The sequence below is a fragment of the Scophthalmus maximus genome, chromosome 9, assembly GCF_022379125.1.
Source record: "Scophthalmus maximus strain ysfricsl-2021 chromosome 9, ASM2237912v1, whole genome shotgun sequence".
NCBI lineage: Eukaryota > Metazoa > Chordata > Actinopteri > Pleuronectiformes > Scophthalmidae > Scophthalmus > Scophthalmus maximus.
The window spans coordinates 22,398,667-22,542,845 of record NC_061523.1 but is presented as its reverse complement, the minus strand read 5'-3'; the positions used below and the strand labels follow the sequence as shown (position 1 = coordinate 22,542,845).

The following is a 144,179-nucleotide window of genomic DNA, read 5'->3' as shown; positions in this document are numbered from 1 at the left end:
TCAGAAACACTTCGGAGAATCTAAGTCCATCTTTTTTTTTCCCTTCTTCAGGAAAGGCTTAAAAAGAAGAAGAAGAAGAAAAAAAAAAGGTGCATCTCATGAATGCAAACTCAACGGGGCGGCTTAGGTTTCACTCCCTCTGCCCACAGCGTCTTTCCACAGGGTCTTAAGAGGTCACCCCAATTTTAATGGTCACTTATTGCCTGTGGAGCAGTTCCTGGTGGTATGACGGAGGCACCCCGAGACCACCCTCGTGCCAAAACAGCCCCCAGGCTCAGGGGCTCAAAGTAATAACGGCAGCGACGGCGCATGGCTGCACTGGAAGACCATATGAATTACTCTCTTTCTTACTCGAGCCACTGAGGAGGCCGTCGCGAGGCTTTGAACCTGAAACGGCAGCCTGTGAATGATTCATGTCTACAGTGGGGAAATTAAAACGTGGTCTTTTTTGGGGGGGGGGGGGGAAACGTGTGCGGTTCATATGCGCCGATAAGAACATTTCTGCAGGACGAGCTCGCCGCCGAAGACACGCAAAGCTCATTCAGCCCCCCCCCTCACTTTCCCCGGGCCGCTCCGATATTAAGAGGAGGCACAGTCTCAAGATGGATTGCTACGGCCTCGCATGTCTCCGGACACGGGAACAATAAAGCTATCGTGCCAGAGAACAAGGCCTTCTAACTGGCGTCCAAGAAAAATGACGATTTAAAATAATGCAGAGCTGCGCGTAAAAAGAGAAGGAAGGAATTTAATTAATGAGCAGACGAATGCAATAGGTGGCTTTGTTTTTCTGTCTAACTTGGGACCCCCCCCCCCCCCCCCCCCCCCCCCCCCCCCCCCCCCCCCCCCCCCCCCCCACAGTTCAGACCTTGATCTCATTACACTTATTCTATCCAAATGTCTCCTGCAAAAAATGCCAGTGGGTGAGTTCATGCCCCCGCCCTTTGCCAAACAGATGAAACACACCAGCAGAGCATAACGCGAGGTCGGCCCTCCGCCAGGACCTGTGGAGAAGGAACGAAACAGTCAGCAGCGGGCGGACTCACCTCGGCACGCTGTGTTCTGGGCTGGCTGGCGTCCGTCTCGATGGCGTACACATCCACCAGGTAGAGGTCGGAGCCTTTCTCCCGGTCCAGCTCCGCGGCCGTCTGTATCACTCCAGTGTTGCGGCCGATGGTGAAAAGGCGCCCCACGGCTTTCCCGCCGCTGCGCACCGCCACGATGAAATACTCCACTTTGGTCGCAGAGCCCCGCGGGCTGGAGGCGTCGAGCGAGATGACGTTGGTGCCCGGCGGCTGGCCCTCTTTGAGGATGGTGATGTATTTGGGCTGCGAGAAGACGGGCCCATCCATCCCTTGCAGGATGATGGCCATCTCAGTTCTGGAGGTCTTGCGGTCCGTGCCGTGGTCAGTGGCCGACACCGTGAGGGTGTACACGAGGCGGGACGGCACCAGCTGGGAGGCCAGGCGAATATCCCCGCTGTACCTGTCCATGATGAACGTGTCCGAGTCCCCTTCCACGAGCTCGTACTCCACTTCCCCGTTCGCCCCCTCGTCGGGGTCAAAGGCCACCACTGTTGTCAGGATGGAGCCGATGACTATGTTGGGCTCAGCCACGAGGGCGTTCTGCGACACAAACGAGGGGACGTTGTCGTTCAGATCCGTGACCCATATGGTGACATTTTTCAGGGCGTAGCGGCGGAATTCAGCCGGAACCGCCTGGTCCGTGGCTTTGACCGTCAGCTCGAACAGGTTGGAGAATTCCCTGTCGATTTCCTTGTTGGTATATATGAGCCCGGTGCCGGGGTCGATGTTGAAGAAGCTTCCCCGGGGAATCTGCTGAATGATGGAGTACTCCAGCAGCCCGTTGATGTCCGCGTCCGTGTCGTGTGCCGTAATCGTCATGACCGAGGCCGAGATGGGCAGATTCTCCGGGATGGATTTGAAAATGTCACCCGGGGTGAATATGGGGGGGTTGTCGTTAAAGTCCCTGACGTGAATCACCACAGGGATGGACGAAGAGCGCGGCGGTCTGCCATTGTCCTTCGCGGTGATGTTGAGCTTGTAAAATGACTGCGTTTCATAGTCCAGCCTTTTCACCAGAAAGATGCTGCCGGTGTTGGGGCTGATGCTGAACGTGCCGTGGTTGTTTGTGGCCGTGATGGTGTACGTTATATCGGCGTTTTGACCCGAATCTGCATCGGTGGCGGTCACAGACGCCACCAGCTCTCCTATCCTCATGTTCTCCAAGACGTCCACAGACAGAGAGGACTTGGGGAAGGAGGGGGAGTTGTCGTTCTCGTCCAGGATGCTGATGCTCAGCATGCAGGAGGAGGAGAGGGGCACGGCTCCGGCATCAACAGCTAGGATTTTCAAAGAATAGGAAAATGTAGATTCATAGTCCAGCTTTCCGACCAACGTAACCTGTCCAGAGCTGCTGTCGATAGAGAACTGTCCCTCCTCGTTGCCCTCGGTGACCTGATAGCGCACCAGCCCGTTTCTGTTCTCATCCACATCGGAGGCGGAGACTCGGAGCAACTGTGTCATGTTCTGAGCCGACTCGGAGACGGAGGCCTGGTAAATGTCTTTGGTGAACTTGGGCGGGTTGTCGTTGATGTCTTGGACGTAAACCTGCACTTTGGCCTGGTCTCTGAGGGGCTTGGGGAGACCCTGGTCAGACGAGACGACCACGAAGCTGAACACGGCGGCGCCTCTTTGTCTCATGAGCGACTCGCGGTCCAACTGCAGCGTGCTGGTCAACTCCCCCGTGATGGCGTTCAGCTCAAAGTTGGGCTGCGCAGTCTCAAACGTGTATCTGACCTCGCTGTTGGGGCCAAAGTCCTTATCCTCAGCGAACACCCGCCCCACCAGCGACCCCCTCTCCTGCTCTTCCTCAAAGTGAAACACATAATTGGTGCTGTTGAAAAGCGGCCGGTTGTCGTTCACGTCGTCTAGAATCACACTGACGTTGACGCTGGCGCTCAGCGGTTCCACGGCTCTGTCTTTGGCCACGACCACCAAGTTGTATCTGTCCTGTAGCTCCCTGTCCAGCTCTGCCTTGATGTACAACTGTCCGTCGGGAAAAATGCCAAAAACGTCGCCCGTGTTGCCGCCGGTGATGTCGTACATGATCTCCCCGTTGAGGCCGGAGTCTTTGTCGGTGGCCTCCACTTTGAAGAAGCGGCTGTTGACGGGCTCCGCCTCCAGGATGATGACCTCGTACGAGAGCTGGTCGAACACCGGCGAGTTGTCGTTCACGTCGTAGACGCTGACGATGAGGACGAGGCCCGAGGTGTGCTGCGGCACCCCCGTGTCCGACGCAGTGACCTCCACCTCGTAGGAGCTGGTGGTGACCTCCAGGGGCCCCGTCAGTGTGATGAGGCCGCGCTTCTCATGAATATGAAACAGGCTCTTGGGGTTTTGTCTGAGGCTGTAGACCACCATGCCATTCATGCCCTCGTCGGGGTCTTCAGCTCTGGCCTGGAATATGACGTGACCCGTGCCCCAGTTCTCCACCGCGCTCACGTGCTCCACGGCGTGAATGAAACGAGGAGCATTGTCATTTAAATCCTTCACGGTGATGTTCACAAACGCCTCGCCTGTGATCTCCCCGGCTCTGGCCACAACCTTCAGCTGATAGAACCCCTGCTCCTCTCTGTCTATCTGGCTCGACGCTGTGATCTGGCCCGCGCCGTTCACAGAGAACAGCCCCCTCTGGTCCCCCGACGTGATCAGATAGGAGATATTTGTGTTCAGATCCACAGTGGTGGCCGACACTGTCCCTATAACCGTCCCGATGGCCACATTCTCAAACATGACAAAGCTGTAGACCGTCTGGCTGAAGACTGGCGGGTTGTCCTGCGTGTCTATGACGGTCACGGTCACGATGGCCTGCGTGTGCGAGCGCAGGCCGCTGCCATCCGCTGCCGTCACCTGCAGCTGGTAGGCGGTTTTCTCCTCTCTATCCAGGGGCACTAGAGTGGTGATTTTCCCCGTGTTGCTATTAATGCGGAATTTGGAAGCGTCCCCGGCCGTAATTATATACTTGACTGTGCCATTTCGACCCAAATCGGGATCTGTGGCCGAAACGGTGGTTACATAAGAGCCCGAGGGCTCGTTCTCTTTCACATTGGCAAAGTACTGCACCGGGTAGAAGACTGGCCTATTGTCATTGATATCCCTCAGGGTGATGTTGACTTTTCCGACAGAGTGCAAAGGGGGGCTGCCTGCGTCTGCTGCCCGGACGTGGAGCAAGTAGGAGGCCTGATCCTCCCTGTCCAGCTCGGCGGCTGTGCTTAATCGCCCCGACGCGGCGTCCAGGCGAAACAGCTCCTGGACGCCGGCCGCGGTCTCCGCGTCGAACGAGAACCGGACGGTGCCGTTGGCCCCCAGGTCGTCATCGGAGGCGGACAGCAGCGCCAGCTCCGTGCCGGCGGGAGCGTGCTCCACCAGGGAAACGTGATACGTGCCCTGCGCGAACGTGGGCACTTGGTCGTTCACGTCCGTGACGTTGATGATCAGTCTCGTGTAGGAGATCTTGGGCTGCAGCCCCTGGTCTTTGGCACTAATGTTGAGCACAATTTCAGATGCTATTTCCCGATCCAGCAGAGCTGCGCTGGTAACCAGACCGCTGTTCTCACTGATGGAGAACCAGCCCAAAGCGTTTCCAGACACCAGGGAGTAGCGCAGGTTGGCGTTCTGCCCGGAGTCGCCATCTGTTGCCGAGACCCCTCTGATGTAGCTGCCTTTCGGTACGTCCTCGCTGATATCCACTCTGTACAGCGTTTCCTGGAATATGGGTGGGTGATCATTGATGTCGTTCACAAAGATCACCAGGCTGGCGAAGGAGGAGCGGGCCACGGGCCGGCCATTGTCCGACACCGACACGGTCAGGTTGTACGAGGAAATCCTCTCCCTGTCCAGGACGCTGGCCACTTTGATCAGACTCAAGTTGGGCACCGAGGACGTGTGCACCTCAAAGTGCCTCTGCTCGTTGCCTCCCAGGATCGACACGGATATGTTGCCATTAGCTGTGGGCGAGTCGGCGTCGGACACGGTGAGCAAGGCCACGACGGTGCCGATCTGTGCATTTTCATCCACTGAGGCGAACTTAGAAGTGGTTGGGAAGTACCTGAACTTCACCACCGGGTCATTGTCATTCACATCTATGAGTTTTATTGTGGCTTCTGTTCTGCCGGACAGGGAGGGCACCCCATTGTCTACGGCGTGTATGGTCAGAGAATACTCCCTCTTGCTCTCATAATCCAGCACATCTTTTATGGTGATAGTACCAACTTTGGGGTCAATCTGGAAAGGCGTCCCCTCATCTAAAAAGTACCTGACCTCAGCGTTGGCTCCCTCATCCTGGTCGGATGCCGTGATCTGGAGGACACTGGACCCGACCGCCGCGTCCTCGAACACACTGGCCTGGTACTGATCCTGCTCGAACGCAGGCGGGTTGTCGTTGATGTCCTGGATGGTGACGTTCACCTGCAGGTAGCCGAACTTCTTGGGGTCCCCTTTGTCCTCCACTTCCACCAGGAGCTGGTAGGAGGGCGTCACCTCCCTGTCCAGGCCCCCGGTGGAGACGAGGTGCAGGAACGCGCCCTCCCCGCTGGGGTTGACTGTGATATCCAGGCGGAACTTCCTCTGCTCGTTGCCCCCCACGATCCTGTACGTGGTGTGGTCGACGCCGTTGCTGCCGATGTCCGAATCCGTGGCGGTGTCCAGGATCACCTGCCTGCCGCTGCTCGCGTCCTCCTTGAAGGACACCACGATGGACGCGTCGGGGAACACCGGCGAGTTGTCGTTGATGTCCAGCACCACGATGCGCACCTCGGTGGGGTAGGTGGGCTGGCTGGACAGCACCACCACGTTGACCACGTCGCTCTGCAGCAGCTCCCTGTCGATCACCGCCGAGGTGCAGATGACCCCCGTGGTGCCGTTGATGGCGAAAAGTTTGTGGCCCTCGCTGAAGCGGTACGCGAAGCTGGGCCTGGTCTCTATCGTGCCCACGTAGGTGCCGACGGGCTGCTCCTCCGGCACCTGGAACTCCTGGCGCACTTGGCTGGAGGTGGCGCGCCGCGCCAGGCTCCACAGCAGCAGCAGCAGCAGCAGCAGAACCAAGTGGAACCGGCCCGTGGAACCCCTAGTGCCCGCGAGCGCCATGGTCAGCGAGCGCGTCGTGCACCGTTCTCAGACAGAGTCCATGCCGATGGTGCATGCAACGTCAGCGAGGTCGTGCGAGTCACTAAAGCATTGTGCAAAAAAAAACAAACAGAAAAGTGCAGAGAAAGAGTCAACCCAGTGGGGAACGCAGCAGCAGCAGCAGCTCTTTCTCTTTCTCCTCTCCACACTTCTCGTGTGCCAAAGAGTCTCCAGGAGCGTTATTCTCTCCTCCTGCGCGGCGCAGCGCAGCGCCCCGGTTCAATCCAACAATATCCTCTGGACGGAGAGAGAATGATTCCTGCAGCCCAGGAGAAGTTTTTTACCTCCAACTCCTCAAAAGAGCATTTCCAGGACGGAATCTGACAAAAAAAATCCCTTGAAAGGCAAAAAAAAGAAGTCGTCCCTCGCTCCCGGGAGATGCGTAAAACACCAAGAAAAAAAAAGTTTATCCAAAGTTAGAGCGCGCGCGGTCCGCGGTGTCCAAGCGTGTATTGCGGCGCGGCTGAGCCTTTACGCACCGTCCCGTGGAATAACGGTGCAGGCGCTCCAGTCATATTGTGCACAGGAGTCCCATGTAAGTTTAGGACAAAGCTGGAGTGCACAACTCCCTCCCATCGCCGATCCCATTGGATAGCGGCGCGCCTGCCCGCCCTTCCTCCCTCCCTCCCTCCCACAGCCTGCACCTCTCCCCTCCGTGGTGCAGCGCAGCCCGGTGCCGCCGCTTGCGGGAGAGGAGGTCAATCTGACGGGACAGGTAACGGACAAAGAGAGTTAAAAGAGTCTGCGGCAGCTCATGAGAGGAAAACAACTCCAACAGAGTTCACACAGGTAAAGGAAAAGAACCATGAGATACAAAAACCCGAAGTGAATACCAAACCAAACTCAAGTATGGTCACAATAAAGTATTATTACATAGATACTGATGGTACTAGGTGAAAAAACTCATGACGCATGAAATGGGATATAGGTTTGTTTATAATCATACTTCTAATACCATAATACCTCATACCAAAAACTCCTATTTGAAAAATATATATATACAAATTTCATATAATAATACCACAAAAGAATTACAATATCATAATGGTATGTCATAATGAATATGATCAAGTCTAGACACATGTATTATATATATTAGTGCCACAAGTTGCAGAATAAAAGTAAGACTGAATTTAACATCATGGTAAACTTTGTTGGATGATATTCAAATAAAAATATATATATATGCTACAGATTATTGTACAAAAAAGAAACTTAAATTGAAAATATGAAAAATTCACATCAATACTTCCCAAAGCAGACGAGGGCAACAACTGTTGTTTGCATTTCTTTCAAAAATATTTCATTTATTTTACTGTAATTTTAACATGTTATTTATCTATTTTATTTCGTTATAGGTCACTCTACCGTTTTGTGTCAGTTGTGTTGTTAAAATATGTATTTATCAGTGATAATTAGGTGTCTAATGAAGCCATATGTTGAATTCCTCCCCACAGGTCGTCCTATGAAGTTCACAAACGTGGGCACGTATCGCCATCTAGTGGCCAAATCATGGCAGTGCCACATTTCACCGGAGAACAAGAGAGAGGACATGCAGGACAACTTGGGGGCTGTGTGACAAAAACTAAAATCAATAAAGTATCAGACTTGAAGTTTTATGCATGGGAGGGTTTTTAATAACCTGCACACATGTAACATGCTGACACATCTATGACTACAACTCGACCTGGTATCCACGACATATGTTATCCCATTTGAAACTTTACTTTACGTTAACGGCAGCTTTTTTTATGTCTTTGGAAGCAGAGGCCTCGAGTGTCCTCACCGGCATCTCTCAGATGTTCCTCGTGTGAAAACAGAGAAAATAGAAATACATAATGCAGAAAAGACATTGAGAGCCGGGACACTATAGATACAAAATTATATGTTGGTCCAAAAAGTTTTTTTTTTTTCTTCATATCAATAGAATACAATAACAGTATATTACATATTTTGGAATTTGTGTCATTCAGAAACCAAAACTGTTGCCATTCCAAGATTAACGTAGTATTTTCTTCCTAACACTCTTCTTATTCCTATTCATGCTGATCTAAATTTTGCTTTACAAAGATTTATAATATAATCACGTATTGACCAAGTTTCTCCAACTTCTTTTCAATTTGATTTAGTTCCACGAGTGTAACTACTCTAGAGCTGCAACAGGTAATCGAGTAGTCGATTACTAATCGACTACTCGATTACCTGTTGCAGCTCTAGAGTCAATAAAAATCACTAAATCAATCGTCAACTAGTAGTTTAAGTTCAAGCAGTTTTTATGAAAAAAGAGTCAAAATTCTCTGATTTCAGCTTCTTAAATGTGAATTTTTTCTGGTTTGTTTGCTCTTCTATGACATTGAACTGAATATCTTTGGTGTGTGGACGAAATTAAAGATCATCTTGGAGTTTTGGGAAACACGATCTGCCTTTTTTCACCATTTTATAGACCAAACAACCAATCGACTAATCAGGAAATTAATCAACAGATTAATCGATTATGAAAATAATCGTTAAAATTAAGTCGAAATAAAAACATTTAGCTACTTAGCTAATTTGTGCCTGTCTGCTCTTTTCTTCTTCTTTTTTTTTTTTACGCATGAACAGTATTGTCATCCAATCAAAATCGTTTGGTTTCACAGTCCGTCTTCAGATACAATAAAGTATAGAAAGCAACACTCGGGTAGGAAAACGTCCGACTCAGGAAAAAAAAAATCCGGCACGTTACGTCTCCGGTTTCGAAGAAAGTGCTGGAGTCGACAGAATTACCGTGACAAATGCAACAAACAACTTAAGTGCTCGCATGTGAACATTAATTACCCTCCGCTCGCTGCACAGTGGGGGGAAAAGTACATGCTCACGCAGAACGGAGCGGAGGAGATTGATCATTCCCAGAAACACACACGTAATACAATGCCCGTAGGCATCTGGGAAGAGGTTGAGCATCGGGCCAAACGAGTTCATAGAGAAGTCGAGCATTGCACAGCAAAGGGAGGAGCTGTTGGAATTTCTGCGTCTGCGATGACCTGGGAGGTGAACTCCCGCGCTGCGCTCCGTCCGTCCGTGCCGCGGCACAACGTCGCGGGGGATAATTGCAGCCCTCCGAGAGACGTAAAATGTTTATTCAGGCTTTGGTATTTGACAATTTGTGGCTTCCGTAATCAAGGCCGCCCTGGATGTTGAGTAGGACGTGAGTCAACTAATGCGATTGAATTACAGACCGGGGGCCGGACCGGGGGCCGGACTGGGGGCCGGACTGGGGGCCGGACTGGGCCCCCCCGCGGACGCAGCCCGACACAGATTTCAGCGGCAGACGGGAGCATCAGAGTGGATTTCCCTCCTCCTCAGTTCCTCGCTCAGCGAACCCGACTACCTGGGGGCTGAGCCGGCAGCTGGCAGGATGCAAAATGGAAGTCTACTACCAGCAGGGGTGTAGCACCAAATTCTGGGGCCCTATACATAAGCAGCCTCTGTGGGGCCACCGCAGCTACGATGCTTATTCATTTACGATACTGTGTGTGTGTGTGTGTGTGTGTGTGTGTGTGTGTGTGTGTGTGTGTGTGTGTTCTAATAGTAACTAGCTAACTCCTACTGTATTCAGGTGGTAAAAGTTACAGTTAGCTAGCTGGGTAGCTAGCTAGCAATAGCACCTGTGTCGATCTCAGCTAGGTGGCTGCTAGCTAGCTGTCGTAGTAGGAGTTTGCTAACAGCTAGCCACCTTTGTTTATTTTTTAAAGAAATGAATTAACAGCTGTTTGGACCTTAGTTTGTTTTTAATCTCCTTTTCTCTCTTTTACTTCACTAGACTTTACTTTCTTGAGGGAACACAAAGTCAGACGAAGTGACAGATTCTCTTGCTGGGTCGCGATGGGCGGACTAAACCATTTTGCGAGATGTGAGGACCCTCAGACAACCGCCACTATTTTTTGAAATACATAGTTCAGTCTGTCAACCAATGTATTCCGCCATTTTTTAATTTATGTTATGACACTAATTATTTACAAAAAAAACACGTTGCATTCAAGGCCACCCTTTGACCCCCCCCCCCCCCCCCCTCAGTGCTACACCCGTGTGTCTACCTACTGTATAAGTTGGCGTTGAACTTTGCCTCGGTACGCATCAAATGCACGTCCAAGAACCACAGACTGTACGTAAAGATGGACGACATGACGGCTCCCGCAAGTGAAGCCGAATCACCTCGATCGCCCCCTGGTGGCTGGCTGCAGTACAGGTCATAACCCCCCCACACACACACATACATACACACACATACACACACACACACACACACACACACAGACCAAACTGAAAGAGTCAAAGAACACATCGAATTTCATTTGTCATTTTTAGGTACTTCTCATCACACTGATGTCCGTTCAAGTCATAGTGTTTCTTGTAATTTAGTTTTGTAATTAGTTATTTGATGATCACCGGCACAAGATGGCAGCACCCGTACCGGATGCAGGAGGGGAAGCGGAGACGAGTCGTCCATCTGTACTTACAGTCAAGGGTCACGACAGATTCATATTTGAGTTATCTTGTTTCGTTTACTCTTTGATTCTAAAATTCCCTGAGGGCCATGAAGAAATTCCAACGCAAAAAGGACGATGTAATGAAAATGAAATGAGGGTATCATACGTTAACATACGGCGCAGCATGCAGACCCGTATGCCGGATAGAAACAGTGAAAATCCCCCTCAATAGGATTACTTCAGGCCCATCAAAGGAACGCTTCCTCCACTTAAAAAAAAAAAAAAAAAAACTCTCATAAAATCTATCAACATGTTGTAAAGTCAAAGCTCGGCCATAAAGATCAAATGCAGGAGTCAACGAGGAGATGAACGGGGCGGCGGTAATCCAAAGCAGCCGATTCATGCTGCAGAGAAATCGGATCTGACCAGATGGAACTGACCCCCCCCCCCCCCAAAAAAAAAGCAACGCTGCCCCTCTCTTCTAACGGCCGAGGATTAATGCTGACACACACACACACACACACACACACACACACACACACACACACACACACACACACACACACACACACACACACACACACACACACACACACACACACACACACGCACACACACACACACGCACACACGCACACACACCTATTGCTGTGTCAGTATTTGTTCAACGCGCTTCTCGGGTTGGAAGTCGTCGTCCTGGTTTTTCTGTCGACGACCCCTTGCAGGAAAAGGGCGGGAGGGACGAGGCTGCGTGACGGAGCGGCTCATCCACGTCCCTGCGGTTGATAACCGCCGGTCTAATAACGTCCGGTCTCACAAATAACTTTACGCTCGCTGACAGTTGAGGCGGATGAAAGTGCGAACGCGGCCAAAAGGTGTGTGGACGTCACACGGCTGCATCCAACCCCTTCGTGATGAACTGGACTGCCGACAGAGAGAGTCAGACATTAACTTTAGCATTTTTTTTTTTAGCTTTACTGTTTTTTTTGTTCACTCTCGCCACGCAGAGACTGGTTGAAGTGAAGACTGCACGATGTGTAGCTGCTAAAGACGAAGATGTTTCCCCACGGATGTCGGTCCCGTGGCCAGAAAAGTGAGTGTTTCTATGCAAACCGCTCGATATCTGCCCGAAACAGTGATTCCTCCACGTTCAACCTGAGCAGCAACATCACCGAATATTGTTTTTCTTTTTTTTATCAGTCATAAACAAGAAATAAACGTCCAGCCCCTCATCCTGACATTGACTCTAGTGGGGGCTAGAGTCCCTTTGTTTCGTGGATGAAGCTTTTGGCATGCCGCTGTGGCATCTGTGATAACCAATCAGCTCCACCTTGATAAATCCGTCGTCATCAGAAAGGGACTTTTTATCAATATCTTCGAAATGATCAAAAATTGCAAAAATATGTCAATAATAATACCAAAAAAAATAAATGCTAGATGGCCAGTTATCTTTTTGTCAATAATGCCTAATAATTGACAGTTCACAAGGCAGGGGGCATGAAATCTCTGACCTTACAAGATCAAGTACAACTTATTTCGTTCTTTTACAGGTTTTTGTTTTATCATGATTAAAAGCTGAATGAATTCATGACTGGGAGGAGTTTGAGAGAACAGAGGGGAAACTAACAGATGCGAGCGGCTGTGAGGAACACTGAACCTCTGCGTGCAATACCGTCGCTCACCGACAGGCGTCGCTGTGGTATCATTAAAGTAAAACACCCCACAGTAACCGTGAAGCCATTGCAGAGCATTAATATTATTATTATTACTATTTCTTGTTTTAAAGGCACTTTTCCCCTCAGGACACTTTCGTCCTCAGGACACGGGTCTGTTTGCATAGTGACATCTGGAAAAAATCAAAAATATTTTACTTTGGTTACGTCTGGCTTCCCATCTCACATCTCACAACCAACGTTCCACCACAGACGGCGAGGACGTAACTCTCAATCAATCAACTGTAACGAGTGAATCAACAATGAAAAGACATCTGCCGTACAGTACAATTAGCCAGACTAATAAGCAAGTTATGTGTTTGGTGTATTTCATTAACATGTTGATGACGCAGAGAGAAGAATTCGACCACATACACACATGAAATGAAAATGTTTTTGTGACATTTTCCCGATAAAGCCACTGTTCAATTAAAATGTATCAAAAACATCGTTGTGGCGTCGGTCGGGAACAGTTACCTGAGCTGTTGTAATGTTCACATCCACTCTGCTATTCTCATGAAACGCTCGCCCGCATCTTTAGATGCAGGCTACACAAAGACAACAATCTAAATCACGCTCCCGTACATAAGGATTTTTTTGGGTCCCACTGTCCTGCAACAGATTGAAGATAAGTCAATCACGAAGACTGCGCTCTTTGATTCCTCTGAAACTAAAACAGACAAGTGAGGGAGGACAGTGAAAAATTGCAGCCGGGTGGACACTGTTGATTAAACTCCTTATCCCACGAACTGCATTCCTGCGGCGCGAGAGTTCCTTCTTCAAACACCACCAAGTGCAGAACGCAACATTTGTGCGTTGAAGGCGTTTGTGGAAACGTCCTTGTCTCGCAGCATTGGAGTTTGAGAGAACGTGTGCAGCAATCGTAGTGTTTTGACCGGAAGCAGTTTCTTGTCTCCTGCGTGCGTCTCGAGCAGCTGTTCAGCGTTTGTATTCCTTCTCTACGCTGTCGAGGGAGGAAACCTCGTGTCATAAACCAGCTCCCTCGTCACAAATGGAGGTAATGACTTGGCAAGAACTGAAATGAAGGCCTCACGTAGCCCATCATCAGGGGCACCGTTCTCTTAAAAAACGGTAAATTCAATTTTATTCAATTTGCAGGAATCTGTACTTATGAGGCTCAATGATGTTGGTTTAATGGCACGGGCTAACAGGGAGACCTAAACGCCGCACTGCAGTTTGTCGTCAGATCGGATGGCATCTTGGGTTAAGTACTAGTTTGAATCCCTTCAGATGCTCAGGTAATTCACTTGAGCCCCGGCGCGATTCGCCCTTCCAGACGACTTCACATTTGAATTATCCCCGGGACTACTCCACTGCTTTGTGTGGAGCGACGGATCAATACATGTCGCCCCTGACTTCGGATAATACAGTGTTTTCCTCTGGGCCTCGGCCTGCTTAAGAGTGTTTCACTTAAATGCACAAAAGCAATTTCTGCAGTCGACTTGAAGACAATAGCATCACTGTGGGAGCTTATGGGAGGATTATTGGTTATGGCTGCTCCTGCTGTTACATCAACAAAACCTGTCTAACTGTTTATACTGTACATGCTGTCTGTGACGGTATAAGTCTGAGGTATTTACTTACATTTTCCTCCAAACCCTAACCCCTCCATTACATTTTTAAATGAATTATTTTACTTTTTACTCACATTTTTTCATTATTAATATTGTAAAAACATCAATTATAATCAAATAAAAACATATCCCAACCAGAAACCCATTCTGCCTTCATGGTGGCCACTGTATGTGTTCTTTTAGAATTTGAAGCTGGAATCATAACATTGGCATATGTTAACATTATGAAGTTTTTTTGAAAACTGGAAACTGCTGCTCCGCTGTGGCTGGAAACAGTGTTGATGGTAGGGGAGTTATATATGTCCAGTCAAACCAAGACCATGAGTGAAGAGAGGCACAAAAAAACAAACCATAAACACGAGGGTGAGTCAGTTATGCAATTGTTAGTTACTAAATGATGATTGAAATGTCTGAATGCAGGGCGGCGTTTTTTTTTTTTGCACTATGGTATTATTTTTTGGAATATCTGTGTTTAGTAAGAACTGAAGAAGCCTCTTGGACGAGAAGTGAAACTACAACCAAGTCCTGTTGCTCTTGGATTTTACTTCTGGGATTACTTCAAGTAATTCTAACTGAATTTATGGAACACTGGGGGGCAGCCAAAACAAACTGAAAAGAATGCATGATTTTTAACCAAAATAGTTGCTACTTATTAATCCTATAGACGAGGAGCAACAGTACTATTCATTTGAAATATTTTTCCTTTTCAAAATTCACTTTTTCTTTTTTCTTTAGCTCTGTTTTGGTCTCCACCAACTCCAATGTGTTCACCATTTAGCTGCAAGGTTTGCACGCCTGCTTTCTAGGCCTGGAGAGTCAGTTTGCAGTGGGTTCATCAGAAGTATTTAGTTTTTACTGGAAACGGGGTCGATGAGAACGGTGAGAGTGGACCACACTAGTAGAAATCACGAGCTATAAAACAAAAAACTCTGCAGAGTTGGGTTGAAAACTCTCTGTGGGTTTTCACCTTACAACCCTTTCATATTTGATCCATTGTTAAGGCAGAGCTATTGATCGGCGCAGCTCTGAGTGAAGTATTTGAACCCGTCGCCACGGCTGCAAATGGTCGAATAGATGCATCGTGCAGCCAGGACTGCACGAGCGTGTCGGTTGGCTCAGATGTGAGGCATGCGGCTCTGTACAGTCGGGTATGTCGTCCTCTGCGGCCACGTGAGCGCCGTGTATCACACGAGGATAAAAGCCCCAAGCTGTCGAAGGAGAAGTGCGTAAATCTGTTTGCTGAACATTGAGCCACCTCTTTTAAAAACGATCCCCCCCGCCCCCCCGCCGCAGGTTCTATTATTACCAAGGGATAGATTTCGTGTTTGTCAAGGCGGAAAGTAATAGCCTTTGAAAGTGTTACGTTCGTCCATGAAAAAATGGGGGGAGAAAAAGAAAAGCGCCGGTAAAGAACGCTGACTGTTGGCGAGCCCTTATATTACTCTGCACCTCCCACAAGTGGAGAGTTGATCCCTTGATTTGTGTCCCTCGATTCAGTGATCACATGTCATAAATGGTGTTGCGGTGCGGGGGGGGGGGAATGGATCCTTGAGGCCAACCCATTAAGCAAAGTTTAACATCGTAAGCATTTCTTGAGTGACACCAGTATCAAACGCGCCGCCACCTTCAAAGTGCCCGGGGACACACTTCTTTTTTTGTGCGAATAAAAAGGGTACATTCGGTCTCGGGCCTTGAGCTCTTGCGAGAAAATATGTCGAATAAGGATAAAAAAAAAATATATATATATATATATATATAATAATCTATGAACAACATCACTTTAAAACTTTAAATCCCTTCAACATCCGTTGAAGAAGAAGCCAGGAATAACCTACGGACGGAGAGGTCGATTTAGCCGTCCCGACAAGGGGGAAATGGGGAGCTTCATTAGACTGCTCCTGGAAGTCGGCGAGCCCCTGCAGAAAACCGTTCCACTGAGGTCGGGAGATGTTCTGTAATTTCCGACCCCGAGCTAATCTGTACCGCATGCCGTGCGGTGAGAGTTGCGATTTCCACTCGGGGCGGGGGGGAGGCGGGATGACGGACTCGTTGCATCTGAACTCCCTCACGTCTTCCTCGTCACGTCTGTAATTAAAAAATGTGCTCCCTGGGAGTCAGTGGGGTTCTGGGTAATAAGTAGAAAAAAACCTCCAGCTCTCCCGTTCTCGTCTGCTTCTTCTTCTTCTTCTTCTGCCGTTTAAATTCGTGTCTGCCGGCGTGGTGACAAACCCCCAGACTCGCTTTACATGGAATTTGAATGCTTGCATAGTCAATCTCTAGATCTGCCAAGTGCTGTATCTGCCCCAACCGGGCCGCGCGAGCTTTTTGCACAGCTGAACAATCGCGTCTACTCTTAACTAAACGACTCTAACAGACGTCTCCTTTCATAGAACTCAGAGGGCACAAGAACATGTGGAAATATGAAAGCGGCGAGGGCTTTGCTATTTTTACAACATATTGGCTCGACCATTGTATGTCTTGATGACATTTTTTTCTCTTTCTCTCTTTCACCAAAGGTTGTTTGGTTTAGGGGGGAAAAAGTTTTGGTTTTAAACTCGGGACAACCTCGTTTGACACGAGTTCTTCTGGGATGGTTAACATAACAACGGCTCCTGTGACTGGCTCATTGTGCTGCAGACAACTCATTGATATGCCATATAGCTAAAATATTATAGTGCACCAAAGTAAGGGACTTAATGTGATTTTATTTAACAGTAACTGCTGTATTTGACATTTTGGCTTGGCTTACTCCATGATTCATTTATTCATATTTTTTTGATGTACAGTTTTGTTCTGAGATCTTAAACTGGATAAGTCTGTTAAGGAGATTCAAAAACTCTTGTCAATATTTCATTAGTAACACCAACACATTAGACATTTGTTGGGCCGCAACTAACGACTATTTTCATATTCATATTATTTTCAGCTTTAGACATTTGTATTTGGAATCAAATCAATTCTTCAAAAAGAGTCAAAATACCCATTGAACAAAGTTACGGATGAATTTAACTGATGGTATTAAGCTTTATAATCCTCATACAAAGTGAAAGGCTGAATGAAATTATGTTTTCAAGGAGTACAGTGCAAAAACTGTACGACAAATCCCGCAACACATGAACAAGATACGACATAAAAACAGAACAAGATTATGAGGGTGTTGCATATGACCACTGGTCATTGGCTGAATACTAAACAGATTAACAACAGTAAACAAGAAAAATTTGCAAGGTAGGTTTCTGTGACCAATTCATTACAAAGCATAAAGATTGAACAACTGGCAACTGTTCCAATCTCACCATCCCTTTGTTTTCTTCTTTAGTTTTCCAAACAGTTTAATTTCATTTGCAGTCAGTTAATAAACATTACTATTTATTCCTTTGCAATAGTTATTTGTCCTAGTCTGTGACATTAATCCTTTGTTTCTTTGTCTCTGAGTTACCGTGAGCATGGTGGCCGTCACTTCCTGGTTGTGGAAAACAAAAGAAGGCGTGGCCGAGGGCTGCGGACACTTAAATGCTGGAACCAGCTGATTGGGCCAAACCATGTGCTGCCATATGCATGGGGGGTATTCTGGATTCAGCTGGTTCAGCTTTTGTATTCGGTTGTAGTCGGCGTCCATCTTGTCTTCACCTTGGTTATTCTTGGGTTCGGCCGTACCAGTTTTTGGCGGGAAAATTTAAAAAACCCTGCTTTGTGCTTTGAGACCAAACACTCCTGCTCGGTCCCCGACCGGAAAAAAAAAAAAACGGATGTCGTGTCAACTGAATTCAGCCAAGGTAAGAAATCCAGAGGTCCAGATGTTGTCTTTGTCACGCTAGGAACTTGGCTAGCTTCATAGTTTCGTGAGTCACATGAGGAAACCCCTGCTTTGCCGTTTGCTAGGTCTACGGTTCTGTTTCATATCAAACTTTTCATTCATTAGAATATGGCGTGTTTTGAGTGGTGCAATATCACCGCATTAGGCTGATACCTTACCAGCACTGGAAATCATTTCAGGAATCAAAACAAGCAAACAATTTCACTTTCCACGATGCCCCCCTTTAAGTTGCTCGACATTATGTTTAAAAAAAAGAAAAGAAAAAAGTGGACCAATATGTGAAATACGTGTGCTCGAGTTACATGTTTTAACAATGGAGGTAAATTAAGTTGCAACAATATGTGCCTTTTAGTGCCCCCCAGCATAGCATGCGTAACGGGGGCCATAAATCCAGTTTTATCGCTCCTGCATTCCTGAGGATAAATGTCCTCTGTACAAAGCGGTATTGGGTATCGCTGCGCAAACACAAAACCGATGATATCTCCTCCATCACGTTGCTTTGCTCCGTACAGTATCTCTGTGATCAGGGTTGAGGGGGTCCGTTTTTTTTTCTTTTCTTCTTCTTTCCCTCCTCCCTCCGCCGAGCATTTATCTCATATTTCATCCGTCTTTTCTAACCCCGCACAAAAACGCAGCTGGTTTCTGATTTGTCCTCTCGCTTCGCTGAAGCGGGTTTATCGTTACCCCTTTTGTCAGCAGTTCCGTACAGTGGTACAGTAATAACCCCGTTTCAGCCATTGTACTCCCATGGCCTGACTCACCGACTCTAATGTGCATCTTCCGCGTTCCTTATGATGCTCGAACGTGGATAATTGTGTTGGTGATTTTTCATCCGAGTGGATGATGAACGCTGGCTCTGATATTTCCATTTTGACAGCCTTTCCAAGATCACGTACATTGCATATGCTCCCCTCTTCAGCAGAATTGACTATACAGTATGTGCAAGGAAGTAGAATGCATTCTCCCTGCACAAACTGCCCGCGCTCATTTGGTATCTCAACTTTCATCAGACTGGCTAATGCACTGTGGTTCCACTCTGATGCTGTCGAGACTGAGATTGCAGATTTGGGGGGGGGGGCAAAAAACCCCAAAAATGGCGTGAGGGAAACGCAGTGTTTATCGCATGCGATGCGTGCGGTGTCACAGCGCCGCCTCCTGTGTTTCCTATGTACACAAACTCAGGCGGCCGCTTATCGAAACTTGTTGTGATGAACTGGGCCTTTTGTGTTGTCAACCCAGCGAGTGATCTGTGACCGAGTCTGTCGCGGCGCAGCCGAACCAGCACGTACTGTACCGCAGCACGCGCATGAGGATTGCTTCCGTGATATGTTATGTTTTTATCCAAACGAAGGTTTATATAACATGTGTCTACCAGATCAGAAGCAGGGAGCAAAAGGATCAAAGCGTTCTATTTTCAATTTTGTGTTGCAATAACTGACGTGAAACATATCCTCAGGCCGATTGTTGGTCAAACAAAACAAGAAGTCCTTTCTTGGGGCATTCTATGGACTACATGACTGACCAAATATAATCGAGAGGACTATCGATGCCGAACATGATCGCCTGTGGCAGCCTCAGATGGATGTTCCACCGGGCAGGAAAACTAACTGTAGGTGTAATTTAAGAATAGCAAAACCAGATTCCTGAGCAAGAGCCAGAAAAAAAAAAATTGCTAGATCCATTACAAAAAAAAAAAGGATGGCTGCAAGAAATCAACACAGCTGTTTAGTTCATTGTAGGAGGTAACGCAACATGCAGAACCAATTTAGCAATAAAATAATCAATATGTATATATATATATTGATGTATGTGAGGCTGAGTAATGGAGTGCAACTAAACGGCGATCCAGCCAGATGTTCGCAATGAAGATTTGAGGATTACGAATCCCCATTTCTGTCCCTGGATTTATTATTATTATTTTTTTAATATTTTGAGGAAGCACGTGACTGACGATCTCCACTTCTTTCCCCGACAACTGCTGAACAAGGCAAAGCTCTGTAACGCCGTTTCCCAAAACTAAAACGTAGTCGTGGGGACGCGGCCCAGGTGCTTCATCCCGTGTGTCAACTCCACAGGGAACAGAGGATTGAGGCGCGGCGAATGACGTTGGAATTAATTGAAAATGAGTTCCCTCTATTACTTGACTTGACTTGACTTGGCTGTAATTAGGAGTTCTTATCCCCGGCCTGTACAGTAGCTCACGTCCACCAGGCCTTAAGGGCCCACTCACACAAACAATCTGCGTTTCATTGATGAGATAACGTCCCTGGTTGGTGTTTGTGTTTTATTAAGGTGGGTTTCTTTTTGCTTTTCATAATTAATAATTTGCTCATTGTTTGGCTCATTTAAAAAAAAAAGAAACCGCGCGTCGCCGCCAGGTCGCCGCTCTGTCTTCAATGGCCACGTTTTTGTTTTTGGGCCACGAGCGCAACACGCAGACCTTTTAATTTTTTTCCACGGTGCCGCTCTGTGAAATGACTCACGTTTGGCTCCGTGGAGGCGACTGTCAACGCGCCTGATCTCCGCCCGCTTTTCTTTTTCGCCTGATTAAAGGGGATCGAGGCTCTCAGGGTGTTTACACAAAAACATGATCAGATTCTGGGGAACAGTGGCCTCGCTGATGAGCCGGAGCTTTGTGCTTATGTCGTCCCCCCCCCCGAGGCGTCGCGGTGTGTCAGAGGCCGTGACGGCCTATGTGGGAAGACAGTTCACCTGCATCAACCAAACCAAACAAAAAACCACCACCGCCTCCTCCGCCTCCTCCGCCTCCTCCGCCTCCCCCCAGGATGAAGAGAGTGGTGGACAGATGAGTGTTGACTAAGTGGTGCTGACTCGCCGTCCCTCGCCTACCTCTGTTTGTGTGTGCGTGGCTAAAAATCCTGCTCATTTGTGCCGTTGCACACAACAACATTAAACTTATACCTCCGACACGGAAAACCAGAAATCTGTGGCTGATTTTTGTATATATATGTATGTATATGTGTATATGTATATATGTGTATGTATATGTATGTATATATGTGTATATATATATATATATGTGTGTATATATATGTGTTTATATGTGTGTATATGTGTGTATGAGAGGATGAAGAAGAGGTGAGGAAAGGAAAGGTGAGTCAGGGGGAGCATGAGGCCAAAAGTGCGATAGTCAGCTGTCGGATGAGCTTAGCACTAATCAGAGTCTGTCTTTGTGAGGCTGGTTGGGGGTCGAGACCGGGCCTGTACCCGTGACTCACTGACCACGGGTGTCAATCAAACCTGACCCGACTGCCAGAGGAATGTGGTAAAAAAAACAAAACAAGCCCGTGTGGTCTCGGAGACCCGGAGCAGGAGAGCGGCTGAATCGGCGGCGCAGTGCAGGTGACACCCGGAGGCGAGGAAGTGTGTGTGTGTGTGTGTGTGTGTGTGTGTGTGTGTGTGTGTGTGTGTGTGTGTGTGTGTGTGTGTGTGTGTGTGTGTGTGTGTGTGTGTGTGTGTGTGTGTGTGTGGTTAGGAGTTGTAATCCAACTGCCCGGAGGCCGCGTGCGCAATGGGTCATTGTTCAGTCATCTAACAGTGCACCTTTCTTTTTCCTCAGGTTCCACTCGGGCACTCTTTCATTCGTCATGTCCGAGAGCCTTTTTTCACATTTTCTACAGGACGTAAAAATAAAAAACCCCGGATCTGAGAATCACCTGCATCAAACACAGCCCTCAACATTCACCTCTCACCTGCTCTTTGTACGGGATCCGAAAAGTGTCCGTCTCACAGCAGGCTAAAGTATTTTATTCCAATTTGCACATATGTGAACATCAACAAAGGAAAAAGAAGAGATCGCTCAGATAAAGTCATGCCACGTCACTTGCTTGGTTGATCGCTGAGCCCCTGTCCTGTAAAATGTCCTGGAATGTGGTGGGTTCAATAAAAAGGAGTTCAGAATCTACACACACACACACACACACACACACACACACACACACACACACACACACACACACACACTGCACTTTATCATGTGTCACCGAACACTTGGTCAAATCAAACCGCCTCCGTTCTTCGCGTCATGAGACGTTGGCATCTTTCCTCTTCCCATTCTGCCCGACGATGTGACCGGGTCGATTGACATCGGTGGGATTTGTCGACGCATCACAACCGTGACGTCGGGTTTATAACCTCTAACTGGATGAAAGAACTTTTAGACATCAGACATCTCGGCCTTAAGTTATCGGAGAAACCAACTGAGCGAGACAGCGGGCTGCCCCCCCCCCCCCCCCCCCCCCACTGGGAGACGTAGACTTCTGTAAGGTCGAAGCTAATTCGTTCAGGGCTTTTTGCAGATAATTGATAACGAATGAATATTGAATGAATCCCGACCTTAAATAAAAGATGAGCATCGAGAAAGAAGCCGAGCCAACGTGAGCGGCCCCGCGTCCTTTTGCAAACACTTTTCCAGGGACGCAGGAAAAATCCTCCTGCACAATGACCAATGCAGAAATCCCCAAAACAGCGGTTGCATGAAATGTAAATAAGCGGTCGGAGCAGATGCAAATGTGACATGAAAAAAAACAACTTCCTGCAAACCGTTTTCCTCGTCGGAGCAGCTGCTGAAGACGTTTCCTCTTTCAGTGCGTCAGTGACCAGAACATTCCCACAGACACTCGGTGTATCTCGCGTGCACGTGTGCGTGTTTGTCTTTTCTTTTCATGATTTGCTCTCCAGATTCGTGCCCGGTCCACAAAGCTACTGCTCGTGTCTACGTGCGGGACGACGTCGCGGTGCCTTCGTGTTTGCTGTAAAAAAAAAAACCCCAAACCCCAACAACCTCCCGTTCCCCTTCAGCCCGCGTCTTAACGGCCGCATATGAAAAGATCCGGAGCATGATTTATTCCGTCTGCGCGCCGCCTTCCATCTCAAGTGAGCTTATATTCCGTTCACAGCCTGTTCAAATCTTTCACCTCCTACTGTGTGAGGCGTGATTATGAATTGTGATTCATTTCAAAGGCACATTCAATAAGGAGCAGTTTTGACTTTGCACTTTATAGATTTTTATTTTATGAGCTCTTCAGCACATGGTGGTGTTTTTATTTGTCTGCCACCTTTTATATTATACGCATCAGTGTCTCTGCTGTCGTGGCCAAAACTATAAAAAATTAAAAAAAGAGGTTTGAATAGTTATGTTAAAGAAAAAAAACAAAAAACGACTTAATTTGTTGATAACTTTTTCCTTCTTGCAACTGTAAGATGAGAGTTAACGTACAGTGCTCGCATGGGGGAGTGTGGTCTCAGACTTTAGGACCCCCCCTGTACAGGTGTAGAGATATTTGATTACCAGAGTTTGTGCAAGTTATTTAATAGGTGATGTCATCACTGGTTCCTACAGCGGAAAGTTAACAGACATTAGTCGACTGTAACCGACCACACGATCAGATGTCAGACTGATTCCATGAAGAGTTCCATTGTGTTTAAGAATATTACGCGGCCATCGCTCGAACACAGAGTGAAGTACTATTAGACGACACCAAGGACGCATTGATTTGCAATTAGATGCACTACTAACAAATAAACACAAAGTAGTTTGTGTTTTGAACACAGACGGTACATTGAGATGGAAGCGTCTCCACTTCATCCCACTGTACAAAAAGGAAGCCAAAATATTGCGGGTATGGGAAATCTTGGAATGTTGGAACTGCGGTATCAAGGTCCCGCCCGATACACACGCTCGACCAATCGCGAGTTAGTCTCGGCTGTCAATCGTGATGTTTCGCACGGATTTTATAGCATCAAATAACAAATAAAACACTTGAACATACCTCAGTCGGATAAGATCCGTCTAAAATGACAGAAAACAACTCTGGGAAAAACAGAATGGATGTGTTATTAGATCTTTGTTGTTGTTATGTTGTGTTCCATCTGCTAACATGGAGGCAGGACTTATCTATACTGCGGTCAGCCACCAGGGGGCGACGGAGATGTTATGGCCTCGCTTTTGGGGAGCTGTCGTTGCTGAGAAAATTAAGAAAATTAAGGAAGACGAGCGAATGATGAATGAAGGGCTGTTTTCATTGTCCCTCATCTGTACTAGTTAACGTGGCGTCGCTAGCTAGCTTCAACATGAAAGTGCTTTTTAGAGTAAGTTTCTACAGTTTCGCCTGTCGTCGCGTGGTACAAACATCTTTCCTCTTTATCTCGGCGACTCTTGTTAGGCCTCCGATTTACAACAAAACTCTGCGTTAATCTTCCCCGATAAGCCCTCGGATGCTTTCGCGGTTGCGCCGTTTGTAGTTACAGACCCGAGATCAAGCACGACGGAGCTTTGACTCAGCGCTCGCCGCTATCTGATCCCTGCGTGGCGATTGAAGACCGTTCAGTCTGCGATGAGACACTCGGCCCGCTCGGTGCTCCCTGCAACAGTTAGGAGACGGCGCTAAGTGCTCGGCGTGGAGGGAGGGAGGGATTAATAGTTGAGCGCAGCGCGGCAGCTGCCCTGACAGCCTGTCTTCTCCCCACAATGCAGCGGGGTAGGAAAAATCAAAACATCATCTGGTCGGAGGTCTGGCTCATGTCGACCTGACAACCGTTTCTGTCATTTTGGACATTTTTTACAAACGAGACATTTTTTTGCGGTCACGTGTTTCCTCTGCGCCGTTTCCCATCCTTGTTTTCTTTCTCTTTGCAGCCGCCGCCGAGGCTGAACATCCGTGCTGCAGCTGTGTTTGGACACAATCTTCACGCTGAGGGCGGCTGATAAGCTTTGTGAATGGCTTGTTTTTCACTCAAGCATTCAGAGTGTGCCCAGCATGTGTTGTGGCCAATTTGTTTTTGGAATGAATCAAAAGATTCATCCCCGTGGATGAATGCGGAGATGCCAAACATTTTTTTTTTTAATGATAATCTATCCATCAGAGTTTGAGATTTCTTCATCAGTAGTAACGTATTGTTCTGATTGTTCCATGAAGAAAAGTAAAAAAATAAATAAAAATGAAATGATGCAAAAATGTGAAATTAATCATTCTGTCGCGCCACCATTTTTTGGATGGATTGCCACTAAATTTGGCTTCGAGATTCATGTTCCCCTGAGGATGAATTAATCCACTTTTCATTTAGTTCAGTCAAACTTTTGGCCCGGTCCAATAGCTTCATTTACAATCTAATACAAACCATCGGCTTCAGCCATATTTTGTAACGTAGAGGATTTAATTGTGAAAATGACATAAATAAAATATCCATTTGCTCAATAAGGTCATAAGACATGAATGACCTGATTGGAAAATGTGGAGGTTGTCAATCCTGTGAACTTACTGGAAAAGCGTTTTTAAATTCTGCACTACAGTTTACCTTGTGACGCTGTTGTGTAATATCGTTAGTGCCATTTGACCTCAATGGGAAGTTAATCTGTGGGAAAAGGGAACAGAAGCCAGAGCAGATGACAATCGGGAGCTGGAGAAAAAGAAAGAGAAACTTTTCACTTCTCTTTGACAACTCAACTCCACCTAGTTTCCTTGAATCATTGTGACCGAATTTTACCTCAAATCTGACCTGAGATCGTGGAGACATGCTGCATCAGTGACGATTATTTTAGACCAATCGGAGCTGAGTGTAAGTCTGATGACACGGACAAAATGAGCATCCTGTTCCAGCACAATAAATGAGCATCAGCGTACAATCACTTTTTGCTCTGTTTGTAATGCAGTCGCACGGAGACTGATTTCTTTTTACCTCCTCAGAACCAAGGTAAGTGCATACTTACACTCATCTTGATTTAGATTATTGAATATTTTGATGTAAGTAAATGCTTCGCAAATTCAGTTGGATCTACTTATGGTTATCGTACATGTATGTTCATATTATTTGAGTATAATCACACGTAGATAAACTTAATTTGGTGGACGATCCAAAGGCAAACCACAAATGACATTATATAATCTGGTTCAATCCTTGCAAATGATCCAATGTCTCCTTTTACTTTATTGACATTGTTAGTATTAATTTATCTATTCAGTGCAAACTGAACTGGCAGCAAACTAACAACAAAAGAGTAACCAGATCATTAAGGGGGACTAAGATTTTAAATGTTTTAAATACTTACTTTCAATGTTTAAAACCAAATACCAATGGTTTTAAGAAACATTTCCTCTGCACAGGGAAAAAGTGACACCACTATTGGAATGGATCCATTTGAAATTGATGACGGCATTTATACAAAGAGCCTCACAAAGGACGGCCTTGTTACCCATGGTATAGTATCATCCCGCAAACACATGGACGGACAGGACACCAAGTATTTTATATTCTGCTGAACTATGTGGTTGCTTCTGTTTCAAGGAGAGAATCTGATGAAGAGGCAACACTGTCTCCAAGAAATTATATCGCTAAATTGGAGAGCTTGATGGACTTATTCAATTCAATTCAACTTTATTTCAGAATAACAGGGGGGTCCATAGCAATTATAAAACACAGTAAAGAAAGGGAGAAAAAGAACAAAATATATGAAGAAATAAACAACAAAATGTAATTAATATGTTGTGCGTGCGACTTTGATAGAATCCAGAGTTTGCAGTTTGCATCCAGGCTCTGGTCTTGTAGGTTATCAAAAGGATTATGTGTTGGACTTTATGTGGTGAATAACTATTAGTACAATACCATTTCACAGTATTGTAATAATTTCATAACAAAAATTACACAGCAAGAAGAGAAAAAAAAATGTTCTCGAGCCATATCCAAAATTATGACTAACTACTTTTGCAGAAAACAAGTAACTGATTTCTTATGTTTGGTTTAGTGGATTTCCAGAGAAGAAAACAGCCGTGCAGATGTGTGACTGTGTGTCTTGGGTTAATGTGTGCTCTCCTGTTGGCCGCCAATATAGGACAAATCATCTACTGTAAGTGATTTTATTTTCACTGTCAGAAAAAATTACGAATTATTATTAGAGCTTGACAAATAGAAACAACAAGAATGATAATATGTTTTAAATCAAATGATCTAATCGTATACCTCACAGATAAGATAATCCGCCGTTGCTCGTCGGCGGACCCCCTGCCGGCCAGTTCCGATGCTCTGACTCAGGAGACGGACCATCTCCAGAGAGAGAATGAAATCCTGACTATGGAAAGAGACCGACTGCAGAACAACCGCGATTCTTTAGCTGCAGAGAGAAAACAACTAGAGGCCAGACTGAGCAACCTGACGGAAGAAAATGACCAGCTGCAGCACCGTTACAATTCTCTGTCAACTGAAAGAGATGAGTTGAAGGCCGGTTTCGGCAATCTGAAAAACGTACAAGACCGGTTACAAGCGGCTCGCGACACCTTAAAACGAGAGCAACAAGACATGCAGAGGAACTTTGAGGTGTTACAGAGTGAACGCACTAACCTGATAACGGGTAAAGAGCAGCTACAGACCCAATATGGTAACCTGCAAACTCGTTTCAGTACACTGGAGGCAAACAGAGATCAGTTACAGAGCGATTACTCCTCACTGCAGAGGGACAAGGACCAGTTGCAAAGAAGCTTCAATAACCTTGGTACAAGTAAAGATCTCCTTCAGACCAACTACCATTCACTGCGGAAAGACCAAGACCAATTGCAAACTACATATGAAACTCTGCGGAGGGCAAAGGAGCAGCTGCAGACCCAATATGGTAACCTGCAAACTCGTTTCAGTACACTGGTGGCAAACAGAGATCAGTTACAGAGCGATTACTCCTCACTGCAGAGGGACAAGGACCAGTTGCAAAGAAGCTACAATAACCTCGGTACAGGTAAAGATCTCCTTCAGACCAGCTACAATTCACTGCGGAAAGACCAAGACCAATTGCAAACCCGATATGAAACCCTGCGGAGGGCAAAGGAGCAACTACAGACCAATTACAGCAGTTTAGCAACAGGCAGAGACCAGCTACAGGTGACGGTCGACAAGTTGACGGTTAAAGTGAGAGGTAAGATATTTTTCTGGATTTAGTTTAGATTTGTAATCTGTGTTTTGATATGTGGTTTGACATGATCCCTTTCTCTTTATTTTTTATTTTGCAGGCATGCTCTGTCAGAGTGGCTGGCAGAAGTTTGATATGAGCTGTTATTTTGTTTCGACCACGATGGCAAACTGGACGGAGAGCAGGCGAGCCTGCGTCGCCCAGGGAGCAGATCTGGTGGTCATGGGCAGCAGGGCTGAACAGGTAGGAAAGACAGAAAGAAAGAAAGTTGAGGAGATGAAAAGAAGATTAAGAGTCTGCAGCCATGCTAGCAGCTCGGTGAACTGGCCCAGTGCTGTGAGATAAATCTGTCCACAATGTCATAAGTGTGTGAAGCCTGTTTGCTCTTGAATCACCAGCAGGGGGCGACTCACTGGTTCCAAAAAGAAATCTGTTTCTATAGAAGTCTATGAAAAAAATTACTCACTTGATTTATAATGTCGGTAAACATTTTCCCGAGGAGTTTGTTTAAAGTTTTCTGCAATATGGCGTGATGATAATTCTGTAAATTGTGGTCTCACATTGTGGTCTGGAGTATGCATTGGATGATTGACAGCTGGTACCGTCGAATACGGCCATTGTTGCAGGTGTAGGTGGGCTCGTACTGGATGAACTCTTAGTTAGACCCAGGCCCCGCTCCTGCGTCTCAATGGTAAAAAAACAAAAACAAGATGGCGCCGGTCAAAACATTAAACTTGAGGCTTCAAAACGGCAGCTCACAAAACCAACAGGTGACGTCAAAGTAGGTTGGGAACAATCTCTGTATGTAGTAAAAACTTGTCCTGGTACATCCTGTAGATTTAGAAAATAATAATGTTTTTACTATGGATATCTGTCGCCACTCCCCATGATACCATGGACCTAGCATTGTTAAAAGTGTCTTTCCTTTGTGAAGTAAAAGTATAGGAAATAGAAAATATACAAATCCGTCAAACGGTGTGACAAGTACTTGTATCTTCTGTTTGTTCTACACTACCAGGTGTTTGTTAACGGGTTACTGAGCCATGGCCATAATGCCTGGATTGGTCTGACCGACAGTGTTCAAGAGGGGACTTGGATGTGGTTGGATGGGACCCCAGTTACCACGACGTAAGTTTGAATTGCCAGAGTGTACGGACGATTGGACAGGCTTCTTCACTAATCATCTTTTGACTCGCACAGTATCTGAAACTGAGCCACATGTCGTAATGTGGACTAACTACACCTACAGTTATTAAACAGCTAATGTCTTAAGTGATAAGTAGCAATGATTCAAATCTTATGTTCGGATGTTTCCTAAACAGCACTGCTTATTCTGCTCAAAGGTCTGTGCTGTCAACCTGAGAACGGCCTCCGCAGAGACGTTGGTTTCAGCAAAAATTCATTATCGCATGCGAATGTGTTTGAAAACATGCACCGGTGGTTCTGGGGGCACTTCAGAAATTACACGTTGGCTACACAGTGCTATTTCTATGCAAATGACACTGGGATACAATCCCTTCAGTCACAGTTTGAGTCAGAAGTGACGGGGAACAGCAGGTGATAGGCAAAAACTCAATGCTGTAAAATATTGTCTTTTCTTGTGAATTAGGTACTGGCAGCCTGGGCAGCCCAACAGCCATGAGGGGAACCAGGACTGTGGAGAACTTGTAAAGGTATCCCTCAAAGCAGAGGGAGAATGGAACGACGACGGCTGTTTTGGTAAACAGGTCTGGATCTGTGAGAAATGAGATCACAATGATTTAAACTGATACCTAGGTCTGTGGGCTAAAGCTCGTCTTTAAAGTTTAACTCTGCTGATATTCTGTTTTTGCTCAATCGTCAACAAGTCCCATGAAAGCTGAACCGATGATAGTCTGGTTTCCATCCAAATTGACTGTGGACTTTCCATCCACTGTTGCCGTTATGTATAATGTTATGTGAATATAAGTGGTTGTTTTATCGAGAGTGGCAGTAGATGGTGCTAATTTTCCAACTTGGGTACCATTAAAACACAGAAGAAGAGGGCACGATGCGATGACGTAAGTAGAAGAGCCCAAATCAAAGCTCAAACGAAGTGAAACCATGAGATGGAAAGCTTGGAGAACACTGTTGCTTTTGCTATCGAAACACCAGCTTTGCAACTTCTCCCCAGTGTGAAAATACACAATTTTTCTTGAGATAATTTCCACTCAGGACCTTTTAATGCACCGGTTTAAATTAACTTAAAAATACGGTTAGAATACATAGATAGATTAATGCAAACAAATATTTATTGTCATTGCCAGCTTTTTAATTCTAATCCTGTCAAAGTGTCAGTTCAACCAAACTAAAAGATTCTATTTCTCATATTTCTACAAGAATAGTAGCAGTTGCCCTGTGGAGAGAGCATACCTCGGTCAAAGCTAACGCCGTGTATCGCCATGTTAAAGGAAGTGAAACAAAAACTCCCGGATCCACTTCAAACATGAATGGGTTCTTCCTTGTGGTTATATGCCAACCCTCCACAAACTTTAAAGGAAATCAGTTTAGTCGTTTTTGCGTAATTCTGCTGATGAAAAACAAAAAAAATTTGTCACTTTTCATTGTAAAATGTCACAGAACTATTCCTTCAACCGAATGAAAAGCTCAAAATGCTTTTTACAAAAAAGCTTTTTGTAATTTGGGTGACGCAATATGTTGTGAGAATTGCTAATAAAACTGTACTGTTTGTCAGATGATTTGCATTATGTAATGGAATATAAATTTTTCGATTGTACAACTCAAATAATGAATAATGTATATTACAAAACGCATACACAACATTTGCATATGTTATCAATTATTTACTCATCTGCTCTATTCATCACATGACACTCGATGAAATTCGTTCTGCATTGCAAACCAATTTTCCTTTTTCATCAGACTTTTCATTTGAAATTTTGACTTTATTCTCCACATTTTGACTTTATTCTCGTCATTTCTACTTTATTGCCCAGATGTTAAATAAAACAAAAAAAAATCTTCCCCCTCATTTTTCTTCTTCTTTTGCCTGGCCCTAATACTTTTCCATACAAAACAGATCGTTCATTGATACACAAAGTAAGCTTGAGGTGAAACCGGGTTTGACACTTTGAAGATCGAACTTATGTTGCCAATATTTCATAGATATTCTAGACAGTTTGTTGCTCTGTGTTTTCTGTAAACTTAATGTCCCTGTGAGTCGAGAAAACGGCTCAAGCTCTTGTTACAGTCTGCAAATCATTTCAGTGTCAAGTTTGAAGTTGTTTCTCGGAGCGTTTTCTGAAGAAAGCCGCACCCGGCAATACCACAGGCCGAGCAACGCGCTGCACTAGTTTATACAAAATGTATGAAATAACTGCAAAGTTAAGGTTTGAACAACCTTACAATGACTGCAAATCTCATCCCGTCTTCTAAAATCATTGGAAAAAGTGTAACTTTAAGAATCAAATTGTTGCATTTCTGATACAGAGTAACAACAAAAAAAAATTGGTAGTGTTGCATTTACTGCGGAGCCGTCACTGCTCGTTGCTTTACGGCCTACAGGTGTCGCCTTGGTCCACCCCTGCATCTAACCCTGCTGCACACAGAGCTGACGGAGATGCGTCGGGACACAACGTTGACAAAGCTCTCCGCCGCCACACTACACGGGACTACGTGTTATGTAACACGGTGCCAGAAAAGGCACGGCACAACATTTTGGAATCACTCACGTTCTGGCCTGCGGCTTGAATTGGGCGTGGTGGCGGTCCCACAGAAAAGCAGAGTGCGCTCACTCCTGAAGAGGGCATCTCAACCATTAATTGGCTTCCCCCCCCCCCCCCCCCCCAAAAAAAGATGAGTCCAATCCAAACCGTATGTGGCCGGGTGGTGAGATGGGGCTCCCCCCCTCAGGATGTAGGCGGGTTGTGAGGTTATGCTTTGCGCAGCCCGGCTAAAAATAAAAGATCAAGGGGCCCTCCACCAGACATGTTGGTCTGGTTAGGCTCACAGAGCTGGAAAAAAAAGGGAGGTAGGGAGGGGGTGGGGGTTTCCAAAACAGTTGAAAGGTTGTTGCATGTGGATTAGCCGGCCGACTTGATGGGCCATGTACCCGAATGAATGAGGCTACAGCAAATTCGGTAGAAAGTTGCAATAATTTTAACAGTTGAACTAAACTCGATGACACCGCAGTTGTCGTGCACAGTTTTCAGCTTTTCAAGCCTTTGGGTTCAGGTGGATGGAAGCGGCTGACGGACGTCTGGGATCTGGCCTTACAAGGAGAGTCGCTGTCGACTTCTTGTGGTGTGATGCTAAAGGGAGAACATCATATTTTTACAGCCTGCGAGCATTAGAGTTTGCTTATTGTGGGAACTGTTGGGTTCCTCTCTGTCATATTGTGAGGTCTTGACCTTGCTGTTTTGATTTGACGCTACACAAATGGAATTTGTCCCACAATGCTGTGAAGTTTGCATTTCAGAAGTACAAGCTAAACAGACGACAACCTTCTGTCCGTTATAGAAGCTAATTCGCCACTTCCATGGTTTTTCAACACCTGCTGAGTCATCGGCAGCTCCAGTTCACTTGGCGTTACAAAATATGGAGGACCACAAGTGCCATAGAAACAGTAATACATTGTTTTCATTAATCAGTGATTAATTGTATATTCAAAATAAGCATTCATAAATCTGTTTGAAAATGTATTTGTAAATCTGGAACTGTGGACGGAATTATAGTTAGTGATACATGTTTGATATTGTAATGGGCAGTAATAAGAGACATCTTGAAAAGAATTTCCAAATCAACAATTAAATTGTTCATTGAAAAGAAGCGTTGACAAACGTTAGCTGTCTCTTGTGGGAACAAGTATATTGCTTTTGTAGCCTATGTCTTTCAATCTGTGATGGAATTTAGTATTAATAAGTATTTTTCTATATCTTTGAAGAAAAAAAAAAGATGATATAATGTTGGTGAGTGCAGCTTCTCTGCGCAAATATCTTCTTTTTTAGTTTTCTTAAAAGTGAAGCAAAATCGTCCTGATCGCCCCCTGGTGGCTGGCTGCAGTGTAGGTCATTAACCCTGCCTCCTCTATGGATGGAGTTTCTTTATTTACAGTCCATGGTGCAGGCAAACCAGGATTTCAGGAGAGCCCTCGCTCATTTACAGCCTCTCGCATAGTGAAGGAAACACTTTTCTGTTGCAGCCTCGATTATTTATTTAGGTTGTCATCTGTATGATTGGATTTTTTTTTTCTTTCTTTCAAGTTGTTCAAGTTTCCTCTTCTCCCTGAGGCTGGAGGAATCAATTTCATCAAAAATGTGAAAGTATGACATTTATAGCACACACAAAAAAAGCTGAGTGAAAATAACAGAGCAAAGAGGAAAAAAATGCAAATGGTATACCCAGACCACTTTGTCTCGAAACTGAAATTTCGATTAAAGAATCCTTCCCCTGATGGTGCAGAGATTAACTCACATTACCGAACAAAGGGTTTTGTTTGTAAAGAGCATTATCTGTTACCGACGCCATGTTTACATGCCCTGCAGCTGTCAAACGCTGTGAAATGGATCAGAGAGAAAGCAGCCTTGCAGACAAATGATAGTCCTGGCAGGGGGACGAGATTTAAAGCCCACGCCTGGTTGGAGGTGATGGGCACAGTCGTCTCTTCACTCGGGGTCAAGACGCAGGCTCGGGGTTGGTTGTTTTTATCCAACTTACATTTGGAATATTAAAATACGTACCATTTCAATAGAACAAAAAAATAATTGTCGATTTGAACACTTTATTTTAACGCCTTCAGTTTAACATGTATGACCATTATACAAATGTTTTCAAACATGACTACCGTTATTCCATGTTATCACGTGTTTATACACGGATTATGCTTCATAAGAAAAATCTCCAGTTCTTTACAGAAGCATTAATAAACACTCAAATATGTCCTCACTGTGTATCTGCTGACAGATGCATTAGTGTTATATGCCATGTACTATTATTGATATTAATTGATTTTTCTATTGTTTTTAAATTCAGATGAGGTGAAGTGTTTCCATACAGTAAGTAGATTTTTAAATTCTTTAATTCAATACTTGCATTGAAAGACCCTGTATGTGGAATTTGTATGTGATTACAACATATAAAATGTTTTCTGTCTCTTATCATGGCACCATCCTTACAATATAGAAATAGTTTTCTATGGTTTTATTAAATTTGTGCTACAAAACAAAATAAAAATGTAATAACACCTAAATGGAGATTTCTAAATTACTGTTTTCATTGTAGATTTATAACAAATATTTAATTCTGCGTGTCATAGACATCATTAATGCGTTGGGATGCATTCTAGTGCAGCAGCTCTAAAACACAACACGGCTCTTGGGATAGAAATGTTGGTTTTGTACTTTTGTCCAGGCAGAAATACTTCATCAGCGTGTGGAGGGAGGAACATGAATTATATTCTTGGTCCCCAGATGCTGAATCATTCTGTCTTCGGTGATTCTCCGACTTTCCTGTAGCAGCATTGGCAGGTTCTCATTTTTTGGCCGGAATGTATTGACAACTGTTGGATGGATTGCAGTTAAATTCCAGGCAGATGCCCACGGTGCCCAGATGATGAATTCTCATTCACTCATCCCGTGAAATATCACAAAATCTCCTTCAGGGACGGCATTTAAGCTCCGGCTAAAACTGTTGCTGAGCTCAACATCTCGGGGGGGGGGGGGGAAGCAGATGAGAATTCATGTGACAGAGATTCAAGCCAGAAATCATGAGTCTATTTTTAGTGTTTCCCCTAATCACCCGCTGGACTCCTGAATGAATAATGAATAGTCTCCTGTCAGTATGTATCACCAAAACCAAACCAGGCCGAGCATCCAAACATGTCCGTGGTCTGGGAAAAAGGCTCAGAATCCGCCGCTCACAATGGGAGCTAACTATGTTTTTGTTATCAGTTTTTTTTATTTGTCCTTTTAAATGCGGCCGTTCGTGACCCCGGTGACCGTTATCGCGCAGCCGAGAGCATCTCTCCCATCTGAGCCGAGGGGAGGCGGCGGATGAGGAGGGTGAAGTTGCTGAGTGGCTGATGGAGATAAGGGGGAAATGACTGTGGACGGGAGACGCCATCCTTCAGCCTGTCACACTCTGCACTGCCCATATTAATTAGCCTCCGTAACTCATGTCCTCGTCTGAAACGGGCCACTTCAGGGAAATATAAAAAAAGCGGGGGGGGGGAGAAGACTTGTCGTCGCTTATCTGCTCTGCACACAAAAACAAACACAGCGAGACTTTTTTTTTACCTCACTAGATGCAAGGATGTTGATATGGGCAACATTCAGATAATACTGTAATAATTACATAAATTATTTTTTATTACAATTCATTTTTAAACTTTTACTTAATGATTCCCAAGAATAGTCGATCTTTACTCTATTGTAAGAGTTAAAAAATAAATAAATAATATCCCAGATGTGGAATCCTGATATTCTCATTGGTATTCACGTTTTTTCCTTAATATTTTTAAGAAATTGCTTTTAAACAACAAATTTTATGTATCTCCAAATGTCATTATTGATATTTTATTATGTTTAAGTCCACCGCGGTCAATAATCAAACCCAATCTTAAGTTGGAAATGGGATAACACCCAATTAACAGTTATGTAATGTTCCATGTTTTCCTTAATTTTGTTGTAATAGAACCAAATAGGATCCACCCATTTCTGCCATGGAGTTCTTTAATAAGAAATTAATAACAATGTGGATGAGTTTGCATGAACTGCATAAATTCATTCATGAAAAACAAAACAATTCGTACATTGGTTACATATGAAAATCACAAGAACATTTTTTGGCATTGATGCAAAAACAAAAACTGAAGTCACTGCGGTTTCCAATTATCATGATTTGTCGGTAACCATATTCATGTCTTCGCTCCAGGGGTTTATTGTTTCTATTTAGTTGTTACCTTGGCAACCACTTCTCTCTCAGGTCCCTGGTGGTCGACAGTTTAACAAACAGAACAGAAAGTGGCTCCTCGGAGCTCAGACCACAAGCCCTCATGTGAAAGCTCTGTCCAAATCCAACAGGAGCCACTAATCAGAATCAGAATTCATTGGATCTATGTGTTTATTTGCTGACTGGGGTTTCTCACAAGAGGAATTTGCTTCATAGTTTTGCTGCACGAACACGAACAGAGTGATTACAAAAGTCAGGGGAAAAGATAAAGAAAATTAAAGTGCAAGTGCGGTTGGAATGAGGAGAACGACAAAAGACAAGTACAAGAGAACAATCATAAGTGAAACCTTTGCAATTAAAATGAAAGTTTGTGCAGTTGTTGGCGCTGTGGCCTCACAGCAAGAAGGTTCTGGGTTCGAATCCCGGTTGGGACCGACCAACCATGTTCTCTCTGGGGGATACTCTGGCTTCCTCCCATAGTCCAAAGACAGGACTGAATGCAGATTGGGGCTAGGTTAATTGTAAACTCTTAATGGTCCGTAAATGTGAATGGTTGTTTGTCTCTGTATGTTGGCCCTGTGATGGGCTTTTGACCTGTCCAGGATTTACTCTGCCTCCCAATGTCAGCTGGGGTTGGCTCCAGCTCCCCACCTCAACCCTTAAAGGGGCAGTAAGCGATTTTGGAGAAAGCTTGTCCCTATCTTTGTTTTTTGTTGTGATTGCATTGCTCTGACTGGGCTGCAAAACCCGCAACCTCGGGTATGGGAGGCCAACGCGCTTGCCACGAGGCCTAAAGCCCGGTCTAAGCGCTGTTCGCTAGCACGTCTCTTAAAGTGTCGACGAGTGATGTTTACAAACTGCGCTCGCAGTGTTGTGTGGTGCGGTCCGCGCCATTTTTTTTGGCGTTTGGATTCACGGAGCCAGGGCTGAGCCGAAAACCCGGAATTTTTTTTCCGGCTTACACACAGAACCGACAACTAGCAGATCGTGAGGGATATTTGCAGATTTTGTTTTGTTTTGTTTTAGAACCGCTTAAAGGATAAAGTGGTATATAGATAACGGATGGAATGCACAGAGGTGTACAAGAGTAAATGTGCAATGTATGCAAGTGATATACTGTAGAAATGTGCAAAGATGGTGTATGCGCTAATGTAATGGAAACTTTTTATAATATGAAATACTCACAACCTAATAATGTTATACGACAATAACCCAGACCCATTAAGTTTAGTTCTAATTAATTTTTTTGCAATAGTCTCCTTATTTTTACTCCAAAATATTAATATAACACAAGAAGTCTTACCCAAACATATTGGACACTTTTACCAACTCTCTGATATGATCCATATGAACGTACCAGCGGCAGGCGTACTGGACCTTCATCATCATGGACCTTCATCATTCCTTATGGTTACAGGAGCATTGGGATGATGGATCACCAAAAGGTCATGGATAAACATTGTGGCTGTGAACGTTACATGCATGACAGGTGAAATACTTTGTCTCATGCCAATTCGAGTCTCAACAGCATCATAAATTGACGTGCAGGTGATGTTGCACAGATCACATTTCAGAACCCAACCCGGGGCTTTCACACATCGCATTAGCTCACGGCTCGAGAGGCAGAGAGCTCCGGCGCCGCCCCCTCCCCCGCGTGGCGCCGCCTCTGTTTTAGTTCCAACCTTGACATGAGAGCCTGTACGGTTCCCCCGAGGAGGCGCCGGAGGGAGGGGTCGTTATCATTTTTGTCAGTCCTCCCGTGTCAACCCAAAGGCCCTCCTCCATATTCATCAGGGGTGATTATGTGCTGACCTCCGCCTGCCGTTAATCCTGATGTATGGCCGCCGGGCGGACACGGCGGAGGAGGGCGAAGCAAACCTGTCACCCGGCCCATGAGGGGTCTCCGAGGTGAGAGAGAAAATAACATGAAAGAACGAGTTTTAATAAGATCGCATTCATATCACCTGCCTCCTGTTTAATTTCTGATTATGGTGATGACATTTGGGTTTTTATTATGGTGTGATTAAAAGCAAATATGAGCTTAGTTGCAGATACAATGTTTTATTAAATCTAAATAAGATTCACAATCAAGTGCAAAGCAATTTAAACCTAATCTCATTTCGATCGAGCTTTCAAATAAAAAAAATTGAAAATGTTACTCCTTAGCCTCAGATTTTTTTTTTTGTTTCCAGGCAACATCTAGCTAAAGAAGATTATTCTCAAATTTTAAAACTGGCAAAGGGAAGTTTCACTATTTGCTCTCAAGAATGACCCCATGGTTTTCAATTGGGCTCATAACTTCCACTTTGAGAACTTTTTCTAACTTGCATACACAATACACAATAATCCCTCCATCATATCATATCCCTCAAACATTTTCAGTTATTTTGACTACGTCGGGGAGGCCTGAGAGGAGCCCAATGGCTTTAGGCGGCGTGTGACATACTTACAGGACGTTTAGATAGATGACTCTTTTATATTTCTCCATCATGCTTGCATTCTTAAAGCACATTTCCAGCTGCCCGCACTACATGGTGCTCACGAGGTTACAGTAAAAAGTGATGTGAAGAGAGAATTATTGCTCGACTGACAGCGCTGTTGCATCTGTCCTGTCACTTTCATTCAATATCCGTTCACACTTGGTTTGCTTCAACAAGCAAACGAAAGGAATACGAACAAATCGAAAAGACATGTGTACGTGTTTATGGGAAATCTCTTGGTTTCACCGGAACTGGACTCTGGAAGTCAGTCAGGGTTGGTGGAGCTGAGGAGAAAAGTCTATGTGATGACGTCATATTAAATGCAGTGCAGCAGCCTGAATGTTTTACAGCAGACAAACGTCAAACAGAAGTCGAGCCTCACGTTTTCTACGTCATGTTCAACATTTGTGCATCAGATACACATCAGAAAATTAAATACATATTATTAAGAAGATAATAATGGGTGGATGTTATGCCTACGACTACGCTACCCTCAAAGTGTTATTCTAGAAAATTATATGAAATGTAAGTGAGGTTGTGTATGTTTTTTGCTTTTTTGTCTTGCAGTTACAGCCTCTTACCAGCAGGACTGATGCAGCCCCCTCGGCCCCCCTACCTTCAGTGTCCTTTCCACAGACTATGTAAAAATGGAAGTACTCATCGGGTCCAGAAAATGAAGCTGATACGTAGGTGCCTGGAACCTGTGTTCTCAGGAATCACCAGCAGGGGGCGACTCCACTGGTTGTTTCTATAGAAGTCTATGAGAAAATGACTCTACATGTACTTCTCACTTGATTTATAACGTCAGTTAACATTTGGTTCAATCTCTAGTTTCAAGTCTTATTCAGTACAGCATGATGTTCATTCGTAAATTGTTGTCTCATTTAATGTAAAATAGACGATAAAGCACCGTATACATTGGAGCGTGGAAACATTGTGATTGACAGCTGGTACCGTCCAATCGGTGCATGGTTGCAGGTGTAGGTGGACTGCTGTGGACGAGCTCTCAGTCGGACCCACCACCGGCTCCCACCTCTGGTTCCAAGATGACGCTGGTCAATGAATGCGAAAACTCGAGGATTCAAAATGGCCGCTCACAAGCCACCTGGTCCTTTCCAGTAAGCGCCACCTCTGCTTCGGTTTCAACTTGAAGGGCTTGGAGTGAAATTGATTATTTTTCACCGTGATATTTTATTTTCAGTTTGTCTTTTTCACGTAAAAAAATTGTGGCGTTAAATCTAAAATTCACCTGCCTTCGAACGACAGGTCCAATAACCCCCGACCCTCCAGGGATTCACCAGCCCATGAATGATAATCACACGTATTTAACACTCGGCTGAATTTCTCCAAAAGGTGCGTGTTGAAATCGGCACACACACACACACACACGCACTCACACCTCGTCCCTCCCCAGCCTTTGACACCAACAGCAGGATAAAATTGCCAGATTGAGAGACACCGATAACTCAATTAAAAACCAATCGGCAAAGCGGAATTCAGCCCGCCGACGTGCGTGGATGTGTTTTCTCCGCTTCACGTCTGATGCTCGAGTATCTGTCCAGGTCAGTCGGTGCGTGAGGAGTCAATTATCACCGGAGCGGCCCACGCCTGTCCTCCGGAGCACCAGAGCTTTTTTAGCTTGCTCAGAGTAAAACCCCAGTGTGTCCTGCATATGACATTAATACATATCAGTTACTAATTGACTGGTAATGTATTTTTAGTTTTATTAACGGGGGAAGAACCAGCCATACTGTCCTTGTTTTCTTCGACATTTCGACAGTCACTTATGTCCAGAACACTCGGTCCCGCACTCGCTCTCTTTGGCCTAAGAAGTGACCCTCCTCGTCAGCATCGACACTTAGCTACCCGTTCTCTGTTTTCTCGGCGAGTCGCCATTTTGGGTCGTCGCTGGGCTCACAGTTTCACCGCTGGGAATATGCTTAACAGTTGATTTGAATTAGCTTATGGTTACATTTTTGATCTGGGAGAACTCCTTGACCAAATGTAGCTAAAAAAGTTAACTCCCGCGAAAGGGGTTTGCTGCAAAACTTAGCTAAAGACGCACTTAAAGGAGCAGTTCAACGTTTTCAGAAATGAGTTTGTTTGCTATTGTTATTTTGCTGCTGCGTTTTTTTGTGTAAGGCTAGCTGTCAATTTCCCTCTTATTCTAAGTGTTAACTGTAACCACACTGTTGTCCTTCGTTGTTTCCGACGTGGCTCCAGACTTTCTCCTGAGGTTAGCAGATGTGCAGCGAGCTGCGTCTCCCCCACAGATAACATCTGATCCGCTGCAGTCAAAACAAGCACACGACGAAGGGGGAAAACATACAACCTACGGTTGAACAGCAGAGGGAAGAGATGTTTATCGCCACAACTTCGCCACGTGTGGCGGACGCGTCATGTCAGCGCCTCGGTCTGGTGCCGCACTGGTGGCGTCAGGTTACAGCAGGTCCCCCGGTATCTTTTGATCGTGCGGTTTCTAAATTAATGTTACGGTTCTTGCCTTTGCGGCATGCGACATTCTGTCTTCGTACATTTCCCTTGTATGAACCACAGCAGCTGTGAGTTCAGTCGAATGAAGGTCGCGGAAACAATTACAGTTGACTGTCAGAGTTTGTCTCAAAGAAATATTACTATGAGCGCCACTGTGGATTGTACAGTTTCATTTTGACACAGATTTTCCACCAGAGCTGCATTTAATAAGAAGGAAGAGCTTTGTTCCCACTGTGTGGGAGTCTGTTTCCACCACATGTGCTCACATTTCACATAAAGCTGCAGAAAAGTCTTACTGGTAAATCCAGAAATCTCTCTGCTTCTCGTCTTTCTCTCCGTCTTGTTTTTCCATTTTCCTCGACGAGCGCTCGCTCGATCAATTTCAAACTTGGCAGACGTATTTTCAACAGCAGTGGGAAGTACGGTGAAAAATATGAAGTATTTTGCTTGAGTGGTGGTTGAGACCCCAACCCTAACCCAAAACTCCTCATTTATTTTAAACTGCACTTTCTAAGAAAAACCCATGCACTCACAAGTTCTGTCCCAACTTTTGAAGGGCCCTTCAAACGTGGCCGCCAAATGCGTCCTATCGTTTCATGAGCAACAAAGGATCCGACGGTTGGATCCTTCCAAGTCCTACGTAGCCCAGGATTTATTCCGGGCCGGTGACAAACTTTCTTCTACAAGTGGGCAACTCCGTTGCTCGGCGAAAGCCGTAACGGCGGAACGCGCTTGTGACTTGGGAATGGAAAATTGGAAAGCCGCCGTAAAACGAGATCGTCCAATTTTGGCTCGGCCTTTCGTGGCCCGACAAAGACGCGTGAGCGGCATAGACCACGTAGGACGCGGCCCCTGAGTTTTGGACACAGATATAGTTATGACGCCATCAGTGACGTCCACCTTTGATGATGATGATGATGATGATGATGACGATGGGGGGACATCACAGTGACATCAGTGAGTGTTTCTAGATTTTAAACCCCAATTTGTCAAAAGACAAATTTTTACAACTATGTTTTACAAATTTTCTAATAACAGCAACACTATAAATTGTAGGTTTTAAATTTTGGTTTAAAATATTTACTTTCTGGTTTAAAATATAAGGCTTTGAAACATGGAAGATGATGCAATCTGCATCAACAGCCATGAAAGAGTAATGACTCACATGCACCGTACGCTCATTTGCCTTGCTAAGGTTTAGTGTTTTTTTTATGTAAACTGGATTTCACTTCTGAGTATCACTGAGCCTTGGCAGAAGCAACTTGGTGATTTAGCTTGGGATGCCGGCGGCAGCTTAGACGGACGGTGTTGACGCAAGAACATGGATGAACAGGTGATGAAACAACACTTGATTAACATATTCATCCACGGAACAAAGCGTCTGAGTGCGTGCGTCGATATTTGACTTATATTTTTATTGGAATTTTCATTGGTTTTTAAGAATGTATTTTTAAGAAAAGACTCTCTCATCAGTGCCCTCTACATTTATTACATTCAATCTGCACTTTACGTCCTTTATATTGCACATTTTCATTTTAATTCTATTTATTTAGTTTCCTGTATATTTCACGTACTGTACAGTATTTCCTTTATATTGCACATATTCAATTTCTTTAGTTTTTCTATTACGCTTACTTTTGAACTAGTTAGAATTTATTTATTGTCTATATTACTTATCTTATTATTTTTTTGTACTATTGCAGCGTGGGATGAGCTAAACAAATTTTCAAATCCCCTGTATGTCTGGAACATATTGCAGGAATTGACGATAAACTTGACTTGACTTGACTTGAAGAAAAACAGGCTCATAATGAGATTAACTACTAAGTTTAATGTATTTTTTTTCCTCTTTATCGCATAAATCGACAATGTCGAGCGATGAATTCAATCATGACGAGTAACGCACGAGTACGTTAGTAAGTTGCGGCCGATACCTGTGCTTGGAGCAACGCTATGGATATACTACAAACAGCCGACGATAAAAAGAAACAACAGGTATCTCTTCCCCGACATGTGCAACGTCTCATATTCATGCGAACAATAACTGTCCCCGGTTGGTCAGAGCTGCACTGAGCAGACAGTGGATGGGAGAGAGAGAGAGAGAGAGAGAGCATCTGCTGCCGTGCCATATCGGATTGATCTGCACCAGTTAACCCCAGTCTGCAGCCCATCTCCGTCTCTAATGGCGGCTGTCAGATGGCAGATTCTGGCCTTTTCTCGCAGCACTCCGCCTTCCCATTGCACTTAATTACTCCACACCGCTCTGGTGTTTCTGCGGCTGCCACTGTAAAAGCCTTGTGCCTCCACAAAAAAGTCGGTTTTCAGATTTGGATTCCAGGAAAAAAAACAAAAACCAAAAAAACATTGACGAATCTGTAGTTTTTGGAAAATAAAGTCAAAAATGATTGTTTATGAAATGTTTTTTATACTCTTGAGGGTCAGATGATTTTTCTTCGCCAAGTTATATATATATATATCCACACTCAGGCCCAATGCCCCTTGAAACGGAGTTACAGGGGGAAGGGGTTGAAAATCGACCCCTTGCGAAATGGGACACCCCTTCGATTGGACGCGTCATCACGCAGGCGGACGAGACGCGTTTTTACCGGAGACTCAACGTGCCCGGAAGGACGCCGGTACCGTTGTAAAAGACGCCGTTGCAGTTACTATGGTGGTCCCATAACGACGAAACAGCTCTTCACGTTAGTTGATTAGCGTTTCGTATGTGGTACTAATACAACGCAATACGCCGCTTTGCGACTGGCAGTTTTTTATTGTTTTTGCCGACTAGCGATTTTTTTTTTGTGTGGTCCTTTGTGAAGAAACGCGGCATGATGGGTTGAAACGGCGAACAGCGGCCGTCTCGCCGGTGTGCTAGCGTCTTCGGTCGCCTTGGACATTGTTTCAGCTGAGTTGCCCCGTGATTCGCAGCCATGTGGAGCGTCATCTGGCCCAGAATCACGTGATGTGCCAATCTGACGTGGCAGACTCTTCGTGCTCGCGATCACGAAAAAATCCGATCCATTGAATCCCGTGTTCCGGAGCACGATTGGGTTTGATTTTCGTTCTGTCTCGCACCAAAATAATGTCAGACAATCCATATATTGCATTTTTCGTGAGTGCGAGCATGAACAGTCCCGGGTTGTACGTGTTTGGTATAGAACCAAAAGAGAACCACCCCCCCCCCCCCGAAAAAACCCCTCACACTTAAAACGACGAATAGTGAACGAGTAGGTTTGGTTGGTGAGTAATGTGCGTGAATATTAATGAAGGAATAAAATTATATAGAGTTTTCCAAATTGAGTCGTTATAGTCGTCTACTGCTGCACAGGTGTGAAATCACGACATTCTGCGAGCGTTCACAACGCGCAGGCATTAACGAACCGCCACTCGAGTCCATCTGTTGCCGGGAACGTTGCGCTGCCAAGACGGCTTTTATCGTATTAATGATTTTTAATTTTTTGCCCAACTCCCATGCCCACGAGTTGGGCATGGGATGTCAACGTGAGTGCAAACCTTTCAAGACAGTTTTTTGAAAGCAAGACTTGGTGTAGAAGGACCAGAGGCCAAATGAGGTTTTATTTTTTTTCCTATACGACATCTTTCACATAGTCGCGCCAAAACACACACAAACACAAATAGACACACACGCACGCCCAAAACACAAAACAGACCGTGTAACTCCGCAATAGATAAAAATCTGTGTTCCTGTCTCTCGTTGCAGTGCAGAAACTCCTCGGCAGCCGGAGGATGCAGCGACGGCTCGGTCTGCTGTAGCCGCACTGTGAGTGCAGAGATGTATTTGTTCCAACTGTCAGAGAGGCGGGGGGCGGGCGGGGGGGGGTGCAGTCCTGGCCTAGAAAACACACTTGGCGAAATGCATCATTTCACATTTTTTTCCCCAGCGACAGAATCAGAAACATAACTTGTGGCCTGTAGAGTGTGTGTGTGTGTGTGTGTTGCAAATTGCAGTCACTTCCTGTTGCGCTGCTTTGGGGACATAACACCCACACTGCTTACGTTCTCCACGCGGTGTTTAAAGAAGTGTGTCACCGTGCAAACAGCCGTTCAGCATCCGTGCGTCCTTTCGGTGCACTTTCCCTCTCGGGCATCAACTTCGTTAAAGCTACTGTGTGTGTGTGTGTGTGTGTGTGTGTGTGTGTGTGTGTGTGTGTGTGTGTGTGTGTGTAAGGAGACGAAATGAATAAAATCCCGAATGTGGCAAAGAATTTAAAAAAAAAATTTTAATTGATAAAAAAGCCACGTTCGAAAAAAATAACTGCACACGGGAGTGATGCCAAGATGGCTGCCGAGCGGCGAGACTTGCCAGGGACTTTGATGATCATGTTTTAGTGACATCCTGTCAAACATACTCGATGTTTTGTTGTCGTCCACATCCGACAGGAGCCGTCTCCCGCGCGTTTCCCTCCTAAAGTTTGTCTCTCTGCGTGGCGGAGGACGGCAGCTGGAGTCGGCTCGGCTTCAGGCGAAGTCACGAAAGAAAGAAAGAAATCAAACATGTCGGAAAAGATCCATAGACACATCGTCCCTTCAGCATCAGCCACTGCCCTGCTGTTGATCTGCGTGCTCGGTGCGAGCGGAGCCGGATAAATACTTCTCCCGAGCCGCCGTTCAAGTCCGCAGGAGGCGAGAGTTCGATACTCAGACGTGGGAAACCTTTTGAGGAACAGCGGTAGGCGACCTGCCAGGTGGGCCCGAGTCTGACTTCGATTCATCTTGAAAGAAAACAGAGGGTTACTTAAAGCTACAGTGTAATATTTCAAATTTATTCACAGAAATTGAATATATTGTCCATAACTACGTGTTCATATCTGCATAAATCGCCTGCAACAAAGAGCCGATGTTTTTTTTTCCTCAACTCTGAATGAGTTTAATACAGTGACGTGAGGTGGACCCGACCTCCGCGTGAGTCGCCATGTTTGCTACGTCGTGTTGAATGCGGTTGTGGAAACGAAGCGGTCCGCAACACGTCGCGTTCAGGTGGAATTTTCAGCGCTACCGGGAAATGGAATCAGCGGTGCGCCACCATGAAGTGTCCCCTGTCGATGGGGGACTTTGCCACCAGATGCCGCCAGAAAAGTACAAAGATGACACGCTGGGGCTCTAAAGTCACATGAATATGAATCTTACAATAATCATCGTGGAGCATCACTTGTAGACAGGGGATGGTGAAAGTCTTGGTGGTGTCAGATTGCTTCATGTGAACATGTGTTTTAAGGAACAAAACAAAAAAATTGATCCGTGTATTTCATTTTTTGCATGGAAGCTGATTCCTGGCCTCCGGTGTTGTCCCGTGAAAAACTGCCACTTCCCTTCACTGGTGAAGACCGTGACGAAAGCGGACGAAAGCCATGATAGAAACCTAGGACGTCCAGGTATGCACAAGAAAGAACAGCAAAGTTGTGATTTCAACACAACCGATATGAATTCTCTCTCCGAACAAGTGTTCCTGCGCTGCGCGGTGTGATCGGCACCGGCCCGGTCGTGCCGCCGCCGCTCTGTATTCATTATGTAACCGTATTATGTAAATAAATAGCTGCTGCTGTGATGATGCGTTTGTTCAGCGGGGCCTGACTGACTGACTGACAAGGGCTCCACTCCCACACTCGTTTGCCAGCGGAGATGTTTTGGCAGTTATTGTAACGATTCATTATTAGCTGTGGGAGTTTTGTGCGGCGGCGGCGGCGGCGGCGGCGTTCATTCTCCCGAGGCTTTCTGTCTATTTCATTTTTTTAAATTATTCCTCTCAGTATCTCACAAAGACACGCACCTCTCGCTCCATTGTGGGAAAACCAGTGGGCAGTTTGATTGGAGGTGAAGTCTGGGAAGCGAGCGGAGGCGAGTGCGAGCGAAGCCCACTCTCGCAGTCTGCCGCGCAAGGCCCAGGTGAAAACCTAATTACTCGCGTCCGCGGGAGATGGATGCGTCGGGCTCGTCGACAGAGAGCGGGCCAAGAGATTTAGGGGCTTCGACGGCGCGGCTGCAAGGCATTCTGGGAGCGCTGCACCTGTCAAAGAGGACCGCTGACAGCCTCCCCCTGCTCTTGTTATAAGGCCATGCGTGAGCCCCCCCCCCCCCCATTAGCAGGCCAATGACACAGTTGACTTGCTGTCTACAGGAGGGCGAGGGGCCGGGGGCGGGGCGGGGGGACTCTACACCAGCCATGATTTCTCCTAGAATCTGTCTACCTGCTATTGTTGGCGAATAATAACTATTTATCTTGTGCAAACCAGATCATTTAAAGCTGCAAAATGGGCAGAATGAGAATGCAACAGCCGCGGATGTTGACATCGGTTGCCATGGAGATGTCCCCGCGTGGACGATGAATGAATGAATGTACTAAGCTACGATAATCATCGCCGCGTGATTGCCACGAGCGAGTAAAGTTGTTCATATACATGTTTTAATCTTTGGCTGCAATAATAATAATAATAAAATCTCTCTGATTTATATTATCTCAAGGTCACCTGACGTCAAGTACAGTAATGAAACGTAGGATAAATGTTGAGGCATTGATAAAACAACAGCACTGTCGACATTTGTTAAGAGCAACAGTTGTGCAACACAAGATGCAGTTGAGGCTGTTAAAGTGTGTAGGTACATTTAAAAAAAAGATTCTACACGTGACAACCTCTTCCTTTCAGTTCCGTAGCCTTTATTCTAGGTTTTATTTCAATTCTAACTTTTGTAATAAATAAATATTTTCCACTATGTCTAGCACGAGTCAACCTGCTGAGAACGCTCGGGGCGTCCAGTCGCCTACAACATGCGCCTTTTGTCGCCCATCTTCGTGGAATGTGTAATTTCGCCACGGCAGACGCACCTCAATTACATCCCACGTCGCATGTTTGATTCACAGTCTTTATCAGGAAAAACCCCTTGGGATGAACCCATCTCGTTTTCAAGGGGGTCCTCAACAAGATAAAAATACAATAACCACATCCAAAACATATGTCTTCACGCACAAAGGGAGTCAAATGTGTCGATTCCCCCACGGCAGACGCACTTCAATAGCATCCGCCGTCGCATGTTCGCGTAGTTTAGCGTAAGTGGAGTCGGATTCTCTTGGCACCACTGTTGAATCCTCCTTGAATCCTCCTTTCCGCCTTTCCTTGACCTCATGAGGATTTCCATTGAGGTAAAGAGGCAGATTTACTACGCTTTTAACCACTCTGAAATAATTCACGGATACATTCAAAGTGCAATAACTAACTGTGCAATATTTATATTTTATATTTTTTAATATTCCATGTGCAACTATTGCTACTGCTCTGTATATAGTATTTATATACCTTTGTTTTTTTTTATTTAATGTTATTTTTTTGTTAAATTTTGTACATACTAACCCTTTTGTGTAAATTTCTTATATATTCTTCTGTCCACTTTGCTGCTGTGATGCCCTTATTTCCCCACTGTGGGACGAATAAAGGTATATCTTATCTTATCTTATCTTTCTGGATCCAACCATTGTCTGTCCCAGCCCAACATCTTTCACCTGCTCCCAAGTGTCCCTGGCTCTCTTGTGTCTGTAAGGTCTCAGTCCTCGCAGTCAGTTCTTCTCCCCGTGCAGTTCAGCCCTGTGTTGTGTTGGCCTTGAGTTTTGCCACATTTGAGTACGTTGAATAACTGCGGCTCTTTCCAAAGTTGCCCGCGCATCACGGCCGTGAAAGCCCTGGGTCGGATTTCGACTGGTTGGAGAAGCCCTCACCGAGGGGCGGAGGGGTCATCTGGACATTCACGCTGTGTTTCCAGGCCAGGCGGGCCAAGTTTGGGAGTGACCCGGCTGTGCGGACCGCAGGGGGACTGTTTGAACACGAGGGCAGCTGATTGCAGAGACGCCCCCTGGCTTCCGATGGGGTCACCCGCCTCCCTTGTTTGTTGTGACAGCAGAGACCTCTGTGGGTGTGTGGGCGTGTTCCACCACGTCTGAGTGTGCGCGAGTGCATGGGGTTCAAAGAGGCCGGCACTCGGAGTTAAAAATAAAATATCTCTTTCCTTTCCCCCCCCCCCCCCCCCCCACTCACAAAAGCCCCCATCTACAGCCAGTGCCACGTTTGTCAGTATTCCGCGTCGGCCGATATCTGTTCCCCCCCGACGCAGTGCCTCCCATTCTCGGACAAACCTCCCTCCCTCCTTCTCCCTCTGCCGGAGGACACACTGATTGATGGCGTCGCACCGCAGACAGACGCACGGCACACGCACAAAAAAATTGTCGTGTGAAATATGACGGCCTTGTGAGATTGTGACATTTTTCTGTCTGGGATGAATAAAAGGAAATATCATTCATACTGTGGTATTTTGATGGATTCTTTCACCCTACTGTGTTCATTTTGTTAGATTACGCGTATAGGATACATAACTTGACACAGTGATTTCATAGTCATATTCTGGTCCAATCAATATCTAAAGTCTGCACAGAATGGGGATTTAATTTTGTACTTGTAAAACTGAGGTTACAAATTACTCGATTCAAGGTATGCCACTTGGCAAGCAGTTCTCGAGGAAGCCTTCCTGTAGGGGTTCCTCAGGGAACCGCTTTGGTTCTCCTACGCTTCTACGCCATAGTGCAGCTTGCACAGTATCTCCCTCCGTTTGTGAGTAACAACGGGCACCGCGGAACTCTGGTACTGTAGCGCTGACGTCTCTCGCGCCTCAAAGTGTCGGACAATAGACGCCTTGTGCGCCGTCACGCATTCTCCGCATGCCACCGGCAAAGTGCTGGCAAAACTTAGGCCCCGTTTGTTTCTGTATCTCTATAGTTGGGGACTTGTGATGGACGACTCCCACAGTCAGATGACCTCTCACTCCTTTTCTCATGTGACATATACCGTGAATTCGCCCTATTCAGAACTCCTCCCAAAAATACAATTTGACCTAGTTTACCCATTTTTGTAACAGCGCGCCGTTTTTTTTTTTCTTCATAAGGATGTTTTCAACTGGAGCTGCTACTCCAGCGAAACACACCAAGACATTATGCCACGAGTTCACGAGTTGAGAAGATCCATAGTATCCGTTTGACCCGGTTTCTTCCGTTATTTCCAAAACCAGCTCTTTTCACGCTGTACGAGGGAGATGCATTCAAAATGTATAAGGCATGTGGACAGTCGCGTGTCAATGCTGAAATCACTCCACTAGAGCTTATTGAAAGGGATGTGAATGAACGAATGATACTGACAGCACTGCAGATAAAAGGGCACGTCAGTTAATCGTTGTTGAGAGAAAATACCCATCACAATCAAAATGGACTTCCAATCGCTTGAACGACAACAAACCTGCAAAGGTTTTTGCACTTTGGAGCAATGCAGCGATTATCACTGTCGTGGTTTTCTTTTTCCAGTTACTGAACCCGGGGAAGAAGAAGTATTTTGCACATTCACAAGAGCGATGCGAGGCGGTTTAACAGCATCACTACTCACAGCCTCCAGCCCTCCACCTCCCCTCCCCTATCCCGATATAAGGTTCACAGGCCATATGCCCTGGTTACGCTTCCTGCACAGCCACACACACACACACACATGGTATTGACATTCACACACACACACACACACACACGTCTCCAACATATCACCCACAGGTCTCCAGAAGACATCACCAGATGGTGTGAGGGACATGGGGGAGTTTGACTTGAGCGCCAGCTCGCTGAGTCTGCTGCATGCTTCCTGTCGGTTCTCCAAGCTCCTCCACCGCGGCACACCCGAGTGAATTCAGACTCTGTAAGACACATCAAATTTGACTGTAGTTCTTTAGTATTTTGCAGTGTTTTTTGACTGAAGCTCGTCGTCTCAGTGTTCGGCGTGTACGGAGACAGTCTGTTCGAGCATGACGCGCTGTCTTGCGTGCAGCACTTATGAAATGAGCTCATGATGTCAGCAGCAGGGCAGCGCTACTGTAATGAGTTAGTGTACATCCTCCGTCTATCTACCGGGCGGCATTGTTGCCGTAAAGCCTAGTTGACTGGTGCGACGGCTCTGCGGTCAGGATGTCGCGCTGAGGGAATTGCAGCTCTCGTTTCTCCGTGTCACAACAACGGCGCTGCACTGCGCCGCTTGTCAGTCGTCAGTGTCACGACGCCTCGTCCCCAGAGATTCATTGCCATCGGTGAGATTTAATCAAGTGATTCATCCGTTACGCCGCCGCAAACGTGTCAACGAACTTGCTGAATTACATTTGTCCGGATACCTGCAGGAACATGCTCCAACGCACCTGTAACACAGCAGTTAATCGATTAATCGATTAGTAATCCACTGCTAAATTAATCACCAACTATTTTGATCATCGATTAGTCGGTTCAAGTCGTATTCATGAGAGAGAAAAAAGTCCAAATTCTCTGATTTTGGCTTCTTCAATGTGAACATTTATCTGGTTTCTTTGCTCCTCTGTGACAGTAAACTGAATATCTTTGCTGTGTGGAAAAATCAAAACGTCATCTTGGGATTTACGGACCAAACAACTAATCGATTCATTGGGAAAATAATCGACATATTAATCGATTATTTTTAAAAGTGATGTCACTGTGCGCTGACGTGCCCCCGGACTACAATGGAATATATGAAATATTTTATAGTTTTAAAACCCTGTGTTGTTTACACTCTCTCGCCCGTTTGCCTGCACTTTGTTACCTTTTACGCGGTTAACCACCACAGAACGTTACTCTATAGAACTGGGATACAGTTGTTGTTGCTGTCCCCTTTCATTTAGCATATGTTTTTGTGAGCGAAAACCTGTTTTAATGACCAGCACACCAAGAAATGTCACTTTAAGGTTCCGAGATGTTTCCAGATTCTTGGAATCTGTACAAAACATTAACCCAATAACTTTTACGTTTGGTAATAATGCGGTCTTGATAGTCTGGATATGGACTTCACCATGTATGGACGATTAAAGGATATGCTAGTTTAAAACTTTATTACTGGCCTGTAAATTCAGACAAATCTGTATATAAGACTGCAATTTTTTGTATTCATTATGGCCCATATGCAGTTGCAGAAATGTGTATTGTGCACACACACACACACACACACACAGTAAAGATTAGCACACAAAGACATTGCTCCACAGCACCACCTGTGGTCAAACACGCCATTGCGTGCCTTTAACTCAAAAATACAGAAAATTAAGGCAAGGAAGTTATTCTCATTGTATTAAAATAAACACAAGATTAGATTTTTCATGTGCATATGAAGGCTACTTTAAATGGTCTCAGTTAACCAAACTGTAGCGCCAAAGTATAAAATAAAAAATCGACTAAACTCTTTTAACAGCCAGATGTCAAATAGTCCATATAAAAACCTGGGAGCACTTGAAACTGACACATTGAAATGTCCCTGCTACTTTAACGATATTAAGTACTCATTCTGGCCTAACTCGTAACGACAGACATCCATCACTAAAATTCATAGCTCGCTTGGCATTTCCTCCGTTCACACAGGCTCGGCCATCTGGGCAGATCTGCGAGTGCTCTTCAGCTCAGCTGCGCGGTGGGAAAGCCTTTTTCTCGTCCACCCCAACAAAGATCGGCTTCTCACAATTCAACGAGAAAGCAATCTTTATATAAGAGGGGTTCTCAATGCCGCTGTGTGTGTATCCACAGACGGGCATGCCAGTGTCGGTGGCTGGTGCCGCTGCCCAGGAGAAAATAAACAAGCGATAGAAAAAAGCCCCTGCAGACTCGCTGTATATCTCTGAATACGGCATTGTTATGTCAAACTGTACACAAAGGACGGGCATTGTATAAAAACCCAGATGGGTGAAAAATGTAAATGACTGCACTGTTTGACCACAAGGCCGTCCCGCATGCAACACGAGCATCAATCCTGACAATACTGAATGACCCACAGTTAATAAACAAGATATCACTTTTTCCTCAGAAACGTGCTCTCGTCTTCTCTCGTCTCTCTGCTGAATGTCCGCTGTGTTCATGGCTTCATCGAAACAGCACAAGTGCGGGAATCCGCAGTTTAGGAAAACAGAAATGTTCATAAATGACATAGCCAACATCAGCATTAATGGCTTTTTACTCACCAATTTAGCAGAGCAATGTTGCAAGATCAGCTCAATAAATGAACACAAACGAAAGGGCAGCCCCCCCACAAAGTGAAGCCAAAACAACGTGATCGCCCCCTAGTGGCTCGCTGCAGTATAGGTCATAAACCGCTTCCATGTTAGCGGATCGAACATGGGTCAAACCAAAAACCATACGTACACTTAAAATACATTTTTCCCAAACATAGTTTGAGTGATTTTAATTAGTTCTGATCACACTGATGGTTGTTCAAGTGTTCATTTCTCTTATATGTTTAGTGTGAATGAGTTATTTGATGTGAATAAGAAAGTGGGTCAAACAGATCTGTCACAACCTGGAAGGCCAAAAGTCAACCTTTTGTTAAAATAATAATTAATTATTAATAAATAAATCAATAAAGCCATTTAATCACAGCTTATAAACGGTGCCTTGGTACCAAAATGTAAAAAGTCTGGACCAGCGCCCCAGTACTGATGGACTTGAACTATACCTGCAACTTTAACAGTTTGAAACGGCTCAGGTTCATATTTGAATAAAAAAAAAAGAAAGTTACTTGTTTCAATGAAAGCAGAGAGTAGGTGGCTGTGGTTCTCTAATATCCCTATGCAGGGTGCTTTGCATGTTTCATTTTTCTCCCATACCGGCACAGGAATAACATTGGCGGGAGACAGAAAATATTCTCATTAAAATAAAAAAAATAGTTTTTCCACAATGTCAAGTCGAATGCTGTTTAAAGCTGTTGGGAAAATTTTGGAGTTGCTGAGGAATAACATTTAACAATATAATGGCGTATTGGGGAGGGGGGAGGGGAAAGAAGTAAGAGTCAATGTAGCGAGTGAAACAGCATTCCCTACAAATCTTCAGCACCTGGTGTGGCATGCGGCCCAATTTGGGGCGATAATTGCACACCGGCCGTGGCGGGAGAAGGAAATGGCACGCTGCGAACCGCCACCTGCACAAAGGTCGACCGAGCAATCGTCTCCGAAATGCACCGGAGGGGCACTGAAGCACGCTCGCGGGGAGGAGGGGAGGGGAGTTGGGCGTACAGGGGAGGGGAGTTGGGCGTACAGGGGGAGCGGAGACGTTTGCGAATCATCCGTATATTTCCATATATATATTATCCGTAAGGCGTCAAGTGCCCGCGTTGTCTTTGCGATTGTGCCTCCGGGTGACGCTCTGTGAAGCGGCTCCTCGCGCCCGACTAGTACCGGAACCCGCGCACTGTGCTGCACGCCGACTTTGCAGGAAACCGAGTCTGTTTGGTGGATGGACCCTGGGACTCGGGGCCACGCTGAGCAAGATCTTTTCTTTGAAAAAAGCATACACCGGTTTTAAAAGACACTGTGGATCTGCAACAGAGAAAAGCAAGATTTCCCGCAGTGAATTCTGCCGTCCCATGCTGTACGATCTGATAAAAAAACACAACACATGAACGATGGAGCTTCAATCTCCTCCCTCACATTCCTCCACTGGACGACTACTGTACGTATCACCGTAGCGCTTACGTATCGCCGGCGTCTTATTTTATCATAACACAGAGGGACTCCTGGACCGCTTAAAGGCAGGAGTTACATTTGAGGTGCAGAAGGGAGTTGCAGGGAAGACAGCTGTTTGTTAATAATTTAATAAAAAACATTTTTTCGCGATAACCTCCGGGCAAACCCTTTTAAAAAAAAAACGACCCCGCCACAGCTCATGGGTGGGTCGCGACGCAGACTCTGAAAAACATCTTCTAATATTAGCAGAAGCAAGTTCAATCCCACTCCTCCAGTCGTGTCTATTTATGTTGCATATTTGCTTCCTCATTGCTTTTCTCATTATGTAAACGGTATGAAAATTGTTTCATTTCCCTCTTTTCAGCCCTTATTGCCACGTCTTCATATCTGCAGTCAAAGCGTTGAGCTGATACTCCAATGTTATCTTCAATCAGTTGAACAGTAATATCATTTTAAACGCCGAGATTACCACCATCACGGTAAACGATCTGTGAAGAGCTGGCAGTTATCTCTGCTACATTACTTTTTCATCTTTTAAAAAGGGTATCAAAAATATTGCAGCGACCCAGAATGATCTCGCGTGGAAGAGAAGTGCGGCAGCCGAATTCGAGGATCCATAACGGCGGCGGCGTTATAGTGGACACATTCTAAATATTAGTGTCTGGCCGGTGTCCAGAAGCCGCAGAGGCCAAACAATTCCGCAATCTATGGCAAGCAGGGAAATGCAGCATGATGGCAGAGGGAAAAGATGAGGCTGTGGAAAACTGGAGTTCCGTGGCCTCATTTCAGTAAATTCGGAGGTACGAGGTTGCGAATGCCACAATATGGCTAAAGCATCACTTGATTACGGGATATAAAGATGGACGATATGACAGCCCCCCAAAAGTGAAGCCAAAACGTCCTGATCGCCCCCTGGTGGCTGACTGCAGTATAGGCCACACCGCAGTACACGCCAGGTCAGTTTTTTCCAAAGGACGTTTGTTTTGTAAAGTTCAGGTAGTTATCACACTGATGTATGTTCAAGTGTCCACGTTTCAATAATTGTTAAAGCTATTTAATAAAAGAGGTGAAACTTCCTGATTGATACAGTTTGCGACTAACCTTTGATTAGTCGAGCGTCAGGATCTCGACTTCGTGGAGACGTCCCCAATCTCTACAGTCATTGTGCAGAACTACAGAATTGTAGTTCTGGATGTGTAAGACTACAAGTTAAAGACACAGTGTCCACTGAGACAGTCGAGAAAATATAAATACTCGGACAATATCAACTATGTACGTTAAATAAGCCTCAAAAAAAGAGTTCCTGAGTATGGATTTTTTAAATTTTTTTTTTAAATGGGACTGAAATATGTGAGATTTCATTTGAAAATAAATAAATAAAAGATTTAGATTTTCACACACTGAGACACTGTCCCTGACGATCGGGGAACCAGAGACCAGCCTCCACGCCGCGGCACAAAGAGGGCCCTTGTCCGATCCGACGTTTTCCTCCACAGCAAAGAGTCTCTACGGAGCAGTTCGTGGCTTCCATCCGCTCGGCCGGACATTTGCCGTGCGAGAAAGTTCCACTGCGTGCGATTTGGACCGCGCCTCCTTTAACCTGGGGTGCGGGCCGACTCCGTCCTCCCGCTTGCAGAGCGCCGGCCGTTAAGTCAACGGATTGGATTGGTCCGAGTGGAAAGGAGAGGGACGAAGAGGCAAAGAGCGCGGCGACCTCTGAACCCCGTCGGCCGGTGAACACTTGAGTGAGTGTCGGTGTGACCGGGTGCGACAGCGGAGGGGGGGAGGGGGGGGAGGTTAAGCAAAGAATGCGCAAAGTCCTGCGGTACCTCAGGATAATTGAGCCATTTGTTGCAAGGTCACTGCAGAGCAACCCCCCCCCCCCCCCCTCCAGCAGCCTTGACCAGAGCAACGGAGTCGGGGGTTTTGTAACGAAAGAGACTTATGGTCATTTCTCCATCTTTCCTACAGAGCTGGTGCATGTTTCATTTATGCCAGACAGGACAGCAACGTGTCTTGTTTTGTGCCGTTATTGAATAAATGACGACACAAATAGCGAAGCCAGATATATTTCTTTCTGTCTCTGTCGTGATGTCACATCACCGCATTCGCCTCCTTCTCTCGTTTCAGCGTCCTGGTGCTTTTTATAGAAAATCTCTGAAATCAGAGCGGCACTCGGCGGGAGCGCAGACCTCCGCCGAGGCCGAACAATCCTGCACATGATCGTCTGCTTCTCACAGTCCAAATATAAAGGGGAACAAAAAAAGGAAGCGGCCTGATAAAGCATTGTTTTATCTGCGGAGGAGGTTGAGTTGGTTCCGTTTGTCTGTGTGCAGGATTACAAGTTTTGGACAGATGATCCAGATGTGGTTCTGGATCCAGGAAAGTTTGTAAGGTGAAAAAAGAAAAACTAACGAAATAAATAAATAAATAATTTCTAGATTTGCTTCTTGATCCGAACCTAGGTTTAATGGGTTCTTCCCAAAGCGGTTCAGTAGTTTTTATGTAACCCTGCTAAAAAATAATCCAACAAACAAACAAACAACCAAACAAACAGCACGGTTCATTCGATTTTTTTAAAAATGTAGTATCATCCTGTATCATAAGCAGACACTGATTCAGACACTCTCTGAATCAGCTGATAGTAATTCACGAGCACAGTCTTGGGGCGTTAGGGCAGCCAGCCGCTCCTCGTCCAAAAGAGGAAGTGAGACTTCGCCCTAATTGACTTCATGGCCGCCCGCAAAACACGGATCGCAGCTTCGGCCGAGTGTGTGTGTCGTAAAAGAGCGCTCCTCTCCAAACACTCAGGAGCGAGCAGACGCAGAAGAAAAACTTTTTCATTTGTTTGATTTTCACAGAATCCAAGTTTAATGAGGCATAAAGCAGCCAATGTCGGTCTCGTGGCTTTGCATTTTTGGCGTTCGTAGCGAATTCTGTGTCTGTTTGCGATTACACAGCAAACCGAGCCGGTCCTTGGGGTTCCGCTCCAAATGTTTGCTTTCTATTACGAGTGGGGAAATGAAGGGGGAAGATTAAAAACACACCACTGTATTTTATTATTATGTTTTTTCTCATTTGTATTTATCTATTAATTTCTTTCCACGATATATCTTTTTGGTGTCTGTAAACTAGTGCGGTTTTTCCCTAAACTGTGTTTGACACTGGAAAGCAATATATTTCATATCTGATGACATATTTACGTGTGAGCTTAGACACGAATGGTAGACTATCATAAATATCGTTTTCATTTCTTATGAATGACACGAAGGATCCGATGAGCAGTTTGCGCTACTTGATCTTTATGTCTTGTGCTTTTGTTCAGTTGTCGAGCAAAGCTTTTTATTTCACATTATAATTTGCGACTGTCCTCCGACTCATACGACAAGCTGTGTCGTTTTTCAAGCCTCGTTTTAAAAAAACGCAGACCTCTTGCGCTAGTTACGTAGACGGCCGCTACCTGGTAGGTCCGTCAAGTTTATGTATTTAAATGGATTTACTGAGAAGTAATCGTGTCGTTTCCCTGCCTTGTCACCCCAACCGGAACTCTAACCCTTACCTTTACAAGTTCATGCATTGGTAAAGGACACGATGCTGTATTTGTGGCGTACCTCCTTTGACCAGTAGAGGCGCTATTTTAGAAAACTGTCGCCAGACATAGTTCGTCGTATGAGTTGGAGGACATGTCGTATACTTGAGAGAGCTGCACCGAACCACCCTTCTTAAAAGCCTTGGTGTAACGTTGCAAACCGCCACCAACCGGGCAACCTACAGGGGACACTTTATGACGGCGCACCGCTCATTCCACTTCCGGTTTCCGGCAGCGTCTGGACATTTCGACGCGATCGCGACGTATCCTGGAACCGTTTTGTGCAACAACCGCATTCAACACGGTCGGGGGTTGGGGTCCACCTGGTGGAACTACAGTTAACTCATTCGGAGTTGACGAAAAAAAACATTGGTTCTTTGTTGCAGGCGATTATACACATATGAACACATAGTTATGGACGATATATTCAATTTCTGTGAATAAGTTCTTCGAAACATTACACACTGTAGCTTTAAAAAACTTTATTTATCTGGCCACGTGGGGGCAGTGCACACAAATTACCACCGACATATTATGACAAAAATGTAATATGTTGGCAAACAGTTGCCCGTTTACATATTTTAAGTTATCATTAGTTTTTTAGGTTTGCGGTGACTCCGTTTGTCTGCCATTTTATGCCGGTGCACAATTATAGTACAGTGGTCGGTCGAACCCTCAGGACAGTTTTGGAGATGTCTGGACGATTATTTCGATTTTTTGCTTGGGTGGAGTTTTATGTGTCATTATGTCTCGTCTCATCCGCCCGAGCGAAAGGTTGCCGGTCTCAACGAACGCGATCTCGAGTGGCGTCACTCCACCGAACAGGCAGTCGCAGCGCGCAAGAGAGAGAGAGGAGGACGACATCTTTTGTTTGAGATTGACTCACGATCGATACGTGGGAGAACATTTCACATCACGTGTACAAGAATTTGTACGTTCTTTGCTTCAAAGTCTGAATTTTAAATGGGTGAAAAACCTCGGGGGCAACCGCGAAGCTTTCGGAACAAAACAGAAAAACAATTTCTAATACCGAACCGTAGGACTGAGAAGTAGGAGAGCAGGTGAACGGAGAGCGGAGCCGGTGACTCGCTCGGTGGTTGGTCACGCAAGCGAAACGCAACCAGGATGGTATTTTTTAAACTCCACCCCGGCACAGAGGCGGAGGAACGAAACAAGCGTCCACCTCGCTCACCCCCGTCTTCTCCTGCAGCCAAGTTGTCATCAGTGATGCAAAGACTCTGATCAGCTGTTCTACGCTGTTTTGACGGTTGGCGTTTCGCACGTCCCGGCTTTGAGGAGATGACATGTCGACGGAAGACTGTTGGTTTAGAATGAATTATTCACAGGGGTTATTAATTTACAATGAAAACGCTGTGTTGAATTGGAGAACGGTAACCGTAGTTATGTCCGAGCGACTGAGGCGCTTGTCTCTATTTGCTTTTGGTGAATTTGCAAATATGTGATTTGATTTTAATATATGATTTAAATTTATACTAGCAAATTCGTTCATTTAATTATTAAACCATTCATTCATTCCTGTTGTTTTATCCTTTGGTAGCTTGCACCCACTAGTCATATTTAAGGGGAAGCTGATAGAATATTGAGCACTCTGTCAATTTTGTTTAGCGAGAATACAAATTAATAACGAACTTGGTTCTATACTTACTCATACTTTTCTTGCCCGTAGTGATATTGTCACTTTCCCAGATCTCACATTTGATCTCAAATTTGACTTGAATTCTACTCATCCTTCGAGGATTTTACCTTTTTGTAACCTCTGAAACTACGACTGTGCCTCATGAATACTTGACGACTCTCGGCATCTTACAAGCTCTGAAAAAAAACCAACAACAACAACAACAGGCGTCGTGGCGAAGAGAAAAAGGGCCGTCACGATGAAACATGCAGGGAAACCCCCCTGGTCCAAGTACACGACAACCTCAACAGTTGAGGGACGTCATGATGACGGAGACGACGAAAGAGCCCGCAGCACCTTCACCTTTAATGTTGTGCGCACACACACACACACACACACACACACATCCATACACTCTCCAGAGACATCAATATTTCAGAGAGTTGTTGTTAGTTCCAGTCTGCCGGGCTGGACAAGCCCCGTAGCAGAGGAGCAAATACCAAGGAGGAAGAGGGACACGAGTTCACGACCCATTCCACGTTGCTAAAGTCAACTGAAAGGCTAAATGATTGTGTAGGCCGACGCGTCTCGGGGAAAGTCTTTCCCGATGAAACCAAAATGTAGAATAGAAAGGAAACAAAAGCTCAAGAGTGCAGTTCAGACTCTGCGTTTTCCTAATTAATTTCCCTTTTTTTTTTGTTCTGCGCTGACACTGGACCGACGCAGATCGGCTTCAGGTTTGACCTTTGGCTTTCATCGGATCAATTAGTCTCAGGACCGTCGCAGAGACGCCGGATGCTTCATTGATTCATGACCAAAATATCACAAATGTCCGTCTCTGAGGCTGTGAATATATGAACAGTACGATCCAGTCTCTGTTGCCACAAAACAGACAAACAGAAAAGGTTATTTCATCTTTTCTCGTATCTTAAAAGATGCAGCTACACCAGTGGAATGAGACGAGTCCCTTGTAAACAGGACGTTGCATCTCAAATGGTTTGTGATGATGTATAATACATCGGAAATCTTGTGAATCCACTTTTCCCCGATGCAATTAATTTTGTTTTGTACAAGATTTTATATGAACACAGCAAACAAGGTTGTTTCTTGTTGCCTGATAAAACCACCTGAGTGAATGTTTTCTCATCACATCCACCCAACGGGTTGAGGTTTTAAAGCTGCACTAGTTAAAGTTTTCAAAATCAAATTGACTCGATTGATATGCAGGTGTCACTCACCAAACTCTGCACTTTCTTTTGGCCTTTTGTTTGTTTGTTTTTGGTGTAATTTAGCTCATGGCCTTGTTTTTCTGCCTGGAACTTTTATGTATAAGTTCACTGCCCTCATCAGCATTACATACGACTGCAGCTTTAAAAGACAAAATGAGAGAAAAGGTTATAGGGCGAGCTGGTGAAGATCCAAAAAAAAGCCAAATGTGTCTCTCCGGAGTGGGTGGAGACCAAATAAAGAGCTAAAAGGAGAGTGAATATTGGACTTTCATCCAGTCGTTGTGAGCTAACAAGTATAGCTACGACAACTTTTAAGTCGATACTGTGAGAATTTGGTGTTTTCAGCTTGTTCAGCTGCCCCCAAAATGGCCCTCCCCCCCAAAAAATCAATTATTCCTGCTTTGAGTTCAAGCCACTAAAACCGTTTGGAGAAGATTGTTATGTCTAAAATCGTTCACCATGGTTCAGTGCCGGTTGGAGCTCTGAAGCAAACCTCTGTCAACCAGTGACAAAGAAAACACTTTGTTCAACCAAACATCAGATGACGACCTCCCCATTCCTCCAATAACCTTCAGATTGGTTTCAATTTGACCATCCCCCCCATCAAATCGATTCGTCCCTTTGCCTTCGTGATGACTTTGACTCAAAACAACTTTGGTAGTGTCTCGATTAATAAATAGTATCAACACTTAAGTCCCTGAACGTGTTTTTATATTAAGTTTTAAATCACAGAACATTCACAAACCTTATCTCATCGTTCAGGCTTCAGAATAAAAACCAGTAAAGTGGGCGAAAGTCCAATTGGTTTCAGAATTAATTTCATAGAATCACAAAAAAAGATTTTTGTTCATAATTATATACTTTTATACGATTGCTTGGAAGACATTTGAGTGACAATAGTACGATAAGTGAAACCAACGTGTGTCGGTATATCTTTATATGATTAATATTTTTGTTTGTTTCTTTTGTTTGTTCGCTTGTTCTTGTTTATTTTCTTCTCTCTTCCCCTGTTCATCTCTGTGATTGTATCATGATGTCTTTTTTCCATGTGACATCCTTCGAAAAGCAATAAAAATTGAATTATTAAGATTTTTGGAGTCAACGTAAGATTGATGAATGTGAGACGGATGCTTTTTCATTCGCTCAACAGAGTATGGTGAAGCTTATTGGAAAAGATTCAAACATGACACAGTGATTTGTTTTAACCGTTTAGCAGACACATCGTGCCCCCCTGTACCCAAATATGCCGCCAAACTCCCGACATATTTATCCCAAGATCTCTCTGATCTGAGGACAGCCATGAAGCGCAACATCATTTTTTCCGTAGCCTTGAAACTGCCAAGTGTGCTCCCTCGTTTTCTGAGGGGGGTCACTCCTCTGCGTCATGCAGTTTGCCTGTCAAACTATTTGTGTATGAGCCCGAGGATACTGGGCAGGGAGGACTTGTTGGATCTGACAGGAAGGGGGGGGGGATAAAATCAAATCTCTATTTTCCCCAAAAAAGGCTCCTGGGCTCTGCAGTCATCACAGAAAGACAATATTTCCTGAACGCCGACATGAGCGAGGGGAAAAGCAAACAAGAGAGGATATATTTTATGATGGAGTCATCGTTTGAAAATTTGATCAATAAGGAAAACACACCCATGTCAGCGCAAAATCACTTCAAGCTACACTTCTTTTAACTCACGGACACAAATGCTGAGGCATGCAGAAGAAAATCAAGTATGCACTAAATTACTATTTTAACTTGTGAGAGTGAATATTTCTGTCTATTCATATGTACACTACAAGTGTGCTGTTGTCAACAGGTCTCTATAATAAGAGAGATTACCATCCAAATTTTTAAAAAACACATACTAATCATATGATGCAATGTCATGTTTGCTGAACAGTTAGTAAGTTTCTGTACACCATATAAAAGTCTCTATCTTATGGTCATATTTGTCCAACGTTAAGAGTTAGCAGTCATGCTAGCAGCTCCATGAGGCACACTTCAGGATACATGCTAACGTCCACATGCTAATGTCTCCACAATAATGCTAACATGCCGGTGCTAAGCAGGTATGATCAGAGACGCTATAAGAGGGACAAACCTGTGGGGCAACAAACATTCTAAATCATATTCTGGGGCAAAATCCCAAATTCTTTAGGATTTTTTATTTTAATCATTTTTAATAATGGTGATTCTATAAGTGCAATGTTTGTTTCCTGGTGACCATTGAAAGTGACATTGTGTCTGTCTCTCTCTCTCCATTTTAATCTAGAAAGTCCGAAATAACTGCACTCTCTCTTTTAAGAAGGGCCTAAAAACCTTTCTTTTTAAACAAGTGTTCGCCTAAATTTGGTACTTTTTCTTCTACCGATGTTTTTCTTTTGAAATCTATTTTTTTTTTTATCTTGTTTTTACTCTGTATCACTTTGAGATTGCTTTTAGCAATGGAAAGTGCTCTATAAATGAAATGTATTATTATTATTATCATTATTATTACTAAGATGGCTGCCGGTTGGTGGCGGTATGACATTAAGAGAAACACAGACACACACGTGGACCTGAACACTTTTTGATTTGAGTTTGTACCATTACATCACATGGCATTACATTCATTTACGCTTTTGTCCACAGCGACTTACAATAAGTGCATTCAAACATGAAGATATTACCCAAAAAGAGAATCAAGAGAGTTCATGAGCGTTTATCAAACGCCACAGCGCCACCACGCATCACTTCAATGAAATATTGTGTTTTAAATAAATTGCGCTCACTAATCAGCTGTGAATGCTGCCAAGGTACAGATTTAATCAGTTTTGACACAGCTTACCATCAACCCACAATAACAGACCCTGATTGTGCATTTAAAATTATTTCTGCACTTTGTAACCTCGGTGCACACTTGAGGCGCACGCACAAAAAAACACTGTCGTTTTGCAAGCGTGGTGCCCGTCCTGTGATTGTAAATTGGCGCTCACGGGCCCCCGTAGCTTCGGGTTCCGTGATTGCCAATTATTGTTTTACTCAGCCTGTATTCAGACGCCGGCTGAAGTGCTGTTGCACGAGTTATCACGGTCGGCATCCTCATTGCTCATTACCGCTGCCCACATTGTCATTCCGGGTGGTGAAATATCGATTTCGCTTGTCGCCGCGTCGAAGTCGTGCCCATAAATATGACGCCCCCCCCCCCCCCCCCCCGCGGGGGACGTGTGCGGACGTTCTGCGAGGCGTCGGCTGAATTTTAAGAAAGGGCTCCCTCCCCCAGTTTTTGCTCACCTCATTGTCAGCACACTACATCAAGTGAGAGGCCGTGTCAGGACACGCACACTCATCGCTCTTCAGTATGCACACGCACACACACATGCATTTAAATCTCCCTGTGCGACCCTAGACGCGGTTTATTTACTGGATTTTGGATGTTTTATTTGCTGAGCAGTTCTTCTACCACATCAGACATGTTGGCTGGTCGGCGGCATAGTTAATAACAGTGATTAGGACTGCGTCCCATTTATGCGAGGTAGCTCAGCCTTCGTCGATCTGAACCATGGTCGACTACATTCCTTTCACCTGCGCTTTTCCTACTTTGACAGGTCAAAATGTCTCACATTGGAAGATTATTATTATCCCGTATTGTGATGTGCCTGGTCAGCCTGTAACTGCAAACTTAAACTCCAACCTGAAGGAACCAACCTTTCCTCCCTTTTTTGATTCTTTCTGTCAACCAAAACGAATCAGTGTTATAATATGATGCTGCACATCTATATTTTGGCTATTTAAATGCTTTATTGTGATTTCTTTGAGAACCACTTGTCATCTTAAATGATTTGACCATAACATTTTATGTGATCAAACCTTTTTTTTTTGTCTTTTATGTACCTTACGTTTGTCTGGGCCATTGATTGCTCTTTAAAAGGACATTTAATTAATAATCTTCTTTCCCTATTCTTTGATCAAATAGTTGGCCAGCTATACCATACTTTTTATCATAATCACAATTTTAGACAATATATATTTTATTCATGAAATGTTCTTATATGGCTACTTTTGTTTATACAACATAAAAACTGGTTTCTTTTGTAGGATGAAAACACAAAATTTTATTTACATTTTTTTTGGGGGGACCCTCTCAAAGTAATGCATGAAAGTATGTATTTCAGTATCAATACCAAATCTATACAACATTTTATACAAATACACCTTGATGGAAAACTGAGTAAACGATAAACCAGGTGAAACCTAGACAATTTTACTTAATCTCACTTATTTATAGAATATATTAGCCTTAGATGGCCATGATTTCCATGGCCACAGGTGGTGTTTTAATAAAACTTAAAATAGAAATAACAAGGACATTTTTTCTCCAAAACTTAGTAACAGTAACAGTTCAAAAACAGCCGCACAACCACAACTGCTTCGGTGCCCGGAATAGCTTTATCGCTGATTCATGCGAACCAATTAACTAAAACCCCCTTATGTTTCAGCCTTGGTCTCAGTCAAAACATGCAAACCAACCACATTAATTGCCCTCCTTACTTGCTGAGCCATTCTGGAGCAGCAGCCAAACTCAAAAATACTGACGAGAAACAAAAAGTGGACAAAGGCATGAAGCCGTCCAACTCAATTTTCCAAAGCACAGCAACTGTTCTCAGGCCAAACCCCCGAATTGCCGTCATCACACTCGTCGTAACAAGGTGGAGAATATTTATGAATATTCACTAAAGAGGGAATAATCGTGGCCGGCTCATGGCGCTCCATCTTCCCGAGGAATATGACCGGTCGGTATTTAGTCGGCACGGAGACAAAAGAAATTGCTGTAATTATGTGAATGTTGGCAGATTGGCGAGCGTGGCGGGGAGTGGATAAAGTCGACATCAAACTCAGCGTGAAAAAAGGGAATAAGCAGCAACGTGCGTTTTTCTGTGGGGACAAGTCAGCTTGTGACTTGGCTCCTGCTGGTATTGGAACGGCAGGCAGTTTGTAGAGTTTTCCCGTTTTGCTGAGCACTCTCTATGAACTGGCAACCTCATGTGAGTTTGTGTAGTGTGGTGTAAGTGGTCCGCTGCTACTCTACCTTTGACTAAAAGGGTTTTATTGTCATTTATACAAGCCCTGTGGGTAAAAAAGTGTAACAGGGATGTTTGGTGGTGACCGATAAGCCAAAACTTTCCTGTATTTTATATAAAATATTAATAGTGCCGCCTCATGCGAGCAGCACTTTGCGGCTAGACATAGTCCTAAGTTTTCCCATTTTGAAGGCTCCTTTCAACACAACAAAGGATTCCAATGGGTTGATTATCGAACTAGAACAGTGACAGTAAACTGAGGTATTGAAAATAATAATTGCCAAGTTTTGGCACTGAAAAATGTTCAACAGAAAAATAAAACACAAAGATTTTAATTTAATCTCACTATTATACAATTTTATTTCATTTTGATATTTTTTATGCCTTATGATGGGTTTTTCCATTTCAATCTTAACTTTTTTTTAATGTCTGTCATTTTTCAATGAGTTTTTTTTAATGATTGTGAGATTACATTTTTTTTATTGTTTGTGTTTTATTTTTCAGTTGAACATTTTTCAGTTGCCAAAACTTAAATACCAATTTTTTATTTTCAATACCTCGGTTTACTGTCACTGTTCTAGCTCCATAGTAGATCCCTCACAGGTCAACCTAGCCCCGGATTCATTGTGCGCCGTGATGAAGCTAATTGAGCTTGCGATGCGAGTGGCTGAGCTGCAGTCAGTATGCTAGCTAACAAATAGTGACTCAAATAAGGGACACAGCTATAGGTGCAACTACATGCTAACAATCAGCAATGTTAAAACGTAGAAGTTTAGCATGCACCGTTTACTATTGTCACCATCTTAGTTTAACATGTTACGATGCTAACAGCTGCTAATTAGTGCACAAAATAGCTACCGCTCAAGCTAATGGGAATTAACTGTGCAGGTATTGGGTTAAGTCACTAATTATTTATTGTTTGCTATTCATGAATCTCTTTACAAAATTACCTGACAATCCCTCCAGTATTTAAAGGGAGAGTTCAGTGATTTTGAAGTGGGGTTGTATGATTTACATTTAACAGAGTTTGGAGAAGTTGAAGTAGCATAAGTCTGAGTCCCACTGTTGCAGAGGGGACCACCGAAAAAAAAAAGATATTTTTCGCCACATTTTTAAATGCTTACCTAAAAAAATATCCGTTTAAATATATAGTTTTTAGGTAACGTTGTAAAATGTTGTGAAACATCTGTCAAAAGAAGACGTTTTGATAATGAAGTTTGAGCTTCTGTAGTGGCTCAACACTTGATTGACAGTGTGGCCACGGCTGCTAATTACAGTTTTTGCTCTGATTATGCAGTTTTTATTTCATGAAAGGATGTGGGTGGAAAATAGGGACTGTAGTAAAGTCTGTTTAGCTGCTGCGGCTAACGAGTTCAAGAAAAACTATGTAGGGAAATGACTAAATTGACTAATCTTTAATCAAACCAAATTATGTGTCCGTTAAAATGTCTGAAGTGATGCAGTTGTTTGACTGTGCGAGGAAACCCTTATTCATTGGAAATAATTGGGAAGTGTGGTTTGAGTAAACACTTGAGAAGAACTGCATCTTGGAGGCCAGTTTTAGTTTGTTTTCCTTTTTCCAGAAAGAGAAAGATTCTGATGCTCATAACCGCACGCAGTTTCCCAAAGAAACCGGAGAGTTAATGCTCAAGGACTTGTAGGAAATAACTGTCATGAGATGGTGGGAGCAACAAATGCAAAAAGCTGAGCTGGAAATAGCAACAACAACAGAAAACTGCACAATGTGGAAACATTTAGCTCATCAAACTATCATATAGTTAAATACCCTTGAATTTTGAATCATTGCTTATGTAAAAAGAGTAATTTGCAGCCTTAACTTATGTAGAAGATCATGATTAATTGCAGAACCACAGTTTACCTGCAGTAAAGTGAACTATGAGACCTGGACGGTTCATCTTCCTCTTATCTTTCTCTTCATTTGCCGAGGAGCTGGCGTTTGCGGAGGAGGTATCGTGTGGGGCCAGTCAGTGTTTGTGATTAGTTTGGAGAGCAGTTCGATATATGGATTTGTTTCCCTCGGCACTCGCCGCTCTGCGCAGTAACACGCCGACTCCGACAGATTGATGCGTCCGACACAACAGCACCAACCTCTGCATGTTGTCAGCGAAGGAAGCGCGCAGAGCTCCAATAGCACGAGTCCCTGGTGTGATATTCATTTGTTTTTGAAAGCTCTGCGGGGAATCAATCATCGCAGGATTGACAGCGGACAGCTGGTAAATAGAATGTTTTTAGTTCCCCCCCCCCCCACCAATTAGCAGAGTTCCTACTGTTATAAAAGCCTTTTTTAAAACACGTCAGCATCTCTTATTTTTATTCCTTGATATAATCCAACGACAAGTATTCCAATAGGGACTCGCTAGTGGGTGTTTATCATGTTGCTGTTGGTCTATTTGAGACATATAGTGTTTGGTTAACAGTTTCTCTGTGATGTTAAACCTTTTTTTAAATGTAACAGCGTCCTATGGGGTGTTGGATCAACAATCTCCGTGTAATTTTAGGTCAAGTGAAAGTCTGAAGATGCTGCTGTGGGGAACTGTTTTAGTGACACAGTACTTTACTTTACTGACTTATACATTTATTAACACGACAAGTTCTTAAAACTAGATTTTAAAAGAAGACAGAGCAAAAGACAAGCAATGAACCTGATTCCTTTGCTTTTTCAATCCGTCTTTGGTCGCAATAAATAAGCGTTGCTGCCATTGAACACGCGCAGACTCTGCACTATCAACGGGCTCCACCGAGAATGAAATGTTACAGGCGTCCTTCGCGTCGCCTCCCTCTGCAAGTCCACCCTGATGCTGGCGCTTATGTAAGTCGCAAGTCACACTTCTCACTGAGTCACATGCACAGCCGCTCGGCTCCATCGCTCATTGTCACCACCGGCTCCCGGTGAGTAAAATGGGCTCGCTCTTCAAGTGGCGCTGTAGTCGTGGGTTTGTCCACCTCCGTCAAAATCTGAAAATGGAGTATTGGAAGGGTTTGCATGATATTCTGTGACTTTTCAACTTGACCTTTGCCAGTGCCGTGTCACATTCTGTTTCCAAAAGTGATTAGTGTTTCGGTTGAAGCCAAAATTTGCCCTTACCTCAACCAATCATATCTGTGAAGTGTACCTATGTCCTGACCTAAATCAATCCCCAATGCGGCGTTCCATTGCACTTCAGAAGTGGATAATTCTTTGTCCTTTTCTTTCCGACTTCCGATCTTAATACGTTCCAGTTCTTCTGCTCGGGAAAATGCGGCCGCCTGCGGGAAACTTGTGTCTGTTTGACTAGCCTCTGAAAATCAGAAGCATGTCCTGATTGGGTACGATGAACGGGTGCCGAGCTACTTAGCTACAACATAATACAGGACGACACTGTACGCCGCCATGTTGTTCTTACGTCAATTCTACCGACTCTGTCTACATGGAGAGTTTCCCACTTGAAGGGCCGTTCCGTTGCACTTTTCCAAGTCATAGGTCGTTTTTCCCCTTTGTTCCGAGTTCAATGGAACGCTGTACAGCCCCCAAAATGCAGTTGAGCACTACAGAAAAGTAATTTTAAAGAGGAAACAGACCTCAACACGAGAGACCATCTTGTACTCACCCTCTTTCAAACTTTTCCTTCATCTTGACGCAACTCTCACTGTGACTAAATCTGTCCGCCGACATGAAAAGCACCAGCTGAAGTGCTCATTACCGCCTCGGCGGTAGTTCCCACTTTGGTGGGTTGTCTCCAGGACCACGTTCTGTCATGACGACGGGGAAAAACAATATACCTGTCACGCACTCGTGGCTGATTACGAGCCTGAATTATGTTCATGCGGGCACACACACAGCATCAGCCGGTCACACACTGTCAGCAGTTACAACCCACCGCAGCGACACCTCAAAGGAAAAGGTCACCGGCGTAATTCCTCAGGGAGAGATAAATGAGCCGTAAGATCAGCACCCTCCGGTTAGATCAACATCCATAGACCTGGCAACCCCAATGTGCGTCCCCGCTGGCAGGAAGGAAGAAGAAAATATGCACTTAAAATGATCACCTTTTTTGTCTTTTGCAACAACTTGCAGTTGTGGTTTATGTGAGAAAAGTAATTTCTTTCTGCAGCTCTGGCTGAGACACATGCGGTTTCATTGCAGGGGCCGTGATGTAAGTGTTATCGCTGCAACACAATCAAGAAATTAGAGTCAAAAGTCAAATCCAATACGAAAAACACACACACACACACACACAGACACACACAGACACACACAGACACACACACCTGCCTGCTGCTCGACAACGGCGGCGACATCTGGTGCGTCAGCTGTGAGGTTTGGAAAACGCATCACAGCGAACAGCTGGACCGCGGCGACAACGGCCTCGTGATGTTTTAATTTTCACATTAATACGCCGTTCAGTTTTATTATCCAGTGGAAATCCGTAAATATACAAACACAAGTGAGTATAGATGTTTTTAGGAGTAAAAAAATATCAATACACGACATATTGTTAAGGCAGCGCCAAATTATTCCGCAGATGCTTCTTCTCCCACGTGTTGCATCTGTGGCCGAGCAGAAATAATAACTACTTTGGAGTAAAATATGAAATTGATTGAAAGTGGGTTCTTGCACTGCTGCTCATTGTTGTCAATCTCCTGCCCAACATTAGTTCTTTTCAGAACACATCTGTCAACACACCTGGGCAGATGAGTAAGTATGAACGGATTTGCATGAACATTTTTATCAAACACGTGTCTCAACCATGGTAATAGATTACTTTCTTGAAGCCTTCTGCACCATTGCGAGATTGGGCAAAACTTGATGGAATACAAGTTTTTGGGTGAAGCGGCATTTGGGGGGGGGGGGGGGGGGGGGGTGCTCTTGTTACAAAAAAAGTTTTTAAAGATGATATTGTTGCATTTCATGCCAACTCTCATGACTTTATGATCCACTACCACCAACATTAAACCCAAAGAGGTTTTTATGTGCTGCCCAGCAACAACAAATTCAGATTTGTGACATGTCTCTGGGATTTAGGTTTGCTCTCTGCAGATATTCGGGACAGAGATTCTGCCCTAATTGAAAATTTAGAGGCAGATGTTTTGAGGCTGAGATCGATCGTTGGCGGGACGAGGACAGAAGAAACAGAGGAAAGGTGTAGAGAGTTTTCAGATCAATATCATATTTCTATCAGTTCATTTTAATTTTATTTCACCAGGATAATCCACTCAGTATCATCACAGCTCTTCAGGGAGTTCTGGGTTATTGCAGTTGGTTAAGAGACAAACATACAAGTTTGTTGATACATTTATACTCTCAGTATTTTACATGGAGTTGAACTTTGGACTTTTTTTTCTTTTCCTTGTTTTGGACATTGGAGTTGGAATAATAGTCAAAGTCACATTTCATACCATATCATGTTAAATATCATATAACCTACATCATATTAAATATCTCATACTGTATCATATATCATAAACCATATCTCATATTGTATTGTATCATATTTAATATGATACATACTGTATCATATATCATAAACCATATCTCATATTGTATTGTATCATATTTAATATGATATCATATCTCCGGTTGCATCGTATCATAAATCCTATAATATAATTTTCATAATATATAAGATAAGATTAGATAAGATAAAAATCCTTTATCCTTCCCACAACTGGGAAATTTGGGCGTTACAGCAGCAAAGTGGACAGAATACATATTTTTTAAAGCAATAGGTATATCATATTAAGACATATAGAGACAAAACAATAATCATAATAATTGAATTTTTAATGTCTATCTTGCCTCTTTTGTAGTGTTTTGGTTTAGTGAACTGCTTTTATTGTTTGATGGATATACAAGTATACAGTATATAATACATATATTATGGTATACTTATATTATTCAACAATGTTAAAGTTGGTAAATGTATCCCAATCTATGTGCACACTTTTACATGTGTCACTCTCTGGAGTTCCTTTTTTCATTTTTAAAAAAAAAACCCCTTCATATTTACATTTTCTACCAATGGGAGGGGGCGGGGCGGCGGGCAAAAACTCCAAGTCCCAGAAGGCCTTGCGCGGCTCATCGCCGTGTGTGTGCGCGCGCGCTCTGCGTGCAGCGGTGGCGAGAGGCGCAGTGTTTTGGAGGCGGAGTGTGTGTGTGTGTGTGTGTGTGTGTGTGTGTGTGTGTGTGTATGTGTGTGTGTGTGTGTGTGTGTGTGTGTGTGTGTGTGTGTGTGTGTCGGGCTCAGTGTGGAGCGGTGTCGAGCAGCAGCAGCAGCAGCAGCAGGAGGAGCCGCCGAACAGAAACGAGCGATTCAAAGGAAGAAGAAGAAGAAGAAGAAGAAGAAGAAGGAGGAGAAGAAGAAGAAGAGGGAGGAGGAACCGACGGGAGCGTCGCTGCGGTGCTCGGATCTGGACTGTGAATCTGCACCGGGGAGGAAACGTTCGGGTCGTCGGATTTTTTAACGCGGACGGATAAAGAGGCTGTTGACTACACGGACACGGGGACAACCGACCGACCCCCTCCTCCTCCTCCTCCTCCTCTTCCTCCTGCGAGAGGCACCGACGAGAGGTGAGGGGAAAACCCGTCTGCGTCCCGGAGAGAGAGAGATGTTTGAAACTGAGGCTTGAATGAAGTTTAGCGAACACTTTCTCTCTCCGGCTGCAGCGACGACGCCTCGTTCGACCGTCGGTTGTGGATCGTGATGGAGACGAGGCGCCTTTTTATTATCACCGGTCTCATTGACCCCCAGCAGTAGACGTGTAGAGTCGGATCAGTATCCCATCTGGAGTGGGTGGAGGAGGAAGACGCACACACACACACACACACACACACACAAACGAACTCACACATGCACACACACACACGCACACACAAACGAACTCACACATGCACACACAAACACACACACACGCACACACACACACACGCACGCACGCACGCACACACACAAAAGACTTGTGCAGCCCGTTTTGCAGTCAACTGTCTGGGGCGAGATCATCTGTCGCCCTGAGAAGAAACACACTCACACACACACACACACACACACACACACACACAACTAACCTTTATTTATAGATTTTACATTAATAACGTGCATCGTCTCACATTGGGTGGGTTGGTGCAGACAGACAGGTAGAAACACAAGAGGTGCAGCTGGATCGCAGCCAGCGTTCAAATCCTTGTTATCTGGCAGCGTTACAAAGTAACCAGTGTGTGTGTGTGTGTGTGTGTGTTTGAATGTGTCATATTTGCATTTTGCTCCATCGCAGAAGAGAAGAGAAACTGCAGAAGGCTGCTACATAAAACCTGCAGATTGATAAAAAAAAAAGGAAAAAAGAAAAGCTTAAATTTGTATGCCCTTTCCCCCTTTTCTTTTTCTTTTTTTTTAAAGATCCACAATCATTCATTGCACTTATGGCACAACTTCCTTGTCGCCGGCAATGATGCATCCTGGATTTAAACTCCCTGCCGTCTTTTTAGAAAGGAGGAGGGAGGTCATCGTCAGAGCTGCAACAGTTAAATCGATTAGTAATCGACTACTGAATCAATCGCCATCTATTTTGATAATCGGCAATCACAAGTCACAATTCTCTGATTTCAGCTCCTTAAATGTGAAAATCTTCTGGTTTCTTTTGCTCCTCCGTGACAGTGAACTGAATATCTCTTGTGCGTGCACAAAAACATCATCTCGCAGTTTCGGGAAAACACTATCGACATATTAGGGACCAAACAACCGATCGATTAATCGATCGTGAAAATAATCGTTAGTTGCGGCCCCTAGTCATCTCCCACTCCCCTCCCATGTGAGCGACCCCTGAGAGTGCAGGAAAGAGACGATGAGGGGTCCCCCCTCTCTCCTCTGGAGTTCAGGACGGATGTGGACTGTTTGGGATTTAAAGCCACATAGGAAGGAAGAGAAAGGAAGAGGAGGGAGGGAGGGGGGGGGATCACGGTGGATAGACTAGAGAGAAACTGGACGGACCCCTGCCAAGAATTTAGTTGCAGGGCAGGCAGGACGGCCCCTGATGTGGGTTGTGGAGGATAAAAGGCGCCGGAAAAAATCAACTGTCCCACCTTTAGCTGCAGGAATAGAGTAAACCCTTCTGTGCAGTCTTAGGGGAAAACATCCGTAACAGCAGAGAGATGTCATGTCGGCCTCCCGCAGCGTGCACAGGGACATTAAAAGCATCAACTTGGGGATTTGCGTTCTGTCCTAATTCAGTCTTTGTTTTCTTTGTCCTTTTTTCCCAGGGGGCAAACGGAACAGAACAGAACCGGAGCCCGGCCTCTCGGCGTGTTATTGGAGAAAATGACTCTTGGCACCGGCGGGCCCCCTCTCTCTCCTCCCGCGCCAGTGTAATGGAAAGCGCGCCGCCTCGGTCGCCGCCGGTAGCGTCTTGAAATGCATCAGCGGAAATCCATCTGCAACTCCCATGGCTGATTGTGTGAAGCGGCGGCGGTGGCGGCGGCGGCAGCAGCGGCCGGAGTTTGCCAGCGGACGCGCTCAAGAGCCGGGTGCCCTGCCATGCCCAGCGCCATGCTAAGGCAACACACCCGTAATAACAAGGAGCACTCAGTTCAACCGGTGGGGAAGCTGTGGAAAAAGTTGGTGGAAAATCTATGGTCGTCGTGAGGCCTCGAGTTTTGATTTCCCCCTTTTTTTTCCTTTTTCTTTTTTTCCTTTTTAATTTTGACCTAGATATTCTGTGAGGCGACCGCAGCGCTGCCATCTGCAGCGTTTTTTCTCTCTGCTCCTCTGTTCTCCTCAAGCTGCAGCCACTTCTCACAACATCAACAACGAGGACAGTTAAAGTGTGCGTCCTGCCCCCCCCCCCCCCCCCAGACAGGTACGTTCTGTTTTTTTCTCAAGCCGACAGAATGGATTTCCGAATTTACAGCTGGCCCTCGTTGGAGTTGAAAATGTGAGGGGGTGGAGGCAGAATGCAGGGACCCCTGTGAAGTGGGAGGAATAGATCCCCGAAAGAAAATGGCCCAAACCAGTTTGCTGCAGGGGAAGCGCTTCTACTGCCGGGAGTGGGTCTTCCACAAGATCCAGCATTGCCTCCAGGAGAAGACCAGCAACCTCGGTGGGGTGACCGGCGCTCCCGGCAAGCAGCAGCAGCAGCAGCAGTCGCAGTCGGCGGCGCCCGGCGGGGGCGTGTCCGCGGCCGGGAGCCTCGCGGCGGGTACTGCCAAGTCGGGCGGCTCCTCCTGGGGGGTGTTGCTGGTGGGCGGGCCGGGCAGTGGGAAGACGGCGCTGTGCACGGAGCTGCTGTGGCCCACGTCGGCGCACGGCAGCCACCGGGCGCTGCAGCAGCAGGGCCTGGCGTTCCACTTCTGCCGGGCGGACGACGCGGACACGCTGTGCGCCGGCGGCTTCGTCCGCGGCCTGGTGGCCCAGCTGTGCCGCAGCGGGCTGCTGCCGGGCTACGAGGAGAAGGTGCGCGACCCGGCGGTGCAGATCACCCTGCAGCCCGGCGAGTGCGAGAGGAACCCCACGGAGGCCTTCAAGAGGTGAGGACGCACACGGACACACCCCCTCTTCCTCTTCCTCCTCGCTACAGTTCACTCGCTGACGATTAGTTGATCGACAGGTTCTGGCTCCTTTACCTCATCATCAACTACACATCTTATGTCTTAATATTTGTCACTATTTTCGAACACTCCATTGCGACAGACAGGCCTGTCAGGATAATTACGTTAACGACTTATCATACGATACTTGAAGACGAACTCAATCATTTTTATTGACCTCAATAATATGACATGATTGACATGAGAATGAACGTCAGCAACAGTCCAGCAAGGTCTCACTGCGTCTGTCCTCTCGTCTGTTCTCGTCGTATGATTAATAAATCACTGGTTTGGTCTATAAATTGTCAGAAAATATGGATTTCTTAGTATTTTTTCTAAAATGCACCGTGTCTTCAAAATTGCTTTTGAGTCTTCAAAGTCTAAACTTTGGTTAACAATTTTTCTCAGCAGCGACACAAACTGTGTGGGGCTTGCACACGCAACGAGCAGGCTCTAATGATTCAGTATCAAAAAAATGCTGTTGAAATGACGATGATATTGTTTATCGCAAGTATTTCTGGGACAAGACATATGGTGCAACAAAAAGTAGTTACCGTGACAAGGCCTAGCGATAGATAAAACCCAACTAACAGGTTTTTTTTATCTCAATAGCAACAACTGGCAGTTGCAGCACAACTTGAAACCACCCGGTGTGTGTAATGTATTTGAATAAAAACCTTTTTTTTCTTCTCTTCTTTATGACAGTTGCTAGTTAAAAAGAATTATAGTTTGCATCTCTCGTAGAAAAACCGGTTCCAGGTCCAGGTATCGTTGGAAATCTAAGAATTTGGTTTGGCTGGAAATGGAGAAAAAAAAATGGCAAAGAGCCAGCCCCTCCCCCCTCCCTTCCCTCCCTCCCTCTCCACCTCCTGACCCTGCTGCACCCCCCTCCCCTTTTACTGCTGCTCTCACACAGCACATAGCTCCGCCTCAGCAGCCCCTCTCCACTCATTTGATGTCACGGGGGTTTTGTTGGTTTTCCCCCCCGGTGAGGCATGCTGGGTGGGGACCGCCGCCCCCCCCCCCCCCTTGCTTGGTGTTCCGATTCACGAAAAGGTCAGGTATTTTTAAGTCACGGTTCGGGACTTGTGAACGTCGAGGAGCTGCGACTGACAGACCGACCGACTCGCCGGCTGACCTGAACAAACCTGCGCCGCCGCTGCAGAAAGAAAGAAAGAAAGAAAGATGATGTGAAGCTGAAGTACAGTAGACTCGTGGCCTTGCCCGGGCTTGTAACACGATCGAGACGGGACTGTTATTGTAGACACGGGCTTTAAAAGGAGCTGCACGTGTGTGTGTGTGTGTGTGTGTGTGTGTGTGTGTGTGTGTGTGTGTGTGTGTGTGTGTGTGTGTGTGTGTGTGTGTGTGTGTGTGTGTGTGTGTGTGTGTGTGTGTGTGTGTGTGTGTGTGTGTGTGTGTGTGTGTGTGTGTGTGTGTCAGGCATTCTCTCTGCTACACCGGCTGGAATGCAGCACTGAACACACACTCACGTTTCTTGTCTGGCCATCTGGTGACGCTTATTGCACCATCTCAACATCGCACACCGGCGGGGGCGGAGAGGGAAGTAGGTCAAACGTTCAGCAAGGTAAATCATTTTTCACAAAAAACAGTCAACGGCTCAACCCACGCTCTTCTTCCCCCCACCCCCATTAAAAAAAACCCCCAACACACTTGTTCCCAAGGAAGTGAGCTCGTAATCCCGCGTGCCCCGCGACACCGACGATGACGACGACGACGACGACGACTCCAGTTTGACCCTCTCAAATAAAAGGCAGGTTATCGCGGGGACGTAAACAAGAGAGCGGGGGCCCCAGCGGGGACGGGGTCCTCACTTCAGCTCTGCTCGGTGTCACGCCGCGACGTCCACGGCGCTTCGCAGGGGGAGACGAGTCACATTGGCTCAATCTCTGCCTCCGTTACACTCGGGTCCTCGGGCACAGAATTTGCAGGCAACAATGGCGACGGCAACAATGGCGACGGCAACAACGCAGACGCCGCCGCCGGCGAGCTTATCACACTTGACACAAAAGCACTTCTTGCAAATGGCTTATCGCCATCTCAGGTGTTAAAAAAGAAAAAAAGGCACCGTTGTACACAAATAATCTTCAACGGCACCCGCACTGTTCCATGATGCTATCTGGTTTCAGGAAGCCGAGATTGTCGGCTGTGTCTGGCAGTCGCACAGCGATAGGCGGATCCATGTAAAGCTTTATTTTTTTTATTACCGACAACGATTTATCACTAATTTACATCAGGTAGACTCACAGAGGAGTTCATATGAACAGATCGAGGCCTCTACTTTTTAAATAGTTTATAAAGTTACGTAAAGGTGCACTAAGTGATTTTGGAGAAAGTTTGTCTCTCTCTTTGTTGTTGTTGTTGTTGTTGATGATGTCACTGCACTGGTAGGGGCTCAAACCCGCAGCCTCGGGTACGAGAGAAGGACACGCCTGTGGTAGCTTCTGTCGCTAGCCTCTGTCTCTAGCTTCTGTCGCTAGCCTCTGTCACTAGCTTCTCTCGCTAGCCTCTGTCGCTAGCTTCTGTCGCTAGCTTCTGTCGCTAGCTTCTCTCGCTAGCCTCTGTGGCTAGTTTCTGTCTCTAGCCTCTGTGGCTAGCTTCTGTCTCTAGCTTATTTCGCTAGCCTCTGTGGCTAGCTTCTGTCGCTAGCCTCTGTTGCTAGCCTCTGTTGCTAGCCTCTGTGAGTAGATTCTGTCGCTAGCTTCTGTCTCTAGCTTCTCTCGCTAGCCTCTGTGGCTAGCTTCTGTCGCTAGCCTCTGTCACTAGCTTCTCTCGCTAGCCTCTGTCGCTAGCTTCTGTCGCTAGCTTCTCTCGCTAGCCTCTGTGACTAGTTTCTGTCTCTAGCCTCTGTGGCTAGCTTCTGTCTCTAGCTTATTTCGCTAGCCTCTGTGACTAGCTTCTGTCGCTAGCCTCTGTTGCTAGCCTCTGTGAGTAGATTCTGTCGCTCGCTTCTGTCTCTAGCTTCTCTCGCTAGCCTCTGTGGCTAGCTTCTGTCTCTAGCCTCTGTGGCTAGCTACTGTCTCTAGCTTCTTTCGGTAGCCTCTGTGGCTAGCTTCTGTCGCTAGCTTCTTTCGCTAGCCTCTGTGGCTAGCTTCTGTGGCTAGCCTCTGTCGCTAGCCTCTGTAGCTGGATGCTGTCGGGGAGTGATGTGTACAAACTGCACACAGTGTTGTGTGGTGCTAGGGCTGATTTATATTATTATTCAATTTTTTCCGGTGCACACACACAGGACCGACATGTAGCGGACCCGCGAGGAAATATTAGAAGATTTTTTTTTTACAAAAAAAGTGTATTGGATTAAAATCGCTTACTGCCCCTTTAAGAGTTTTGTTCAATCCCCCCATCCAGCTGTGATCTGAAAGGTGAGCTGACTGAATGCATGAGGAGGCCCTGCCAAATTCTTCAGCCCCGTCAAAGACAAACAGTGCTGTTTGTCGATAGTAATCACCACTCGTGTGTTAGTACAGTGAAACCGGTTCAGACACGGGTTCTTTTTACGTCCACTCTGTGCAGCCTGAACGTCGTTGGCCTTTTACCATCTATACGTCTGTAAGCCACAGACTGAACAGACTTTTTTTAACGTTTCAAAACTGAGTTTTGGATCTTCTATCTATAAAATCCCCCGCCTCTCACACTTATTTTGCACATTGTTGAATCTGTGTTACCTCCGTATTGTGTCAGCGGTCTGTAGTGGAAGACGTCTTTTGAACCTTTACCATAAATAAAAGCAGAAATATGACAATTTTAAAGTACAAAAGTAGTTCCCACATTCAAGATGTTTACTTAAGCAAAAGTTAAATGTAGCTTTAAGAAGAAAAGTAGCAACAACACAATTTCAAAGTATTAAATCACAGCAGCTTTTTCATTCAGCTGTTCAATTCTATTCTATTGGTCCATATATAAGAATCTAAGTATATAATTGACACTTTACTGGTGTGTGGCTGGTATTAAAATTCTGCTCACAAAATATTATTATTCGTGTAAGCAGAACTTTCTCGTTTGGATACGAGGCCGTTGGGCTCGGCAGGGAAACACGGTCGATTCTTGACTTTCCGCAGAATCGTAGTGTGATGAAATTGTCTGGATTTTTATATTATTCGACAAGTTGATTTAGTTTTACACATGCTGCATTTGAAGTCATGTCAATAAATCCGAGTGCAACACATTCTTCAGACCATTTTTCTACAGTAACTTCTTGACATTTTCCATTTCATGATTTATATCATTTATCAACATGTGAAAGTATTGTGATGTTGATGTCAGCCGTTCATCGCCGAGCCTCACTACACTGCATTTCCTGTTTCATGCACGACTGAAAGTGATGTGTGAGGAGTTAGGCAGGACAGACGCCTGCCAGCGGAGGTCAGGAGGTCACAGTTCTCCAGATAAGAGGCAGTTTCACCGCAGTTTCAAAATTTCATCAGCAATTTGTTCAAACGGCGAGCGTTGCCTCGCCCCGCTCCGATGAGTCAAACTCGTCGCCGCTACCTGGAGGCTTCGCTACTTGAGTCGCAGAGTATCGTCAAGGATTTTATTTCCAGACGAAGCAACATTCCTCTCGTCTCATTAGTCTTATCGAAGACCACGGCCAACTTGTGTTTCCACTGGTCCTTGCATGAGTCTGTGAGTTTTAAACAACCAGTCAGCCTCCTGTCGCCCCTTTTTTTTTTTTTTAAATAGGTGGAATTAGCTCAGTCGTGTGGGTCAAACTAAAGGCAACAGCTTTTTGTTGTTTTTGCTGATTTGACAAGGCTGCCTTTTAGCGTAGGTGGGACTTTATGTGGACGTCGGTGCTGTTCGCCACTGAGCTGCAACCAGTTGATTTTGAGTTGCAGCTCGACCAGTTTTTCTATTTCTTTTGTAAAAGGGTACAGGCTTCAGATATGATGAATGGCCGCGGCTCGAGTTTGTGAGCGAGGTGTGGAGATTCTTGGCAGAGTTTTTTATTCCCTCCGCATGCAACGGCAAGCAAAATGATGCTGCAACTTGGATCTTTTTTCCGGTGTGATTGTTAAAATGCAAAGTTTCATGTTTCAAGTTCTCTTCCGAACAGCTTGTTGATAATTCAGGTACATAATCAAAGTAGAAGTATGATCAGAACTTGTCTTGTAGCGTCTGAGTTATCGGCTCTCACAGTGTAGGAAAACTGCGATCTGCAGAGCCAGAGATATAAATAAATATGAAGATGTTTTTGCGAATATGATATGACATCCTGGGATCTAATGAGGAAACCCTTGAACAATTTGACATCAGTGGGAAGAAAAAAAACAAACAGTGATTTGCCCCAAAGTGCCTGTTGCACGTCTTTGTCTGGATGTGAACACTGTTCAAGTTCGGGCACATGTCAGTCTGAAGCAAAAAAGCACCGGAGACATTTCTTTAATAAGTTGTCGAGGGGAGCTTTTTTTCTTTTCTTTCCGTCCTCGAGTTCACTTTTTGACTGTTGCACGTTGGGCGGCTCTTTCGCATTGGGGTTAAGGGGACGCTAAATGAAAGCGGCCCCCGCGCCTTTCATGTGGTGCGCGGCCGTGGAAAAACCTGCTGCAGATTAAGGGCCGCATTTTACGAACGAGCGGGGGGAGAAAGAACGAAAGAAAGAAAGAAAGAAAAAAAAAGAAAAGAAAAAGACTCTCAGTGTGACGCATCAACTCCAGTCGAGCAGATGAGGAGGAACAGCGGCGCTGGTGCGACTGCAGCGATGACTCAGCAATCTGAGGTCGGCCCTCTGTCTCCACGCCACTGGCGGCTGGTGTGTGTGTGTGTTGGTGTGTGTGTTTTTATGGGAGGGTTTGTATGTGGATGTGCCTACGTGCTTGTGTGGGCATACATAACTCATTCACATTATTGAGTTATTACTCAATAAATGAACTCGTAAATTGTGGAGCTCAAGCTTGTCGTACATTGATAGAAAGAGTTAAATCAAGTTTCATTCATTCACAAGGATGAAACGGAGGGTTGCATCTTACTTCTTACAATCATTTGGTCCATTACATATATAAAAATAAATGGACATCATGGACCCAGAGTCAAAGGTCAAGTGTTCACATTGCTCATGGGTCCACAACCCAAAGGTATTTGATTTACAAAGAAGAAGAAAAAAGCAGACTGTAAATGTTATCGAAGCTAGAACCAGTGAATTTTTGGCATATTTGCCTCAGTAGTTACCTTTGTGGTTAAAGCCCCCGACAACCTACTGTAAGATTTCCAAATATTTCTCTTCGATTTTAAATGTCCAAAGCCAAATCTAAGTTTAAGTTTCAATAGCCATAAAATCTGCGTCATACGGAGAGTGCCGGGGGGAAATTCTGACTTCTGATTGGTGGCTGTAAATACGCAGCATCACTCTTTTCCAACTGGTTCTGCCAATTCCAAAACCACAGAGGAAACAAGGGGGGAAAAAACATATCCCACAAATAGAGAAATCTCTCCAAATCTAATTTTGGCAAAAGAGTTAGATGATTGACAAAAATAAATAAAATCATGTATTCAGTGCCTTTAATCCAATTCCACGATTGTATCCTGATGATGACTGTTGATCTGGCCGGTGCCGGAGCCGCTCGCAGCTGCTGAATCCAGGTCAAGTTGCGTATATCTGTTCCCAAATCCTGTCTCGGCTCGGGACGCCCCCGCAAGCGTCTACCTGTGTTGAAAAACTGGTGGGAAGTGTGTATTCACGCGTTGAGCCTCTTTTACACGGCGGAGAGTTTTGGAGGCAGCAGCGTCGGCAGGGAGAAGAGCGAGGGGGTGGAGGGGGTGCGCGGGGGCTGAGAAGGATGAAATTTCAGATTCCTTTGGCGGTGTTGGATAGCCGGCCAGGAATGCTCACCTCGTCTGGGTTGGGAAGAGCTTTGGGGATTTGGAATAGTTGTCTGCGAGGTATGTGTGCTGGCTGGGAAATAGGCGTGCGTCTGTTTACACTTGTGCAAATCGTTAAATGGGCCCCGAATTATTATATTATATATCATTATTATATTATTAAGTGAACAAGTTGATGACGATTGAAGGAGTTGAAGGCTTTTACTTGAAGTTAACTGTGATGTCTAATAGCAACAGTCAGTGGTTGGATTTCGTACGATGAGCAATACTCCCAGATGAGGCTGTCGCCCCTCGTCAAAACAGTGTGTGTGTGTGTGTGTGTGTGTGTGTGTGTGTGTGTGTGTGTGTGTGTGTGTGTGTGTGTGTGTGTGTGTGTGTGTGTGTGTGTGTGTGTGTGTGTGTGTGTGTGTGTGTGTGTGTGTGTTGTGACCGGTCCCATGCCCGCCGCGATGACAATCTGAAACATCACAAGACTCTTATCACCGAGGCCAGTAGATATTAATTTTAGTTTGTTGTTTTATGGGGCATTGAAGAAGAGTCGCTGATGAGCAGCCACTTTGAAACGGTTGTTGTTGTTCTCCGGATTGGGCTTCCACATGCTCCTCGCGTCCGTCAGACAGCTGGAGGCTTTTCATCTGCTCGGGGATCCAGCTCGGGAATTGATTTTTTCGTCCATTAGGCCAAAAAATCTAATTCTCGCATTGTCCAGCGCATTGTAAAGAATGGCAGGAACAAGCACTTTTTTTGACAATACTCACCATTCAAAAGTGATCAGTTGCTTTGCTGTTGTGGGATGTCATCACATGAGGTCATCTGCTTTAGAAACGCCCGACTTGACGTCACTAAGGGAGGGAGGGGGGAACAATGCTTGGGAGGTTCAGCTTTTGAGATTTGGCACAAGACTACATTTTTGATGTCTTGCTTTTCAAAAACTTTTCAACAAAATCATTTTCTGCTCATAGCAAAATAAGGTGGTCTTTCACCGCAGTTTTGGACAAATTTGCAAAAACAGAGGATCACTGCAGTTTTTTAGAATTCACCTTGATGAGGACATGAATTTATTTATCAACTTTTGTAGCAATACTTCCTGCACTTATCAGGATATTAAAGTTTGACCAAAAGCCCATCCCCAGAGCCGAGCTAGCAGAGATTAAAGATTCAACACATTGGAGATTAGGAACTTTCCAAACTGCAGCCGACTCTCAAATTCCCATCACTGCTCATGAGGACGTGGGGACAGACAAATTGTTAAAAAACTGTGAGTCGCCATGGTTTTAAACTCATTTGTGTCCAGACACGATGCAATTGTTCAAGCATAATGAGAATTTAAAACAAAAAACCCCGCTGCTCGGTCGTTTTGAACAAATCATAAAGGCCATTTCTGCGTTTTTGATGAGAAACCAATTTACTGCTGCAAGGTTGTCATCCTCAGAGGTGAAATCTGTCTAATGAATGTAAATACGCTCCTTTCCTAACCAATCAAACCACGATTTGTGAAAAATAAACGTACAAAGACGAGCTTAATTCAGCGCATGTCCACGCTGCCGTCGATTTTGAGATTTAGGTCCAGTGAGATAAAAACGGAGCGAGATGATAACAGCAGGAAACGAGAGCTTATGGTGGACGTATCAGGCAGGAAACAGCTGGACCGTCTGGGGCAGACTGTTTTGCTCTAACCACCACGTCGCTCCCGTTGTCTTCATCAGTGTGATCACTGCGAACGAGATGATTTCTAATACCCATTGTGCATAATGTGAGAATCATATAAGAAGCTGCAGGCGACTCATCTCCCGAGTCGGCCGTCGTCCAGGTCCGCGGCGCTCATCTCTCCTGACTTTTCAAAGACGCTGAGCGCAGGCGTCCTGCACGTCGACTCGCTGCCAAATGAAGAGATGGGTTTCTTCTTCCTCTGATGAAAAGACTCGCTGGTTTCCAACCGGTAACAGTGGAAAACTTTTGTCACAATCACTTTGCGTCGCGATCTGTCTGAACACGAGAGCCGAGCTCACCTGCTGGCCCCGCTCTTTCATTATAAAACGGACCCGCGTCGAGACCCCACATGGATTGTATATTTCACCTTCTGGTTTCCTGAGATTGTGTGTGTGTGTGTGTGTGTGTGTGTGTGTGTGCGTGTGCGTGTGCGCGTGTGCGTGGTGATGTTTGGTTGCGCGGTGTGGATTTCAGGCGCAGCGCCCGCTCCGTAAAAGCGAGCTGTGTAAAATTTGCGAGGCTCTGGCGCGGCGCGGCCCCGTCGTCCCAGACATCTTCACTAAACGTCACGTTGAAAACCTTCACTTTTGCACATTGTGGAGGGGGCGGCGGCGCCGCCGTCCCGAGCACAACATGACAGATGGTGAGAGCATTAGATGCATTTCTCTCACACACACACACACACCACCTTCCCCTTGTTCTTTCTTGTCTTAAATAGCAATTGGCATATGTCGAGGACTTGGAGCGAGAACCAAAATAGTCGGTACAAACGCCCCCAAGACAACGGTGTGTGTGTGTGTGTGTGTGTGTGTGTGTGTGTGTGTGTGTGTGTGTGTGTGTGTGTGTGTGTGTGTGTGTGTGTGTGTGTGTGTGTGTGTGTGTGTGTGTGTGTGTGTGTGTGTGTGTGTGTGTGGCTGAAGTACTTTTCATTTTCTGGCTCAGGTATGCGGCAGGTTTGTGTGCGGCAAACTAAATCAGCTTTTTTTCCCCCGAGCTTTACTTTCTCTCCCATCTCCCACATCCCATGGAGTTTTCCCTTTGTCCGTCCGTCCTCGTCCTTTGACTCTTTGACAGGCCCCCGAAAGTAGCCGAATTGTGCGAGAAGAATGGCTCTTTGTTTTGCCCACTTGCTGTCACCGTGGATTTGATTGTCTCAGTGGGCAGCGTGGCCTCAGACACAGCCATTCTCACACACACACACACACACCGCTGTGGATGGACATTCCTTTTGGCAAGGCCCCCAGATGGCACCGCAGGTTCTCCGTGGGCCGCGTCCATCAGAAGTGATTGACTGGGTTTCTGAAAGGCCGAGCAACATCAGGCTCTCATACACTGCTTTCATTTCAAAAACAGGTTAAACTGCTCGGTGTCTTCCGGAGGTGACGGATTTCGTCCACTGTTGATTAACTGAGGACGTAACAGTCAACAACGATTTTTAGTTCAATCTTCGAAAATATGAGAATTTGCTGCTTCTCCTCGGTAATTGAATATCTTTAGGGTCTTGTGCTGACTGTGGGACAACAGAAAAACAATTTGCAGTAGTTGCCCTGGGCACTGTGAGCAACTTGTGATAGAACATTTCAATGATTAACTTTTTTTTTTTTACAGTCAATTCGTAGGAAAAAGGAGTTAGCTTCATAGCTCATTTGCATCTGTGGTCCCTGGGCAGGAAAATGTAAACGAAATAAAACGATTAACAGCAAACTAGTGACAGAATATACAAACAGTACATCACATATAAAACACAATACATACAACATGAAATATACATGATATAGCGTCCATGTTAGAAAACGGTGCCAAAGGTCATTGATCGCATGACACATGATTTGGCTTGAGTCATGTTTTACGTGCTGTTATTAAAAAATACTGACGCTTGTGCGTCCTCTCTGATACGAGTGTGAATTCAGTTTAATTGTTTAGTGAGTGTTGATTTGTCCACAAGCGGTTTGCCTTGACTCGAGTCGAGCATCCACCTCTGACCGAAGCCCCCGGAGACGCTCGCATTGTCTCTGCAGAGTGACACGCGTATTGTTCAAGTGGGGGTGGGCGGCGCCACAATCATGGATTGATTCATACGTCGGACACGTATCTGCGAAACAAAGAAAACTGTCAAAGGTCAATTAGTGACACTTTTTGAATAATGGTGCAAGGGCGGTGGTTCCTGATGATTGACAGCTCGATTGCTAAAATAATATTGCAATCTCAGAATGGCAATGAAAAATATCTTACAAAATAGTGTTTACCTATTGGTCATCATATTTACAGCTGCAACAATCAATCGGTTAGTAATCGATTATTAAATTGATCACCGACTATTTTGATGATCAGTAAAAGTAGTATTTTTTTTTAAAGTAATTTAAGTAATTTTGTCAATAATCGATTAATTTGCAGATTTTTTTCTCGATTAATCAATTAGTTGTTTGGTTCATAAAATGTTGACCGTATTCCCCAAACCCCAAGATGATGTTCTGTTTTGTCCACACACCAAAGATATTCAGTTTACTGTCATAGAGGAGAAAAGAAACCAGAAAATATTCACATTTAAGAAGCTGAAATCAGAGAATCTTGAACCGATTAATCGATTATAAAAAAAAAAGTTGGCGATTAATTTAGTAGTCGATTACTGATCGATCAACTGTTGCAGCTCTAATCTTAAACTGTCATAGAGGAGAAAAGAAACCAGAAAATATTCACATTTAAGAAGCTGAAATCAGAGAATCTTGAACCGATTAACCGATTATAAAAAAAAAAGTTGGTGATTAATTTAGTAGTTGATTACTGATCGATCAACTGTTGCAGCTCTAATCTTAAATATGAATATTTTCTGGTTTCTTTGCTGCTCTGTAAGCATACTGAAAATCTATATTCGATAATGAATATAATCGTTAGTTGCAGCCCTGTTCATATTATGTGTACTGTAAATCAGGGATGGCCGTTTGATATTGACTGGTAATCAGTCAACCGCTTCTTCTTTTTTTTTTTACATTGTTTTTATTGAACTTTTATACAAGAAAATAACCTAAATCATGTAAAATTAAGGAAGTTAATATAATAACAAAATCAACTTGGTTATACATGACATGTGCTAAGTTCTGCTATGAAGTATATGCAGTACAACAGATCACGTTCATTCACAGCATCATTGATGTTTTGTGTCGAGCGTCATCTTGACACCTACTCTTGTAAATGTTGTAGATCATCATCAGAAACTTTCCTTTTAAGACTTTCTCGACATATTCACTGGGTTAAAATGTAAGCCCAGAGTGGTCGACGCTTAAAAAAAAAAGGAAAAAGAAGAAAAAAAAAGAGGCAATGGGCTTTTGGAGCCACGGGGGTTAGTGACAGGCTGTTGAGCATCCAGAGGAAGTCTCATTAAAACAGTATTTTAGTGTTTTATGACAAAGCTTACAAGCAATGTCAGCACCATTAAGGCAGAGTGGTAGTTAAAGAGACCGTCCCGTCATCCGGAAGGTGACCGCTTTTATCTGCACGGCAGCCCCCCCCCCCCATTCCACTCTGGAGTTGCGTTTTCATGTCGATTAATTGACTTCTTCAAACGCCTTTTTTTTAAAATGTTGAATTAACCTAGACCTAGATTACAATGTTACTTATATAAAAAACATCACATCCTTAATCCAAGGCCAGTTGAGTAATTTTATGAGTCTTGGGAGTCGGCCAACCGATATATCAGTTGTTACAGTTACAGTGAAACAAGAGTCTCGTCAGAGGTCACAGAAAACCCCCCAAAAAACAAAAGGCTATTTCGCTCCAGCAAGTGGTTATTTAGCGAAGTGACACATTAGCTACTTGGAGCAGCTTCCACGTCTGACTCTGAGTTTTGGCGTTGACAAGAGTCTAATGTGGCATTAAAACGGTGCCACGGGGCTGAGCGCAATGGATGTTCACTGTCAGACAGCCATATTAATGTCGCAGGGAGCTTTGTCGAGGTTTGACTCGCGTGTTTACTTGTCGTGGTATAGTTGCTAAACACGTTTCTTTCTGAAATCACCCGAATGCCGAGCATTTGGCTCTCGGGCAAAGTTTTTTGTCGAAACAAAACGCAAAACAAAAGGGCCCCACTGAATTATGAATGACTCTTATCTGCTCTGGGTGTTTTCTGTGAGCTCCACTCATCTGCAGCGGGCCCGTTAATGGATGCGGTTTGGGTCGGATGGAGACGTATTTTAAACGCCCACGCTCTTCCCTCTCCCTATCGAGACCGATGAACTGCGATTGGGACGCCTCGAGAAAGCCTGAAGTGTCAGTATAATGAAAATATGCATTTAGTTATTAGCTTGTAAGCTGAAATTACCTTTTGGACGCCCGACTAATGCGCCCTAGTTACGATAGTTAGCGCCGCTGGAACGATCGGTTTGATATTGATATTGTGATCAGTTGAAGGAGATTGTGAAAATGAATATTGATCATGGATTAATCATCGTTGTTGTTGTCGTCTGTAAAGAGGTTCTTGTTGGATTTCCTTTGGGGTCGATTTTTATCTGTAGAGAAAAACGAGTCCTTTTAAAGATGACACATTGGGCTGCAGGACGTTTTTTCTTCATTTTCTGAGGGGAAATGGTTCATCAGCTGATTTTTTAACATTAGTTTTAAAGGACAATGCTGTTTCAGCCCCTTATGAAGAAAGATGTTCTGCGTTTTGGTTCGTCGGGATGAAGACTAAAACATTTCTTCTTCCCGTCCGTCCTTTCCTCTATTTCAGGTGCGTCCTCCTGCCTCTGCTGGGCGTGAAGCCGCCGCAGCAGTCGCTCTTCCTGCTCGTGGACTCCATCGACGAGGGCTGCCAGCTGGGCGAGGGCGAGCAGAGGTCCCCCCCCGGCGCGCCCAGGACCATCGCCGAGCTCCTGGCCAGCCACCACGAGTTCCTGCCGCCCTGGCTGCTCCTCGTCTGCTCCGCGCGGCGGCAGAACAAGGCCATCACCAAACTCTTCACAGGTGAATATCGCGGACATTGTCCCAAACTTCTCCGGAGGGGGGCTGTATGTGAGAACGCAAACGTCCGCAGATGTTGCTCTGGAGACTCTCCAGAGTTTCTCCCGATAGTCCTCCTAGTATGATATCCGGAGAACAACCAAGTGAGCGTGTGAGAATACAGAAGGAGAATCGGAGATATCATGCCCTCACAGCATGATCCGGAGATCGTGCTGCGTTCCATTTTACCTCGGAACTCGGAACACCTTAATTCGGAAGTAATGATGGTGAATTTTCTCCAAGCTTCCAAGTCGAAATTCCAATTTGGAGGGGCGTTCCAGTTGCAATTTCCCACTCGGAGGTTGGTAATTCCATGTTCCCGAGATTATAATGGAACGGTAACTCCGATTTAAGGGCTCCGAGTTCCGAGGTGTAACGGAACGCAGCATTATCCTGCTGTCGTGAATGCGTCCGATCTGGACAATCTCCTGCTACGTTCCTCATACAGTACTCCGGATTAAAGTCCAGCCTCAATCCTGCAGACATTGTCCAGAGTTCATGTATGAAAGGAAACTTCTAAAATGGTTTAAAGAGCTCTTTGTAGCGCAATCGCCAGATTAATTGTGATACCTCAACCCTCAAGTTGTGCTGCGCTGACGTAAAGAGAAATTGACAGGATTCGCGCCAGTGCCTGTTTCCGATCAATATCAATATCAATATCAGTCTTAATATGATACATTTCATCTGCATTTCATGTTTCAAACAAAACCTGCAGCGTCGGCCCATTTTTGTTGCCGGGTACAGATGCAAACGGCCCTCCGCCACCGCGACAATGCCCGAAGAGATTAGGGTCACCGCCGCAGACCTCTCGCAAGAGTCGCAGCACTTCCCCGATGTCCTATGACACCGTCACCACTGCGGCCCGCTATTATCTCCTTGTCAGGCTGGCGGCCCACTCCGCGGCGATGAGCTGGCACAGCATTCATCAAGGAGCTGGCTGTGTGGGAGGAAGTGTCTCCGCCGCAGGCCTCGCAACCGGCTTGTGTGCGCCTCCTCTATCTTTTGCAAAATAGCAGCGACGTGTGGAGGCTTCTCGCGCCCGCGGCTCCTCGAGTCCTTTACGCAACGTCCCGGTTAGTCTGAGCAGTCGCTCCTGTGCTGAGGAGAAGCACGACGCCACAATGAGCAACGTTTCTTTCCCCCTTTTGTTTACTGCATAAAGAAAAGTGCGGTGGAAATTCCGTAGTAGCTGTAATTTGTGACTTTGCACATCCGCCAGCTGTCGGTTCTGTGTGACAAAAAAAAACAACAGTTTTTTCGGCACAGCCACAAAAAAGACAGAGAGACAAGCTTTTTCCAAAATTGCTTGCTGACGCTTCAAACCTCAGCCGAGGAGGTTGTGTTTTTTATCTGTTTTTGTTTGTCTGCTTGTTAGTTAGACGGATTACGCAAAAAACATCTGAACTGATTTTCGGGACACTTTCGTGGAGGGTGTGGGTGCACGACCGGATAAACGGGGCGGATCCTGAAATGGCATTTTTCCGAGCGCCCTTCAAATTAAATCAGACGCTGAAAATTTGTCATAGAGAAAGAATCCGACTTTAAATCACATCTTGAAATGCTGCTGTTGCTTATATGAGGCAACATTTCTATAAATGTAGAAGCTGCTGTATTGTGTTGTGTATCATACAGGAACAGGATTGATCTTGTCTGTCAGGGCGGTGTATCGTGGTCCAGGGACACTTTAAGATGATTTACAGGTAAAATATCCACAGATTGAGACGTTAAGTGGTATTATCTTTATCATATTATTGCATTCGGTGGCAGGCTTATCGCTGATATTCGACTTTGGATTTCAAGTGGGCAGTACATTCACGTCGGAGGCTTGGGAAACAACGCAGATGATGTACATGGCAATAATAGGTCAACACTGAAAGCAGGAGAGTACAAAACTATACATTCTGCTATTTACATATAATATATGATGTTAAAGTGTCAGTAAGCGATTCTAGAGCAACACGCGCTTTGTAAAAATCAGCGAATATTTCCTCACCGTCTGTCAGCTGTTACTTCTGTGTGTTCGCCCGGGGTCCGTAAATCGAAAACAAAAACAAATGGTACGGACCGCACCACACAACACCGCGAGTTTATCACCTGTAGAACCCGTAAAGAGATGTGTTGGCGGGAAGCACTGCAACTCCGCAGGTTTGGCCTAGTGGTTAGTGCGTCAGACTCCTGTACCTGAGGTCACGGGTTCGAGACCCCGACCAGAGCAGTGAAATCACATCAACAGCAACAAAGACAGAAACAAGCTTTCTCCAGAAACGCTTACTGCCCCTTTAAGGGGACTCGAGGATTCGAACAGTTGATCAATTGATTGGTCATTTACCAGAAAATGAACAGCAACTATTTTGATAATCAGTTCATCATTCCAGTATTTTTTTTTCTTTCTGATTTCTATTATTTTAAGCTGAATTTTTTTCAAACTGTTGCTTGTTGCTGTATTTGGCATTTTCATAATGTACCGCCATTTTATTGAAAAAAAAAAAACCAGTTCATCAGGAAAGTTAAATGTCATACTAATTGATTTCCTGGTTGAAAGCTTGTTGCGTCCATTCGGGTGTAACGAACGAGGGGGGGGGGGGGGGGGGGGGGCGCTTCTACTCGAACCAATCTTTTATAATGGACGTTAACTGCGTATTGATTTGGGATATCATTTCATGGAGCAAGTTTGTCATCCTGTTAGATTTATCGTCAGACGACCGGTTCCAGCGTGGAATCTGTTGAACATGGACAGTGGCAGTGAGTGAGTGGGCGGGGTCTGGGGGTTTTAAGGACACCAGGAACTCCGCTCCCCGAGTCTTTTGTGAGCTTCGTTGCGAAACAAACCGAGCTGCTGCCCACTTCATAATTGCGAAGACGTGCCCGCCCACGCATCCGTGAGTGCTAGATTAGATTCTGGATAGGTATCAGAGTGAAGCGTCCTCACAACGTTTTCCAGAAAAAACAGACAAAAAGAGGTTGTATTTTTATTTTAATTTTACTGCAGGAATTTGCATTTAACCGTGTGTGTGTGTGTGTGTGTGGGCACAAGCAATCTGCTGTGTTTGGCCCGAACTACAGTTTTTTAAATCACCAGATTTTATCAGTCTACTGCATCTGACAGTGGAGTGAGCGGGGGGGAATATATCGCCGTATATGCTACAGATGTAAATGCTAATGGGATTTTTTTCCCCCAATTTTTTTTTATCTGTAACTCACTTCAGAGAATCTCCGGGACTTCTGTGATTGCCTGTCTTGCTTCTTCTTCTTCTTCTTCTTCTTCTTCTTCTTCTTCCGAGCCGTCTGTTCTTTTGGTTTTTGAAAGGGGAATTTCATCTCGGAACAATCAGATAAACAGCAGTTATCGTCTTTCATTTCTTCCTTTCTTTTTTTTTTTCTTTTCTCAACTGGCTCACTCTCTCTTTTTTTTTTTTTACCGGCCCCTTTGATGATGGCCAAGCTTTTGTCAGGCTCTTATTCCAATTGGCCTGGCATTTGGCTGCCACAGAGACGAACCTCCTTTTGAACAGATGAACCACGGTCGCACGTCAGACCCGATGACCCCCTTTTTTTAAAAAGGGGAGTGAAGGACATATGTGAGGTTTTTCTAGACGAACACGCTGCTCGGGATATTCGAAACTCTTTATTTTTAGCTTTTCGTCGGATCCCATTGAGTTTGTGCATTGAGACGCACAATGAGCCGTGGCCTTCCTCCCCCTCTCGTGCTTTTAGCGGCGTCTCTGTTTTGTCTGGATTCAGTCTTCCGCTTTTAGTTCAACACTGGAAGACTGGCTTTTTTTTCTCTTCCTTCCTCCGTCCTCCTTTGCAACACAAACACGCTCACCCCGCTTTCACCGTGTCCTCGATTAGCTCTGGGGCCTTATGATTATTATTATTATTATCATTATGAATACAGCAGAGTTGTGACTGTTCCTTATACGTGCAGCGCCGCCCCCCGAAATAGACCAAACGACTTCTGAATGTCAACGTTGGGCCAAGTGTCCCCTAAGAGTCCCCCCGCGTATTGTTTACAAGTCGGAGATGGCCGTGACCTGCCAGTAGCCTCCACTTTTCACGCTCCGCGCAGAAGCCAAGTCCTTTTTTATACGAGCGGCCTGTTTTGTCTGGGGCGGAGGAGGTTGTGTGGCTTTCCCAGTATACTCTGGGTCTGCGGCGATGGGAACCTTGCGGTTGGTGTGAATATAGTGTCGATAAAGGTCACACACACGCCAGAGAAGTCGCCGTGGCCCCCAGAAAGTCTGCCCCGATTTTCGTACAGAATTCGAAATTTTTCAAGCTTGTGTTTCCCCCCCCCCCCCCCCCCCCCCCTCCCACCGTGTGTCCGTCTCAGAGCAGGAATGCGCTCTGGGAAGTTTTTCAACACCTCCGAGACCCGAGCAGGAAGAAGAAGGAGGGCAACCCGACTTTGTGCTGCAGAATGCCTCGCTCGCATCCGCTCGGCCAATGCCCCACAAACAAAGGGCTGTTCTGTTTTGGCCGAGGAGGAGCTGAGGGATTCTGCTGCAGAGTGTATCTCCCTCCCCCTCCTCTGGTCCGAGAGTCGCGTTATATACGATCGCTCGGTCGCTATTTAGCTTCAGTCTTCATGCGTGTTAACTTTGACCCGAGATGGAAATAAAGCGCAGACCCGTACTGAAAAAACCCCAGAGATGACTTCTTTATGTCCCGGGTGACAGCAGACCGACGGAGAGAAGAAGCTCTGTGTTCCTGTTTCTGTGCTACTGTAAAGACCACGAGCGGGGCAGCGGAGTGGAAACACTTAGGCAGCGATTTTGGTTTTTGGAGCCGGGTTAGAATCTGTGCCAATTTGAGAAAGGCCTCCGGCAGCAGGGAGGGTGAGGGGTAGGAGGAAAGAGGGGGCGGGGCGGGCGAGAGGGGGGGTTGGGCATTTACATAGAAACAGCCTCTCTGACATTTTTCCACAGCTCATATTTTCAAATCTCTCATAATTGTCTTACAATTGTCTTATAATTTTCTTGTCTTCCTCATCAAGGTGACGATTTCTCAGAATTGGTCAAAGTGATAATGTGCTGCATCCTATTGTGCTGCGGGTTTATCAGATTACACTTTGCTTATGGTCACATTAGAATAATTACGGGCTCATTTTAATAATAATCCCTGTATAGATTACGATCCAGCCCTCGTGTGTGTGCGAGCGTACGGAGGCGTCGGTGAACTGTGACGGCTTCCATCTGCCCAACGGCGCTTGTGTTGCGTGATTGTCAGAGTCGCCGTTTCTTTAGGCTGCGAGGTTTGTGTAGGTGCTCGTCTGGGGGACGGCAGGCAGGCGGAAAATTATACAACATGAGAATATTTGATGATGCTCATGAATATTCTTTTTCTTTTGATAAGGGAGGAGGGGAGATGAGTCTTATTAAATCACAGGTTGAACTGCCAGGTTGCCACACGCCAACTGACCTCCACTGGCATTTATTTGAGATTGATATTTACTGCTAGAAAAAAGTATACGTCTGTTCCTGGGGCCTGAACTGAAAAGCGAGTTCAACATATCCAGGATATGTTTTCGTTAGCCGGCTTGAGTTGGCATAACATCCTATAACATAACCATCCTGGATAACGTGTGCTACGAAGCTGGATATCAACTCAGTCTCAGTCAACCCTGGGTTTTCCTCTCCGCGCGGAAGAAGGTCATTCATTTATTGAGTTAAGTTTCTGCCATACACACAAGTTGGAAAACATCTGCTGTCCGAAAATCTTAAAAGCTAAATCCTAAAATGCTGTCCCGTTGTCGGCAGAACGAGCTGTGCTCGCCTGTATGGATGTGCCCACGTCAGCCTCAGAAGAAGAAAAAAAACAAAACATGGCAAACCTGACGAATGTCAGAGCAGATCGCTACGTTTCTAATAAAACATGCAACAGATAAATAAGGAAAAGCACAATAGGTCCCCTGTCAAGCAGTCACTGAAGAGTCTTTGCTTGTTGCCGAGGGACTTCTAAATAAGTAATCGTGCAGCACAGTGCAACCCGTCATGAAAAGGAAAAGGACACATAACGTGTTAATCTGCGATATTTAGAGATGCTGGTAGGCGGATCTTGTTACCTGTGGACACTCAGTTTCCTCAGTTGCATATTTAGATACGAGATATGAGAGTGATGTTGCTCTTCTCATCTGATCCTCTGCAGTAAATAAGCATCTTTCTATTCACGGAATCAAAAGATTCAATTAAAATCCAAGGATGTAGTCGGTCGAAAAGAAAGAAGATAAGAATCTTTCATCTCTTATCAAAACCGTCTTTTCTACTGGGTTCAAACGGAACCAGCTTTCAGAACAAGTTCATACCGAGTCAAAATATTAAAATAAATGTTAGGATCTGAGATAATAGAGTGAGTATTATCTCTCCTCCCGCTACCGAAGCATCTCGTCACCAATCCGCGAGGTGCAGGAGGAGGTAGATGACAACGATGCAGCCCCGGTTTGAAGGAAACGGAAAACAAAAACCCAGCGCAGGCTGTACTTAGGATTCCACCGTGAGCGAGGGATGAGGACGGACGCAGAAGCCGTGGATTTAGCGAACTGCCGTGCCAGTAGTTATAATAACACAGTATCGGTGTTCTGCTGGAGCGGGTGAAGCGATAATAGACACCCCCCCCCCCCCCCCTTTTTTTTCCAACAACCACATTCCTGCTCCGCGGTTGTTACAGCAACTTCAATTAGATTGATTTCCACTATCATAAAATACATTTTTAAGTTTTAGTTTTAGTTTTTCCTCCTAATTTTTTGGCTCATAGTTCTTGTACTTGGTCATGAGGGGCACTTGGCAGGAGTCGAGGGCTTCTATTAAGTCGAAGAATCTTGTAAACCCCCCCCCCCCCCCCGCACACACACACACACACACACACATACAGACACACATATGAAAGCCCCTCTTAGTTATGAATCACAGCTGTAATTAAGACGGTTATATTCCTGGCTCGGCGGAATGAGGAATGTTACAGGAGCGTGTGGCCACTTCAAGAGGACGCTCATCCTGTGAAGCATTTTGGGGGGGGGGGGGGGGGGCTTTTTTTTATTCATTTCCTTCCATCGGTGACACATTTGCACGTGCTCCCAAAGTAAACTGTAGCTCTACTTTAGTACAGAGATAAGTACGGGAGAGTATAAGGGCCAGGCATAAGGGGGAAAAAATGAGGGGGAAGATTTCTTTTATTTATTTAACATTTCGACAATAAAATAGTAATGACGAGAATAAAGTCGAAATGTCCAGAATAAAGTCAAAATGTCCAGAATAAAGTCAAAATGTCCAGAATAAAGTCAAAATGTCCACCATAGAGATGGAAATGTCCCTAAACGTCCGTGTTGTGGTTCCAGTTCAGCTGTCACACATCCACGTTAGCTAACGTTAGCAAAGCTACGCTAGCTTCGGTAGGTGGGGGGTCAGGACGCACGTAGACGCTCACGTTGCAAACGCCCGTTGTCACCGCGTTGTTTCTTCCAGATTCAGCCTGTCGATAATAATATCGCAACTTTACAACTTGGTTAGCACCTAGCGTTAGCTTAGCAAACTGGCTAGCAAAACATCGACATCCGGTTGTTTGGTGCTGATGAAAAGGGAAGAAAAAAAATCTTCCCCGTCATTTCTATTCTTCTTATGACTGGCCCTAATACCCTTCCATAGATAAGTCCTTACAGCAGTCAGAGACGAGACTTTCAGGAAAACTACGTGACTCTTGGGCGGGTGTGTGTTTGTGTGTGTCATTCGGAGAGCGTGGCGGTCGACCCAGAGCGAGGACCTGAACCACATCTTCCCTCCGTGAATGGAGCTTTCTTTTTACCCCGTCAAGAGACAGAAGTGATTTACCACCAATCATCACAAATGAAAAAGAGGGGCGCCCTCCTCCTCCTCCTCCTCCTCCTCCACCGTCTCTCTGAGCAGCCCTTTGTCCCCGATGGCACAGGGCAAGGCCGTGTCTGCACTTAAAAAAAAAAAAAAGGAAGGTCAACCAAACTCTTAACATCTCCATGGTTTGGTGCTGTGTTTTTTCGTGTGTGTTAACTTTCCTTCTGGTCAAATGTGAGACCTCGCTGGAGAGACCGCGGGATCTTCTGGCCGACAGACAACACAAACACAGTCGTAAAGGAGCGAGCACCAGTTTATTTCTTCTGGGCTGTGGAATTTCTCCCTGACGAGAGACAAAGATGTTCTCTCGCTCGCTCGCCTCCGACTCCCCCGGCGACACGTCTTCTGGGGTGTCTTGTTTTTTACGCGACAATTGGATGCGTATAATTCGTATGAACCCAACGGATGAATCCGAAACTTAACTGTGAAGTGACAAAATGTTGAGTGAGTTTTATGACGGGTTTGATGCCAAGAACAATTTTGGGTTCTGAGAGGCGAGGGAGCTCCGAAGCAGCATTTACGCAGAAAATGTAAAAAAGCTTTTTATGTGATAGTTAAAGACGATTCCAACACATTTTCGGCGGCGATGCCGCGGCCGAAAATTGCACGACACTGAACCAAAAGAGAACATTTGACAGATGCCTCCTGCGACCAAAACACAATAAACGCCCTCTCCTTTTTAAAGTAGACATATTATGCTCATATTCAGGCTCGTACTTTTAATTTTGGTGACCACTTGAAAAGGTTTACATGCTCTAATTTTCAGAAAAGGCAGCAGTGTTCTCATACTGCCCATTCCTGCGGCTCCTCTTTTCACCCTCTGCCTAAAACACCTGGATTTCTTTTAGCCCCGCCCCCTCCCTATCAACCCCATAGGTCTGCTCCGATTGGCCAGCTGGCCCAGTCTGTTGTGATTGGTCAATCAATTTCAAAATGTGTAGGAAATGTCACGCCCCATCGTCTCCGTGCCTCGATTTCCACCGACGACTTATTTAATTAGCTTACCTCCCTCCCCTCCCCCTTTTTTTCTTGAAATAGGCTTACACACTTACACAGACGAGCCTGATTTATGCCCGTATTCATTTATGACTTGTCGTCTGCGAGGCTGCACGTTGAGCCTCACTCTGGATGAGCCGGCGACCGTAATCCTCGCTGAATACTGTAATTTCACCGCCCCGCAGTCTGACAGCCGAGGGGCAAATTACAGGTCTGTGCCCTGTCTGTGCCTCCTAACACCTTTAAGGTGCTGCGCGGCACAGTAACGTGATTCTGAACGTGGCCGACAGACCGGCTGGCCTCTTATCTCCTCTTGAGGTGATGCCCTCCATCGGTATGTGGCATGCCCCTCCCTGCCACATGTTTATAGACTTGAGATTTCATATGTATTCATTTTAAGGCTGTTGTACAGTGCACAACTTGTCGTTTTGGGACTTTAATTGATGGGTATTTCAATCAAGTCTTAATTTTAACTTCAGTTGAACTAAAGGGAAGGGGATTCTTGGCACGTTTCAGGCTAGTTTGGCTTCAAGCAAGTCTTTAAAGTAAAGACTATTTTTTTTCCCCCGATACCTTTTGACCTGCATGCCAAGGATGACTTTGCAAGTACCTGATTCCCACAGCTTCCCCCGTCCCCCTGCGTTGAATCCTTTCAATTTCCCTGTGAAATCTTTTTTTCCAAAATGGTTCCAGACTTTGTCCTGGCCCTTTTTTTTTTTTTTTTTTTTGGCGATAGCAGATAATGGCTTGTTTGACTCGATGGCTAATAAAACACGGCTGACGTGCCAGGTGAGTGGAAACATGTGGCGGCGGGGCATGGGAGGGGGGCTAAATGAGGTCACCTGGAGGTCAGCCAGCGTAATGATGAACAAAAACCCACGGGGGGGGGGGGGGGGGGGGGGGGGGGCAGATATTGAGGAAATTTGATCCCCGGCGAGGGAAGTTTTGTATCTCCGGAAAGTAATTGGTAATTTTAGTTGAGCTTTTTTTTTTATGACATGATTGGGGCTGTAAACTTCACGATTATTTTCATTATCTATCAATTGATCGGTCCATAACATTGAAGCGCATGGAATCTTCCTCCAAAGATATTTAGTTTACTGTCGTAGAGGAGCAAAGAAACCAGAAATTAATCACATGTAGAAGCTGAAATCAGAGAATTTTGACTCTTTTTTTGCATAAAAACTACCGATTAATTGATGATCAAAATAATTGGAGATTAATTTAGTTGGCGATTACTGACTGTTGCAACTCTAGACATGATTGGTTTGTTAAATGTTTTATGTTTTTTTATGGAAACTATTTAGCACATAAAAGATTTGGAACTTTATTAACTTAAGAGCGAAAATATGAAAAACAGATTACGCCACATGAAAAGAGAGATCACTGCCTCGACAAGTCCTACTCTTTAACCCGATTACAGAAATTGGTGAATACACAGTTTGAATTTCCTTTATTCAATTCATGCACCGTTTGATTTATGTATTCCTGGCTCGACGCTCTGTTGTGTCAGTTCTCTTTTTCTCTGGGATGAAATTCCCAGGCGACTCCGCAGCTGCGAGAAGCTCTGTGATATATCATGACACCTCTCTCGGAGAAACCCAGTGTGGAATCCAGCGAGGGGGGGGGGGGAAGGCCAGGTGTTGGCGACCAGGTGCGCTGCCACGTGATTCGCTCTCTTGTCACCGTGGTAATGAGCTTCTGTCATTCAAAGACACGAGCACGGGACGGAAAATTCAGCGTTTCGGCGGCACGCCGTAGACGGATGTATGGTTCTTCGTGCAGGTGGTGTATCAGGGTGCAGCTCCCCCGCTGAGCCACGCTGTTCTGTGGTAACTGTATTCCAGTTTGCCCCACCCACCCCTCCTCCACCTCATCTGCCCTGCTCAGCTGCACCGCGACAGGTTTGACTGGAAAACCCGTTTGCATCCTGTTTGAAAATTCAGCAGCTTGAGGCATGTTGGGGCAGGACTCTCGTCTCTTCACGTGCCTTCTGCCTCTGGCGTTACACAAATTAATTGTTAAAGCGCAATCGTCTCGGCGTGTCTCCACTGACGGTCGTTTGGTGCGGCGGTAAATATGCCGCACGCATAGAGTGCAGTCGCTAATCTAAAGTGATTTTTCTTTGCACAGTTGAAGCCAAAGCTTCTCGTGCTTTGCTTTTGTCTCCTCTCACTGAAGATTAAAAAGAAAGTGTTTTCTTTATTTGTCAGTTAATGTAGAAATGAGTGCGTGTACAAAGAACTCCAACAGTATTTTTCAAAGCTTTAAACGGCAGCACGCTTTTCCAAAAGGACTGTTGTTTGCAGACCGTTGGAGCAGACTCTGGCCCACATACTTTGTGTTCAAGGATGTTTGGCGCGCTCGTGTTTTTTGGAGCGGGGGAACGCTGCAGCTGTCGAGCAGACGTTTTTCTCGAGCGAAGGGGTTTACTGGAGAGCCCCGAGGAAGAGAGGGGCAAGCGGGGGCTTGGGTTTCTGTTTTCTCTACGGATCCGGTGACTTGAAAAGACGGTGTCTCTCGCCGAGGACGTGCCAAAGATCTTTCTCGGCGCTGCCATTCCAGAATCCGCCGGGGTCGGCGGGCGTCGGACCTGTCTCCCGCGGGCACGCTGCCCTCGTTTGTCATCTGAAAAATTAATCTGGAAGGCAAACAGTCCCTCTTTTGTAGGCGAGCCCCTGTCTCTCGTGGACGGTATCCAGTTCTGTAACGAGCAGCAGCTGTCTCCGAGGCCCCGTACGCAGGAGCCGCGTCCCTCGGCCTGATGAATGTGTCACTTGTTGCTTGTTTAGCAGTCGCCTTTGTTCGGACTCTGAATCGTCCTCTCTCTCGCACACACAAAAAGTAGCCCAAGCACACACACACACGCACACACACACACACAGAGAGAGTACACAGCAAACCCCACGTTCTAATCGTGCAAAAATCTAGGCCGTCATGACTGTTTTCGGTTTTGGAACGGGAGAAAATTGTTCTTGGAGAGCATCGGAACATTTGTAGCCAGCGAGAGTTCTCGCATTCTTCCGCAGTACTTAATAGTAGTTTCTCCTCCTCTTACACCGCAAGTCTTCAAATGCAGGTTGGACGACCCCCCCCCCCCCCCCCCGCCATGTGGTAGTTTTTTTTTGGGGGTGTTTCATCTGCATGAGCGAGGCGGCGATAATGCCATGACTTTACAGACTCGACATCCAGGCCTTATAAAGTGATGTGCGCCGATGAAGTGGAAACTGTCGGTCATCTTCCACTGCGTGCAGCAACTGAGAGAAAACGGTCCTCTTTGGCTCGTGCTGACTGGAGGCTCTCGCTTGTTTCTCTCTCACAGAAATTGATTTTTAATCCAGACAACTGCTTTATTTCATGCTGGCTGCAGTCAAACTCCTGTCTCCCTCTTCCCTCCTCCAGCTCTCCCAGTCACCGTATCTTCATAATTTGGTGTGTCAGCGGCTGTGGAATGTCGGAGAAACTGTTTATCATAAACTACGGCACAGGAGCAAAACATTTTCTTTTGTTCCCCAGAGAAAATATTCACGATGGAGTTGCATCTCGACAATTGGCACGCTGTGTGGTTTTCACTCAGTCACTCAGTGAATAGAGCGAACGGGAGGACCAACATTGACACTGAATATCACCCTTATTTCCTTCTTTTTAGTCCCTTTAAATCATCGTTTTCTCCCCCCCTTCAATGGCCTCTTCCCCCCGCTTCCCAGCTCGTGAGTTTCCTGTCCCGGCTGGAACAAACCCAGAATGTCCAAAGAAGGCTTGGGTCCAGCAGGAGTAGGAGGACCAGTCAGTGACGTCGGGGGCCCCGGGGATCATACCAGGCCTGCGACATCTGTCTTTTCCACATAACAGCATTATAATTAAAGAGAAAGAGATTTTTTTTTGGTACCTTTGTTGACTAAGACACTACAACAACAAAAAAAGGAGGGGAGGAAGCATGTGCACCAGCTAGTTTGGCCTTTGAAACTAAACAAAGGAATTTGAGAGAGTAAAAACTAAAAAAAAAAAGGCTGGAGGAAATAAGAAGAGGAAGAGTGGGGGGAAAAATCCTCTGATGGCATGATAGGCTGAAATTTGATCTTTAATGCTTGAAGAGGAGTAGAGCGAGGACACAGGGAGCAGGTATGCACTTTCAGGATCACGTGGTGCCTTCGAGGGAGTTCTGTGTCTTTTAATACGCACCTGAAGGTTTACCAGCCGTCAGTTCTTCCCAGGCTACGGTCAGGATTTATCAGTTTTTAAGCAAAGGTTTGAAATATATATATGCCATCTTTAATGGTTTTAGTACTAGAAGTGCAGGGGATATTTGTTTCCCTACACTGTGGCTGTTGGATTGTGTGAGCGTGGTGCAGGCGCGAGGGGTGAAAAATGCACTCGGCTCCTGAAAACAATGACGGGCTGAAAGTGGGTTAGGGTCAATGAGTTGCCGTGATGATCGGGCAATTATATTGTACAACGCTCGAGAGTTAGTTACTTTATGGCTTTGTCAATTCAGACTGTTTGCACAGCGGCCCCCCCTCCGTTTGTCAAACATTAAACTGTAGTCATGAATATTGAGAAAAAGCCAAACATGATTTTTTTGGTCTTTGAAGAGGGTTATTGTTTTTAATATGTATCTGAGGTTTTGTTCTGGTTCGAATTGTAGAACTGCAGAACTACATGTTTCCGTCCATATGCTCCCGATTATAATAAAGTCCTTTATTTCAAAACTCACCCCCTACTTCTCTGGGGTTAGCAACTCTGTCGTAAAAACATTTTTGGCAATCGGTACTTATTGTGAAGTCCAACCAAAGGGTGGTGTTCTATTAGAGTTAATCCCCAAAAACAGACTTTTCTTCTGGTTCTCTCCTCCTGCCATGTGTGAAAGGACACAATTATATACCGTCAGTATCTCCGGCGTGTATTCGTACACTTCAACAGTTTTTATCGCAGTTGGAAACACAGCGAAGGCCTCAAGGACGAAGGGGGAAGAGGAGATTACCACGAGGTGCCCGTTTAGCGGGTGCGCGCTTATCTTTAAACAAACTCAGGAGCCGACGATAAAGAAAACCCATTGCTCCTCGTTGTTTACCCAGGATCTCCAGTCCAAACTGTCAGCGGCCGCTTGGGAACTCTTGTTAAACTCATCAGGTTATCTGGCCTCCAGGTGCGGTTACCACAGCGGGCCTTGTGTGGAATAAGATTTCACGGCCGGGTTTTCTCTGCCAAACAAAAATAGCAGTCGCACGAGCAAAGCCCCGCCTCGGGCTCGGTGACGGAGTCTAAACTCACATTATGTCCGGGGGGAAATTGGTGTTGTATAATCAAAGCAATCACGTATCACCGTTTAGGATGAAAGTGTCGGTGCAGAATTTTTTATTTCTGCTCAATTGGTTCTTTTCAAAATATTTTTTTCCCCCTGTACTTTCATGTGAGTACATAAAATGTTCAGTCGATAACAAAAAATCCAAAACCTTAATTGCCTAATTTTTTAAGTTGATCTTAATGAGTCTGTTCAGCCTGGCATATTGAGTGGACCCCTTTTCTACAGAGCCAAATGCTTCAGCTCCAGAAGAAAGACTGTAATTCATTGTAAATGGTGCACTAATGTATGTCAATAACACAGAGAGAGCCTGACATTTTTTTTTTCTTTCACCGCCTGTCCCAGTAAACCCCCCCGAGAACCATGGGAACTGTAAATAAAAGTATGCAGAAAACGCTCTCCTCGACCCCCTCCGGCTGTAGGCTACGCAGACCGTGAACAGATTGTTTTAACATGCGGGAAAGTTCACTTTGTGCCCATTAGCCGGGGCCATAATGGAGCCATTTCTCACGTCTCGGAGAGGAATTACCATTAAAGATCATTCATTAAGACCCACTGTGATCATTTTTTTCCCTTCTTCTCTCCAGAAGGATTTGTAAAGGTCTGTGCTGAGAGCATGTAGCACAATATTATGTGAGGCACTTGAGGGATGTTTATCAGGCAATTGATGTGCTGCAGGCATGGAAATGATGTCCCCCCCCCTTTGCTGTCCACCGACTTCATTCTTGCCCATTTCCATCCCTTATTGCAGATTTGCTCCCGCTGATTAAGCACTAATAACCTCTACAGTCAGTCGATGGGTTGAATGACCAGCGAAACAGGCTTCAGTGTCGGAAGGAATTATATTTTTTCCTCAGGGTTCCAGACCATTATGGGTATTATTTTTTTTACAGACTCTGTGAACAGACTGGTGCTTTCTGTTCAAAGAGTGTTTATACGTGTGGGTGAAGTGGCTCATGGATAAGCAACAGCACTGGGCATATTTTTAAATAATCGATTCATCATATCGGCCGTGTTTATACAGACATTATTAATGGGGTTTTTTAAATTGTCACAGCTGAAATAGCTTCTGCACTAGACACAACACGGTGTGCTAATTGGCAGGATTTTGTTTTCATTGTTGCTTTATGGGCTCAACTGATAGCGAGCTCCTGCTGATCGTGTCTGCTTCCAGCAGCCAAAGGGGTCGTGCTCTCAATTCCTCTGAAAGGCTTTTCTTTTAACACCATGGCTTTACTGTTAATTATCCCAAGCCTTGGGAAATTAAAGGTTGGCCTTACCTAATTATCCTAAGGTACAAGATCAGTGGATAAATACTGGGTATGATCTCAAGGTCAGACTCTGGATAATGACTCAAGGGGCACTGTGGGGAAAGTAACACCAAACATCATTAACTAGGATTCCTTCCATCACAAACCTATCTTCTGTTTTCAGACTTGTCTCAAGTCCCATTTCTTTTCTTCCAGGTTTCCGCAAAATCAGCCTTGACGATCTGCGCAAGGCCTACATCGTCAAGGATGTGCAGCAGTACATCCTCCACAGGTTGGACCAGGAGGAGGCCCTGAGGCAGCACCTCACCAAGGAGACGGCTGAGATGCTCAACCAACTTCACATCAAAAGCAGCGGCTGCTTCCTCTACCTGGAGCGTGTGCTGGATGGCGTGGTGGAGAGCTTCATCATGCTGCGGGAGATACGTGACATCCCTGGAACTCTCAACGGCCTCTATCTGTGGCTCTGCCAGAGACTATTTGTGAGGAAACAGTTTGCCAAGGTCCAACCCATCCTTAACGTAATCCTGGCAACATGCAGGCCACTCACAGTCAAAGAACTGTACCATGCAGTCTGGACCAAAAATATGACACTGACTATGGAAGAGTTTCAGAAAAAAATGGACATTCTCTCCAAGTTGTTGGTCGACGGTCTTGGGGGGACTAAAATCCTTTTTCACTACAGTTTTGCAGAGTGGCTACTGGATGTGAAGCATTGCACCCAGAAATACTTGTGTAATGCGGCAGAGGGACATAGGATGTTGGCGATGAGCTACACCTGCCGGGCAAAGCAGCTGAAACCACTCGAAGTGCAGGAATTTGCACTACACCTCGTCAATTCCAATCTGCAGATTGAGCCATTTAATCTGGCTCTTTGGATGGTCTGGAATGGAACTCCTGCTAATGACTCCCTGACAACCTCCATACCAAGAGAACAGGAAGTTCTGCAACTTCTGGTCAAAGCCGGAGCTCATGTTAACAACGAGGATGACCATGCCTCTTGTATTGTACAACAGGCCCTGGAAAGAGAGGACTCAATAAGGACATTACTTGACAACGGGGCGTCCGTGAACCAGTGTGACTCCAGTGGAAGAACTCTACTGGCCAACGCTGCATACAGTGGAAACCTCGATGTGGTCAACTTGCTCATATCTAGAGGGGCAAACATGGAGCTGGAAGACAACCACGGACAAACGGCACTTACTCTCGCCGCAAGGCAGGGCCATACTAAAGTGGTTAACTGCCTAATTGGCTGTGAGGCCAACATCAACCACACAGATCATGATGGATGGACGGCCCTCCGCTCGGCAGCTTGGGGTGGACATTCAGAAGTTGTGTCTGCTCTGCTCTACGCCGGTGCCAAAGTGGACTGCGCTGATGCAGATGGTAGAACTGCTCTGAGAGCGGCAGCCTGGGGAGGTCACGAAGATATAGTGTTGAACCTTCTTCAGCATGGGGCTGAGGTCAACAAAGCAGACAATGAAGGAAGAACGGCTCTTATTGCTGCGGCGTACATGGGGCACCGAGAGATTGTTGAGCACCTCCTAGAACACGGGGCGGAGGTTAATCATGAAGATGTGGATGGGAGGACTGCCCTGTCCGTCGCCGCCCTTTGCGTTCCTGCAAGTAAAGGCCACGCTTCTGTCGTGAGCCTTCTGATCGACAGGGGAGCAGAGGTCGACCACTGTGACAAAGACTGCATGACTCCTCTCCTTGTGGCTGGCTATGAAGGACACGTTGATGTAGTTGACCTGCTTTTGGAAGGTGGAGCCGATGTGGATCATACAGACAACAATGGTCGCACACCTCTTCTTGCAGCCGCATCGATGGGCCACGCCTCGGTTGTCAACACCTTACTCTTCTGGGGTGCTGCTGTCGATAGCATCGACAGCGAGGGAAGGACTGTGCTGAGCATTGCATCTGCTCAGGGTAACGTGGAAGTGGTCAGAACTCTGCTGGACAGAGGTCTGGATGAGAATCACCGGGACGATGCAGGCTGGACCCCGCTACACATGGCTTCGTTTGAGGGCCACCGGCAAGTGTGCGACGCCCTTATTGAGCAAGGTGCTCGTTGTATTGAGGTAGATAATGACGGTAGAATACCGCTGATATTAGCTGCACAAGAGGGACATTATGACTGTGTGCAAATTCTTCTGGAAAACAAGTCGTGCATTGACCAGAGAGGGTATGACGGGAGGAATGCTCTCAGGGTGGCTGCACTGGAAGGCCACAGGGACATTGTCGAACTGCTGCTGAGCCACGGTGCTGATATAGATCACAAAGACGCAGATGGACGCCCGACACTCTACATATTGGCACTTGAAAATCAGCTAGCCATGGCAGAGTATTTCCTTGAAAACGGAGCAAACGTGGAAGCCAGCGACACTGAAGGCAGAACGGCCCTCCACGTTTCCTGCTGGCAAGGGCATGTTGAAATGGTGAGGCTGCTGATTAACTATCATGCGGACGTCAACGCCTGTGACAACGAGAAGCGGTCTGCCCTCCAGTCCGCTGCGTGGCAAGGCCACACAAAAGTCGTGCAGTTTCTGATAGAGAACTGCACACATGTGGATCACACTTGCAACCAGGGAGCGACAGCACTAGGCATAGCTGCACAGGAGGGTCACATCGATGTCGTGCAAATACTTCTTGAAAACGGTGCCGACCCCAACCACGCTGACCAGTTTGGACGCACAGCAATGAGAGTGGCAGCAAAAGGTGGCCATTCGATGATCGTAAAACTTCTAGAAAAGTATGGGGCCACAACTCAAAATGGCTGCAATCCATCCCCAGTACACACCCTGGAGGAAAAAACACCATTGGCGGTGACTGGTAAAATGCACTCCCTCACCATTAAATCAAGTAGTTCTGGCAGCACTGGGGCAGGAGATATGCAGTCGTCCGGACGCTGTATACCCAACGGACCTGTACATGCTTTCAGTTCACCGTCAGAATCTCCTGATTCCACTGTAGATAGACAGAAATCCTCCTTGTCCAATAATTCCCTCAAGAGTTCGAAGAACTCCTCCTTGAGAACCACATCCTCCACGGCCACGGCGCAGACTGTGCCGATAGACAGTTTTCACGGACTGACGTTCACAGAACAAATCCAACAGCACTCGCTGCCGCGTAGCCGGAGCAGGCAGTCCATCGTTTCCCCTTCCTCCACGACCAAGTCCATTGGTCAGCAGCCATCTTCTCCATCAAGTGACTTTGACTGGTCTCAGTTGAAATCTGGTCTCAAGTCAACAAAGGGAAGTAAGACCGGAAATGGGACATCGAACGGTAAAGGCGGGGACAAGAAAAAGAGCAAGAACAGCGGATCAACACAAGGCCAGGTTTTGGAGTACGAGATGACACAGTTCGACAAGAGGATCGCTCTCAACAAATCAGTGGCGAACATTTCGGTGAAGGATCCCCATTGTAAGATCGTGATCGGTGGTTCGATTCAGCAGGAGAGGGGACAGAGCCAGGATCAATTCTTCATCCAGCAGCAGAGCTGCGCCGAGAAGAAGCGAAACGGCATCATGACCAACCCCAACTATCATCTACAGGGTAATCAGGTTTTCCTGGGTAGGGTGTCGGTTCCTCGGGCTGTGCAGAACAGGGGCCACCAGGACGTTCTAGAGAACTATCCCATAGGGGAAACCGAGCTAAGCCTTAAACAAGCCCTGAAACTGCAGATTGAAGGATCCGACCCCGGGTTTAACTACAAAAAGGAGACTCCATTATAGCTGGTAAGAGACAATTTTCAAAATGACCCTCCAAAATTTACGCTCCTTGAATTACGTCAAGCATTTGTCTCAAAAGTTGAAATGAAGGTCAGGGTGACAAGCTCACAGGTGTTTTCTTGATTTACAGTGGCTAATTTAGAGACTAATAACAGACTTTAAGTTGTTACTGGATTGCACTCAGAGCCATCATTAGTTGGATTTAATCAGACCTGCACGAAGAATGCCTCGATCTGGATGAGCAGACTTTCCTCCCGAACCAAACATTAACCCAAGTCGCCCCAATACCGTTGCAGATGTCTTGAATGCCATTCGTCATGCAGACCATTGGAGGGATTGTGCCAAAGCAACTGTTTTCATCTGCATAAAAAAAACGTTGTTGTGGGCTTTTTGTTCAATCATCAGTGGGGAAACCTAAAAACAATACCTAGGGAAGAGGGTTGATTGGTTGATTGATCTATGGCTCTCTGTGAAATGATATTCAATGTGCCTACATCTGTTACAACCTTCTTCATTTACTCATGCAAACTATCTTTTTTTTTTTTAATTTAATGTAATGCTATTTAAGAAACAGTGTATGCACTTTTAAAAAAGACTTTCAACGACAGACATGCATTTGTTCCATTTACTTTGTATCCCATCCATGTTTTATCAAAGTAAATGTTTGATAGAAAACATCCAATGCATTTTTTTAATTTTATATCATGTTTGTTCCGTCTGTTATATTTTTCTCACACTGACAGCAATGTAACACTGAGTACATTGTCACAAACCAGAGGACATAACGGTAACTGATGTCACGGTATGAACGTAAGCGCATTTATAGTCTTCTGCCTTCTAGAGACCCTAAATAATCTGTGTTAACCTCGATCAGTGTGCTCAGACCTTCGTTGTGTGTAACGTATTGATAGCTAACGGCAGTTTACTTCATGGGTATATACAAGCATATTTATTTTTTTTGGAGAAAAGCCACTTTTGCTGCATTTTGTTGTCGCATTAGCTCTACCATGGTGCTCAGTGTTCAGAAGTTGCCTGCGGTTATTTTGGACTCCTGCTTTTGTTGGCTTTGTGCATTTCTGTATTATTACAACTGTCTTAAGAGAGAGATTCATTGAACATGTTGGAGGGGAAAAAAAGTTAATTTTGTCCCTATGGGATTTTTTTTTTTAAACTTCTGTGTTTCTGTTTTTTTCGTGTGCATACAAAATATTTAAATAACCCATTGTGTACCGTTGACAAAGGTTTGGTGCTACACGCAGCAATTTCCAGTGACAGCAGTGATTTGAGAAAAAGAAAATGGGAAAAAAAGCATTTGTCTGCGTTTGTCCCCGAGTAACATGTATAACCCCTCTGCAACGCAAGAAACAAAATCCCAGCTTTGTTTTCTTATCGTCACGTGGCTCATTTTCAGTGATTCCTTGTGGATGTTTCAGGCGCATGACACATTGAAAAAAACGGCTCAGAAAAGGGGGGTTCAGCCATCATCTCGCGGCTGTCAGTGTTTGAAATGCAAAAATTGTTAAAGCCAAAGTTTGAAACAGCGGTAATCGGTGTCCCGCCTCCTCCTCCCCGCGAGGAGCTGAAAATCAGCTCAACGGGACTTAACCCCCCGCGGGAGAAGGAAGGGGGGGAGGAGGTGCTCGACTGTGGCACCGAGGGAACCGAACAACATCTGTTTCACATGAACTATAGGGAGCTGCGTTAGCGTTTACAGGCTGTGTCATATTTTTGCAGGCTTTTCATACCGTTAACAGTGAGCTATTTTTTGCAGAGGACCCGGGGGGGGGGGGGGGGGGGAGTAGGAAACCTATCGCATGCACAAACACTTATAAGCCCCTAGTAAAAGCTCTCAGCTCTTCGGTACCACCAGTAGCTCACACGTTTGCCATGAAGGGGTCAATAGAAGGATTCAAGGCAGGAATCGAGTCTGGAGAACAGTGTTGGACAAACAAACTGTATTGTCTTGTTGAGCAGTTATCTCGTCTGTCTTGACCATGTGTTGTCCGTCATCTTTGATTTTGACTGTCAGTGGTTGGATTGTAAATAGCTTTCCCGATGTACAATCGACTTTCAGTTAAAAAAAGGAATTCCTGTATTATATGAAGTGGAATTTTTCTGATGTATATTAAAAGTGCTTAATAAACATATTTGCTTTACTGCTGAAAAAGACAAAGATCTTTTGCCAAATTTGTTCATATTCAGGAGCTGGATGTAAACAAACGAATGCAGTGATTTCATGTCATGGCGACCCAGTTACCTGCCTACGGAAGAATATTAGGGCCAGGCATAAGGAAAAAAAAACCTAACCCTACTTGAACCAATTAATGGATTATCAAAATAGTTGGCCATTAATTTAGTAATCGGTTACTAATCGATTAGCTGTTGCAGCTCTAGTGTGCGATGCATTTATTGGCCAAGCATGTTAATATATAAGGAACGTGACTCTTTGTTTCTCTAAATAAACCTCCGCACTAATACAGTAGACATGCAGCTTAGTTATCCCCTGGAATCATTCATATCAATAGAGTGATGACTTCTATTTTGCAAAAAAAAACAAAAAACGCAACGGATGTCGAGCTGCAGTGGACCGGGCGAGCGTGCCAACGTGTCGCTGCTCATCTCTCTCTCCAGGTCACTCGGTTCATCGCAGCACAACGGGAGCAGATTCATTCTGATACTAAATGCTTATGCAATCTTACAAAATGACACTTGATATAGTAATAGGCGCTCGACTTGAGCTGCATTTTAGATGAATTCATGAGAAGCTTTTGGCCTTAATGAGCGGGGAATTGGACGAAGTTGTTGCGATTGGCGCGACCCGACATGTCGTGAAGAAAAACGGGACGGGATTCCAGAAAGTTCACTACAATCTTCTCCGAGTGTTTCGGAGAGGGGTGGGTGTTGATGAGTGAACCATCTGGTGCTGTGATGTCATGCAGCCGGCACCGTCCAAGCCTCGGAGAATCTCCTCGAGGGCCGCCTGCCAGCGGCCACATCTGGTTCCTCCTCCCCGCCCTTGCAGCCCCTTTGTTTTGGATACAGCGCTAACAAGCTGCCACGCAACATCCACAACATGGCGACGGACTGTGGCCCGGCTTGTTCCACAGGCCACTTTGAACTTTTTAACTCAATGGCCTTTAGGTTTTTATTCTGCACCGGGGGGGGGGTGTTTAAGAGATGAAATAAGATGAGTTGCAAACAAAAAAAAACCCTGTACGTACACGAGCTCAAAGTAATTATCAAATCAAGACATCGCGGTCGATTCTTGTGTCCTTGTGTGGAACACTTTTCACCCAGCTTGTGTTGGGAAGAAGGATTCCACAAGAATGCAAACACTGTGAAGAGGATGGTGATTTTTTTCTGCAGTGTGAGACCTCTATCCTCAACTTTAGCTCATTCTAGTTGGGTTTTTTTCTTCCTGGTTTCTGCGGGGAGATTACTCATTTCATGCCTTTCTTTGTTTCTTATTTTTAACAATCTTTCATTAAAGAGTGGACTCCACCACCACGGAGTGGTAATCAGTTTACCTAAATGAACTCATCTGACGGTCGTTTTTTTTGACACGTGTTTTGGAGACGGAACCTTTATCTCCACGTAAGATATTAAAATATACGTTTGCAAAAAATCAAAAACGTGTGCAAGTGCACGAGCGAGACTGTTTAAAGAGCACGTCTTGTCAGACCATTTATATTCTCCGAATGTTAATTGCTGTTCTGGGAAAACTGGCATCCGAACAGGCATAAATAGTCAACTCCTGCGGATCAGTGCCAGCAGTGATTTGGCCGAGGGAGGCGGCCAAGTGGCGGACTCGTGGAGAAATTTTTGACAAAGGGGTATTTAAATCTGTCCATCCGTTTCTTTCTTCTTCTTTTTTTTTTATAATGACACGAGTGCAGCCATGCAGAGCCCTTCATCATACCGGCTTTCAAATTAGATTGACCAGAGTTGCCAGTGCAGGAGCTTTGTTCGAACTGTGAAATGAAAAAGAAAAAGAAAAAAAGCTGATTTTTTTTTTCTTATTATTATTCTCCAAACTCATAGCAATTACATGACAATTCAAAAGAGGAAAGCGAAGTCCTGCGATTTAAGCACTTCAGATGGAAATTATTATGTTGTACTTGGACGTCCTGTGACCTTGAGAGAGGCTTTAAAGGAAGAAATAGCACATGGATTCTCTTAAAAGAGAAACGTCGAACTCAGCTGCTACTTGACTTACATACGATCGTTGTAAGCCAAAGCACCGGCGGTTAATTAGACGTTGTATGCAGATTGGTCATTAATATTCCACATCGTTGCAAACCGAGGACCAGCTCACGGGCCTTGTTGGCAAAGTGGTGGGATAAAAATACTGCTTCACAGGCTTTTGTGTCGATCCTTCATGGATTAAATATCTTGTATTGACTACTCGCTGGTATCCTAACAAGCTCGTCTTCCCCTCCACTCCAAACAGTCGATGATGACCTCGTGAACGAAATAGTTCACAGAGCCACAGTTACCTTTGTAACTTAAGTTTTCGTTTCGAACCGCGTCCAAAGTGAATCTAAAAGCCAGATTTCTCCGATTGTCCTGAAGTACGAATCAAGCCATTGGTATTGCTCCCAAAATCCCATCATTCCCCCTGCCGATATATTATGATCACACCGTGCTATGGGGCCGGCATAAATCGTAGTTATAGTTCCTATAAACTTTTTGGACGCGCGTAGTGCCAACAGGCATCCGTCACAAAGCTGATTTCAGATGCTGTTGTGCGAAACCAGCCAGCTGAGTTTTATTCTTGTTACTGGCAATGCTTCAGATACGCAGCTTTTGAGTTGAACAAGGCCATTCTTGTCCGGGTTGGTGTCAGTATAGTTCAGCAGATGGGAATGGGGGGGGGGGAGCCTGCGCTTGAAAAGAAGGCAGCTCTGAAAGCGGCCTCCGCTTCAACAACAATGCGGCAACTCGCGGCCAACAAAGCTGGAGAATGAGAGATTATGCATACTGTATTCCTCTTTGTCGCCTGTTTACATAATCCCCACGGTCTCTCATCAAGGAGCGCCGACGAAAAAGCTTTCATCAGCTCCTCGGTGGGAAAACCCGTTTCCCCTCTTTGAAGCTCGACACAGTGGCCCCCCCCCCGACCTGCGCACAGGTGTTCCACTTTCACCCAACACTGGACGGGATGATCAACACACCTGACCACAATCTAAAGGCAAAAAAAAAAATGTCCCGTCTCTGGGGAGAACAAAGGCTGAAGGCGCCGGGTGAGTTGGCTGTAGTGCACCGTCATACTATGCATCATTAATCATTACGGCTGAAGCCAGGGATAATAAATGGACCAGAGCTTAACACAATGAAAGGCCTGTAGCTCCACGGGCCGAGAGATACTGGTTTGACGGGGGGGGGGGGGGGGGGTAAAAAAGCAGCTGCTTGTAAATCAGAGAGCTCTGTATTTCATAGCTCCTAGCTTTCTGTTCATCAGTCAGATGCAATACCTTGTATCTCCAAAATGATACAGCCAGAATCTCCCGTGAGGTTTTGTACATCCAAGGGGTGAGAGAGGAATCCTTCAATTCACTCCTGTTGGAGTTACAAGTTACTGCGCCCCCGAACAGAAATGACACGTGGGATGAGATGGAATCTGAAATCTGGAAGCTTTTAATGTGTACAGGTATGTAAAGTTCTGTAGACACAACTTCCCATTTGGTAATGACCTCACGTGTTCCATTTGAAGGCGTCATTGCTGTATTCCATTGCTACGGTACAAAGTTACTGAGACGATTTTTCCAAGGTTCGTCTACATCCTAGGAATTTCCAAAAGAGGGCTGCGGGCTGCAGGGTCACAATGAATTGGAAATCTTACGGAGTCTGGTAAGGTACAGTACTGTACGTCACGTTTTATGAATTAAAGGTAAGAGGTGTTAGCATGTGGACAGTGGACACAGTGGACAGTGTACTTGCTAGTCATTAGCATGTTAGCTTAACACCCTTAGCATTTAGTTCAAAGCACAAATGGCACAAATTTAGACTGGAACAGTTTTAGTCATACATTAAATACATCGTTAATCTGTCACTATTCTCCTATCTTTTCTTATTCAAAGATTCTTTTAAGATTTCAAACCTCGAAATAATCCCAATTATAAAATAGCATAACTATATTTGTCTCGGCATCTGTAGCGTGATATAATGTCAACTGCATACAAGTTTAATAAATGATGCATATTTTGAAAAAGAACAGGACCTAAGAGTGAACCTTGCGGAACGCCTCTGTTGATTGTAAGAAAGTCATGAGTGCACAAAATCTGCCATAAAACCCCCTACATGTCAATGTTAGATTTCTTTTTTCAAAGCACTCTGTCTCCTTCGGTATTAAACGCAAGAGAGATCAGTAAACCCGGGACAGCGATCTTAATTTTGATGTCAGCTGGAATGATCGTCGACTCCCCGCGAACACGCCACAGCGCCTTCCCTCCGGGTTTTTCCGGACCTGAGCAGCGCGCACAGAAGCAAATGAGAAGCAGACTTCCCTTTGCCCGTCAAGCTGTGAAAAGTGAGCACCACCTGGGTGTTCCACTGGCACTGAGCTGCTAGATCGGCTTATTACACAGAGCTATTATCGTCGGGAGTTTAGGAAATCTTACAGCGTTGGCAAAGGTTCCAGCTCATGTCTCCCGCCCCCTGGTCCTGTCTCTCTCTCTCTCTCTCTCTCTTTCTTTTCATTTCTTTCAGCCACTGTGTTTCACGTTGTCCGATCATTCTTTTCCTCCCCATCTTTACCTCTTCATTTGGATGAAATCTCTCCTTCCTGGTCTGTCATTCCTTCTGTTTGTTTCCTTTTCCTTGCCCCCATTTTCTGTGATTCCTCATTCTTTGCCTGTTTTTCGAGTCTCACTTCCGTCTGTTGTCATGGCTTTGTCGTCCTCTCTTCGATCCCTTTTTTTTCTCCTTCCAAATTCTTACCCATTTCCCCCCGACTCCCTGCTTCTTTATGGCTCCTTCTCTGTCTCTATGTCACTCGCTCGTGCTGTTTATTGTCACAGTGGAATTGTTCTCTTCCGAGCCTTCTTGCTCTTATTTGTCACGTCTGCCCTCTTTGACGCTTTTCTTTCTTTGTCTCTTTTTCGTGTCCTCCCGTTGCCTTTTGCCCCCCCCCCCCCCCCCCCCCCCCCCCCCCCCCCCCCCCCCCCCCCCTTTCTGTTTCTTCCCTCCGTCAGCAGCGAGCAGCCCTCACCAGGGCTGCTGCAGAGTTCATTCCAGGACAAAAACCCTGCTCGACTGCTGCTGCTGCACACACCGTTTGTCGACCGAATCAAAGTCTTGGGTGTAACGGGGCCCGGGGACAGATGGAGAACAGTGAAGATGAAACAAAGTAATTCACTGACGCTTAGACCAAGGGGGAGAAGTAAAGGCAGGCGAAGACTCAGATGCCACATGATATCACAAATGGATGCTGTTCAGGGGTGTTTTTGCACATTAACACGGGGGGGGGGGGGGGGAGCTGGCAAAGACTCTGCCCCTCTTGGCTTCAGTTTTGCTGTCTGTTTTCTCCGTCTTGCTTCTGCCAGTATCTAAATGTGTTTTGTCAAGAGTGTCTAGCAGAGTTGACCTGGTTTGACTTTGGTATGGCAGATTTTAATCAGCAGTCTGAAGACCTTACTGGATATCGGTTTTCACAGCTTGTGCAGGCTGCACGCCACAACATAGTTTGAAATTGAAGGATCTGATTCCAGGTGGCAGATTTCAGAGAAAAACATGTAAAAATTTTTACACGTCTGACTCTCGCCTACAATGATGCAACGCGACAAAGAGGAAATCATCCCAAGTGCGGGCTCATCGCCAGCAGAGATTGTTTTTCCACGGCCCAGAAAGGGTTGAATTTCAACTCAACCAGATTAGCCACGCTATAGCAGCAGGGGCGGCGATGCTGGCCAAGTTTGTCGTCTTTCCAGAGCTTTAGTGTGAAATAGTTCGACAGCTATTGAATATATTTACACGGAACCCGGTACGGACAGTCATGGTCCCCGGTGGCACAATAAATTCACAACAACAGGTCAGAATTTCCACTCCCCGAAAGGACACATCAACATTGAAGAGTGCCCTCAGATGATATAGCATGTTAGATTCATCATATGTGAGCATGTTAACATGAAAGCTGAGAAATATGACTTGGTAAAGTCAAAGCTGCAATCAATATTAAAGGACTGACTTTGTATAACATATTGACAGGAGTAATCAGACGACTAGCATCTTTTAGCTCATATAGCTGTTTAGGTTTGACCCTTTAACCTACTCTTCCCCACGCAGCCTTAAAACTCTGACACACTCACCGTTTGCTTGGTCAGCAAAGAGTTTGCGATTGAATGGTTGGAAAAATAACGGCTGAGCTCGGGTTTACCGACCGCCGAGTCGAAATTCCGGCGGAAGCTGACCAACCGCGACTTCCGAAACTCCAAGGTAGCCTATAATGGAACGGAGCATTCCAAGGGCTGAATGTGAGCGTGTTATCATTGACTCTGTGGGCTTGTTAGCACGCTGTTGTCAGCATTTAGCAAAGCAGCAGCTTGTCTGAGTACAGAGCCGATGGCATAGTTGTAATCTTCTTTGGACCGTGTGTGGTAAGGGTCTTAAACCCTTAAAGTTCTCTCTCTGTTAGCATATACCTACACTGTGACATTTGCATGGCCGAAAGGTGACAGGCCGTTTCTAGTGTTAGCAATGGCTGCTGGCCCCGGTGTCTGTTCCTCGCCGAGTGTAGACATTCACTCACCATCGCTCAAATCACCAGGCCAGGCTTTTGTGCTCGACACCACACCATGAAAGAAGCTGCTATTCAACACAACCAGTGCATGACACCTCCAATGCGGACTCCCCCTACATGTGAATTAGGTCTGACCTGGCAACCCTGAACTTCCTCACATTTCTCTGTCAACCTCGGTCCTCATTAGCACCGACCCGATTCCAGGTCAAGAGCGAGTATACCCCCTACACACGTACTCTTTTGCACTCTTTCTTTCTCACCCCTCCAACCCACGAACACACAGACAGACACACTATCTTCCTACGAGCCTCTCCTTTGTCTTGCTGGCTTTATGCCTGTCCCGCACACGAACGCAATGACACACATGTTGCTGATCAAGGCAGCCGAGCAGGGGTCTGACCTCATTAAGAACCATGGCAGCGGGCCACGGGAGAGGCTGTCGATGAATGACCAAGGGGATCTGGTGAGGGAGTGGGTGGAGACTGATCTGCAGAGCGGCAGGGAGATGCAAGAGTTTGCCCCTGTAAAGCTGGGATGCTTTCATGCAGTTAGACTCCTTTAGATGTAGTTAGATTTTGCATTGTTGTTATTTTTGACTGCAAATTTATCATCACGCTAGATATTTATACTTCATATGCGAGATTTTGACAAAAGACAAGTACGTAATGCATTTAATCCACTGTGCAAATTATTGGTGAAAACACATTTGTGTTGAATTGGTCCAGAAGGTGATTGCATCAAAAAAACACAACATGGAAGACAACTTTAATTGTCTTGTTATGTCTGTTTATCTCTCTGATTGTTATTGGGTCTGTTGGTCGATACACCACTTTGCCACAGAATGAAATATCTCAACAACTATTTGGTTTAAATTGGAAACAGACATTTATAGTCCCCAGAGGATAAATCCTCATTACTTTGGTAAAACACAAACCCTTTATGTGTGAAATGTCTCCTGTTTAATTCGATTGCAATGAAATCCAGTTTAGTGGCAACCCACCGTGACGTCACCAATTGGTTTGTGAACTTCCGTTTTGAAGCCTCGGGTTTAGCATTTTGACAAGCGCCCTCTTGGTTGTTTTGCAACCATACTTGGAGTAGGGGGTGGGTCTAACTGAAAGCTCATCCAGTGCACCCCCATCGACACCTGCAACCATGCACCGATTGGACAGACCAGCTGTCAATCATGTTGTATTCCCCAATGCATACCGTGCTTTGTCGTCTATTTTACTCTAAAATAAATGAAACCACAATTTACAACATGAACATCATGCTTTATTGAAGAAGACTTCAAAACTAGATATTGAACCATAAACATGATAATTTTATCATTTAGCTGTTAGCATGGCTGCAGGCTCGCAATGTCTTTTTTAAATCAATTTTTTTCTGAATGTGGATAAAGATATCAATAAATATATCAATTAAATTCAAGAGAAATTTCAGTACATCATTTTTTTTTTTACATTTTTGCAACAGCATGAATAAGCAATAGGCTACTGTAGATTATGTAAAAACGTGTTAAGTGCTGGATTATTTTGCTGTATACTATGGGTAGATATATACCTCAGCTATATCAGCCCCTCCTGCGTAGCAATGAAACCTTTTTCAATACAAAGCAAACGGCACAATCCAAAGCCTCTTTCGCCTCCTCTGTCACTAGACACTAGCCACCATTCATCATGCTCCACTTTCCATGGCTTTCAACAGGCATGCCTTCGCATTAGTGGCTGGTGAAAAATCTCTCATTTCCTCCTCTCTTCCCCCCACATTTGCCATTTACAGTTCGCAAGTCGCCGTGGCAGAAAGAAACAGGCAAATTCCTACTTTGTCTTCTGGATTCTCGACAAAGGTCAACCTCAGCTGCGCGGCCGCGCTATATTCAACAGATATTTGTACAGGTATAGTCGTCTAAGTAATTGTAACGTTTATGGAGTCTGGAGGGGTCGACGCGCCGCCAAACATCGCAAATGACAGATTGCCCCTGCGCTGGATGGATGTGTGGGCTCGCCGTCGTCAGAACGTGTCCAGCTGAATGTATTATCAAACCGTATGCTGGAATCACTCAAATCCGGAACCAAGGTCCGCAGAGAGATTAACATATAAATGAAAGTCAAGGCAAGATCCTGCCCCTTCATTTCTCATCTGTTTAGGGCCAATGACATAAAGTCAGAGCGGCGTCTCCTGGAATGGATGTCAAGCTTTTTTGTTACAGATAGTAGAAAACATAGTCCTCAAACTGAAGATCTAGAAATGAAAAGCTCGAAAACGTTTTCAAGTAGCCACTGATGCAGAATTCTAAAGTGCAATGCGACTCAGTTACAGAAACAGTTTTGTTTCCTACTTGTTATTTACCGTGAGTCAAGAGGACGAATACACAGAGTGGATTTTCCTGGGTCAATAGAAATACCTCGGAGCTCTTCTTGAGAGAGAGAAACACATCTATAATTAACACGCCGCATGGTTTTGTCAATTGCATTGCGGATGAATTCTTTAATGAACTGTGCAAGCTGAAGTCGGTGCCAGTGTTCATTTTAAACAGAGTTTTGGCACTGGAGAGATTAAAAATTAATACTCGAAAAAAGTCTCCTGTCAACAAAGTGATTTAATCGCCTATTAAATATTAAAATCTTGCGTCAAACTATTTGGGCAAAGAGAGACGATTTCACCTCACAGGTACATATTACTGTAATATTTTAAAAACTATTTACAGATTTATGCCGAGTGTAATGAACAGATGGGGTGGACGGACTTCAACGGTGCAAATCAACCGGATTAGTTGGTCTCAACAGTCGAAAGGCTTGAGCAAACACGACTCCTTCACTGTTGCTCGGGAAAGCCTTTCTACAAACCCAACGAGCAGCGCGGTAAACAACCAGCACATCCCAACGGGATCTCCGAGTATAATTGCACGTTACACTAAAAGGAGCCGTTGCTATTTTCACCAGCGCATGTAAACAATGTTTAGCGGATCCACGCTGTACAACAACAACTGCACTGTTGTGGGTTAAGTGAAATTATGGGGGCATTGGACTAATCATAATCTAATTCAAAACGAGGAACACCTTATTTGCCAAACGTTACAAGCGCAGTTCATCCTCGGTTGCCCTGCCGCAGACTCAGAGCAGCATGTGACGTAGTAAGTACATATAACAGGGCAGTGAAACGCACAGGCGGCTGATTTGAAACTACAGAAAAGGCTAATATTCCTTAAGGAAATCAAGGTATACTCACTTACACTTGAAAATGGCAACCGTTTTAAATGTTAAAATGTCTCCTCATAATTTCAATTTGAAAAACTTGGTTTTAGCTCCTGTCTCTTTAAGGCCCCTCCCTCCCAATGAAGCCCAGCCTGCTCTGATTGGCCAGCTGGCTCCACTCTGTTGTGATTGGTCAACCGCTTCCTGCCCGTGTAGGAAGTTCTCTCACTCGCTTTTTCCGGTTTCGTTGGCGGGCGTGCCTTGCGCACTTCCGTAAAATGGGGATGTCACCATATTTCGGAAGTATCGGCCGGAGTACTGACGAATCTTTTACCTATAACACGCTAGAGGAAAGGGAAACACTGAAGAAGCATGTCTCCTTTAACTTTTTTTGCACAGGAGATATTGGGTCTTGCAGTTTGCAGCTGGAAGCGTCAGTTGACATTAAAGCACTTTAAAGGGGGTTTGAAGTGTCTGCTAAGATTTAATCAGTTGAAATGTGTGTTTTTCATCGGACGTCAAAGTACTGAAATGGTTTTGCAGCGAATCTAAACGTGTAAGAGCATCGCGAGCTCAAGCCTTAACTGGCCGCTAAGTGAGCTGTGGGCCGAGAATGTCAGTCGAATGTTAAGGAATTTGCGGCGGCGGGGCGGGTTTACGAAGCGTAGTCACGTAGTCCCTGAAGACCGCGAGTCATGCCAACCACTAAGGTCCCCCAACCCCCAACCCTCAAGGTTGTTGCCTAACGTTACTCACGTAGATTTAAAGCATCTGGTGCACCAATCCAATAAATACAAAAGACCAAAAGAAACAATAAAATCATCCTGCAAACATGTTTGTGTATCCAAGGCCACATCTCTTATTCCTCTGGTGCCTAAAAGCCTCAACTGTGCCACATTCCTTGATTTGCAATGCACCGTGGGCACTGTGGCTTATTCTAAACCAATCCCACGTTCGCCATCCTGCTGCGGCACACCCTCGCTGAGCTGCATCAGCGATCTGCTCCTGTTCGACTTAAAAGAGCAAAAGAAAAACAAATGCCCTGATCAGCGGTGCTGTGTTTTTTCCAAATAGACATGTGCGACCCACATTAATGTTTGAAGGAACGGGCTTTGCACAGAGACGGACGGGGGCATTGTTGGTTTCTGGTCTCTATTATATTTTTTTTACAGGATCTGTTGACCGTAATAAATATAGAATCGGGTCGGACTTATTCTTTATTCCACCGGCCGGGCAGGTCGATCAGAGAAATGCTCCACAGGAGTTTGTTACTGCAGCTTGTCACATGGGTCATGGTTGTCGACACTGACCTACGACCTTGTTGACCAGACCTATGGAATATGTGGCCTATTGTATTAAGAGCTTACTGGTTTCTTTTCGCTACAAGATGTCTCATATTAAATACAATAAATCATAATGAAAAAGGGGATCAGTGGGTATAGCTTAGTGTTTTACACCACTGACTTTGGTACAAAAGACAGGGGGGTTTGATTCCTGGCCAGGACTTGCTAAAGAAAAAGATTAAAAGACATAAAAAAAATGCTAGCTGCCTACCTCTGATATGTAAACGATTATTGTAAGTCGCTTTGGACAAAAAGCGTCAGCAAAACGACTCAAATAGATCGGGGTGAAACTCGTGCGGTGCTTTTACACCGGACGCGGAGCAAATTTTTTCCCGCTACATGACATCACGTGCGCGATTAACGCAAAGATGCAAAAATTCACCTCATTTCACTTCACTCGCTCGAGTTTAAGTACTTGAGCTGGGGCGCAATTTCCCCGTGACGTCACGAAAGCCAAGCGAGTACACACGCGTTTGGTGTGAACGCACCATCAGAGGTTCGGGACAGACTGGCAACAAAGGTCAAGGGAGCAGTTGGAAATAAGGTGAAATCACTCGGGACCTGGGACGACGAGAAGGAACGTTCAGTCCCCTGGTCTCTTCGGTGAGGAGATCCACTGGTTTAGTTAAAGACTAGGAAAAAAAGCATACTTAAAAGTCCATTTTGGTAATGTTGCAACACGTTTCGACACCAAGCGAAAGGCAGAAAAGAGCGGGTTTGTGCCGAAGTGAGCGCGGTGTAAGCGGCTGCAGCAGCAGGCCCCTCAGAGAGGAGACCACCCACTCGTGTCCCCCATCAAGACAGCCGGCTCCTCTTGCACATCAACGCCCCTGCAGCAATTTACTGCTCGGCTCGCACGGAGGGCAAACGAACGGTGGACGACAGAGACTTAATGAGACGCGGGTCAATGAAATGTCAGAACTGGACAAGGAGTCGGGGGGGGGGGGGGTTCCACTCGTTACACCTTCACGAGGAAAATGAGAACTAAACGAGTTATTTTTATTCCTTGTATAAAACTCAAACTCCACATTGCCTTTATATATATGGCTGCAAAAAGACACTTTGCTTTATGGAGATGTGACGGATCTCCTGTCCTCAACTGGCGTGCCTGTTTGTTTTTCTTCCTCCGGAAATATCAACTTCACTGTTCTTTTAGGTTTTAAATAACTCGTGGACAACTCACACATCCATTCATTTGCAACCTACACAAGGAGTCAAACTCTCAAAAGGCTTCACGTCCGGCACGCAATGTGTCCCGGTTGGATTCATTGCTCCGTCACCTTTGTGTCGGGCGCTCGGCACGGGAGCGAGAATGTGGGTCATACTGTGCGACGAGATGATGGAGGTTATACAGCACATTGTGCGACGACGCCAACGGCGTTCAGCCGCTCTTGTGCGAGCACAGGAAGTCATCGAACTCCTCTTTCCTGTTGTGGGACATTACCGAACACAACTACAGCGAATCTCCCCGCAGTATTCAGAATCTACGGCTCTGTGTGCGGGAGGGCAGGAGGTTCCTTCGTCTACGAGTTTTGATGGAGGATGACACTTAGGCTCAAGTCGGATTTCATTGAAATAAAATGCAGAACATGAGGCTTGTGTGGGAGGTAGAGTTTGGAGTAAATATGAAAATAATACAACGGAGAAACTGAGGCCCACAGCTTTTGCTCTTCAGGCTCTACGGCCGGAGGAGGATAAAATATTAACACAACACAAAACGAATTACAAGCAATTCACTCACATGTCTCACAACCAACTTAATTATATGTTGTGAATTTTGATCACTACTAAAATTAAAGTACTGTGATATTAATATTGGCAACCTCAGTACGAGCACATCTCCACACCTAATCGACAGCTAACTACTACTACTTGTTACTGTACCTGTTTCCTTTCAACAGAACGGGTACAACTATATTTGTTTATTTATTTACCTGTATTTGATAATTCTCTTATTAATAATATCATTTTAAAGCAGTGAGATTAAATCAACTCTGTCAATCCAATGCCACAGTTTTTCTGTTACTGTATTTTAGTTTTTCCATTGTAGTCGACAATATATTATGTTGTGTTACACTACATGGGGAGATGCTGATATATATATATATATATATATATATATATATATATATATTATGAAGGATGCAATATTTTTGTTCCTTCCTGTCATCGTGTGCGATGCAGTGGGGCAATAAAACTACAAGTGAGTCAGAACTCTTTGTACACGGCTCCTTTTTACTTCACCCTATCGTCTACCTTTTGTTTGTATTAGATCATGGATATTATGCCATATAGTAACACTGGGCTATACCTGTACAGAATGCACGGGTAAACAAAAAAGGTGATCTGATCTCTGATGACTTCACGACATTTGTCATCAAACAGTCAGGGTGCGCGCGGGCAAGCGTCTAACTTTTAATAAGGTTTATTTCACGGCTGAGGGGAACGGATGCGCTCGGCGAGTGGCCTTTAATCTCCAGAATACTAATAAACAGAAGGAAAAAAATTGCAATCACTTTGCAATCAGACGGGGGGGGGGTGGAGCGTGTGCGACAACGTCTGAAATAAAGAAGAATCAGGGGATGGCATTGTTCCCCACCGCCAGCACGCAACTGTCGCCGAGCAGATGGCTCAACGTGGAGCTGCAGTTGGAACTGATACGAACATATTGATCGATGTCGTAACTGATTCATCAGGTAAGAGGCTGAGTCACAAATCCTCCGACGGCCAGCGAACGCCACAGATCGGCATCGTGGAGCCCAGCAGGTTCCAGGGGCCGAAGTTGTTGATGAGCGCCTCAATTAGTCATCTGTGCTCACAAATAAGTCATGTGCGTCCTCCGAGTACTTGATGAGCTCCTTTCAAATGAATAATTCCTTCACATTGTCCCGCGGAACAGGAACAATCTGTTATCATGTCAAATTTATTGACGGGGACGTCGAAGATAAAGCAGGGGGGATTTTTCCAGGGAAGAAAAGAAAAAGAAAAGTAAAAGTCATTCTGTCCCTCCGCCGAGACCCAACAGTCCTCAAATGCAGTGACGCTGCACCAAACTACACACACTCACACACACCAAAATATGTCAAGATCAATAAATGATTCCGTGGGAAAGTCAGTGAAAATATGAAAAATGTTTTAAAAAAGTGACACAACAAATTTCCTGGATCCGCCCCTTTGTCGGAATCCACACCAGAATGTGTTGGGTTCTTTATTGGCCCATGTTCCATCCACGTTCCCTGGAAGTACGTCAAGTAGCTTTTGCGTAATCCTGCTTTAAAACAAAGAAATGGACAGGTGTGAAATCATAACCTCCTCAGCGGAGGGAGAAAAAAAAAAAAAAAAGGCCAAACCAAATATTTAGTCTGTATTTTGCATTGCAGTACATAACCACATTGCCCGCAAGAAGTGTACTTTGTGCAGAAACATGATGAGATTCATGGCAAAAGTTTTAATTCATAGTCGCTGGGTCCAGAAAATAAGGCCTTTGGAGTCACCAGCAGGGGGCGACTCCACCGGTTGTTTCTATAGAAGTCTACGAGAAAAATGACTCAACTTCTCACTTGATTTATTCCTCAGTAAACATTTTCGCAACAGTTTATGGTTCAATCTCTAGTTCCGAGTCTTGTCTAATGCTACATTGTGTTCATTTTGTGAATTATGGTCTAATTTAGAGTAAAATAGACGATAGGCGTTGAGGCGTGGAGACGGCGTGATTGACAGCCGGTGCGTCCAATCGGTGCGTGGTTGCAGGTGAACAGTAGGTGGGCGAGCTCTCAGTCAGACCCCACCCCCGGTTCTACGTCCGGTGGCAAAACTTCCAAGATGGCGCTGGTTCCAAAATTGCGAAACTTGAGGCTTCTCACGGAACCGAACGGGCGACGTCGCGGTGGTTCGCCGCTTGATTGTTACTCACTGGTTTGTGGGGAGGGGGGGGAAGTGTCCTCGTATGATCGCGGTTTCAGGGCGAACGATTGAGTTACACATGATGAGGACTCCCGCAGGTTGGGCCCGTGTGGGGGCTGTGGTCCTCCAGTCTGGTCTCCAGACGTTCATCTGGGATCTCAGACTCGTCTCGGCCTCCGATCTCTCCAGCTGTTTCCTCTTTCTACATCCCCCCCCCCCCGTCCCGTCGCTGCCTCAATCCCACTGTCCTCAAAGCGGGAAATTGTATCGTTAAATATGCCAGTGGCACACCGCACAGACCTCAGCTCATTTATCAAGAACGTACGTACGTGCGGCTAGAGTTACGGAGAGCAGCTCTGACTGAGAAATGTCTTTAAATTGTTGTTTTAAAAAAAAAAAAAAAGTATTTCTGCAAATGTTATTTCCCGGCATCCTAATATATATATATATATATATATATATATATATATATATATATATATATATATATATCTGTTTGGTGTGTGAGTGTGTGTGTGTCTTCACTAGTGTAGGATGAGAATCAGAGATCATGACCTTCCTGTCACCTGAGGAGGCATATATATAATATGCAATATATATATATATATATATATATATATATATATATATATATATATATATTGCATATTAATATATATTAAGATGAGGAAGCTACAGAAATATAATCTAAAAACATAAAAATGAAAGTCCTTGTTTACACCATATATATATAATTTCCACTGCACTGCACATTTGATATGTGTATAATCGGTTCAAATGAATAATTCCAATCCCTCTTCAGCCAGGGAGGAAAGTGCAGTAAAGGGTAAGAGGCCGACGTAGAGACTATAGCAAAGGTGCAGGAGAACGACAACATCATGAACCGGTATCTTTTCTTTCTGTGTGTGGTTGGTGTGTTAAAGTCCCTGCACCCCGCCCCAATTGTATTCTCTCCGGCGAATTATTAATAATATTAATGTAACGCGGTGATATCGGTCGTGGTCGTCATTTGCAACGGTCAAATGCACATAAGTGCGCCGAGTCCTGCAGCACAGCAACAGCCTCTTTTTTTATTTGTTGACTCCTTGGGGGTTTAATAATTTCCTGACTGATCAATAACCTCTCAGCGGCTGTCCAAACATGTTGCACAGGTTTCCTTAGTTACCATCCCCCGCTGTGACACACCCACACACACACACACACACACACACACACACACACGCATAACAAGGTAACGGCTGATTTGACAGGCTATACAAAGAGGTGAAGTGATGGACGGACAAATGGAAGGCAGGGGTGAATGGAGGATCATTCATCCCTCGTGTCCAGTGCCTACTGTGCAGTGAAAAGAAGATTTAGGATTCATTTGAGAAAGGACAGCATCCTGTTTCTCTCTGCAGCGTTGTGTTGTTTCAATTTAATACAAACGAGAGGTTTTTATTTGACATGCACAGACTCGGGGCTGCGCTGCCACAGACGGGGTCGGGAAAGTCACATAGTATTGACACAACACATTGGATTGGATTTGCCGGCAATTAGACCGGCTCTCCTCCTTTCAAGACATTTCCTCCAGGTGCCGTCTTCACGGATGAGCGTCAAGCGATGCGGAGAAGAGGTTTTTGAATTAAAAGGAATTGAAAACAGATGCACGAGTATTAGCAGGTGACATCGACCAGAAAGGGGGAAAAAAAAAAACCCTGACATCCTGCTAATGTATTATGGAACTTGCAAACTGTCCTGAGCTCTGAATAAGATAAGGGCCACGTCACCCCATTTCAAAGAAGATAATCAGCAAGCTAATGTGGTACTTTGGAGGGAAACACACTTTAGTGCAGCATCGCTCAGGCAAATGAAAAAATTGCACAATCTACAGTACGCCATTTTTAAAAAAAATTTGGGTTGTGACTCAAATGAGATCAAAATTAATAAAACAAATGAGTTGGTGAAATGCTGCGTCTCTCTGCCGTTTTACTTTCCCCCTGCTGCGGTCGCACAAATCGAATTCCCCTCCGGACGACAACCGCCCGCTGCATCTTGTGTCTGACGAGCTCGTATACAAGGCCGACTCCGAGAGGAGGAACCGACCCGTGCACTCCGCCGGTTAATCGATCCCTGTTTTGCTGACTCTTTCCCCGAGAGGCGCAGGACTTCAACGTTTTCGTGTATACAGAGAGAGACCGTCTGGTTCAGCCCACCGTGGTGAAACGATCTAACGCTGTGATGTCCCCACACGTGGATGAGTCATCTCCAGAAGCAAATCTTTCGTCAGTGATTTATATTGGTCTTGATCCCTTTTATTGTTTTTTAATTGCTTTATCTGCATTTATATGGCCTCTGCAGACACTCCCTGTCTTCATCTGTTCATTTCATTTCAATTCCCCAGTTGTCTTTTTATATCCAATTGTCCATCAGCATGAAATTGCAAATACGTGCACTATTTTATGTACATTCTTCATATTTATTTCCTTATTCTTGTATAGTTTTGTGTTTTCTGTCCCATATCTTTTACATTTGTATTTCATATATATTTTTGTATATTTTGTAAGGTGTGTCTGATACCTGCTGCTGTAGCACCAGAATTTCCCAGTCTGGGATCAATAAAGTGCAGCCATCCATCTATCCATCTATCTATCCATCCATCCCTCCCTGTTGTCAGCTGATCAGCGAGGTGCAAATGAAGGGAAAGTGTTCCACGTGCGACTGAGGTTACTGATCTCAGATTATCTGAAAACCTGCTCGAGCAGCAAACAAAGGGAGGAGTCGCTGCAGAGGCAGACTGGCATCTTGATTTTTGTTGTGATAAACATGACAGTATACTTAATATCTACTCTCCTGATATTTGCCAAAGCCGAGCTCGACTGCACGAAAGCTGCAACCACAATATGCTAATGACGGAATTCTAACATTGACCCAAAATGATGACTCCGGCTGCGACTGAGCTTGTGGGGCGTGTCCCGTTCATTCATCTTCCTCTTCCTCTCCCTCTCCCCCCCGTGTCTGTCTGATCGTCGTGGCTCGTTAAAGACGGGGGGTGGGGAATGGTGGATTGGTGTGGGGGTGGGGGTCCACAGGTGCAGCCAAACTGGGATGCGCCGCGGTTAATGGTGTCCCTCTGATCAATTATGGCCCGGCTGAGGCACGGTGTCTATACATATTTCATGACTATCAGCGGATGCCGGCCCGGCCGCCTGAACCTCTCACCCTCCACCCACGCTCACACGCCCTCTCCCCCAAATCCACCAGCCACTCAGTCGCGCCCCCCCCCCCCCCCCCCGCTTCCCTCCCTGCAGGCCCAGATGAAAGAGAGGCTTGACTTGTTAGCACCAGGCGTCAGTTAGCACCGGACAGGGAAGTGGGGCGTCACAGCAGGAGGAGGGGGGCGGGGGGCTGTGGAGGCTAGCTTCACCCCGAGCTATGGGAAGCTCCTGGTTTGATATTTGTCTTTGTCTGCAGCTCATGCTCTGTCTGCAGTGGGAGTGCATAATATTATATATGATACTGGCACATGGCAATGTTTGACACAGAGATGACTGTGTTAAAGACAGAACAGCACATCTATCTATCTACCCATCTATACCTACCTACCTATCTACCCATCTATTTATCTACCTACCTACCTACTTACCTACCTACACATCTATCTATCTATCTATCTATCTATCTGTCTATCTATCTGTCTGTCTGTCTGTCTATCTATCTATCTATCTATCTACCTACCAAGATACCTACCCATCTATCTATCTATCTATCTATCTATCTGTCTAACTATCTATTTATCTTTCTACCTACCTAGTTACCTACCCATCTATCTATCAACCTACCCAATCTATCTACCTACCTACCTACCTACCTACCTGCCTACCTACCGATCTATATACCTACCTACCTCCCATCTACCTACCTATCTATATATCTTTTGCAGTTGTCTTTGCAGTTTTCTTTCTCTTTCCTTTGGATTACTTCTATGATTGTACAACCAGGCCCATCTAATGAAATCCAACAGCAGCATGTGCATGGAAGCCATTTTGGTGTAAAAAGGTACAAGGGCCCTGCAATTATGGCGTTGGGGGTTGGGGGAAATAGAAGTGGGTGCCAGAGGCTGTTGGTGCAGGAGCCGGGTTGGTTGGTGACGCTTTGTAGTCCTGTTTTCACCCAGTCGCCTGCTCTTCCGAAGACATGACAGGGCTCACTGTGCACTGAAGAGAAAGACAGACTCTGCAGAAAAAAATAGCTTGTGTAAAATGAGCCATTTTTAGCTGTAATCCAAGCGGAGCAGTGTTTTTTCCGACATTGCTTTGGTTGTTCCAAGAAATATCTGACATACTCGGGATGACAGCAGCAATCGACAGCGTTCCAGAAACCTGGAAATTGGGGAAACAGACCAGAGTTGCATCTCAGCTATCAAACCCAATGACCAGATGTTTTCTGATTCTGCAGAGCATAGCACAGCAGAGTTAAATAAAATCGCTCATGGCAGCAGCGGATACGAGGACACACTGGAGTTGTTGTTATCACAGGCTGATGTTATTTTTGACAAGACTTGCAGCACTGTGCTTAATCTTTTATATTTTAAATTGGTGTTCCCCTTAAATAATTCCTTGGTGTGTCCCAAACAAATCAAAGTCTCTTCTCAGCCTGTGAGGAGGCTGCAAGAAACCTCTCCTAAATCCTGTGTCTGCTCTTGACAAGAAAGTTTGATGCATGCATTCAATAATTCTTTAACTTGAAATGTCATCCTCTCAGGAGGAAGAGGGAAAACTGCTGCTGCTGCTGCTGCTCTCATCTAGTTTTCTCTGACAACCTTGTCTTACATCCAAATCTGGAAGTACTGTGACATTTTCTGTGCAACAGTGTGGAAGTAAGCGTCGGTGCAAAAAAAAGTGGTCGTCTTAGATTGAGCTCGTAGTCGCCCCCGGCCACTATGTCAACGTCAGAATCCCCTCTTCATCTCTCACCCCAACCCAAGGTTGCAGGGAACTGGATGATATGTTTTTTTTAATCCCTGTCTTTTTATAAAGATTTTTATACTTTATTTCCTTTATGACAGGACAGATATATCTCAAGCATATGTGGAGTGCCCACTGCGCCAGAGGAGCTACCCAACGCCCCTACCCATCTTTGACCATGTTGCGTGTGTCTCCCAGTCGTGCCTCTTTGGGGCGACAACACAACATAATCAAAATCATGCCTTTCAGTATGCCGCTCTACTCTTGGTACAGGCCGTGGTTTTCTCCTCCCTCGACCCAGTGCAATACCCTGCGGCGATGCATCTGCTCTTCAGTCGGCATAAAAGGGCACATGTCTTCTCTGCTGCTCAACCTCATCCGCTGGCTTCCCATGACTGCCAGAACTGAGTTCAAGTCACTAATGCTTGACCAAAGTGTTGTTACCCATTGGTTTGTGAGCTGGCGTTTTGAAGCCGTGAGTTTCGCATTTTGTTCAGTGCCATCTTGGGGTTTTTTTGGAATCAGATGTGGGAGCGAAGGTTGGGTCTGACTGAGAACTCATCCACCTGAACCTGCAACCATGCGTTGATTGGACGCTACCAGCTGTCAATCACACTGTATCCATGCCCCAATGCGTACGTTGCTTTATCGTTTATTTCACTCTCAAAATTTACAAAATGGACATTAAAGAAGACTGGAAACTAGAGATTGAACCATAAATCAAGGGAGAAGTGGAGTCATTTAATCATAAGACTTCTATAGAAACCGACTTCTTTTTGCAACCCGTGGAGTCGCCCTCTGCTGGTCAGTCAAGACAGGTTTCAGGTACTTCACACACATTGGCTTCATTTTCCAGTTGATGTGTCCATTTAGTCTATGTTCTGTCACCGTCTAGCATAAGAGTTACCAGTTTCCAACTGTCAGTGAATGTTCCACCATTTACTTAATTTGGTGGATTTATGATTGAGCTCTACTGAAGCCCAAAGGCAAATACTTAATGACGGAAGTTGGAAACATATGCACACGCATAAAGTCCCACACACACGCACAAACACACACACACATACACAAACCGTCGCGCACTACATCTGTGCTAGTCCATCCATGGAGAATGGCCAGTGTGACAGCTGTGGCAGCTACAAATCGAGATAAACAACAGTCTTTTCCCATGAACTCTTTTCCAGGGCTTGCCAGCATACAACAAAACCCCCACACATATCTTTCACCCTGAGCCCTCATTCTCACACACACACACACACACACACACACACACGCATACACTACTATGTCAACAACTGTAAATGTATGTATTGAGGCGTTATCTTTAAATTGGATGTGTTGTTAGATTAAATTCCTCTGAGGAAAATCATGCCCACAGACAACTGGAACCACTCAAGCTAAAGAGAAAGTGTTAAATGTCACATTTCCCTTGTGACCTTTTGTGTTCTCACATACTGTTTATTTGTCGGCACTGTTTTTTGCAATTATATAAGGGTTTCTTACATTTGCAAATGCAAACCAAAAGCCACTTATTAAACCAGAAACCTGTGAATATCTAAATAGAACTATGTAATATTCCCCAAATGTAAAAAAAAAATTAAATACTGTGTCCATGTTCGAGCAGTTTTTATAACAGTAATGTGTAATTAACCTACGTCAAATTTGTTCATGAAAGAAATTGCGGGGCTGAACACTAAAGTGACTCACTATCATGTCTTGAGGTACAAAGTGGTATTACGAGATGAGACAGGCCAGGGCTAGCCGGTTACCACGGTAACTTCACCGGGTATCTCTGCAACACATTTTTCTTTGACATAACTGTCTTTACATTCTGTTGATAAATTAATCAACAGAACAACTGTAAAACCAATTTTCAAAATGTTTTTTTTAATACTTGTATGTTTTCTCTTTAATTATTAAAGTAAAAACTTCCTGGTTTAGGGTTTAACTCTTTGTTCAAAGGCCATCATAATTTCTTTATGATGAAATTATGATGGCCGAGCTAGCATAGAGCTAGCTCGGCATAGCTCTATGCCGAGCTAGTTTTAGCTCGGCATAGAAGTCGACTTTAATGGCGCTTATTATTAGTAAAAACATTTTACAGCTTTGTTAAAAATGTAACAGCCAAATGGGCAAAGGCCCCAACTGCTCAAAACGATAATTGCAATGAAAGCTGAAGAAAAGGTCTGAGTCTCACTGTGGATGTCACACAGGTAGCGTAGTCACACAGCTGCAAATCAGGAAACCCTGAAGTGGCACACAAAGGCCGAATGAGGGGGATTAGAGGAGGCTTTTGCCTCGAAGAACTGACTTTAAAAATGACAGATGGCGGCCGGGGATTTCACCGCGGCTTTTCCAAACACTTGAAACAATCGGGGGTTAAACCTGGAAGGGGCCGTTGCATGCATTTTGCAGACAAGGAAATATCCTTTTTGTATAAGACACGTTTTCTGATCCATAAAAAACCCTTCGGTTTTATGGCTAACGACTGGATAACGGCGGGCGCTCTCGGGAAGGTTACGGGGTCTCCTGGGTGGCAGAGTATAGTCCTTCCATTAAGCTTGCTCTCTTGGCCTCTTTGCTTTGTCCCCTCACCTTCTGTCTCTCCGGGGAGGCACTCCACAAGTTCCCAAGTGGCTTATTTACTTGTCAGTGCCCCCCCCCCCCCCGCCCCTCCTGTAAGCCCTCCAGCCAGAGCCGGCGGTGGATTGGCTCGTGGCGTTGCATTTCGAGTCCTCTCGTCGTGCTTAAGTGGAGCTGCTCGCTGAAGACCTAAGATGCTTCCTGCAGGCCAAAGAAAGACGTGGAGGTGAACGGAGGAGTGCGATGAAGGGGGGAAACGGTAATGGATGCAGAGCAAAAAAAAACAAAAGACACCGAGGTGCATGCAGTTTGTTTGATGCATTGAGAAGAAGACAACTTTCTTTTAACACACTTGAAAAGCTATAAAATAAGTGGTAAAGAATACTACTACAAAACACACACACACACACAAAGGACATTTTGAAAGTTAGGATACTTTCTAATTGTAAAATTCAAAACTTTAAGATGCTTGTGGCAACCAGGTGGATTTCCCACAAATAATTTATAGTGTACGTCTATAGATGTAGACAGACAAATTTGAAAAGGCAAAAAAGAAAAGGAAAGTGAAATTGACATGAAGAAAGTCAGTTGTGCAAACAAATCTTGGAGAAATTTCCTTTTTAAAAGTACAACTTGCAACATACGTGCACAGTTAAACTGTCTATTGATGTTTTATTTGAATTTTCTCGTGTTCATTTCTCAATTTCCCTCTTCTTTTTTTATTTTTGCTGTTTTAAAAATGAAGAGGTCTAGCTGAAAAACCCTGTGATGTATGTATGTCCTCTTGCAGCAGAACACACACACACACACACACACACACACACACACACACACACACACACACACACACACACACACACACACACACACACACACACACACACACACACACACACACACACACACACACACACACACACACACACACACACACACACACTGCAGACAGAGATGAAAAAAAAAAGAATTCAAATAATATGGTACCTTTACATATCTGAGTATTTTGCATTGGAAAACAATAAGCCTTGAATAGGCATGGTATATGTTTTAGATCACACGTTTGTACGTGTATACTGTATTTTGCGAGATCTGCAGAAGGTGATGCTGTCGTAGGCATGTCATAGAGGGAGAGGAGAGTCCTCTCCGGTCTCACCGAAGTGCCCTGCCTGTAGATAAACAGGAGGACGCCGGCCTGCATCTGATTGTCCAAGTGCCGCATCTGTCACGAAGCTAAACAGACGGTGGTTGTACGCGACACATACGGGGGGGGGGGGGGGGGGGGGGGGGGGGAGAGAATGACATTTTTGTTTTGCTTTTGGCTCAGAGTCAAAAAGATCCTTGCAGGTCTTTATTTCATCCATCTATTCATGCGTCTCTCCCGAAGTCTCTACTCGTCTCTCACTTCCAGGAAACCTTTGTGCCTCGGTGGTTTCAGGGCAGCGCCGCGTTTCTCATCCAACGCGATGCATGTATTCACGCCCGGGAGCTTTCGCGGTACAATTAGTTTTGTCTTCTGTTGGCTACTGAGCAGCTGCACCAGAGCAGGTGGCGGGTAAGTGCTTCTCTGAAGCACAGTCCCAGGGAGGGAAGCAATAATTATTTACTCTTCCCCTATGCAGACTCCGACCGATCTATACGTCCAAACTCACTGCACTTCCACTTGAGGATTGAATAAGTAAATATGTTGAGATGTGTTTTAATGGGAGCAACTTTTGGGGTTGTCACGCCGTGAACAATCTGTTTGGCTGCTGTTAATCCTCCAGCGTCACACTTGCTTTGTCCTTTAGCACCTTAACCCTCCATTGGACCAGTTGACCTCTGACCTTCCCGGGGAAAGGGCTGTCGAGCGTCTGCACCACAATTCATTTATTGAAGATGTACTAGAGCTGCAGACTCGCATTAGTGTAAGAACCATTACTTTATGAATTATTACCATTTGTGGTACAGATGACTTGATATCATTTGTTACTGAAAACTGTAGGTTTGACCCTGTGTCACTGGGCTGTTTTGATGCGAAGTTATTATTATCATAATGTATTATTATTTATAATAATATGGTTACTTTGACCCATTGTTAAACACAACAGGCTCAAATTGTACCTTAAATCTGCCACAACTTATTGTTTGTTAAAAAAATTCAAATAAATAAAAGAGGATGAAAAAATTCTAAATTGGAAAGAAAATACACATCAACAGTGAGCACTGTCATGTAAGGTTTAAAACAGCTTGTGACATACAATATTTTAGTTTGGGTAAATTCCAAATAATGACAATTTTAACATTGGGTCAATAGGAGTGGTTTTATATCCATATGGGTACAAGATCAAGTTGATGATGAGCTGATCCTATATACTGAATATTTGATTTCTTATTGACCATCATTAATGACAATCATTTATAAATGCAGGCTTGACAGAAAAAAATATTTGTAGGTGAGGATCTCCTGACTGTCCAATAATAATTCAGGTATTTTTCACATCCTGCAACCCAAGACCTTTTTCTGATAAATGATACAAAACATTAGTCAACGATAGAAAATAGTTATAATAATAGTTAAAACCTAGAAACCTAATAGGTTGAGACTATAAACACGAGGCAGGCAGTGCTGATTGGACAACGGTGAAACAGATAAGGAACAGGTGACTCAAGACTAGGAAGGCAACAAGAAAAATATACAGAACACAATCACAAATCAAAACACAAAGTAAAGTACAGTAAAAGTCTTTTCAGAGCTCAAGTGTTCTAAGAGTTTGTGATCCTGGCAGATCATGACGGTAAGAAAAGATTCGGCATTGTAGACTAATTAAAACAAAGGCATGGATCTACAGTACTATCAAGATTTTTATTTTCAACCTGTACCTCAAGCGTCCGTACAACCCAGCCATTAAAAAACTGCCGCTCAGCAGAGGCGAGTGGAACAACATCATTTCTGCTGTTTCTATCGATCCATTGATTGGACGTCCAAACTTGATGGCCTATAGCTCAACCAAGTAACAAAAACCAGACTCCGGCGCTGACAAAGTAATGCGGGCCCCTCGCCGACAGGCCACCAATTTAAATAAGGGAGGGAGCAACAACGGCTTGTGAAACACGACAAATAGAGTTGACGGATGACGGCATTGTGCTGCTTTTCCCCCAGAGGCTCGACTGTAAAGATTTTCTGGATGCGCGGAAAGCATCGATAAAACTGCAGTCGGTTTGAACAGACGAAACCAAAACACCCTCGAGACAGAAGAAGTGGATTACACACTGAGCTGAACTCTCACCGAGAAGAGTTCGGGGTAAGTGATCAGGTAAGGGTCCGACGTCTCGCTCCAGGGCCCCTGAACAGGACGTCCTGCATACTTTGGGATTAAAACCTGCAACCCCCTCCGCTAATTGGGTGTTGTCGGCAACCGTTAAAACCACCCCGTCACCCGAGAGGCGAGCGGCACTTTGCATTTATTCCTCACGAGTCATTGGATTGACATTCACGTCAGAAGTCCAGCGGGGAGAGAAGTCACTGGTTGGCACAACGGGTGAAGCGCAAACAAAGGATCAATGCGCTCTTTTGAATAAATTGGTTCGTTTGAATGACACGTTTCGGGACAAATGGCTTTGTGAAGATAATTTAAACAACACATGTACAGCCCCAATACAAAAAGAGGAAAAACGGAACGACCAGGATGAACTCGCGTCGTCTCCGGTCGTTCTGCCGCCCGTTGACGGATAACCAAGAACTCTTTGCACTTTTGTTCCCGTCGGTAATTTCTGTACCACGAGCAACTTGTGACAAATAACCACACACACGGGCTGCGCGGATGAATTCAGGTGAAAGCAGACTATTGATTTTGCAGAATAAGCTATTATGTTGTTGTCATTTTTTCCATTTTGGTTTCGTCTTGGGGGTTCGTTAAAGTGCAATACCTCACCGACTGTGAGGTAAAGACAATGTGCTCCGACACGGGAACTGAATTTAAAAAGGCATGATGATAATTTAACACAACGGAACATAGCAACGGGATCAATAAAAGCCCCCACACAACTCAGCCCGATGTATCCCAGTAGCCCCCGTGCTCTCTTTCTTCCTGTATTGCATTTTTATGGTTCAGAGGTCAATACGCCGCCGAGACAGAGCTATGTCTCCTGGTTCCTGAGCGAACCGCCGGCCGCTGCGGTGACAAAACACAGATCACCGAAAGGCCTGAAGGAAAGATTTTGCCCTTTATTGAAGACGGAGCGTTACGACTTTAACCGGTGCACCTGCACAGACGTTCCGAAGCTACTGGATATTAACCTCCATCATTCACCACCTTCAGCTCTTCGATTTTTTTAAATTTATCTCAATATCACTGACGGCAAAATACTGTAGGTTTAGTCCTTGGAAGTCAGAGCCACGACAAAAAAACTGAATTCAGCAACTTCTGGATTGATAACTCTGAGATTTTGAAGACCTACAGTGCCAATGGTCGGCAGAAGATGAAGCCCAACGACTTTGAAGAACTAACAGGTCAAAGGTATTGACGGAAAGCTTCTCCAAGCTTCACATTAATATGCAAAAACTATCATTTTCGACTGTGATTGCAGAGGTTTCCTTACATTACCTTCCTACATTGTCATTTAAATCTTAAAGGAGACATATTCTGCTCATATTCTGATTCGTAAATTTAATTATGGCTTAACTTTAAGAGGTTCACATGGTCTAATGTTCAGTAAAACACACCAGTTTCCTGCAGCTCCTCTTTTCAGCCTCTTTCTCTCTGAAACGCTTGGTTTTCGGCTACTGTCTCTTTAAGGCCCCTCCCTCCCGATGAAGCCCCCAGTCTGCTCTGATTGGCCAGCTGGCTCCACTCTGTTGTGATTGGTCAGGAAGTGTCTTCCGCTCTCGCTTTACCCGGCTTTGTTGGGGGCGTATCAGACTAGCCGATGGACATGCTTTATGTACTTCCATAACATCGTGATATGCATCGTCCGGACAACTGACGAGGCGTTTCAGGAGCGTCAGGAGCTTCAGAACTTTCTTTATTTTTTCAGACCGTTTACACACACAAAAAACCTTTAACACAATAGAGGAAATGGAACAACTGAAAAACGCATGACATGTCTCCTTTAAACCGGAATAATGCTTCCGCCAAAAAAAACTATAAACCTACGCAGATGAGGGTGTAACGGGTATCCGCGGCAGACATTTGGGAAAGCGATTTTTGTTTTGCACCTCTCAGTACTGATTTCATCCGACACCTTGTGCAGCAGCAGCGACAGCGACAGCAGCATTATGGAATGAATAGAAGATGAACTACGCTGCATTGTCCGTCAGACATCTGATCTTTAGAAAGTTCAATGCAAAAAAAACCCCACCACGGTACAAAAACTCCTTTTAAAGTGCCAGTTTTGAAAACTTGGGGAAAGGTCAACCGCTTTACACTTTATCCCCATTTATATTGCAAGCGACCAGCTGGACATTCCCATTTTACCACTGCGGCGAAGGGAGAGGAGCAGCCTTAGGTACAGAGCGACGGAATGCTTTTGTGCAACATATTTGGCTCTCGCCCCGGTGAGAGCCGGTGAAGTCACAGCCACACAGCTCAAGGCCGTGTTGAAACGCCACAGCTGGACTGTATTTCATATTTCTCGAGAGGACACCGGGGGGGGGGGGGGGGGGGGGGGGGGGGGGGGGGGGTGATGTCTGACGTCATCCGGGCAGGACAAAAGGGAGGTGGTGGGATATGACAGACGAGTGAAGTGAGGCATGGAGTCGTGTCGTAGGTGATGTACAGGGAGTGCAACGGCTGTATGATAACTGCAAGGTGGGATGTGTCCCCAACATGGGAAAAAAGCAGAGCAGTGCATAAGAGTTCATATGGAAAATAGATCAGTGTAATACGAGGAACGCTCCTCTCTTGAACTTTCATCATTAACTTGAGATACGTCCTTTTGCACTCGAGCTGGACAAAGTCGAAACGGAAAAAGTGCGCGCATAGATTTTTCTTTAATGAACCGCACTAACATTTCACTGTCAACGCTTTTTAAAAAAAGGAAGAAGAAAAAAGTTCCTCCACTCGTCTCTGTGAGTTTCATCTCTTCATTTTTCAAATGAAGGATGAAGACATTTCTTATTCACCCTAACCTTTGAGAAAGACCCTTTCAGGTCCAACCGGAGAACATTTGAAAAACATGGTGCCAGAGCTTTTTTTAATACTTCTAGTAAACGCCGACATTTTTAAGGACACAATTCTTACCCAAGGATATGTTGTTCTCAAAATCATAACATGTAGCTGCCAACTATAGTTTATTACTGTTTTAATGGACAGTTTTGTGTTGAGTGTGTTCGATGACCCTTGGATCCCTGAAAGAAATTATAATCCAATTTGTAGGTTTTTATATCTTCCTTTCTGAATGGCAGGCGTTTTATATATTTTACCTGGCAGCGATGGCATGTTGTGTCTTTGGACTTGCTGCTTTAGTTACTCTGATTCTGGCTTCTTACCCTCCCCAAGGCTTCTCCTTGTCCTTGTGATGCGACGTGATGAAAAGCCCGCGGGGTGAACCAGACAAAGCGGAGCGAGCCCGGGCTTTGATCAAACTCCCAGCTCCTCGAGCTTGATACACTTGTGAACCGGGCTGATGACTCCTTCGTTTAAACCGAGGGGTTTAGCCTCATAGGACGATTCCAGATGTTCTCCTGGGAGCGAGAGTGAGGCGACGCGACCCAGGGGAAACCCACCGTAAAAATCCAGGGGAAAAAACGTGATCATGAATCAAACCTCGCGAAGTCCCTCTCATTTGGAAAAATCAGGTCCTTCCTGTCGCGGTGGAGTCGCACGGTGGGTTCGCAGCACTCGCTGAGTGATTTGGAAAAGATCGACGTATCACATCTGTGCATGGCGACCAGGAGCCTTTCTTCCTCCCCCGACTGTGCGGCCAGACGAGGAAAAGGACCCAACAAGTTTATTCCCAGGCCCTTTCAAGCCGCGCAGCGGGGCAAAGCACACCGCACTGACAATAAATCAAACCTTAATTGAATGTGCTGACGTGCTGAGACAATGACTAAAAGTGAGAACATGAAATAAGGGGGAGTTGATCTTTCAAGGAGAATTTAAGGTGGACACCGGCCGAACAAGAATTCCCTTGTATTTATCTGCCTTAAAATAGGGAAATATGTCTGTTTCGTGGTTTATAGTTTTAAAGTTGAAGCGATGAAGGCGATGTGGGATGAGGGGACAGAATCCACATGAAAAATGAACGTGATGACAGAGACCGGAGTTTCGTTATAAATCTGATTCGCAAAATTTGGTCAGACTATATAGAAAAAGGAAAAATACTCAAGCTGTTTGGAATAGACTTGGACCAGCAGGGTTCCATTGCTTAGTCTGGGGTCAGCATGCCGAGGAGTTTGCCCACCATCTGTCTGGGAACGCAACCTGGTGGCGGTCCCGTGACATCTGTTTGGGTCGTGCCCAACTGAGCCCAATGGTTGCAGGCCTGCAACTATGTCTCCGTCTGCTAAATCTGGATAGCGTAGACTGACATTGCCTCAGAAGTTGCTCCTCCATTAGGGCTCATGGTTGGAGAGAGTCACTGCCCCAAGTGAAGGAGTTCAGGTTGTTGTTGTTGTGGTGAAGAGGAAACTTTATCAGTTATTCCGACCGTCGACCTACTGCCATTCAACTGTTGTGGGACGACCCAGAGCATGAGCCTGTGAATACAAGCAGCTAAAACGAGTCTCCTTCCGCGTCATGGCTGGGCTCACGAGTGGAGACAGGGTGAGGAGCTTGAGTATAGGACGTGTCTGATCAGCAGAGCCAGAGCTTCACAATGACAAACAGCATCTGGCCTTGGGATTGACAGGCGCTACCTTTCTAAGGCTGCTGCATTAAAGTCTGGCCATTTTCCTGAACTTTTCTGGAAGGGGCTGGTATGTGATGTTGCCCTTGGACATTTTCCTCCCAGCCCACCGCATAAAATATATCTGGAAAAATTCAGTATAAGTATAAATGTCGTGAGAACTACAGCAGGAGAATCTAGCTCTACCCAGGCGCCACCCCTCGGCTGAGCGTTCCAGAGGTGTTCCTGCTGTGGTGCACATGTCTGACTCTGACGATCTCCTGCCGGGTTCGTCGTACGTGAAAGGGCAAATGGAATCCATGTCCGAACAGCTGCCACCAGGACCTGGACTCCGAGATTCAGAAGACGGATGGGCGGTTAGAGTAGGACAAATAGAGGAACAAGATGGTTGCAGATATTTATCTTTTAGTGGAAAAATTAGTCTACATTTTTTTCGTTTGTCGTTGTCCTTCACCAGATTTTAATGCAGCTCATCGATTCTAATAAAACTGGACTGAAACTTGTCTTTTTTGTTTTCAGCACATTTGACACGGCGAATGAAGGCTATATAAAGCACTTTTTTACAGTGTAGTGAGGAGTCTGCATATTTAGAAAAAAAGCAAACAAGAATGAATTGGTTCAGTTTTGCAGTTTTACGTTTACATGTGGAATGTGTTTGGACAAAGTCAACAAATACAAGGGAGTGTTGTGAGTAAAGTCCCATCGGCAGCACTATCGTCCCGGAACCCTCTCATTCACCACTGTGACATTTGTGTCAAACTCCGTTTTTTAGCGCCATCCAATATCGTCTCTCGTCAACGGAAATGATGGCGAGGCCTGTTAAAAGTCTCTCCGCCATTTTATATGTCGTCCTCGCCGAAAGAAACCAGGGAGAGAGAGACGGCGTCGCGACACAGACGCTTCACTTCGCACCTCTTTGTGAAACAAGCTTCCCTCAGAGCTACAGAAACGGCTCATTGCGGAGACTTGCATAGCAAAGGGAGCTCACAACCTGCCTGACACATTTCACTGTGGGCGTAATTGCGTTTCCTGTTTCCCCCCATTGCTTTTGTTTTTTCGGATATAATGCCAAACGCTCTCCCGATTACACCCAGAGGGCGACGCCGCCGTGCTCGCCCCTCTCTCCTCCGAGCCCTCGGCCCCCAGCCCCTCCTCCCTCCACCTCCCCTCTTTGGCTGGAACGGGTCAGTAACGCGTGGACGAGAGGGATCCAGACGAATTCCGTCGCAGCTCACAGGTCCGCGCGCCCAAAAGCCTCTCTGCACTCAAGACGTTCTCCAAAGCGCTGTCGTCGCTCGGTGAAATATCTGTCTCCCGATACGTGGCCCATATAAAAACCTGCAAACATTGACCTACAATAGTAGAAACGCCTTTTGCTTCTCTCATCTTTTTTTCCTTTCCCCAGGCCGTTTCCCAGTTTCTAATATTCGTGCACGTAAACTTAAATCACGTAATTAATTAGAATCAGCGAATTCATAAGGATGTGGAAGTATTTGTCATTCTGTCATCGCTTTGATAACAATGTGTTCCCTGAGGCAACGGGAATTGAATGCATTCACACAAAAAAAAAGTTATGTCAAATGCAAAGCTTCTCCTCATAAAGCGTCGTCACTTCATATTCACAAACTTTGGAAAAAGAAACTTGGATTGTCTAACTACAAAATCTGCCACTCGTCGACAAATAACCACTCAAGTGTCATAAAATCTGTCGCTAAAACAAAATGCAACATCAACGCTGACATCATTGATTTAGCGAGTTGAAAAAATGGCTGTTGATCGTTTGTGCCCGCGCGAGCGAACAGTGGGGCCAATCATCTTGGAACGATCCCCTTATAGGGGCTCAGGAGGTAGCGCGGACCGTCCACCACTCGGAGGGTCGGTGGTTTGATTCCCAGCTTGCCTACTCGCATGATGAGCTGGATGCAGAAGCGCTGTATGAACAGGTGATTGTGGACCGTGCTGTACAGCGCTTTGAGTGGTCCATTTTCCATTTACCAGATCCACGGTCTGGACAACAGGAAGGCATGAATGCCCTTTGGACCAGACTGAATCTAAACTGTCCATCTTTTTGTTTTTCTCTTTTTCAAATTTGACTTCATACGTGTCTGCAACTTATTTTGCAATGTAACACAAAAGCAGCGAGACGAGTAAAAGAAAAACTAGCTAGAGGCGTTTCAATGTAGACAAAAGCTCGCTTGACAAATTCGGCTTTACAGCCAACAGTCTCTTGCCAGACCTTTAAATTATTATTTTTTTTGACAGTGTTGTAAGCCGGGAGGGGGAGGAGGTGATTCTGATTCGTAGATCCACTGCACACACACACACACACACACACACACACACACACACACGCACACACACACACGCACAGGGATGCTGGACCAAGCTGCTTCTAATTAGCGAGCACAAAGACGCCCGCCACCCCCCGAACACGTCCAGTCCGAGGGGAAGTTTGGCTCCGCTCGGGTCTCGCTGAAAAGCATTCCATCGCTGACAGCGTGGACCTCTGGATGAGGAACCCGGGCCGGGGAAAAAAATGCCGGGCAGAGGAGGATAATTGATGAGGTCGTTGCACAGCTAATGGCCCTGATTTGTCTATCAGGTGTGTGTGTGTGTGTGTGTGTGTGTGTGTGTGTGTGTGTGTGTGTGTGTGAGGACGGAGGGTGTGGTTGTGCAGGATGCGTCACTCTGCGTATTCCCTCAGGCCACAGGACGCCAAAGGGTGGTCGCAGCAGCTGCTGTAGGGAAAAAAACAAAAACGCTTTAAATGCTCTTATTCTCCTGGAGAGAGAGAGAGAGAGAGACGAGCGCCATCTAACTGGAAAAGGAAGTGGATGTAAGACGGTCGGAATACATGAATACGTTACCTCCGCCGGGTGCCGGCGAGCCGTCATATTGATCGACGTGTAAATAACGTTTGTCACCACAAAGACTTGAATGGGGACGAGAAAAACATTGTGCATCGTTATAATTCAAATCTAGGAGGTTATGTGACTGGATGACTTCCAGCACATGTATGAAAATATACATCTTGCATCGCCACGTGTTCCTGTAGTGGGAAAGATGCAAAGAGAATAATCAACGATGTGCATTTGGTATCTCGTCAGCTATGGAGTTCATTCAGCGGTTGTTCATTTGGTGTCACATGCTATATTCGGGCAACGAGAGCTGTACGAAGAGCTGGTTGTACTGTAAGTTATGTCTCAAACATCCGAACGCTACTGAATGCATTAGATTAATCTGTAGCTTTGATGGAGACGTACAATATCGTACCCTGAACACACCGCCATGACTAAATCCAACGGCCAGCTAGCTCGTACGCTCTGCGCCTGCGTGAGACGAAATAACTCTCCACACCAGCAGGGGGCGATAGTTTGCATAAGTCTTTCAGAGAAGGAAACCGGAAATCGGTTGAGCAGTTGATCCTCCGCGTCTTCGTTCTCTTTAGCCTTGTGGGTGTGTGAACCCCCTCGATTCTCCTAGTTTGCTTTCATTCGTACTTCCGCCTCTATTCCCACGCTCTGATTCGGGGGAATCCGGGCAGATCTCCTTCATCAACCGACTCAGACGCCGATTGCCGACATCGGCAGACAAGCAGCTCATCGCCGGTTACGGGCGGCCAACGAATTCGACGGTGCGGAACACGCCGCCGCGACTTGGACTATCGACACTCATGGACGTTCAGACGAGTTCAGACAGCCGGCCGTGGCTTTGGTGTTTTTCTTAT

General features: G+C 45.3%; 3 protein-coding genes across 7 annotated transcripts in view; 2 read left to right on the top strand and 1 right to left on the bottom strand.

Moving 5' to 3' along the window:
• LOC118319371 (protocadherin Fat 4) overlaps positions 1-6,693 on the bottom strand; it is a 106,050-nt gene extending 99,357 nt beyond the window's left edge. The window contains exon 1 of the mRNA XM_035649729.2: positions 1,044-6,693. Within this exon, the coding sequence (XP_035505622.2) occupies positions 1,044-6,164 (5,121 nt within the window). The 5' untranslated portion in view covers positions 6,165-6,693. The remainder of the gene's footprint in view (positions 1-1,043) is intronic.
• Positions 6,694-25,354: 18,661 nt separating this feature from the next.
• On the top strand, positions 25,355-30,418 carry LOC118319716 (C-type lectin domain family 4 member M-like). The gene is made up of 7 exons (XM_035650288.2): positions 25,355-25,506; positions 25,917-26,010; positions 26,555-26,656; positions 26,777-27,712; positions 27,807-27,949; positions 28,725-28,834; positions 29,316-30,418. Exons 2-7 carry the CDS (start codon positions 25,941-25,943, stop codon positions 29,452-29,454), a joined length of 1,500 nt encoding a protein of 499 aa, XP_035506181.2. The 5' UTR covers positions 25,355-25,506; positions 25,917-25,940; the 3' UTR covers positions 29,455-30,418.
• Positions 30,419-41,795: 11,377 nt separating this feature from the next.
• ankrd50 (ankyrin repeat domain 50) lies at positions 41,796-110,088 on the top strand. Of its 5 annotated transcripts, none has more exons than XM_047334254.1 (8): positions 41,796-41,938; positions 44,330-44,389; positions 45,010-45,705; positions 45,893-46,001; positions 73,902-74,235; positions 74,350-75,164; positions 88,492-88,724; positions 104,387-110,088. In XM_047334254.1, exons 6-8 carry the CDS (start codon positions 74,638-74,640, stop codon positions 107,920-107,922), a joined length of 4,296 nt encoding a protein of 1,431 aa, XP_047190210.1. In that variant the 5' UTR covers positions 41,796-41,938; positions 44,330-44,389; positions 45,010-45,705; positions 45,893-46,001; positions 73,902-74,235; positions 74,350-74,637; the 3' UTR covers positions 107,923-110,088. The 5 variants fall into 5 exon arrangements, with proteins under 5 accessions (XP_047190210.1, XP_047190211.1, XP_047190208.1 ...); XM_047334255.1 differs by having other exon boundaries at positions 73,902-75,164; positions 104,387-107,925; positions 108,050-110,088; XM_047334251.1 differs by lacking the exon at positions 41,796-41,938 and adding an exon at positions 42,506-42,600 and having other exon boundaries at positions 73,902-75,164.
• The last annotated feature ends 34,091 nt before the right edge of the window (positions 110,089-144,179 follow it).

Excerpts from the sequence above, each read along its gene's own strand:
- LOC118319716 (XM_035650288.2), top strand. The coding sequence starts at position 25,941 with ATGGATCCATTTGAAATTGATGACGGCATTTATACAAAGAGCCTCACA. Across the intron at positions 27,713-27,806 it reads GTTGACGGTTAAAGTGAGAG|GCATGCTCTGTCAGAGTGGC; the intron begins GTAAGATATTTT and ends TTTATTTTGCAG. Across the intron at positions 27,950-28,724 it reads TGGGCAGCAGGGCTGAACAG|GTGTTTGTTAACGGGTTACT; the intron begins GTAGGAAAGACA and ends CTACACTACCAG.
- ankrd50 (XM_047334254.1), top strand. The coding sequence starts at position 74,638 with ATGGCCCAAACCAGTTTGCTGCAGGGGAAGCGCTTCTACTGCCGGGAG. Across the intron at positions 75,165-88,491 it reads CCCACGGAGGCCTTCAAGAG|GTGCGTCCTCCTGCCTCTGC; the intron begins GTGAGGACGCAC and ends CCTCTATTTCAG. Across the intron at positions 88,725-104,386 it reads CATCACCAAACTCTTCACAG|GTTTCCGCAAAATCAGCCTT; the intron begins GTGAATATCGCG and ends CTTTTCTTCCAG.